The sequence below is a fragment of the Marmota flaviventris genome, chromosome X (assembly GCF_047511675.1).
Source record: "Marmota flaviventris isolate mMarFla1 chromosome X, mMarFla1.hap1, whole genome shotgun sequence".
Taxonomy (NCBI): domain Eukaryota; kingdom Metazoa; phylum Chordata; class Mammalia; order Rodentia; family Sciuridae; genus Marmota; species Marmota flaviventris.
Window position 1 is genome coordinate 64,188,051 of NC_092518.1, and position 144,179 is coordinate 64,332,229.

Here is a 144,179-nt window from a genome sequence, read left to right on the forward strand (position 1 = left end):
AATTTGCAGTCAAGGATTTTTGTTTGATGATGTTTGATCTTCATTCACATGAAGACAAATAAAGATACTTCAATTTCCCTGCAGTCTAGAGTTTCTAGTCATTGTTTATTTGATCCACTAAGATTGAGTTCAGGGCAGGGGATATAGCTCAGTTGGTAGAGTGCTGGCCTCTCATGCACAAGGCCCTGGGTTCAATCCCCAGCACCAAAAAAAAAAAAAGTTCAATCAACTAAATCCACTTTGGGGCTGGGTTTGTGGCTCAGTGGCAGAGCGCTTGCCTAGCATGCATGAGGCCCTGGGTTCAATCCCCTGCACCACATAAAAGTAAATAAAATAAAGGTATTGTGTCCATCCACAACTAAAAATATTAAAAAAAAAAAAAAAAAAAACATTGAGTTCAAACACCGGATTTCCAATCTATAGTATTAATTACCAGGTAAGACTTCATACCACATAAATATCTATAAAAGTTAACTAGATTCCTTTAAAAATGATAGGAAAAGCCAGGCACAATGGTGCATGCCTGTAATCTCAGCAGCTCCTGAGGCTGAGGCAGAAGGATTGGAAGTTCAAAGCCAGCCTCAGCAAAAGCAAGTCACTAAGCAACTCAGTGAGACTCTGTCTCTAAATAAGATACAAAATAGGGCTGGAGATGTGGCTCAGTGGTTGGGTGCCCTGAATTCAATCCCGGGACTGCCCCCCGCCAAAAAAAAAGATAGGAACACAGAAATTTAACTTAACTCTCTCAGATACTAAAAGCAAATATTTTAAACATGATCCAAATCCTTGAAGCAAACCTTTAAACCTAAAATGTTTTCTAGGTTCATGTATAGATGGCATCAAGTGACAAAGTATGGGCGTTAACTGTCCAGTCCTTGGTTCCAAAAACACTTGGCCAAAAATCAGAAAGAAAATTCTGATTATTTTGAAGGTGGAGAAAGAGACTACTCAAGAGGGAACCTCTCTGGAGCTAGGCAGATCCTCCAAATGAAGTTTACTGTGTGGTTCCACAACTTCATGGTAATAGAATAATCACTATGTCATAATTCTAGTCACTATCTGCATCACCTCCTTATAGTTTTAATATATTAGTCTTAGAAGACTTTTTATTTGTGAATACATGTTTTTTCATTTAATATTTGCTTTAAAAAATAAAACTGTTTTAATGTCAAAAAGAAACACAGAGGGCCTGGGGTTGTAGCTCAGTGGTAGCACACTTGACTGACATGTGTGGAGAACTGGGTTCGATCCTCAGCACCACAAATAAATACATTGTGCTGTCCACCTCCAATTAAAAAAAAATATTAAAAAGAAAGAAATACAGGGGGCAGAGAGAGAAGAGGGGAGGGGAGGGGAGGGGAGGGGGGATAGTAGAGGATAGGAAAGGCAGCAGAACACAACAGACACGAGTATGGCAATATGTAAATCAATGGATGTGTAACTGATGTGATTCTGCAATCTGTATATGGGGTAAAAATGGGAGCTCATAACCCATTTGAATCAAATTGTGAAATATGATATATCAAGAACTATGTAATGTTTTGAACAGCCAACAATAAAAAATTTTTTAAAAAAAAAGAAAGAAATACAGAGTACTCTTTATCACACCTTCTCTCACATGTGCTTTCTCTGTGATGCCCTCTGCCATATTATGACAAAGCAATAAGGCCTTCAAAAGAATCTGGTATCTTGATAATGGAATTCCCAGCCTTCAGAATTGTGAGAAATAAATTTCTAGTTTTTATTTTTCTTTCTTTCTTTCTTTATTTTTGGTACAGGGGATTGAACCCAGGGGCACTTCACTACTGAACGACATCCTCAGACCTTTTTTATATTTTATTTTGAGACAGAGTCTTGCCAAGTTGCTTAGGGTCTCATTAAGTTGCTGAAGCTGGCTTTGAACTTATGATCCTCCTGCCTCAGTGTCCTGAACTTCTGGGATTACAGGTGTGCTCCACAGTGCCCAGCAAATTTCTGGCTTAAAAACCAGAAATTAAAAATATACACAAGAGTGGAATCCTAAATAGAATAAGTTAAACTCTAAGTATGTATAATTTGCCAAAATACATTATACTGTAATGTGTAACTAAAAAGAACAAATAAAATTTAAAAAATAAAAAAATAAATATGGAGTAAAACTAGCAAGAAAATATGAATGTCCTCATGTGTTAAAAATACAGGAAATAGCTACCAACCTAATTTCTTAAAATATCTACTCAATAGTGCCAAGCACCACCTGATATTAGTTTAAACCTCTTTTATCAGCAGAGCATTTGTTTCATTCAGGGCAAAAGTCATTATTTTCTTGTTCATTCTAATGGCTGGATTGGTCAAATTTAAAACATAATTTATGATGATATTTACAAATGGAAACTAGCCAAGAAACTCTTTAATAGCTATCTATCTGTCATCTCCTTTCCCATTCCTTAATGTTAATGTTCATCAGAATTTCCAATAATTTGTGCACACATACTGTGTAAAATTAATAGGAGTTAGTTCTTTACTTCTTTATCTTTTCTACAATTTAGGCCTAGAATTAATTTAACCATTGATTCAACCTCGGGTGACATCTATATGCAAACAAATTCATAGTGGACAGCCTGAGGTAGAAAACGAGAGAGGGACTTTACTTGTTCTAAAACTAAAAATTAACTGACATTAGAGTTTCTAAAATATAAACACTTAAAATTGTCTTATCCTTTAACCAGGTATCATTCTATTATTTTTTTTAGTATTTGAGTTTTCTATGTTAAACTATCTCTATTATATAAGGAATCACATTTCCTTTTTGCAGTTGGCAAACTTGATTTTTTTTCCCTTATGTTAGGTCATTACTTTTATTATTATAAACTTAACCTCTAAATTCATATTTAGGTAGATCTTCAATAACAGAAAGATACTATGACTAATTAACTATATAAGACTCACAAAAATTTAAGCATAAAAATGGCCTTACAATTACTTTCATAAAGATACACTTGTCCCTTTTAGTTTATCCAATAAAAATCCTGCATAATCAAAGTGTAGAAGCTACAGAACTTAACTTTTATAATTTTATCAGCATTATTATAGGCAAGGGTAGAATAAAGGTAATATGACATATAATTTTCTTGTCTACAACCTAATTTAACATCTGCTTTAAATACAGCTTTCATCCATTATATAAAAGTAAGATAAATAACTACATAATGAAGGACAGTTTGACAAAGGCTTGGTTGCCAAGGACTTTTTTTTTCAGTGTAGAGAATTTCTAGGGTTGCTTCATTAAATACCTCTCTCCCAACATAATCTATTTTCCATCTCATTAGGTAGGTCAATTAACTACTCTATGAGGTGAAGTACCTTTTTCAATACAGCTTTCATAATTTTGCTTTCCAGGCTCTTGAAATCTCCTGAAAAAATCCTATAGAAGCTTCCATTTTTGCTGTTCTATTCTCCTCACAAATTTACCATTATTCTGCTACTCTGCACTGTAGTTGATCTATAAATGTAATACTTTAACATGAAACAGCTTTAAAGAAACAAAATGCCACATGAGAAAAAGTACAAAATGTTGAGTGGCATTTCTACAAATGAAAAACAAATCTCCAAAAATTCATCTTAATAAATTTTCTGCATATGAACAAATATAACTAATGGGTGGAACCAAGGAATTATAGAACAGAAATAATAAAGTTTCCTTAAAAGCAGAAAATAGCCTTAGAAGTTGGTGACAAAAATGTTAAAATAGATTTTTCAGGTTTGGTGCTTTTTATACTTTTAATTTCAAGCAGATTCAAAATTGAAGCACTCTCACAATTCTATAAATATAATTTCTAGCTTGATATCAAGCAAATGGGATGTCATAATACATGAATTTTCTGGGTAGTGATCAGGTCAGATCAGCATTTCCATTACCTTAAACTTTTAACATTTCTTCATGGTGAATACATTCATATACCTCTCTTCTAAATATTGAGATTATATAATTTCATTATATTCACCTTGATGTACATCATCTTTTTAAATAATAGAAATGTGTGCTTATTTTTTTTCATAAATGACTTCTCTGAGTATTGCAAGAGGTTTAATCAAAAAACAAATATAAAAATAGTAGTAATAATAGATAGCATGCACATGCTACATGTTGTTCTAAGCATTATTCATGCATTAACTCACTTAATCCTTAAAATAGTCTATGAAGTTAGCATTTTATTGTTATTACATATTGAGCATCATTTATGTGATTGGCTTATGCCTGGTATTGTCTGGGATACAGGAAATGCACAGTACTTTCCTTGGCCTTCCATCTGCCTGCTTAGAAATTTCAAACGTGAGTTTCTTTCGAGGAAGGGCATTTAGAAATAAAATGTGGAAGCATTTACTGACCCCTGACTCCTACCCTGCCCACATCCTTACAACATCTAATGCCTTGACCTGATATTATCATCTGGTGGCCAAAACAGAGAATTGACTTAAGGTCATTTTCTTTCAAATTCATCCCCTAATCTAATTCATCCTGTAGCCTATAATCTCTATATTTATTTTTATTACTTGGTTAATTCTAACACAGACAAGATTTTTCTCAAATTCTTTGGTCTTCTAAGTCTTGCACAATTCCCAGTGAAAATTCTACTCTAATATGTTAGTCTCAGGAGGGAAACAACCTTATTTTCATCTATTAATAAAGGGTAGTACTGTTAATAAATTTAAAACAAAGTGTTATGTTTAGAAGTGAAATTGTAGGGATGGGGTTGTAGCTCAGTGGTGGAGCACTTGCCTAGCATGTGTGAGGTACTAAATTCAATCCTCAGCACCACATAAATAAAAAATAAAAAGGTGTTTTGCCCACCTACAACTAAAAAAAAAATTTTTAAAGGATGTTATCAGGGGCTGGGGTTGTGGCTCAGTGGTAGAGAACTTACCTAGCACGTGTGGGGCCCTGGGTTCGATTCTCAGCACCACATATAAATGGATAAAATGGAGATCCATTGACAAATAAAAAAAAGCAAAAAATAATAATAAAAAAGAATGTTATCTTCCCACTTATTAAAAAAAGGTGAAATTGTATATGACTGATAAATGACATCTACTTGCTTGCTTAGAAGTTTCTTAAGAATTCCCAACCAGCGACTTACTACTGTTTCATTATCTTTTATTTATTTATTTATTTTAAATTGTAGTTGGACACAATACCTTTATTTTATTTATTTATTTTTATGTGGTGCTGAGGATAAAACCCAGGGCTTCACATGTGCTAGGTGAGCGCTCTACTGCTGAGCTACAACCCCAGCCTCTTTCATTATCTTTTAACTTAGTTAAGTTTTCCCCTCAAGTACCAGCATTCAATTTGCAAGAAAATTTTAATAGTTTCTGATTTTGATTTTTAGTAGTTTCTAATTTTGATTACCAACACTATAATAATATTATGTTCATACTATATCTCATTGCACATATAGCACTTCAACTGCATTGTGTTGAAGAAACTTTCTGGTAATGTTAATTACCACTTTATAGCTTTATTTATTTGGGAAAATGCATAAAGGTTTCAGATTTATAAGCTACATATTTTTAGCATACACCTGTTTACTGAGTTGGGGTCACCTATATAAAACAAAAATGCTAAACTCATATAATAAAACATAAAATATATTACTCAGCCAATAAGTTTCAGAATCAATCAGGAAATGGAGAGATGAATGATGCTTGAAATTATAGATGAATGGGACTTGAAATGAGCTGTTAAATATGTTATTTATATTAGCAAACCTCAAAGGCCACTTATTATATTCAATTAGGTTTACATATATACACACACACATGCAGTGTCTATATAATAAAATATATATAATTTGTAAAAAAATATATAAATATCTAGATTATGCATTGAAAAATAAATGACAATATATAGAAATATTAATGAAACAAACATACTTAAGGATTGCTTTTAAAAGTTAGAACTTTAGTACAGAAAGACAAAGAATGAGAAGGAATGAATATCATTGGAACACAATAAATTCTGAAGACATGGGAAAATATACAAGATACACTTGAATAAAAATGACTGAATATAAAACTATACAATAGCACACATTCAACCATGACTTGTAAGTTTATGTATGTATATATATATATATATATATATATATATATATGTATATATATATATATATACATATATACATATATATATATATATATATACACACACACACAAACAGACTGAACATAAATATACCTGAACTTTACCAATGGCTATCTCTGGTTGGGTGTGATTACAGGCAACTTATTTTTTTTTAAGAAAATATTTTCCATATTTTTCATTTTATGTTTTAAAATAAGGCACAAGTTATATCATAAAGATAGGAAATGAGAGAGAAAATCTAAGACAAATTTGCATCTGTACCACACACACTTAAATATCAGAAATCAAGTTCCTCCCTCTACTCCCTTCTATCATCTTGGGGGTCACTTAAACACTTAAGAAATAGTTTTAAAGGCAAATATAAAAAAGAATTGATACATTGTCCTAGTGGTACCCCTAGCTAAGATTATATATAGAATTTTTGACAGAAAATATGTATGTAAATATATAGTATATGGATTTAAGAAGGAGCTAGAGAAAATTCTAAGATGTCCAATCAGTGTTGTTTTATTAATAGAAGCTATGGATGTATGAAATGCCTATCTAGTCTTCTGGACCTGATGTGATGAATGGCAGTTATATTCTTCATGAAATGTCTTGTGGTTACCACAAGATATGGACTATAGGAATGAATGGTCATTGGGCTGACCTAGTATAGCATTTCTAATCCCCACCCCCATTTTTTTTTATTAAGAAATATTTAGGTTACACCTTTTAAAAAAACTAAGGCTCCCAAGAAAAGTCAAAACTACAAATGTCGGTCATAATAAATTATGTTTAGCTCTGACAATAGTCTGTGGGAATCATACATTGCATGTGTCATAATTCCTTGATAGACACATGAATCTCTATTTGAATGTTGTGGTCCTTTGCCCTTTCATTAAATCAGTGATACATTTTTGGTAAAGCAATTTTAAAGAATGAATATGTTACCAATTAGTATATTAGATTAATAGATCTGTAAATATATTCCTTAGGTTGGTGTTATATAATCTTTACTATTTAAAATTATTTTAATCTCCAAAACCACTAAATTTCTTGTATTGAATAGCATAACATTTCTGTACGAGAGGAAGAAGATATTATCATTAAAAGATTGACTTTTAAATATCATTTATTCTTTAATTTTAGGAAAGCTATTGAATTTATTTTCTCAAATTATCATTAAAAACCAAATTATGCTGGGATTTTGGTTGAGTGGTAGAGCGTTTGCCTGGCATGTGTGAGGCACTGGATTTGATTCTCAGCACTGCACATCAATAAATGAATAAAATAAAGGTCCATCAACAACTAAAAAAAACAATATACATATTTAAAAATAAATCCCTAAAACACACAGTGACTCTTTCATTCATGCATTAAAAAAAAACCAAAATTGTGCTAAACATCATAAAGCATGACAAAAATAGAATATCTTAAGTTAAAATTGCATATTTCTGTTATTTCAAAAATCTAAATTTCAGAATTTTTTAAAAATATGTTTTAGTTGTAGATGGACTCAACACCTTTATTTTATTTATTTATTTTTATGTGGTACTGAGGGTCGAACCCAGGGCCTCACACGTGCTAGGCAAGTACTCCAGTCCTTAGCATTGTTTTTGATTGTTTACACTTGTAAACAGAAAGAACTACTTATTTTTAGAAAACATGTTGATATAAATATGATGAGTATACTTGAAAGTTTAAACTTAACCTTTTTTTTTTCTTTTAGCATATTTAACTCACTAAGTAGTATAATTACAACATAACTAGTGTTTCTCAAAACTTTTTGTTTTCACATACAGGAGAAAATATTGGTGATAATGTCAAATTCTAATTCTAAATCACAGCAAAACAAATAAAAACAAACAAAATCCACTGCATACACAAACACAGAACCTCTGTTGTATTAAGGTTTTTAAATATCTGGAAAGGTGGCGAGTTTAAGTAGTAGATCATTATAAATTCACTTTCCCTCAAATATTTCCAAAATAAATTTAATTGTGAACTGCAATTTCAATTCATAGCACAGATGAAATATTGTAGAAAGGAAACTGAGATTTAGTTTTCTTTTATCAATCTAATTTTACTAGACTAAAGCACAAGGAATTTTGCCTAGAGCTTAAAACTGGATGGGGAGGGGGGGTTCCTTGGATGTCAGGTTTGCATTAATGAGCACAGAGAGAAATTTAAATTAGAAGCTGAAACTGATTTTACAATAAACACTTTAAAAGAAGTCAGCGCTGAAAAAGGTACTTATTCTTATTCAAAACTCTGTAGCTCAGCAGTGATGAGCTGCATGGAGTCACCTCAGTTTGGAAAGATTTCACCATAGACTTGTTCTGAGAGGGACACAAAAACAGGTGGAAAAATTTACCAAAAAAAGGGATGCTTTGCTAATTCTGCCATTTAGGTTATTATTTAGTGTTGAAAAAAAACAGTACTAGAAACTTTTCAAATAAGTCATCTATTTTTGAGGTTGAAAAGCAGTATAATATAAAATAAAGCTTTAAATTTTTGTTAATGGAGTTATTTTAAAGTATCTTCAGGATACAAGTTACCTTTAATTTGCCTCCCTCCATGAACATTTTAATATTTGATTAAAAATAATGTATATTACCACTTGTGGAAAAACAACATAAGTAAAAGTGTCCAAGAATTAATTTTCCATTCTTTGCCAAACAAAAAAAAATTAAGGTAAAAAATACGTCAAAAATTGTTATCATTTACAGAAATAAACCATGAAAGCTCCTTGGTATTTCTGTTACCCAATCTATATGACACATATATTACTTTAAGAATCACATTTCACTTGTATTCATTATGTTTTCAACCTTCTGCGAGAGAGGAATGTCATAGGAAGGGGTGGTGTGCGCAAGAGCGGGGCGGCAGGGGGAGGTTTGGTGCGTGAAGGCTGGAGGTAAGAAAAGGTTGATTTTTTTTTCCCTTTAAAGTATTTCAAGTTATAAATTGAAGTATAAGGTTCTCGATTTCTTTGAATATTTGTCAGAATATCGATACAATAATTACTAGTATCTTAAATTAGTTTGGCATCAGCAAAACTCCTTGAAAACAATTAATCTGTCCTATTGTTAAGTTGCTTATAAAAGGGCAAATTTGAGAAAGAAAAACTTGCAACTACACCATCAAGAAAGAGTCAAACAACTTGATTCAAAGGATTTTAAGAAACACCCATTCACTTAAGTCTTAATAATAGTAACATTCAGGTAGCAAAAGCAAGAGCATTATATCAGTTAATTTCTTTTTAGCTTTAGAACAGTCAACAATTCACAGAAATGATAACAGGTACCTTCAAGGCGCAGATTTCCAAACAATCTTTCCATCCTAAGCCACAAACACTGATCCCTTAGGTGGTTAACTAAAAGATGCCTTAACTCTGGGCAACTCACATTTTGCAAGAAATCTAAATTGTCTTCCTTCAATAAAACAAGAACCTGGTTCACTTACCAGTTGATGTCTACATCCAAAGTAATTAAAATTTAAAAAAAAGAAAAGAAACAGAAAACAAGGCAAGATTAAAACCGGCACTTTGCAGAAATAGACACGACTTCCCACAAGCAGTTCTCCCACCCTAGAAGCTCCAAATTCTATTAACCAACTCCGCACAGAAAACTACAGTTGACGTAAAGATGACTCTCCAAAAGCAAATCACTCTTCAGGTATTTTCCAACTGGGACCGTGCGTTTCAGATAGGAAAAGATACCGAGCAATACTGACCTATTCAGGATTAAGAAAGATAAAAGACTGGTCTGGAAAAGCAGTCACCAAATACAAAGACAAGCGAAGTGAAGCTAAGCGAAGAAAGGGGGAGCGGGCGGGACCTACGTGGCTCATGCGGCGAACGCGCGGCACCAAGGATGGTGGAAGTAAGGTCCTTCCATGCGGCACCCAATGGCTGGCTGGGAAGTGCGCCTTTTATAGGGTCCCAATGTAAATGAAGGTCCAGATGTAAAAGGAACCTTTGGTCTCTCTTCGCCCTCCCCCACACCGACCCCAAACTCTGAAACTCTTCCCTCCAAAAATATCCCCTCACCTCCTCCAGTCGGCCCCAGCAGCCGTGTAACCCTATCCATCAGCATCCCAGCAACAGGCGAACTCAGCCCCTGGCCTGATGGCCCCGCCCCACTCCGCCCCCCTCCGCCCCCCTCACCCCTTAGCCACCCCTCCTTAGCCGCGTGCTATTCGGCGCGTTCCATCCGGTCACCGCACCGTCTGTGCCCCCTCCCCGCGCAGAAGTCCCTGAGGAGTCTGCTCACGCCCCCTTGGCTGGGCCACCAGTCCGCGTTTCGGAGCACGCCAACAGCCGTTGGGGGCAGAAGAAAGGCACAAAGTTAGGAGCTACAGCAGCAGCTGTTCCGAGCCCAAGGACGGGGAGGGGAGGGGCAAGAAAGAAAAAGTGACAAGAAAAGAAAAACAAGAGTGGCCGAGGGCCTGGGCCCCCTGCCTTCGCCTCTGTGGGGTCACAGGCCCTTGGCCCTGGGCGGGTACTGACAGACTAACCGGGCCACCAGGTCAGGGGAAAGGGGAGGGAAGGGGTGGGGGCAGGTCGTGGCTTCTTAGCTACCCCCCGCACCGGTGCTGACAAAGGTCCCATTCTTTCCCACCATACCCCCACCACGTCAAGTCGCCTCTGTGCTTTAAACACTTGAGTGTCCCCCAAACCTCTGGACAGTACTTCTGTCGTGTGCACGCGACAAGTTACCTTAGGAAGAACTGGGGGTGGTGGACTAAGCCTCTCCTAGACCTGGGGTTAGCAATGGGCAGAGGACGACCTCGACATGGCACGTCTCTGCTTCTGAACGCCAGGCATTGCCGGGCTGAACCTCAGTGGGCCCCTGGAACGCATTGCCCCTCCCCCCTGGAAGGTAATATAACGGACCAAACTTTTTCTGCCTCTCCGTAGCCCTTTTGGCATTCTTCTTTAGTTCTCTTAGCGGGGCCAAGAACTCATGAGTGACCGCGGAACGGCCCTCTTTCTTTTGGCTAAGGTCTGTGGAGATTCCAATTCCTAAATCTAGATGGTTCTGAGACTACTGAGACTCGGCAGGTGGTCCTTAGTCCTTCCCGCCTAACAGCCAGCCGCTGCAGCCTGGCCTTCTGAAAAGAGGAAGAACTCGTCGAAGGACATCAAAAGACATTGACTCAATGTGTGCCTCCCCAAGCCCGGGAATGGAGAGCCACTGTTCCCGAGTCCTTTGACAGGAGGGCCGTTACCTCTTTGTGTACCAGTCTATTCACTCATTTGCGCAATCGTGGGACCGGCCAACCTTTTCTTCCGTTCTCTTGAGATTAGCGCTCCCAATTTGCAAACCTATCTTTTTGGCCGTTTCATTGTGTGGATTTTGTTTCCTAAGGGTCTGCAGCAGCTGCGGCCCCAACGTGAAAGGGTCCAGGAGAGGAAATTGCTGAATCATAGGATTGGACACAAGTGTTCTTTAACAAAAGGATTTGTGAGGGGAAAGGGCAAGGACACTTAAAAAATACTATAACTCACAATGAACGGTGTGGCCAGGCTCCCTCTTCTCTGCCCCCATCCCCACCCTGTCCTCTCCAATAAGTGGATTTGTGAGTCTCCCCAGCCTGACTGTGGCCAGAGTAAACAAACTGTCCTTAAGAGTTGTAGAGATGCTAATGTTTGACAGGAGACAAGTGCCAGGAGCTGAGTTTGGGGAATGGCAATTCTCAGAGGGTAGTCCAATCAGTTCAATTCAATTCGGCTGTGTTTTTTTGAGAGTCTCTTTGCTGCTGGCAAAAAAGAAAGGGATGGTTCTAACAGAGGTGTATGAGTTCCCAACTACCTAAACTGAAGCATTTTCTGTGGTATTGGAGAAATACACTGTGGGGTAAGGAAGGTCTGAAGACATCAGGAAAGTAGGTACAGTTGTGAGTAATGGAGTGGGCACTGCCTATTCCAAGCAGACCAAGTAAGACCAGTGCAAAACAAGACAGTAGACACAGCGAAGAACAAAGCGAGGCCACAGAGTGCTGGGATAAAAGTGTGAATATTGGAAAGGGAGAGATAACAAGAAAGTCAGGGGAACCCAAAGACTTAGACTACTATAGGGACCAACACACACACACACACACACACACACACACACACACACACATACATATATACCAGAGAAGAAACAAGGAGGGTCTGGAAGACACTGAGCAGAACAAATAAAATGAGGAATATTGAGAGATGTAATTTACTTACAGGATTGAATGTATGAACCATTGAACTCTCCAAACACCTCATTAAAGGGGGAAGTGAAGCTCAGTGAGGTGAGATGATTTGCTTTTTGGAGGAAAGATTGAGCTCCTGGTTCCCAGTCTTATGCTCTCCACCATCCATGCATTCATAGTGTAGGTATAAGGGGCCTGCACTTCAGTGTGAAGCGCTACTGTTTGCCCAGGAGATGTTCTAGAATTGAGGAGAGCTGCCACACATGAAAGAAAATATTTTGAGGGAAAGGGACCATATTTTACTGACATTTCTATCCATTTCATAATCTCCTAGTCCAAATTACCCAAGAAACAATAAGATCAAACAAAGGAGTCTACTAGGGGCTCCCTCTGAATTGTTTTTGTCATGGAGGGATGTTTATATATGAGCTTAGACAAAGTTTCTTTGTGGAGACATTTGAAAGTGCACATGAAGACAGATAACTTATTTGCTAGGCAAATGAGAACTCAGGGATTCATCACTAAAGGAATATCATGTAGCTCTGGGCAACCATGAAAACTGAATTTGAAAAGTAGTATGTAGAGATCATATACTGAAAATACCCTTGGCGAAGCTTAGTGCCCAAGTTGAGCATGAGTAACTCAATAGCCAAGAACTCTTAGAAGCCGGCAGTACTCTATCCTAGCAAATAGTGACATCCTACAAATAGATGCACACACCTCCCTTTAATAGGGCTTGGGTTGGGCTCTTGGAAACGTGAGAGAGCCTTATTCAAAACAATTTTATAAACAGGGACATTACCCATAGGAATTTTGTTTTAAATGAGGGTTAAATTCTAAAGTATGCTTCAAAATTACCAAACTACAAAATGAAGATCTAATTCAAATAATTCTTGGGAGTAAATGTGCAACAAAAAGGCAAATAAGCGTTTTTGTTTAGCATTTCCAACAACTTATTTATTTTAAAGATTTTCATTGCAGCAGTGTGGTTGCTACAAAAGCAATAAAACCAATTATAAATATGCATCAGATGCAATCTTAAGGAGACTCCTTTTAACAAATTTAAGAAAAAAATATTTATCAGTGCCAGTAAATGAAATTCATGGGTCCCATTGCATGTAATAGTGGTTACTTTAAAAGTATTTCATATTATTAAACATATGTTTGAATTCAATGGTAAGAAATTTATAATATAAAATTACATATTGAAGTTATCCTTTTTTGAGATTGCCTGAAATTTTTTTGATTGGGAAAAATACAGTATTTTCTTTTTTCTAACTTCATTGAGGTTTAAATGACAAGAAAGATTGTATGTATTTAAGTTGTATAATGTGATGTTTTGATATTTGTATATGTTATGAAAAGAGTCCCACAATCAGGCTAATTAACATATTCATCACCTCATATAGTTGCCTTATTTTGTGTGCATGGTGAGAAGACTTAAAAGCTACTCTCTTAGCAAATTTCAAGTACATGATAAATTATTATAGTTACCACACTGAATGTTAGATCCCTAGAATATATTCATCTTATAACTGAAAGTTTGTACCTGCTGACCATCATCTCTCCATTCCCCCTTGACCTCTGTAAGCCACATTCTACTCTCTGTTTCTATGGTTTTGATGTTTTTAGATTACACATATAAACAAAATCATGAAGTATTTGACTTTCTGGGTTTGGATTTTTTCATTTAGTGTATCCTCCAGGTTCATCCATGTTGTCACAAATGGCAGCATTCACTTCCTTCTTTTTAAAGGCACAATAATATCATGTTGTGTGTATGTGCATATTCATATTATATACACATAAATATATGTCATATATTTATAACATAAAATATATCCATATAATTTTATTTATCCATTCATCTTTCAGCAATTAAGTTGTCTTTATATGTTGGCTATTGTAAATAAGGCTGCAATGATCAAGGCAGATACCTTTACAAAGTGGTGATTTCATTTCCTTTGGATATACCCCTAGAAGTGGAATTGTTGGATCATATGATAGTTTTATGTTTAATTTTTTGAGGAACCTCCTTGCTGTTTTCCATGATGGCTATACCAATTTACATTCTCATTATAATGTGTAAGTCTTTCCATTTCTTTCCACCCTTGCCAACACTTTTTATCTTTTGGCTTTTGAGAATAGCCATCTTAACAAATGTGAGGTGATAGCTCATTGTTTCTTTGATTTGTATTTCCCTGATGATTTTGGTATATCTGTTGGCCATTTGTATATTTTCTTTGGAAAAATATCTATTCAAGACTTCAGCCCCTTTTATAACTGCTATTAGTAGCTTTTATTTTTTATTATGTTGCATGAGTTCCTTGTTTATTTTAGATATTAACCCCTTGTTAGATAGATACTTTGCAAATATTTTTGCACATTCTGCACATTGCCTTTATTATTATTATTAATTTTTTTTGCTGTATGGAAACTTTTTAATTTGATGTGATTCCACTTGTATATTTTTTTTTTTTATTGCTTGCTATGCTTGTGCTGTCATATTCAAAAAAGTCATTGCCAATGCCATGGAGCTCCCTCCATGTTTTCTTCTAGTAAATTTATACTTTCAGGACTTATGTTTATGCATTAAATCCATTTTGAATTGATTTTGTTATGTTCTAATATGAGGATATGATTTTTTTACATATGTCTATCCAGTTTTTCCAGCACTGTTTGTTGAAGAAACTATCCTTTTCCAATTGTGAGTTTTTAGAAACTTTATCTAAAATCAGTTGACTATACATGTGTGGATGTATTTCTGGGTTCTCTGTTCTGCTCTATCAATCTATATGTCTGTTTTCATGACATAAGCATACATTTTGATTTTTACAGCTTTGTAATATAGCTTCTTGCACAACATTGCTTTAGATATTTGAGGTCCTTTTTGATTTAATTTGAATTTTAGGATTATCATTTTCTGTCAAAAATGTCATTGTAATTTTAATAGGGATTGCATTGAAACTGTAGATTGATGCAGGTATTATGGACTTTTAAACAATATTAACTTTTCTAGTCCATGAACAGAGGATATCTTTTCATTGGTGCCATTTTCACTTTTATCCTTGTTTTTTAAATATATTTTGACGTGTGTGTGTGTGTGTGTGTGTATATATATATATATATATATATATATTCTAATTAGTTATACATGATAGCAGAATACATTTTGATTCATTGTACACATATGGAGCACAACTTTTCATTTCTCTAGTTGTACACTATCCTTGTTTTATATATTTGTCAGTGTGTAATCTTTCAATTCCTTTGATAAATTGATTCCTAAGTATTTTATTCTTCTTGATACTACTCTAATAGGATTATTTTCTTAATTTCTATATTTGCTTTATTGTTAGCTTATAGGATATAATTGATTTTTGTTTATTGTCCTACAACTTTATTGATCATAGATTAGTTTTAATAGCATTTGGTGGAATTTTCAAGATTTTCTATATATAAATCATGTCATTTGCAGAGACAATTTAACTTTTCCCCTTTCTAATTTGGTTGATAATTATTTCCTTTTTGGTGAAATTGGACATCCTTACCTTTTTCTAGATTCTCTAAGATAGTTTTGCACTTTTGAGTATGATGTTAACTTTGGGTCTGTTACATATGTTCTTTATTGTGTTTAGTTACATTCCTTCTATAGCTAATTTGTTGAGAGTTTTTATCATGAAAAGGCATTGACATGATCAAATATTTTTTCCACATCCATTGAATGATCATATGATTTTTGTCTTTCATTTTGCTAATATGATGTATCATGTTTATAGATTTGCATATATGGAAACATCTGTACATTCCTGGGATGAATCTCATTTGATCATAGTGAATGATTTTTTAAATATGCTGTTGAATTAGGATTGTTATTATTTTCTTGAGGATTTTTGCATCTTTTAGAATAATATTTTTAGTTGTAGATGGACACAATACCTTTATTATTTTATTATTTTTATGTGGTGCTGAGGATCGAACCCAGGGCCTCATACGTGCTAGGCAAGCACTCTACCAATGAGCCACAACCCCAGCCCCTGCATCTATTTTTATAAGGAATATTGGCTTGTAATTTTCCTTTTCTTCCTAGTGTCCTTGTCTGGTTTTGTTATTAGGGTAATGCTGGCCTCATAAAATAAGTTTGGAACTATTCCCTCCTCTTCAATTTTTTGGACCAGTTTGAGAAGGAGCAGTTTTAATTCTTTTAAAAAAAATTACAGAATTTATCTTTTTTTCTTCATTAGCCTGGTTAGAGGCTTTTAAATTTTGTTGATCTTTTCAAAGAAATAGTGTTTTTTTCATTAATTTTCTGTTTCTCATTTTTAATTTCATTGATTTTGGTTTTAATACTTATTATTTCTTTTTTTCTGATTACTTTGGATTTAATTACTCTTCTTTTTCTAGTTTCCTAGGATGGGAGCTTAGGTGGTTGATTTTAACTCTTTGTTCTTTTCTAATATATGCATTCAGTTTTATAAACTTCCCTATGTAACACTACTTTTGCTATACCACAAAATTTTGATGATTTATATTTTCATTTTCCAAATGTTTTAAAATTTCTCTTGAGATTTATATATTGGCCCATATGCTATTTGTAAATGTCCAGTTTAAGCTCCATGTGTTTTGGGATTGTTCACCATTCTTTGAATGATTTATATTTTAATTCCATTGTGTTCTGATGCTGTAATTGTATGATTTCTATTCTTTAAAAATTTAATGTGTATTTTATTTTCTAGAATGTGCTCTTTCTTGATGTATATTCCACCAGACTTGAGAAGAATGTATTTTGTTGTTGTTGATGAAGCGGTATATAGTTGTCCATTGTATCCAGCTAAATGATAGTGTTGTTGAGTTCAGGAATGTTCTTAATGATTTTCTGCCTGCTTTATCTGTGCATTCTTAATAGAAGGGTATTGAATCCTCCAAATATAATAGTGAATCCATCTGTTTCTCTTTGTAGTTTTATCAGTTGTTGTCTCAAATATTTGATGATGTGTTATTAGGCACATACAGGTTAAGGGATGTTATGTCTTCTTGGCAAATTGACCCCTGTATCATTGTGAAGTGCCCCTCTTTTTTCTTTTGCTTTCTTTTTTCTTTCTTTTTTTTTTTTTTTTTTTGGTACCAGGGATTGAACTAAGTCAACTAAGCACTTGACCACTGAGCCACATCCCCAGCCTTATTTTTTTAATATATATTTTTCTTTAGTTGTAGTTAGACACAATACCTTAATTTTATCCATCCATTTTTATGTGGTGCTAAGGATCGAACCCAGTGCCTTGCATGGGCTAGCCCAGTACTCTACCACAACCTCACCCCTCTCCCCCAGCTCAATTTTTGTATTTATTTGGAGACAGGGCCTCTAAAAAGGCATTCACTGAGGGTCGCTCAGTTGCTTAGTGACTTGCCATTGCTAAGGCTGGCTTTGAACTCGTGATCCTCGTCTCAGCCTCCTGAGCCGCTGGGATAACAGGCATGCACCACTGCACCTGGCTCCTCTTTATTCTTGATAGCTTTCCTTAGTCTGATAATATGGCTACAGTATTCCCCCTTTATCTCTGGTTTGATTTTCATGGTATCAGTTATCCTGTCAACTGTCATCTGGAAATAGCAAATGGAAAATTCCAGAAATCAATATTTTACAAGTTTTAAATTGCAACTGTTCTGAATAATATACTTAAACTTGTGCTAACCTGTTCTGTCCTGCCTGGGATGTAATCATCCCCTTGTTTACCGTATCCATGTTGTATATGCTACCTACCTGTTAGTCACTTAGTAGCTGTCTTAGTTCTAATATTGGTGTGGTAATGCAGTGCTTGTGTTCATGTAACCCTTATTTAATGGCTCCAAAGTGCAAGAGCAGTGATGCTGGCCATTCAGATATGTCAAACATAAGCTGTAAATTTCTTCCTTTAAGTAAAAAAAAAAAAAAAATAGGTCTCAACTAAATAAGGAAGAAAATTGTGTACTGAAGTTGCTAAGATCTATGGTAAGTTATTGTTGTTAATCTCTTACTGAATGTCACTTGTAAATTAAACTTTACCACAGGTATATACATGTAGGAAAAAACAATTCATATATATCAATAAATATATATATATATATATATGGTTTATATCGGTAAATATATATATATATGATTTGGTACAATCTGTGGGTTTTAGTCATTCACTGAGGGTCATAGAGCATATCCCTTGTAGACAAACGGAACAGGAAGGGGCAGGGGAGAGAGGAGTACTGTACTACTTTATTATTTTGATTAGCATTAGCACAGAATATCTTCCTTCATTCATTTACTTTTTGTCAATATGTGTCTTTATATTTAAAGTGGGTTTCTGTTTTTCCCCCAGTTACCTTGAAGTTTATTTAAACTAAGAGAAAAAAGTCATAATGTTTTCATGTAATACACATCTGGTTCTTTAAATAATAATTGTGACAAATAGAAGAAATAAGGAATGCTGCACTTATGATCCATACAAGTGAATTTTGTGTTATACATAATTAAAGAAATAGTTTACTATTCAAAATTCTAGCCAATACACAGAGGCATACTTTAGGTGAGAATAGGAATGCAGTGTAAAAAAGAAAAAAAATCACACTGGAGCTACTCAATGTCTTTAAAATCACTGTGCAAGAAAAGCAACATTGAACATCCATACTGATTTTATATAATTTCTATATAGTACTTTGACTTAAATCCAAGAGCAAAAGTCAAGACTCTTTTTTAAAAATTTTTTTGGTACTGGGGATTGAACCCAAGGGTATTAAACCACTGAGCCACATCCCCAACCATTTTTTTAAAAAATTTGTTAGAAACAGGGTCTCAGTAAATTGATTAGGGCCTCGCCAAATTGCTAACTCTGGTTTTGAACTTGCAATCCTCCTGCCTCAGCCTCCTCCAAAGCCACTGGGATTAAATACAGGTGGGTGCCAGGGCACTTGGGCACCCTGCTCTTCTCTTTTATTTTTGATAAACAATTGCAAGGTAAACTTAGATAACTTTCTTCCCTGGATTTTTTACCTGGGAGTGCCTTTTGCGGGGGTGGTTACGGGTGTTGAACTCAGGGGAACTTGACCACTGAGCCACATCCCCAGCCCTATTTTGTATTTTTATTTAGAGACAGGGTCTCACTGAGTTGCTTAGGTCTCCTCTTCGTTGAGGCTGGCTTTGAACTCCAAATCCTCCTGCCTCAGGCTACATAGTTGCTGGGATTACAGGCATGCGCCACCAGGTCTAGCAGGAGTGGCCTTATAAATATTTTATTTAAAAGAGGGCAGGTTTGGCACTTCTATACTGATGTCATTATTGTTAATATTTCTTGGGATTTCAGGAAGATTCATATTCTTTTTTTTTTAAGATTCATATTCTTTACAGCTGATACAACATGGGCTAGAACTCCTGCTAAGCCAGCTTCAGATTTCTCCAGTTTGTTTTGTGCATCAATTTGTATAACAATCTCATGCATATTGGTCTCCAATACCATTCCTCCAACAGCATTTGTGTAAGAATATTGTGAACATTGTCCAGTTCACAGATATTTCCAAACATTTGTCTAATATTTCCATGAATAGTTGAGTTAGATTTAAAATGCCAAGTTCACCTTCTGAAGAATCTACACAGAAGACAAAATATAATGTCGTATAATGTCTATAAATCAGTGTGTTGTCAGATCCCCCAATTAATTAGATTTAACTCCCTCGGTCACAGTAAATTACACAGATTAAGACGGATTATCAAAATCCTCCTTCTAGGAAATTAGGAATATTTTCATCTGTTTTAAATACCAAATGCAGTCTCCCTGATAATTTGCTATTGTGTTATCTTCAGCATAGGTCTGGTAGAACTTGGAGAGTTGAGGCTCCCCATGGCTGTTTAAGATGAGAATTGCCTTGATCATGGCAGGCCAGGCAGACAAGGTGAGCGCACTGGGGCCAATTAAAGTGGGCTTCTTTTTTTTTTTTTTAAGAGAGAGAGAGAGAGAGTATTTTTCAGTTTTCAGTGGACACAACATCTTTTTATTTTATTTTTACGTGGTGCTGAGGATCGAACCCATGCCAGGCAAGTGTGTTACTGCTTGAGCCACATCCCCAGCCCCAAAAGTGGGCTTCTTATACGCAACATTTAGATAGTTTGGTCTTGTTTTTGATAATATTTTTCTTTTAATTGGTGCTTTAAATCACTGACATTTAAGATTTAAGGATTATTGCTGTTAACTTAATATCTGCTACTTTTTTAGTGTTTTCTATTTGATGCTTAATTTTCAGTGAATTTTTATTTATAGATTTTTTAAAATCAGTGCATTATAGATATATATATAGAGAGGTGAAATTCACTGTGGTATATTTATATATGTACATAGGAAAGCAGGGAAACAAAAAAGATAAGAAGGGTGGTGATCCCTAATTCCCTTGTGGTGCTGGGGATTGAACTCAGAGCCTTATACATGCACGGCAAGCACTCTACCAACTGAGCTATATCCATAGCCCCTCTTTTTTCTTTTTTTATCTTTCACTTTTTCTGCCTCTTGTAGTTTTAACTGAGTACTTGCTGTATTAGTTGTATTTCTTTTTCGTTTTTTAAAATTTTTAGGTGGTTGTTTTGGAGTTTGCTATAAACATTTACACATAATCCAAGTCCATGTTTAAATAACACTATAACATCTCACAGGTAGTGTGAGTACCTTTTAATAAAAATACTAATTCTTCCCTCCCCTCCCTTGTATCATCGCTGTCTTTCATTTTCTTTATTTATAAGCATACACACACATAGACATATAACACATACATAATTAAATACAAAATCTCTGAATTTCCCAGAACTGTGGTTTAGTGTTTAACATTAATTTTTTAAATATATTTTTAGTTGTAGGTGGACACAATACCTTTATTTTATTTATTTGTGTGTGGTGCTGAGGATCAAACCCAGGGCATCACACACATTACACAAGCACTCTACTGCTGAGCCACAATCCCAACCCCTAGTTTCTAACATTAATTTGAGGGAAATTCTCAGTTATTATTGCTTCATAGATTGCTATTATTCCTTTCTTCTTCTAATATTCCTTTCACATGTATATTACACTGTTTGTAGTTGTTACACAGTTCTTGAATATTTTTTTTCTAGTGTTTTTCCTCTTTGCTTTTCAGTTTTGGCAGTTTCTATTGAGATATGCTCAACCTCATGAATTCTTTCCTTAGCCATGTCCAGTCCACTAATGAGCCCATCAAAGGTATTCTTAATTTTTTAGCATTTTTCACCTATATATTTTTAATCTTTCCCATCTGTTCTAACATATTGTCTACTGTCTACTTGATCCAGTAAACTTCTTAGCATATTAACCAGAGTTGTTTTAAATTCCATTCCATACATGAGTCTGGTTCTGATGCTCTGTATATTCAACTGTTTTTTGCCTTTTAGTACCAATAAAAGGAATTTGTTTGTTTATTTATTTAATTAATTTATGCTGTACTGGGGGGCCTCACATAGGCTAGGCAAGCAACTATATCCCTGAGCTACAACCCACCAGGCCCAAAGAACTTGTTTAAATAGGTTGCTAGTCATGCAGTGGTAAGGTGTGGAGGGAAAGTAAGTATTTTATAGTTCTATGAGTAGGTCTCAACCTCTTAGTTCCCTTGGACTGTGAACTTCACACACATTTCTCAGTTTTTACCCTTCTCTTTGGTGTGACAGTATGGCTATAGTAGGCTAGAGTTGGACATTTCTACATTTCTTCCTCATAGAAGGTTAGAGGTGGCTAGAATTGTTTATTTGCTTTCCCTTACATTGATGGCTAAAGTAAGCTGAATTGGGTATTTCCTTTCTCCCAGATCATTTAGGCTCTGATGAAAGCATAGCAGTTTAGGCTCTAGTTAAATAGTTTCTCCTGAGAGATGATTGTTAAGAAAGGCAGAATGCTCTGGTGTATTTAAAAGTGATTAATTTCCCCCTTACTCTGCTGGAAGCACAGAGAGATTTTTCTTCAATATTCGTAGTGAGAATCTCGGATAAAACTCTCAAATATATGGAGATCCCTGATGATTTCCTGGCATTTTTAAACTCTCAAACTTGCACATGCTTGGCCTCAAGTAATCATCAGTTATAGTTCAAGTTTTTTCTACCTCAGCATTGATATCTGTGCACATTTGTGTTTGTGGATTTCTGTTCTGGCAAGCCATGATTATCTACATTTGCCTGTCAGTCTCCAATTTTGAGCAGTGGCTTGCCCTTTGACCCTACCTCCCTGACAGATCTAAGAAGAATTGTTGATTTTTCAGTTTGTACAACTTCTTATTTGTTAGAACAGGATGATGACTACCAGCTTCTTACTTGTTAGACCCAGAGATAATTAATTTAAACAAAACTCATTAATTTAAGCCAAAAATCTTAAAAATAAAATTTATTGTGTACATTTAATATATTTAACATGATGTTATAAGATATGTATAGATAGTAAAGCAGTCATTTGCAGTCACTTTAGTGAAGCATATTAACATATTCATCATCTCACATGTTTGTCCGTTTTTTGTTTGTGTCACAAGAATAGCTAAATCCATTTATTTAACAGGAATCCTAAGTATAGTATGATTGTATTAACTGTAGTCCTTATATTGTATATTAGATTCCTTGTCCAACTTACATATCTGCTGCTTTATGAACTGTAACCTTTCTTTTTCTACTTTCTGCTACCCCAAAAGAAAAATATTGTGTGATCTCACATGTATATGGGATCTAAAATAAAGAGACAGATATGAAGTTTTTAATGATCTTTTTTATTTCCATGGCATCAATTTTAATGCTTGTTTCATTTTTTACTTTGCGTTATCTTTTTTAAGAAAAAATAATTATAAATGAGAGTTTGTCAATTTCCTTTCTTTTCAAAAAACCAAGTCCTAGATTTATCGATTTTTTCCTGTTCTTTTGCTGTTCTCTATTTAATTCGTTTCTGCTCTAATCTTTGTTATTTTGTTCTCTTCTGCTAACTTTGTTTAGTTTTTCTTTTCATAGTTCTTTGAGTTTTAAATTTAGATGATATCTTTCTTCTTTCTTAATGTAAGCATTTATTATGATAAATTTTCTATTTTGTACTGCTTTTGCTGTATCACATAGGTTTTGGTATGTTCTATTTTCATTTATGTCAAGATATTTTCTAATTTCCCTTTTGATTGCTTTTTTGATTCAATAGTTGTTCCATATTGTATTGTTTCCTTTCCACACATTTGCGTATTTTCAAGTTTTCCTTCTGTTGTTGATTTCTAGTTCCATTTCATTGTGTTCAAAATAGATATTTGGATGATTCAATCTTAAATTTGTTGAGATTTTTGTCTTATGACTTAACATGTGATCTGTCCTGGAGAATGTTTTGTGAGCACTGGAGAAGAATTTATATTCTGCTTTTGCTGGATATAAAGTTTTTTTTATATATATATATATATATATATATATATATATATATATATATATATAGTTAATTTGGTCTATCATGTAGCCCAAATCTGCTGTTTCCTTAATGATCTTCTGTGTGAAAATTCCTTCCATTGTTAAAGTGGATACTGATGTCTGCTATTATTGTATTGTTGTTCATTTATATCTCCTCATCTGTCAATGTTTTCTTTATATATTTAAGTGCTCTAGTATTGGGTACTATATATTTCTATGTATTATATCTTCTTGATGATTTTATCTTTGTATAATGATCTTATTTGTCTCTTTTATAGGTTTTAAGTCTCTTTTGTTTAATACAAGTATACACCCCTGCTGTCTTTTGGTTGTGTCTTACATGGAATGCCTTTCTCCAGTGTTTTTCACTTTCAGTCTATAAGTGACTAAATTTTTTTAAGTTGTCGGGGACCTTTATTTTTATTTATTTATTTATATGCAGTGCTGAGGATTGAACCCAGTGCCTCACACATGCTAGGCAAGTGCTCTACCACTGAGCCACCCCAGCCCTATAAGTGACTAAATTTTATTTATTTATTTATTTAGTTTTTTTTCCATATTTTTATTGGTGTATTATAATTGTATATATTTATAGGATTTATTGGTACATATTCATATCTCCACACAATACCCAATTTAACAATGTAAGTGACTAATTTTAAAGTGCATCACTTGTAGACAGCATATAGTTAGATCTTTTTTTTTCCTATTCACCCTTCTCTAACATCTTTTGATTGTAGAATTTAATCAAATTGCAAATGGAAGCAATAATAAAAGTAATAAAAAAACAGAAACCCTTGACCTGAAAAATACATTAAGTGAAATTTAAAAGTGATAGAGGCATTAACAGCAGGATATATCAAACAGAAGACAATTAATGAGCTTAAAGACAGGCATTTGAAAATACACAGTTGAAGGAGAAAAAGAATGACGATGAATGAATTAAGCTTATGGGAGCTTTGGGACACTAGTAAAAGAGCTAATATTTGGATTATTGTGGCTCAAGAGGAACTTGAAAATGCCTAAGGGATAGAAAGTTTATTCAAAGAGATCATAACGGAAACCTTCCTAAACCAGGAGAAAGATAAAAAATATTCAGGTACTGGAAGGCCAAAGGTGACCATTCAAATTTATATCAATCAGATCTACCCAAGACATATTATAATCAAGCTCTCAAAGGTTATAGATAAGGAGAACATTCTCAAGGAAGCAAGAGAAAAGAAATAGATAATTCACAAATGTATTTAAATTTGCCCAACAGCAGACTTAACAGAAACCTTACAGGTCAGGGGAGAGTGCCATAAGATTTTCATAGTACTGAAAGGAAAAAAAGTCTGCCAACCAAGATTACTGTACAAAGTACGACTTTCTTTTAGAAATGGGAGGGAAAAAAATCCCCATGCAAACAAAAGCTGAGAGAATATGTCTCTAACAGACCTGTCCTGCAAAAAAAAAAATGCTAAAGGGAATACATCAAACTGAAAGAGATGATGAATAAGAACAAAACATGGGAAGATATAAAACTTCCTAGTAATAGTAAGTATAGAGACAAATTCAGAATGCTTTAATATTGTAAGCATAGTGTGTAAATCATTCATATCTTTGATATGAAGACTAAAAAATGAAATAATTGAAGTAATAACTACATTAATACTTTAAGAGATTGGCAATAGAGAAAGTTATAAAAGGGAACATCAAAAAGTCAATAAGAATGGGCACTCTCCTTTGGCCTGTAAATTTTCTGCTATGAAATTCTTTATTAGCACATTTTCTGTTTCTTTTTTTCTAGTCTTTATAAAATGTTAAGTTGCTCTTATTCCAAAACAGCTTGTTATATTCAAAAGTTGTTTTTAAGCCTTATAATAATCACAAAAGAAAAATGTTTAATAGACACAAAAAATAATAAACAAGGAATCAAAATACTCTAATAGAACAAATTATTTAATCACAAAGGATGACTGTTAGAAAGTGAGGAAAAAGGAAAAAAAAAACTAAAATAAAACTGGAAAACAAGTTATGAAATGGCTGTAGTTAGACCTTATATATTTTTAATCATCTGGAATATAAATAGATAAAGTCCCCAAATTAAAAGACATAGAGTAACTGAATGGATAAAACAATATCACCTCAAAATATATTGTTCACAAGAAACTTGCTTCACCTCTAAACATATGCATAGGTTGAAAGTTGAAGGGATGTAACAAGATATTACATGCAAATGGCTGGGAATAGTGCTGCATGCCCAGAATCTCAGCTACTTGGGAGGCTGAGTAGGAGGGTTGCAATTTTGAGGCTAGTCTGGAAAACTTTGAGATCCTGTCTCAAAATAAAAAAGGTTAGTGTGCCTGCTTAGCATGCACAATGCCCTGGGTTCAATCCACAGTACCATAAAAAGAAAAAAAAATACATATTACATGCAAATGAAAATATACCCAAAATTAGAGCACCTAAATATATAAAGCAAATATTAATAGAACTAAAAGGAGGAGATAGACTCCAATACAAAAAAAGTTGGAGAAATTAACAACCCAATTTCCACATTGGATAGTTCATCCTGACAGAAAATCAACAAAGAAACTGTAGTGTTAACTTGCACCTAAGACCAAATGGACCTAACAGAAACTTTAAGAAAATTCTACCCAACAATTGCAGAATACACATTCTTCTCATTAGTATGTGGAGCATTCTCCATCAGAGGTCATATGATGGGCCATAAAACAAGTCTCAAGAAATTTTAAAAATGTAAAATTACAGAAAATATCTTTTTCAATTACAGAGCAATAAATCTAGAAATCGATAACAAGATAAATTGAAAACCATACAAATACATGAAAATGAAACAGTTCAGTTTTAAACATCCAATGGATCAATGAAGTAATCAACAAGGAGATTAAAAACAAATTCTTTAGACAAATCAAAATGGACACAACATACTCAAAACTTATGGATTACAGAAAAAGAAATACCAAGAAGAAAATTTATATCAGTCATCAACACCTATATTGAAAAAGCAGAGCTGGGTATGGTGGTTTATTCCTGTAATTCCACCTTCTTGGGAGGTTGAGACAGGAGGATCACCAGTTCAAAGCCAGCCTCAGCAATGGTGAGGTGCTAAGCAACTCAGTGAGACCCTGTCTCTAAATAAAATACAAAATAGGGCTGGGGATGTAGTTCAGTGGTTGAGTGCCCCTGAGTTCAATCCCTGGTACCAAAAAAAAAAAAAAAAAAAGAAAGAAAGAAAGAAAGATCTCAAACAACACCTCACTTCATCTCTAGGAAACAGGAGGGCAAGAAACTAAACCCAAAATCAGTAGAAGGGAAAAAGAATAAATATCAGAGCAGAAATAAATTAGACACAAACAGTAATGCAATATTGCAAAAGATGAATAAAATGAATAACTGGTTATTCAAAAAGATAATTAAAATGGACAAACCCTTAGGTAGATTAAGAAAAAGAGAAGATTCAAATAAATAAAATCAGAGATGACAAGGTAGACATTACAATTGATACCTCAGAAATTAAAAAAAAAATATCAGTGGAGGTTATAATGAACAGCATTAAACCAACAAATTTGATACCCAGAAAAAATGGTCAAATTCCTAGGCACATAACACTTTGCCAAGATTGCATCATAAAGAAAGAAACCCATAACAAGTAATGAGATTAAATCAGTAATAAAAATAACTCCCATGAAAGAAAATTCCAGAACTAGATGGCTTCATTGCTGAGTTCTACCAAATATTTAATGAAGAACTGATACCATTTTTTTCTTGAATTATCCAAAGGAAAAAAAAATGAAGTAGAGGGATTCTTCTATGAGGCCAGCAGTACTGTGATACCAAAACCAGACAAGGACACAAGACAAAAAAGAAAACTACAGGAGTAGTTGTGCCTAGAATGTGTAGGTCCTTGCTTCATTCCCCAGTACTGGGAAGAAAGGAAAGAAAAAGAAAATAAATTTATAAAGAAACTTGCAGGCTAACACCTTCATGAATACAGAGGTAAAATAATAGCAAGTCAAATCCAACAGTACTTTTAAAAGAATATTCATTGTAATCAAGTACAATTTATCTAGGGATACACAAATCAATAAACATGAGAGCCAGCATGGTGGCACATGCCTGTAATCCCATCAGCTTGGGAGGCTGAGGCAGGAGGATGTCAAGTTCAAGGCCAGCCTCAACAATTTAGTGAGGCCCTAGGTAACTTAGTGTGACCCTGTCCCAAAATAAAAAATGAAAAAGGCTGAGGATGTGGCTCAGTGGTTAAGCACCCCTGGGTTCAATCCCTGGGACCAACCAACCAACCAAAAAATAAACATGAGACATTATATCAAAAGAATGAAGATAAAACTACATGTGATTTTATCATTAGACGAAGAAAATACATTTAATAAAATTTAATATTGTTTCATAATAAAAATACTGAAAAAATATTGTAGAGAAGGAATGTATTTCAACACAATAAAAACCAGATATAAACCAATAGCTAACATTATCCTGAATGGAAAAGTTGAGTTTTTTTCTCTATAAGATCTGGCACAAGACAAGGATGACTGCTTTCACCAATTTTTTTTTTCAATATAGTGCTGGAAGTCCTCGCCAGAGTAATGAAGAAAGAGAGAAATAAAGGGTATCCATATTTGTAAAAAAAGGAAGTCAAATTGTTATGTTTGCAGATGACATGATATGATATATAGAAAACATTGAAGTCTCCAACAAAAAAACTTTAGAGATAATAAACAAATTCAGCAAAGTTGCAGGACAGAACATCAATTCCCAAAATCAATAGCCCTGCTATATGCAATAGTGTATTATTTGAAAGAGAAATCAAGAAAGCAATTCTATTTATAATAGCTCTGAAGAAAATAATATACCTAGGAATGAAGTTAACCAAAGAGGTAAAAGAGCTGTATAATGAAAATTATAAAACATAGATGAAAGAAATCAAAAAGGACACACACACATGCACACACAGAGAAAAAGAAATCTTATTCATTGATTGGAAGAATCAATTTTAATTGGTGTGTTTTAATTGTACAAATTAATAGTTTCCAATGTAACATTTTTATATACATACAGCATACACTGATCAAAACCAACCTCCCTTTTCCCACCCTCTCACCCCTTTCCTAATCTCTAGTAATCACTAGTCTACTTTCAGGTTAACTCATTTTAGCTTTCACATATGAGAAAGAACATGCAACACTTGTTTTTCTGTGCCCAGATTATTTCTTTATTGTCCACCAGTTCATCCATGTTGCTGCAAATGATAGAATTTCATTTGGAAGAATCAATATTCTTAAAATGTACATAGTACTTGAAACAATCTACAGAGTTAATAAAAATACCAATGACTTTTTTTCATAGTACTAGGAAAAAATATCCTAAAATTTTATAATCACTAAAACCCCTGAATAGCCAAAGCCATTTTGAATAACAAGAACCAAGCAGGAGGCACTATATTATCTCATGTCAAATACCACAGTGAATTTTACCATCATGTATAGCCACAAAACACTAATTTAGAAAAACAAGTAAATAGCGGAAAGATAAGTAGAGTAGAGGGAAGGGAACAGGGGAAGGGATGAGGGGAAGGGAAAGGAGAAGGGGACTGAATTAGACCAAATTATATTGCATACTTTTATAATATGTCAAATTGAATTCTAATATCATGTATAACTAAAATAAATGAATAAAAAGAAGATAAAAGGAAAAAAAACATTTAAAAACATGCTACAATAGTGGTAGTAACCAAAACACCATGATATCAGCATATAAACGGATACATCAATTGAACAGCATGGAGGGCTTGGGAATAAACCCACACATCTATAGCTGACTGTTTTTTTTTTCACAAACGTGCTAGGCTCTGCACTAGAGAGAGTCTCTTAAGTAAATGGTGCTGGGAAAATTGCATATCCATATACAGAAGAATTAAACTGAACCCCTGTCTCTTATCAGTTACAAAAATCAACTGAAATGGTTAAGGACCTAAATGTAATAACCCACACTGTAACTGAAAGCTTGGTCCCTGCCCCCAATGCCAATCAATACCAATTTAATAATGAGGACATGGTTTAGAGAAAAAGGAAAAAGAATGTTTATTGTTTTGCTAGCAAAGGAAAAACACAGGGACCTCCTGTCCCAAACACTGTGATTTTCCTCATCCGGAGGGACAGATGGGTTTTAAAAGAAGTCTCCAAGGGTTGCATTTCAGGTGTGCTCTGGTAGGGGGTCCCAAGGCGCCCTGACTGTGTGTTAGGATTCACTTGTTAATTTGGGAGATATTCATTTCCCATGTCCTCAGCAGGCATCTCCTTCCCGAATAATAGATAATTCTGTCTTCCTAATCTTGTTTGGGAAGGGGAGAGGGGAGAAGAGAGAAAAAAAAACAAAAAACAAAACAAAAAAAATTTTTTTAAAGAGAGAGAGAGAATTTTTTTTTTTTTGCATATCCTCTGGTTTTTAATCTTTATATTTACATTTTTTTACATTTATCTTAAAACTTAAATCAGTATTTTCTACCGAAATCATGTCTATCAACATATATTCATCCCCCCATCGAGAGAGAATTTTTAAAATACTTATTTGTTTTTTAGTTTTTGGCGACACAACATCTTTGTTTGTATGTGGTGCTGAGGATCGAACCCGGGCTGCATGCATGCCAGGCGAACGCGCTACCGCGTGAGCCACATCCCCCGCCCCAATTTTTTTTTTTTAAATAAGCTTTAGAGGAATGAAGGCCATATTCAGAAGGTGACCACTGTTACAAAACAATGAAAATAGTAGGAAAAAAATAAGAGACATCGGAATGGGCACAGATTTTTTGGACAAGACTCAAAAAACAGGAGAAAAATGGAAAAATAGGTACATGGATTTGTTGCCAACTAAAAACCTTCTGTGCAGCAAAGAAAACAATCAACAAAGCAAAGACACAACCCATAGAATGAGCAAAAATATTTGCAAACAATATATCTATTATGGTTTGCATAAGAGTTGTCCCTTAAAAGCTCACATGTGAAACAATTCAAGAAGATTTAGAGATGCAAGATTGTATTATGAGAGTTTTAACCCAATTGGTGAATTAATTCCTGATCTGGATTAGTTTAGTGGTAACTGTAGGCAGGTAGGGTGTGAGTGGAGGAGGTGGGTAATTGGGGGCATGTCTTTGGGGTATATATTTTGTTAATTGAGATTAGTTTCTCTCTGCTTCCCACTGCTTTCCTCTGCTACACATTTCTGCCATAATGTTCTTCCTCATCTAAGGCCCTGTGGAATGGAGTTGGTTATCTATGGATTGAAATCTCTGAAACTGTGAATTCCCAAATAAGCATTTCTCCTCTAATTGTTCTTCTCAGGTCTTTTGGTTACAGCAGAGAAAAAGCTGATTAAAACATCTGTTGAGGGGTAAATAAGACTATATAAAAAACTCCAAAATCTCAACAGCAAAAAGTGAATAACCTGATTAAAAATTGGGCAATAGACCTGAATATACATTTCCTAAATAAGCCATAAAATAACCAACAAGTATATGAAAAAAGTGTTCAAAATCATTAATTATCAAGGAAACACAAATCAAAACCCCAATGAGATATCACTTCACTACACTAAGAATAGCTATTATGAAAAAGAGTTATGATAGTGTTGGCACAGACATGGAGGAAAGGGAACCTTTGCATATTGTTTGAGGGAATATAAATTAGTATAGCCTGGATGGAAAACAAAATGAAAGTTCCTCAAAGAACTAAAAGTAGAACTACCATATGACTCAGCAATCTCATAACAGAGTATATATTCAAAGGAAATAATTCCATATATGAGAGACATCTGAAATCCCATGTTTATTGCAGCATTATTGATAATAACCAAGACATAGAAGCAATCTAAGTGTTCATTAGCTGATGGATATATAAAGAAAGTGGAATGCTATTCAACCATAACAAAGAATTAAATCATGTCATATGCAGTAGCATGGGTGGAACTGGGGATCATTATATTATGTGAAATAAGCCAGGCCTAGAAAGACAAGTACCATGTGATCTCACTCATATGTGGGATATCAAAAAAGTTGATGTCATATGAGTTGATAGTAAAATAGTGGTTATTAGAGTCAGGGAAGTTTACAGGGGAGGAAGGATGGGGAAAAGTTGATGAAGTGAGCATTAGGTTACAGTCAGATAAGAGTAAGAAGTTTTGATGACCTATTGTACATTAGGGTAAATACAGATAACAATAATGTAGTGTACATTTAACAAAGGTAGAAAAAAGATTTAGAATGTTTTCAATATAAAAATGACAAATTTTTGAAGAGATCTATTTAACCCAACTTAAACTTTACACAATGTATATATGTGTTGTAAGATCATATGATGCCCCATTAATATATTTATGATATTTATATTTTTATGTATCTGTTAAAAATGAAGTGAAATTTAAAAAACACTAACAAAACTCAAATTTCAATTTCAAGGTTACAATAGTAATACTCCAGGTTTTAACCTTCTCATAACATTAATTTATTCTACTTTGAGGTTGTGTTAATATCAAACTAATTTGTATGTATTTTATTCTCAATTTTACATATTTTTATCTCCTTTTCTTGACAGTAAAGACTATGCCTTTTTCATTTATATATATCCCATAATATAACCAGCATAGAGCAATATACATAGTTTTTATGATCAGTCAATATTTGTTTTATTATTTATATTTTATTATTTAATTAATTTTATTAATTTCTCTTCCAGTATTGAAAAAAAAAAAACTTTCCTGTAATATCATCTGAAAAAGAACTAGCAAGTAATGCTTTAAAAAGTATTTAAGGGAAATGAATGGAAGGGGGGATGGGAATAGGAAAGAGAGTAGAATGAATTGGACATAACTTTCCTGTGTTCACGTAAGAATACATGACCAATGTAACTCCAAATCATATTCAACCACAAGAACGGGAGAATGGAGGAACTTTGATTGGGCAAAGGGGAAGGAGGGAAGGAAAGAGGGCATGGGGGCAGGAAAAATGGTGGAATGAGATGAACATCATTACCCTAGGTACATGTATGACGGCACATGTGGTGTGATTCTACATCATGAATCAGAGAAATGAAAAGTTGTGCTCCATTTGTGTACAATGAATCAAAATGCATTCTGCTATCATGTATAACTAAAACAAATAAAAAAGAAGAATAAAATGATTAGTAAGCAAAAAAAAAAAAGAAAGAAAAGAAATGAAAACAAAAAAAATATTTAATGCCAGGCCCAGTGACCTGTAATCCCAGCTGCTTGGGAGGATCACAAATTCAAAGCCAGCCTCAGAAACTTAGTGAGGCCCTAAGCAAATTATCAAGACCCTGTCTCAAATATAAAAACATAAAAATTTCTGGGGATGTGTCTCAGTGGTTAAGCTTCCCTGGGTTCAATTCCTGGTTACAAAACAAACAAAACTAAACTGTTTCTGCTCCCCATCATATCTGCTTACTTTGGCGCTGGGAATATAGCTCACTTGATAGAGTGCTTGCTTCGCATGCACAAGGCCCTGGGTAATCCCCAGCACCAAAACAAACAAATAAAATATATCTGCTTGTTTTGATTTGATTTTCTTCCTTGGATTCCCTATTGTTACAGAGAATGCCTCGGTATTTCATATTTGTTTTACTTAGCCCCAACCCCACTTCCTCCCACTTTGGTACCTCCATCTCCTATATTTGCTTTTGAAGAACTTTAATATAACACTAAGTAGCTCTTGATGAAAATGTGCACAATTCCTGCTTGGCATTCACGACCCTTCCAATGTTTCTTCTTTGTACTTTCCTACCTTAACTTTCATTATTTCTCAAGATTATCACCTTCATATCATTAAGCTTTTGGATAGCAGGTAAACCACTTTGAAGGCAAGGGCATTATTGGAAAGCAGAGTTGTGTGGGTGACAGAGAGACCTGGGTTCAAATTCAGTCTCTGCTATTTATTGCCTTTGGCAATATTAATAGTCTCACTTTTGTTTATCTAGAAAATAATGATCATATCACATGTTTTCTATGAAAATTTAATAAAATGGCACGCGATAAGAGCTTAACAATAGCTGCTTCTTTTTTATCTATAAAATGTTTTATTTACTATCTCTACTTTTAACATACTTTGAGCACTTCTAAACATCTAGGAAGACTAGCTATTTCAAATAAGAACTTAAATTTGTCCACTATGTACATAGTAGTGTTGAATAAACCACACACATGTAACAATGGTTATTTCTGAAAGTGTCTTCTAAGTAAGATCATTCAGGCCTAGAATCCTTCATTTCTTCCACTTCTGTCTCCTATATTACATATGATATAGGCACATATGTCACTCAGATGTGATGTTACAATTTCACTTCCAAAAGTCCTTTTCAGAAGACTGCCTTTCTGTGAATTTTTACACAAAGTGTACAAAACGTTAGTTTACAAATTCTACCTTTGTCATACATTGGCAACCTCTTTAATATCTAGAGACTAGATGTTATAAAATTAGGACTAATTTGTCCATATATACACAATACATACAGTATAGCAAAGTTAAATGAAATGCACGTTACAGGGAAATGGGTAAGCTGAAATTTTCTTGTACACCCTAACAAAACACCTTTTGCATCTTCTTTTCTCCCAACTCCTTCAACCCAATGACCAAGTATGGATAGTATTCTGTTCAGAGGTAGTTTAACAATTCCAAACACAGTATTTCTCATCAGTTTTTAAAAGCTATTTATAAAAAGATAAAAAGTTTTATTCTATTACCTGTACTTTTAAATATATAAAGTACTTCTAAAAATATAGAAGGACTAAATAGATATTCCACATAAGAAACTGTCCACTATGTACACAGCACTGGAAAATAAAATTGCACACATAGCAATGGTTATAATCTGAGGTATCTTCTAATATGACCATTTTGTCCTTGAACCTTTTTTCTCACTTCCTTCTTCTACTTTCAGTCCAGTGGACAAGTGCATGTATATGTAATGCTTACAGATGGTTGAACAAATTCATATCCAAAAGTTATTTGCAGAGGACAAGCTTTCCTATGAATTTCAACACAATGTACAAATGTTCTAATTTTACTAACTACTTGGTCATACAATACCAATCTCTTTAACATCTAGAGACTAGGTGTTACAAAATTGGGACTCATTTTTCCATTATATACATTATATACACAGCAAAACAAAATGCACAAAACAGAAAACTGATGTCTGAAAATGTTCAAGTATGAACATACTAACATATTACCTTTTGCAATTGCTTCCCTCCTACCTCCTCCACATCACTGAACAAGTACAGATGGTCCTATAATACTCACAGAGGTAGTTTAGCAGTTCCATTCCCTGAGGACAATATTTCCTATGAATTTTAGCAAAAAGATATTTACAAATTGACATTTTACTACCTCTACATTTAATATACATCAGGCATTTCTATACATCTAGAAAGACTAGATGTTTCAAGTAAGGGCTCAATTTGTCTACTGTGTATATGACAGTCTTGAATGAACTGCACACACATAACAATAGTTATATTTTGAAAATGTCTTCAAAATATGAGCATTCTGGCCCTTCACCAACCTAATGGGCTATAATGCTCAAATTTTCAGAAGACAATCCTTTCTAGGAATTTTTAATACAAAACATAAAAAATTTGTTCATTACTTCTACTTTTGTCACACTCTGGCAACTTCTTTAACATCTAGAAAGACTAGATGTAGATTAGAATTCATTTGTCCTTTGTATACACTAAGTACACAGCAAATTTAAACAAAACCCATAGATGTAAGAAACAGTGTTTACTCTTGCCTCATTGTAAGCACACTGGCATGGTGCTCTGGAGAACCAGCATATAATGTGTCCTACTCAACAGGGGGTTTTGTTAGTGTACCCTCAGAACATTTCCTAAGATTTTTAACAAAAAAGAAATATACAAAAAGTGTTATAGTTTCCCACTTGTACTTTTGACATATAATAGGCACTTTAAAACATCTAGAAAGTCTAGACATTTCCAAAAAAGTACTTAGCATTGTCGAATATCTATACAGAAATGAGGAATAAAATGCACACACAAAACAATGGTTATTGGGCTGGGGATGTGGCTCAAGTGGTAGCGCGCTCGCCTGGCATGCGTGCGGCCCGGGTTCGATCCTCAGCACCACATACAAACAATGATGTTGTGTCCGCCGAAAACCAAAAAATAAATATTAAAATGCTCTCTCTCTCTTAAAAAAAATGGTTATAATACAAAAATTGTCTTTTACATATAACCAGTCTGGAACAGGACCTCCTTCTTCCTCTTACAGTCAAAGTCTTCTCCATGTCCCACTGAACAAACAAGTGTCGCTCCTAGAGGTGTCCTAACAACTCCATTTCAAAGTCTTTTCCAGAAGAAATTTCTGATTCTTTAAAATAAATGGGCGTTTACAAGACATTATTTTCTAATCCTATCATACATCAGCAACCTCTTAACAATTAGAATGTCTAGATGTAGCAAATGTTTTAAAAGCTTGGGGGAAAGTTGAGAGCAGCTTTTCATTATTATATATACAGGCATTCTATATGTACTCAGCATCCTCAGCAGCAGCTTTGGCTGGGACAGACAGGACTGGGCCAGGAGAACTGGCAGACCATGGGGTCCAGTGTCTGACAGGTCACCACTGCCATCAGATCATCCAGGCAGATGGAAAGGCTCACTGGTCCTTCACAGCCTGGGCCAGCCAGCAGTTGGTCACAGCAGGAGCTCAGGGTATTTGCAGGGCAGAAGCAAGGCCTGTCCCTGGGTCCCCCAGTTCACCAACCGATTTGGGGCCAGAGGGGCCCCAGAGGACCTGGAGAGAAAGCTGCAATCTATTTCTCACCAGGCTTTTTGCTGGAACTCCATTAGCTGTTTCTTTTGGAAATTATGGTTAACAATCATTTTGGCAAATTAGTATTTTATTTATGAGGTGCATCACTCAGTGACTGTGTTGACCAGAACAAAAAGTTATTTGAATAGCTTTTGAGTTTTGCTGTTATACATCTTATAACTTAGGAATCCAGGATAAAGGTACAATACTATTACAAGGAAACATTCTGAATACTAAAATTATTTTATTTCTTTTCAGACTATCTGCAGTAAGAATCCATTTTGAATTTGATTACTTGAATTATCCATGTGAGCAGTATTTTACAACAGCCCTGCAGAATCTGATCTTTAAAAGTGGTTTCAATCAATACCTGAATATATAGAGTTTGTCTAGAAAAGAAGGAAGAAGGAAGAAGAACTGTTCTTACCTCTGTCATGTTTCTGAAAACCACGTGCTAGATGTGTATAAGCCCTCAATATAAATGTCCCAGGAAGGTACAATACTCAAGTGGTGAAATGAGATCCACTCACATTATGAAGAGTAATCTGTTTTATTTAAAATCTACTGATTTAAATCTTAGTTCTATTTAAAAAATATTCAGAGCAACATGTAGGCTGATGTTTGACCAAATAACTGGGCACTACAGCCAAGTTGACAAAAAAATAACTATCACAGTCCTCCCATTGTCAATTTGACATTGATATATGCCTCCTTAAAACATAATCTCCAAATAAAGACATTACAAAATCATACTTCCACCTAACCTGATACACCTATCTTGCATGCAACTTAAAATATTGTAATCCTTCTTGGGTGATGTTTACGCTTCTTTTTTTATGTTTAGTTATTTTTAGTTGTACATGGACACAATATCTTTTATGTATTTATTTTTATGTGGTGCTGAGGATTGAATCCAGTGCTTCACATTTGGGAGGCAAGTGCTCTACCACTGAGCTCTGGTCCCAGCCCTGTTTACTTTTCTTAATATGGTTAAAACTTCAAAAATATGATGGGTAGTTAATAATACTTAAATACTATAATGTAAAGTTAATAGATCTTTTGTTATTTGGTGAAGAAATAAGAAAAATAATTAAACAATGATATTTTATATGCATACAGAAACATAGTCATAATAAAATAGGGAAGAAATAATCATAATAATTTCAGTCCTCCTTTCAAAATTGGTCACATGATCATAGCTTTCTTCCACTATGCATTCCATATTCCTTTTGCTCTTAGCAAGCACCTCATCAGGTCATGATAACTAGCCTGGTTTGAAGATCCAAACTTTCATAATTTAAATATCTAGGCTATTAATTTTGTTGTCTGAATTGGATTTTTGTAGTTCTCCAATGACTTTAATCACAGATCATGGTAGCACTGAAGCCCTGAGGGAGCTTCTAGATTCCAGACATACTCTTCCTTACCTCTATTGTGGTGTAGTAGTCCAACATTCCCTCAGTAGTCAGGATTAATCAACTGAATCTATTGATTCAGAGGCATGAGTATCCCAAAATATCTAGGATGGCAGTCTTAACTTTAACTTCAATGGGATCATTACTGTGTCTCTTGTTGTAGCTTTCTTTCCTTTGGAACTAAGATATCTAAATAAGCAGAGAAGAAAATCAGAGAGTCAGGAAGCAAAATTTTTGCTAGTGGGTCACTAGGGGAATTTGTGTGTGGTACCACTCCCATTTCCATTCCTTGGTTCCTGGACCCATGAATCTCGGGTAGGGGAGAAAAAACATTATCTACTGATTGCTGGTTTAGAGCATATGCAGCTTCCTGGAGAACCTTCCCTTAGCATTCTAAGGTATTGGTACCTAGCTGATACTGTAACTGAGTTTACAACAGGCAATTCCACTGTTCTATCAAGCCAGCTAATTCAGGATAGTGGGGAACATGTACGAATATTAAACTCCATGAATACAAGCACATTGCTATACTTAATTTATTGTGAAATGACTTTCTTAATCAAGAGTAATGCTGTGTGAAATACAGTAATGGTGGATATGGCATTCTGTACATACATGGATGGTAGTTTTGACAGAAAAATTGAAAAATTATGTGCATAGAATACAAATACACACACACACACACACACACAAAAGAAGCGTCTATTCCAGTGGGAACCAAATGCTTCTCCTTCCATTATGGAATTGGCCCAATGTAATTAACCTTGCACTACACTGTTTACTCTTTGTAGTGGAGACATATAGAGACTCAACATTGGTCTCTAAACCTGGCAAATTGTGCATTTGGCAGTGGCTGCCGCAGTCTGGCTGGGCACAAATCAAATCACGAGCCACCACACAGCTTGTAGATTCAAACAGCAACTCTTTATTCCCGAACTCACACCAGCCGTCTACAATCACGTTCTGGGGAAATCCACGTTCTCTGCCCAAATCCACGTTCTCTGCCCAAATCCACGTTCTCTGCCCAAATCCACCTCCACTGGGCTTCTATCTCCAAAATATACTGTCTGAATCCTGTGAGAACTCAAGGGGAACTCAGGCAGCAGGATACGCCCTATTCCCAGCAGGAATAATCTTAAACCTTAAACCTGGAACCTAAACTGGGAACGCCCTAAACACGATTATCTTAAAACCGGGAACACCCTAATCTGCCTTGGTCCTTGAGCAAGGTCACCTACATTCAATGTCGCTGCAACATGTCAGCAACATGGGGTACGCTGGCAAGGAAATTGTCATACCTACTTGGCTAATGGCTCCCAGCAAGTGGCTACAGTGTAGTTAGCTTTGATGAGTAAAAGTCTGTGTTTCTGAGTATATACATAAACTATCCATGACCCCATAGCCTCATTATTTATGAATCTGGTGGTTAATAATGGGGATAGCAAGGGAAGGAGACTGACTGATGTCCATAGAATTGGCCATCCTATTGAGCTGATTATTAAAATCCTCTGATGAGGTCACATTTATGTGGGAAGCGAGGTCTTCAAATTTTCACCCAGGGGCCATTCTGAGAGATTTATTACATACCTCTTCCCCAGACCTCTTTATCATTAATTTTCCAATCATTTTCCTTCCAACTGTGTGATCATTCAAGCAAACCATTGGCTGTAGCCCATATATTGGAATATAATATCATGTTTGGTTATTTCTCCTTCTAAGATAAATTAACAAGTAGGCACTTCATATTTTTTCTTCAGATATGTCCCAGGAATGGGCTATAGTGCTGCAGTCTTCCACTATGGATGGCACTTTCATATTATGTAGAACCATTTGGAAAGTAGGTAGGCCTGAATTTTCTCTTCTTAAGTCAACTGGTTGTAGGGATATCTCCATAAAGTGATAGGTGTGGGCTGAAGGAGAAAAAGTAACGTAAATGGATTGGGGACCATGGGCATTTGGGTTACTTTCTCATATAACTTACTTGTACATTTAGGGCTTGGTTGAGCCTGATCCCTTGGATACCATTTCCATGTGATGATGTGCAACATTAGGGCTTCTTGGGTCAGATAACATTCAGTTCATGGTGGACAGCTCTAGTCATATGGTAATCTTGTGGCCCATGGTTAAGAATCAGTTCCTACTAAAACCAAGTAGAAAGTCAAAAACTATTTCTCTGAAAAAGCATAGTAATCTGTAGAAGATGGCAGGGCAAATTTTGCTTCAAGATTCTAAGTCCTTGAGCTATGATAGCAGAGCAGTTTCCATGGCAGCATGGGCCTGTTGTAGAGTCTTTTCTTGTTCTGGGCTGCGCTCAAAATTAGCAGGTTTTGAGAACACTTGGTTAATAGGCTGGAGTAGCAAGCCCAAATGAGGAAATGTTGCCTTCACAATCCAAAGAGGCCCACTAAGCCTCATTATTTTGTCATAGGAAGGTCCAGATGCAAAATTTTATCTCTCACCTTAGAAGGGATAGCTCAATATATCCACATCACTGGATTCCTAGAAAATTTTAGTGAGGTTGAAGGTCTCTGAATTTTAGTTGGATTCATTTTCACCTCTATAACATGAAAATATATTAACAGTAAGTCTGGAGTAGTTGCTACTTCTTGCTTACAGAGTCCAATAAGCATAATGTCATAGTAGTGATCCAGTGTGATATCTTGTGAAAGATAGAAGCAACAAGGGCCCTGCAGACTAAATCATAACAGTAATGGAGGGTTGATACATCACTGAATTTGGAAAGTAAAGGTATATTGCTGGACTTGTTAGCTGAAAATAAACTGCTTCCAGATGGTCTTTTTGAAAAGATCCAGAGATAAAAGCATTTGCCATATAAATAGCTACATACTGGATTCCAGGGGATGAGTTAATTTGCTCAAGCAATGAAACTACAGCTGGTACAGCAGCTGCAATTGGAGTCATCACTAAGTTAAGCTTACAATTTTCCACTGTACTTCAATGTCCATCTGTTTTTTGCACAGGCTGAATAGGTGAAATGAATGGGGTTGTGGTAGAGGCCACCATCCATGCATCCTTTTTTGTTATTAATATTTATATTTTATTTGTTGTTGGACAGAATACCTTTATTAATTAATTTATTTTTTATATGGTGCTGAGGATCTAGCCCAGGGCCTTGCACATGCTAGGCAAATGCTCTACCACTGAGCCACAACCCCAGTCCCATGCATCCTTCATATGAAAATTGTACTAATCTCTAAATCTCTCCAGAAATGTAGTATTGCTTATCATTTACTATTTTAAAAATATTTTTTGTTGTAGTTGGATACAATATCTTTATTTTTTTTTTATTTTATGTGGTGCTGAGGATCGAACCCAGAGCCTCGCACATGCTAGGTGAGCACTCTACTGCTGAGTCACAACCTCAGCCCCTACTATTTACTATTTTTCTAGGCAAAAGAAGTTCTAGTGGCTTCCATTTGTGTTATTTCCATTATAGTAGTTCTCACACTACAGGTCAGAGAACTAATGGGAGCAAATTCTACCAGTATGTCTATTCCAATTATGCATCCCAGAATGGGAAAAAAATAACCACAGGATGAGTTCTGGGATCCACTGAACCCACTGTATGATGGACTTGAGCTAAAATTCTATTGTACATCTGATGTCAGTAAGCCCCCACTCTGATTGTTGAACCACAGTGAAATTTTGATTCTCCTAGAATTAATCTTAACACAAAGCTAATGAACCAATCCTCCAAAAGTCTGATTTCCTTTTCCTCAATGCACAGTAACTATGAAATGGTGTAATCAGGAGAAAGCAGTAGTACAATTCCCAAGTCTCTTCCTTGAACTGGATGGAGCAGAATGGACCCTTTTGCAATGTCCTGAACTGTCTGGGGGCAGATTGAGAGATTGAGGAGGCTGTATCATCTAAATTAGGGATCAGTTGAAGAAAAGTGGAATAGCTCATATATTAAGCCAAAAAAAAAAAAAAAAAAAAGGCTGTGAACTTGGGGTAAGGAATTACAGGTGAAGGTGTACAAAAGTATGTCAAAAGTATCCATAAGAACCTGGATTGAGTTATTTTGTGTTATGGTTTAGATGTGGTATCCCTCATAAGCTCACATTTGAGACAATGCAAGAAGGTTTGGAGGAGGAGAAATGATGTGATAGAAAAAAACCCTATCAACTGAGAATTTTGTATCTGACAAAATTCTCCTTAAAAGGGAGGGAAAGGACACAAGGTTGGTTCAATATATGGACATCAATAAACATAATTCATCACATCGGTAGACTTAAAGAAAAGAACCATATGATCATTTCAATTGATGCTAAGAAAGTATTTGACAAAATGCAGCACCCCTTCAGGTTCAAAACACTAGAAAAATTATGAATAGTAGGAACATACCTCAATATTGTAAAATCTATCTATGCTAAACCCAAGGTCAATGTCATTCTAAATCGAGGAAAAAAAAAAAAAAAGCATTCCCTCTAAGAACTGGAACAAGATAAAGGCACCAAAAACATGCAATGGAGAAAAGATAGCCTCTTCAACAAATGGTGCTGGGGAAAACTGGAAATCCTTATGCACCAAAATGAAACTAAACCCCTATCTCTCGCTTGGCAAAAAACTCAATTCAAAGTTGATCAAAGACTTAGGCACTAGAACAGAGACCCTGTGCCTAATAAAAGAAAAAATAGGCCCAAATATCTACCATGTCAGCCTAGGACCTGACTTCTTTAACAAGACTCCTAAAGATCAAGAAGTACAATCAAGAATCAATAAATGGGGCTGGGACTGTAGCTCAGTGGCAGAGCTCTTGCCTAGTATGTGTGAGGCACTGGGCTCGATCCTTAGCACCACATAAAAATAAATAAATAAAATAAAGGCATTAAAAAGAAAAAAATCAATAAATGGGATGGATTAAAACTAAAAAGCTTCTTCTCAGTAAAAGAAACAAACATGTGAAGAGAGAGCCTACAGAATGAGAGAAAATCTTCACCACAGGCACCTCAGATAGAGCACTAATCTCCAGGATATATAAAGAACTCAAAAAACTTAACACCAACAAACAAACAAACAAACAAACAAATAACCCAATCAATAAATGGGCTAAGGAATTGAACAAACACTTCCCAGAAGAAATACAATCAATCAACAAATATAAGAAAAAATGTTAAACATCTTTAGCAATTAGAGAAATGCCTATTAAAACTACTGTAAGATTTCATCTTACTCTAGTCAGAATGGCAATCATCAAGAATACAAGCAACAGGGCTGGGGATGTGGCTCAAGCGGTAGCGCGCTTGCCTGGCATGCGTGCGGCCCAGGTTCGATCCTCAGCACCACATACAAACAAAGATGCTGTGTCCGCCGAAAACTAAAAAATAAATATTAAAAAATTTTCTGTCTTTCTCTCTTTAAAAAAAAAAAAAGAATACAAGCAACAATAAATGTTGGCAAAGATGTGGCGAATAAGGTACATTCATACATCACTGGTGGGACTGCAAATTGGTACAATCACTCTGGAAAGCAGTATGGAGATTCCTCAGAAAACTTGTAATAGAACCACCATTCCTCAGTTTATACCCAAAGAACTTAAAAGCAGCATATTACAGTGACACAGCCACATCAATGTTTATAGCAGCTCAATTTACAGTAGCCAAACTATGGAACCAACCTAGGTGCCCCTTACAGATAAATGAATAAAAAAAAATGTGGTATTCATTGTAATATTACTCAGCCATAAAAAAAGAATGAATTTATGGCATTTGCCAGTAAATGATGGAGCTGGAGAATATCATGCTAAGCTAAATAAGGCAATCCCAAAGAACCAAAGACCAAATGTATTCTCTGATATGCAGATGGTAATTCACAATAAGGGAGTACTAGGGAAGAATAGAGGTACTGTGGACTAGGCAAAGGGGAGTGAAGGAAGGGGAGGGTGTCTGGGGGTAGGAATGATAGTAGAATGAATGGACATTATTGCCTTCTGTGCATATATGACTACATGACTGGTGTGTTTCTACATCATGTACTTCTAGAAGAATGAGAAATTATACTCCATTTATGTATGATGTGTTCTTAGCATCTTTGTCAAAAGTCAGTTGGCTGCAGATATGTGGGTTTACTTCTAGTTTCTCTGTTCTACTTGTCAATATGTCTTTTTATGTCAATATCACACTGTTTTGATTATTACAGCTTTGTAGTATGTTTTGAATTCAAGTACTATAATTCCTCCATTTGATTCTTTTTGCCCAAGGTGGCTTTGGCTATTTTGGGGTTTGTGTGCTTCCACACAAATTTCAGGATGTTTTTCCAGTTTTGTGAAGAATATTATTGTTACTTTGATAGAGATTGCATTGAGTCTGTAGATCACTTTGGGCTGTATAGATATTTTAACAACATTTATTCTTTCAACTTATGAAGATGAGATGTCTTTGTAATTTTTAGTGTCCTCTTCAATGGTTTCATCAATAATTTGTTTCATTGTAGAGATCTTTCACCTCTTTAAAAAATTTATTCCTCAGTATTTTATTTTTCATAAGTGAGTATAAATGAAATTGCTTTTTTGATTTCTATTTCAGAAAATTTGCTATTCCCATATAGCAATGTTACTAACGTTTCTGGTTTTGATATATTTATTTTGTATTCTGTAACTTTGCTGTATCCATTTATTAGTTCTAAGAGTTGTGGGTGAAGTCTCTGGGGTTTTCTATATGTAACATGATGTCATCTACAAATAGTGACAACTTGACTTCCTCTTTTCCAATTTGTATGCCTAGCCTGGTTGCTCTGGCTAGGCTTTCCTGTACAATATTGAAAAATGGTGAAAGTGTGTGTCTTTCTTGTCCAGACTTAGAAAGCTTTCAACTTTTCTCCATTCAGCATAACATTAGCTGCTGATTTATTGATTATGGCCTTTGTTATTTTGAGATACTTTCTTTCTATTCCTGATTCATTTAGCATTTTAATCATGAAGAGATACTGAATTTTATTAAATGCTTCTTTAGCATCATTGAGAAAATCAGACAGTTTTTATCTTTCATTCTTTTGATGCATTGATCACATTTACTGATTTGTGTATGTTGAACCATCTTTGTTTCCCTATGATGAATCTTACTTCATCATGGCAAATAATATTTTTAATGTGCTGTTGGATTCCATTTGGTAGTATTTTGTTGAGGATTTTATCCAAGTTGTTAGACAGTAGTTATCTTTTTTTGTTGTGTCCTTGTCTGGTTTGGTTATCAGGGCAGTGCTACTTTGTGGAATATGTTTGGATGAATTCTCTTCAATTTTGGGGAATAGTTTAAGAATATTTGATATCAGTTCTTTAAAATTTTTTTGTAGAATTTAGCACGTAAGGCAATCTGGTGTGGGGATTTCCTTTTTTAAAAAATACATTTATTTTATTTTTTAATTTTTTTAATGTGGTGCTGAGGATTGACCCCATGGCCTCCCATGTACTAGGTGAGTGTTCTACCGCTGAGCCACAACCCCAGCCCTGGTGTGGGGATTTTCTTCAGTGGGACAGTTTTTATTAGTGATTTAATCTTTTACTTGTTTTTTGGTACAATCAGATTTTTTTTTCTTCATGATCCAATCTTTGTTTTTAAAATAGGTTTAATGTGCTTTAATTTCTTTTTTTTTATAAAAACCTTATGTTTTAGCTACAGCTGGATGGAGCCTGGGTCATCTGTACAGACTTTGGTGTGGGTTTTTACAAGATGATCAGTGAATTCCTGATAGGAAGACTTGGTGAACAGTTTCTTTCCAGAGATCAGGGGTCAAATAGCTGTATGTCTTGGTGATGGCATCAAAGGTGGCCTTGGCAAAACTGCTCAGGGTGGCAGTGCAGCCCTTGGCAGAAGTGTAGCAGTCATCAATACCAGCCAGCAGCAACAGCTCCTTGGGCACAGGGGCTGACACAATGTCAGTACCTCTGGGGGCAAGGATGAATGGCCTCAGCACAGAACCACAATATTTTGTCTCCTTGCAAGGGACAGTGTGGGGCTTGCCAATATTGTTCCCCCAGTATATTCCCCACACAGGAACAATGGAGAACTTGACCAGGATGGTGGCCCCTCTGACAGCAGTAGCTACCTCCTTGGAACACTTAACCCTCAGGCCAACATGACTATTGTAGTCCTTGATAACCACAAATGCCTTGAATTTGATCTACTGGCCAGTAGAGTCTGCTTCTGTACAGGCATGATCTTCAAAAACCTCCTCCTTGAGTGATGCCCCTAGGGAGAAAGTCAATGATCTCAGACTCATTGATGGGCAAAGAGAACAGATAGATATCCTCCAGGAGCTTGATTTTCATGTCCTCGACCAGGTGTCCCAGCTTCATGACCAGGATGCACTTCTTGTCTTTGGCCTTGCCTCCAGGAGCCCTGCTGCCATGGCCAGGCTCCAACTCCAACCACTACCACAACTACCGCCTCAGCAACCACTGTTGAAGCCTCTGTTTAAGTAGCCAAGAAATGGCCCATTCTGGGATCTCCAGGACCTCTGGGACATCCTGCTGCACCAGCATCCTCTGCCAATTGGTATTTTCCCAGAGAAACAGCTTATGATTCAATCTTGGTAAAGTGTTTGCATACAGAATTTTTCCATTTCTTCTAGGTTATCAAATGTATTTCCATATTGTTATTCATAATAATCTTTAATGATCCTTTGTATTTCTGTGATGCCAGTTGTAATATCTCAATTTTCATCTTTGATTTTTTTGAGTCTTTTTTCCCCCTAAGTTGGTCTAGCTAAGTGTTTCTCAATTTTAACTATTTTTTTGAAGAACCAGTTCTTTTTTTTTTTTAAACAGTATTCTTTTTTTCCCAAAAGTTTCTTTAGTTGTAGTTGGACACAATACCTTTATTTTATTTATTTATTTTTATTTGGTGCTGAGGATGGAACCCAGTGCCTTACACATGCTAGGCAAGTGCTCTTCCGCTGAGCCACAACCACAACCCAAGAACCAGTTTTTTTATTTTGTTGATCTTTTGTGCTTTTTTTTCTGTTTCTTTATTTCTGCTTTGATTTTTATAATTTCTTTCCTTCTATTAATTTAGGGTTTTATTTGTTCTTGTCTTTCTAATTCTTAGAGTTGCAGTAATATGAGATTTTCCTGCTTTCCTGCTTCAGTATCTAAGGCTGTCTCAAACTTCTCATATGAAGAGATTCTTTCTTCTTCTCTGTGTGTTTTCCAGAAGCCTGTCTCTGAGCTAATTATATCTTTTGTTTGATATATTCTGCTATAATGTCTCTATCACTTTTAAAATTTCACTCAATGTATTTTTCAGTTCAAGGATTTCATTTTTTTAAAAAAAAATCCTTCCATCTCTCCATTAAGTATTTCTGTTTGAGTATTATATCTTTTCTCTTTATTTTTTGAAGATCATTGTGTTCCTTAAAGTAGCTCTTTAAAATTCTTTATTGGAGTGTTTATCCATGCTTGTTACTACCAGATCAGTTTCTGATATTTTGTCCATTAGGTGAGGTCCCGTTTTCCTGAAACCTCCTGGTGTTCAGTGTGTGGTGTCTTCTAGGTAGTGAAGAATTAGGTGTTTATTCCAGTCTTCATAATCTGGCTTTGTTTGTGCCTGTTTTCTGTCTTTCCAGAAATTCTAAGCATGCTCTGTATTCTCTAAGTTTATACATAATTCCATTATTTCAGCCATAGGTGGAGTCTTAATTTCAGATTTTCTGTAAATCTGGTGTTTGTGTTGCCACCCTTTCAGAATTTGAGGGCAATCTAATCCCAGGTTTCCCCAAATCTGCTGTTGGTGAGTTGTACAGCATGGAATAGAGGAATACCTAAAAAGTGTAGCCCATCCTCTCAAAACTTTCCCTGGGTCTGGGGTAGGTGCAGACACTTCATGCACAGTCACTATTCTGTGGTCATACATTGCTAGATTCCTCTTGGAAAAATCACCATGAGGGAATGTGTACCAGTTTCCTATGTCATGCCTGTGGCCACCAGCACAGACAAGCTATGTCACATTCTGTGCCCAAAGCCCATCAAAATTAGCATAGGACTCAGGTAGGATCAAGACTCACACTGCTATTGGCTCTTAACTGTTCAAGTAGGCTCATGGCCTAAGACGCCTGCAATCAGTCACAGGTGTACTGGCTGGAATAGAGGTCTGATAGACTGGTGCTGTGTATCTTCCCCTGGTATTGGAGCTCTTTCAGAGGTTCCATCAGCTGGCAAGTCTTGGTATGGGGACTATTAGCTTCTACTTAATTAGGATTTGCTAGTCCAGCAGTATGTTCTAGGGCAAAGTCCTGAGCTTACTACCCTGTCCTGTCCCCAACAAATGGAGTCTTGCTCCACACTATACTACCTGAGGTTGGAGTAGTGTAGATGAAGGGATTTTCTTGGCCACTAAGGCTGACACTAGCCTGGGTCACACCAGAGTCTCATAGCCACAGGGACCTTGGCAGTCTGAGCACATGGTGGTTCTCCAGGCCCACTCCACGCCCGACAATGGTGCACACCAAAACTTGACCCTGTCCCACGGTTACACAGTCTTTGATGTCTGGTCAGTCCTATGGACTCAGTGAAAACTCTGGTCTGAGTATAGAGGCCTTGTGTTTCTGCCTGGTGCTAAGCCTTAGTACAATAAGCCCAGGTAGACCTTTAAGGCAAGTCCTATGGAAGCCTCTGTGCCCTGTTCCTCAGAGGGAGAGTCTTGATTCCCCCTTTTGCACCTGAGTTTGGAGAAGTGATGGTGGAGGCAGTGAGCTGCTTGGTTGGTTAATACAATTCCAACAGCCCAGTTCATGGGTGTTTGTCTAGGGGTGGGTAATTGGGGTTTGCCTGGCATTGGATTTCACCTGTGGCAGGCCTGGTCTGGGTCTCAAGTCTAAGGCCTGAATTTAATCCCCTACCCCTTCCCCCATCAGGAGGTCTCTCTCTCTGGGCTGTGCTACTTGGAACTGGGGAAGGGGTGATGCTAGCAACTCTTTTCTTTCTGCCTTCTTCAGTGTATCTGTCTTCTTATATTACTAAAAAAGCAGGTACTGTGGTCTCTTACTTGGATTCCTTGGTTTTTGTGAAAATAGTTTGCATCCTGAATAACTGTTCAAATTATTGTCTCTCTGGGGAAAGAACCACCAGAGGATGTTACTCTTCTGACACCTTGCTCTACCTCACAATTGTCTTTATTAATTCTTTTCTTATTGGCTTTAGAATTGTTATTTTTACTATAATTTTAATTAATAAATAAAATTGTATATGTTATATACAATTATATATGTACACGGTATAAAACATGTTTTTAGATACACACACACACACACACATACACACACATTGTGGAATGGTTAAGCCAAATTAACATATGCATCACCTCACATACTTACCACCTTTTTGTGATGGAACCATGAAAAGTTTAAGCTCTATTTTCTTTCTTTCTTTCTTTCTTCTTTCATACAAGACAACAGTGGAATGCATTACAATCCTTATTACACATATAGAGCACAATTTTTTGTATCTCTGTATATAAAGTATGTTCACACCTATTTTTAAAAAAAAGGTTAGAAAAAAAGAACTGTGGCTTTTCTTTAGGCGGTTAATGGAACATGACTCTAAATGTCATGTTCAATGTTTGGTGTGCCTTTCTATGTTGATCTGGTGCAGGCCCAGATGTATGATAGAATCAGCTCTGCTGATTCACAGCCTAACTCTTGCTGTCTCTGAGCCAGCTTCTTGATGTTGGTTTCTGGTGTCTGGCCTACCGGGTCAAGGTCTAATGGATGTGGAAGACCTCACCTTCCCTAGAGGGCTTGGCAGAGCCAGAATTCATCCAGTGTGGAGAATGTGGTCAAGAAACTATGGACAAACTGCTTAAACTTTCTAGGTCTCAGTTTCCTCATCCATCAAATGGGCACAACAAAGTGTATCTACCAAAGCAGTATCTAACTAGCCTAAGAGGCTAAGATTTGTGCTGGTCTTCCAATTCAGTCTGTCACTAAGCTGCTTTTCTGTTAACCTGACATTTGACAATTGGTTTAATGAAAGCTTGTGGGAAAGAAAGGAAAAATTAGGAAATGAATAAATTTTTTAAAACCTAAAAAAATGTTTAAGCCCTACTGATAAACCATAAAACTATTAGCTCTAATTCTATTGTTGTTATTGTTAATTTGATCTACAGAGAGTTAGTCATTTAAGGCATTTTTTCTATGGGAGATCACTGGTAAAATGTACACAATTTTCCTATGTTCATGTATGAATACATGACCAGTGAAACTCCACATCATGTACTACCACAAAAATAGAATCCTAATTAGAATAAGTTATACTCCATGTATGTAATAATATGTCAAAATACACTCTACTGTCACATATATCTAAAAAGAACAACAAAAAAAAAATCTGTGAACAAAGAAAGAATTGTTCTACCTGCAAGTGCTGGAAGAGAATGGCATGCCCAGGGAATGCATGGAGGCTCTGTGCCCCTTCCCCCATATCTTATCCCATACATATCTTCCATTTGGCTCTTCCTGAATTATATCTTTTTATAATAAACCAGTAATCATAAATTTTAAAAAAACTGTTTTTTTTCTGTACAGTTGCAAAAAAAAGGTACACATGTTTTAATGAGGACAAAATGAGGTGTATATGTGTAAGAAAGAAATGAGGAATGAAATGTAGCCTAAGCATACTGGAAGAATTTTCTATTTCTTTCTTCCCTTCATCCCTTCTCTCTCTCTCTCTCTCTCTCTCTCGTTTTCCTTTGTCCATTATTTTTTAGTTGTTGCATTAGAAAACAGTAAACTCAGCCTGAATGGAGTAGAACAAATCTGTTTTGATAAGAGTTTGCAGGAAGGAGCTAGGAAAATCTGGGTTCTGGGGAAAGGCCAACTCAGAGCACTTCTGTTAAATTATCTGAATAAAAACTGCACAATGTGGGTTTTCAGGAGCCTGACATAACTTCTATTACAAGTGCAGTAGAGCTCTACTCATTTCACAACTTTGCTCATGGTAGAAAGGACTGTCTTTATTTTATTAGTTAGTTGATTTATTAATTATTTTAATTAATAAATAAAAATTGTACATGCTTATGGTATTTATTTATTAATTTAGGCGAGAATTGAACCCAGGGATGATTTGCCACTGAGCTACATCCCCAGCCTTTTTAATGTTTTATTTGAGAGAGGGTTTCTATAAGTTGCTGAGGTTAACCTTGAACTTGTGATCCTTCCTCAGCCTCTGGAATTACTGGGGTTACAGATGTGTGCCACTGTGCCTGGATGCAGTATGATGTTTTGAAGTTACAGCTCACCTCTGTTACCTTCAAATGGCTAGTATTTTTAATTCTGGAAACTGCTCTGAAGTTAGTTATAAATGATAGATGCATAAAAATGAACTTATTAATTTACTTTTTGTATTTCTTACAGTTACGGCTAGTTTACATTTTTGGTATAATGTGCTATCTCAACTGCCATACAAATAGTTTTGTCCCAAAGAGAAAATGTACCATTCCTCATTTTATGCACAAAATAGACTAACTTAGAGTTTTCTAACCAGTATTCTTCAGGTATGATCCTGAAAACTATCAAACACAAAGTGTTCACTATGCAAAAAGTGTTTGGAATATGGTGGGCATGCAAAAATAATTGTTACTAAAATGAATATATGTTTATGGGTTTTTTTTTTGTGTGTGTGTGGTGCTGGGGATCAAACCTAGGGCTATGCATGTGAGGCAAGCGCTCTACCAACTGAGGTATATCTCCAGCCCCTGAGTATATGTTTGTAATAAAGAAGAAGAGTGAATTGAAGGGGAAAGGGAACAGTCACATTAGGTGAGCTTTCAAAATGCAGGCAAGGATGGGATCAGGGACAAAGAAAGAGCCAACACAAATTTTTGATCCTATTTTCTTCACTATGACAAGTACTTTTCATGTTACAACAGTGCTCCTAATTTATAGTGTTACTGCCCTGCTGCCATGGCCTATTTTCCTACTCCTAGGGCAAAGAGTAATCTAACATCCTAATGACTAATAAGTTACCAGTAAAGCTATTTTTAGCCCTAGGAAGCTTGGAAAGAGGTTAGTGAAACTTGGACCTAGCAGAGCTGATATAGTAGATGGCAGATACTTAAGTGTGCCTTCCTTAAAGACACAGAAATATAAGTAGCTTAACTAAGGCCTTAGTAACAAATAGGGAAGAAGCAAAGGGAAAGACACACAGAAAACTACTGTTAGAGGGAGAGAATATTACATCATCTGGCAAAATGAGAAAAGTTAAAAAGAACAAAGGAAGCTCAAGTTGGATACTAAAATTGTTCTAGTCATCAAACATATGGATTAAATTACTTTATCAAATAAAGAGGAAGAAATCTTTCTGGTAAAAATATCATTTTGTTTAAAAGTATGCAGTGCTTCAACAGTTAAACTGTGGAGCCAACCTAGATGCCCTTCAAGTGGATGAATGGATAAAAAAAATGTGGCATATATACACCATGGAATTTTACTCAGCAATAAAAGGGAATAAAATCATGGCATTTGCAGGTAAATGGATGGCACTGGAGAAGATAATGCTAAGTGAAGTTAGCCAATCCCAAAAAAACAAATGCCGAATGTTTTCTCTGATATAAGGAGGCTGAATCATAGTGGGGTAGGGAGGGGGAGCATGGGAGGAATAGATGAACTCTAGATAGGGCAGAGGGGTGGGAGGGAAAGGGAGGGGGCAGGGGATTAGCAAGGATGGTGGAATGTGATAGACATCATTTTCCAAAGTACGTATATGAAGACACGAATTGAGTGTCAAAATACTTTATATACAAAGATATGAAAAATTGTGGTATATGTGTGTAATAAAAATTGTAATGCTTTCCTCTGTCATTTATTTTTTTAAACATCAATAAAAAAGAGTATGAAGTGCTTAACATGATTATTTCAAAGATAATAAGATTAAATATAGGAAATCTATTTAAAAGGGAAAGGATTATTTTAAGTGAGCAAAATATTGTTGCTAGGAAATGCACCAAACACTAGCAAAGGTAAACATTTTGACCTGACAATTTCATGTTTAAGACTTGTTCTAACGAAATCCTCTGTTTTATGCAAAAAGGAATATGTGTAACAGTGCTCATTATAGCATTATTTGCAATACCAAACAATAGGAAATACTCTAAGTGTCCAATTATAGGGAATCAATTACATAAATTATGGCACATCTATGAGAAGTGAAATAGAAGTATATTATTGACACAGCATGAGAGTCAAATTATTTAGTATAAAAAAATTAAGTTACAATGTCCCAGTATAACCAGGTACAGTGGTGCATGCCTGTAATCACAGAGATTTTGGGAGACCATGGCAGGAGGATAACAAGTTCAAGGCCAACCTTAGCAACTTAGTGAGACCCTTTCTGAAAATAAAAAACAAAATAAAAAGTGCTGATGATGTAACTCAGTGGTAGAATGCGCCTGGTTTCAAACCTCATTACCTAAAAAAAAGTTCCACATGTATAGTATGGGCTCATTTTGAAAAGATTATATATTTTATGTAGGCATATGAATAGAAAAGCACTTGGAAATATAGATAATAAAATGTCAATGTTAGTAATGATTATCTCTGGATAACAGGCTTAGGGATAATTTTCATTTAATCTGTCTTTAACTTCTGTGTTTCACAAGAACAAAAATATGTTATATGTATGGCAGTTTAGTTAGAATTTCTTTCCTCTTTTGTAGAAGAAGCCAGTAGAGTTTTTAATGTTTAAATATTGTCAATTAGTGTATAAAGATGCCCATGCACCCACATCACACTGTGGGTACACAGAATATCTGTTAGATGAAATTTATAGATTAATTCCCTACTTTGTTCTATTGAAATATTTGTCTATTAATTGCCAATATCACACTATCTTGATTACTGTAGCTTTTAGGTAAGTGTAGAACTTGGATAGTTTCACTTATAATACTTTTTTTCCTTCAATATTATGATTGCTTTTCTGAGTCTTTTGCCCTCTCATATGTACTTTAGAAACAATTTGTTGCTACCTAAAAAATACCATTTTGGAAAAAAAATACCATTTTGGGATTTTGACTGGAAATACAATGAGAAGAATTTATATCTTGCCTATATTCAGTTTTCTTATGCATATATATGTAACATATGTCCATTTATTTAGTTCTTGATTTCTTTCATCAGTTTTAGAGTTTCTGCATATAAATTGTGTACATATTTTGTTATATTTATATGTATTTTTTAACTGCTAATATTAATAGTGTCGTGGTTTTAATTTTAAATTCCAAATGTTTTTTGCTGAATTATAGGAAAGCAATTGACTTTGTACGTTAACTTTTTATCTTACAACCTGTCTCTACATACTTGTTAATTCCAGAACTTTTTTTATGTTTTGGGATTAGATAATCCCAGACCTTGGATTAGACAGACAATGATAGACATGATTAGATAGACAATTATGCCATTATAATTTAAGAGAGTTCTTTGATTTGAATACCAACAGCTTTAATCTGTGAACTGTATTCTTAACTAAAATTGAAACTAGTTTCATCCTTGTTTGTTGTATTATGTCCATCCAGGAAATGTAGCCACAAACAGTACCTCAAAAATTATCGGTTTAAGAGGGTCATGGCAGCCTGTCGCACCTGACAGTGGGAGGCAGTGCCTCCCCTTCCCTTCCGTGGGCAGGAGAGTTAGATAGCCACCAAAGAAAACATCATGAAAGATACAGATATCAAGAGACTACTGTATACCCATCTTTTATGCATATTTTCAATTATCCTAAGCATCTTCATTCCATCAGTATTCTTGGAGAACTTTTCAATATTGGAAACGCACTTGATGTGGTAGTGCATCTATTCTGTTTTTGTAACTGCTGTCAATGTAGTATTATATTTGGTAGTGAAACCAAATGTATTTCTAAAAGAAATTCATTATCACCTAAGGTAATCAGAATTTTGAAATGTTGTATCTATTTTCTTATGTCTTGCTTTTCCTTTCATGTGATTTTTGTTCTATATGGAGCATCACTAATAGAGTTTGTGTTGGAAACATTTTTATTTTCAGTTCTTTTGTCTACTTTTACTACCATACCTTATTTATGTTTGTTAGGATCAAACCTCAAAGCATGACTAAGAGTTTTCAGTAGAAATGGAATTACATCTATTTGGGAGAATAGTCTCCAGATCACTACAATTTCTAGTTTTGTAGGAGCATGGCTTAGAGCATTTCCTATTCCACTGGATTGGGAAAGACCATGGCAGGTATGACCCATCTCTTGTATGCTTGGAGAGACCGTTGGCTACGTGGCTGGCCTTGTTATTTCACTACTCTGGATATGCTGGAATAGAAAGCAACTTACGTACAATAACAATTAATTAGAGCAAAGGAGAAGATATTTCCTTGTGCAGATTCCACAAAGTCTGTGCAGAAATGGGTGAGGTCAAAAGCAGTTTCATTTACAGCCCTGTTTTTTTTTTTTTTTTTAAATGTAGTTTCAACATGATGTGATTGTAGCTTTTTAAACTATGAAACCCCTGAGATTGTACCTTCTAGTTGAAGTAAAGTATTTATAATTAAAAAAATTATGGGTTTATCTTCCTTTCTAGAATAATTGTATTAACTAGGACTTCCAGTGCAATGTTAAATAAGGGTGTAGTGAGGATAGATCTCACCTTCTTCCAAATCTTAGGGTATAGTATGTTGTCAGATTTGTTGTTGTTTTCTAATCAAGATGAGGAAGTTCCCCTCTATTTTTAGTTTGCTGAAAGTTTTATTTTTAATATGTATTATATATTAATGTTAGATTTTTTCCAGATACTTTCATTAATAATATTATGTGATTCTGATTTTTCTTCTTTAGACTGTTGATGTGATGGATTTCATTAATTGATGTTTTTATGAGATAGGGTCTCACAATGTGTTCCAGGCTGGTCTTGAACTCTTGGGTTCAAGTGATCCTCCTGCTTCAGGCTCCAAATAGCTACTATAGGTACATGCCTCTGTGCCTGGTTCCTAATTGATTTTTGAATGTTGAACCAGCCTTGTATACACATAATAAATCTCATTTTGTTCTTGTGCATCATTTTTTAATACACTGTAGGATTGATTGATCAATATTTTATTGAAGAATTGCATCAGACATTCATGAGAGATATTAACCTGTATTTTTCCTTTCTTACAATGCCTTTGGTTTAGGCCTTGTGATGGTTTTATGGAGTGAGTCAAGGATATTCTCTCTTCTATTTTCTAAAAGAGACTGTAAAATATTGATATCATTTTTTTTTTCCTTCAGTGTTTGATAGAATTCCCTAGTGAACCAGTCTGGGCTAGGTTCTTTCTGTTTGGAAGATTATTATTTATTGATTCAATTTCATTAATAGATGCAGTTATATTTAGGTTATCTATTCTTGAGTTGTAGTAAGATTGTATCTTTCAAGGTCTTGGTCTATTTCATCTAGATTTTTAAGGTTTGAGGCATGAAATGTTTACAATAGTCCATTATTATCCCTTTAATGTCTGTGCGAACCAATAGAAGTGGCTCCTCTTTCATTTTTGATGTTAGTAATTTGTGGTTTCTCTCTTTTTATCTGGTTAGAGGATTATCAACTTTATTTCTTTTAAGAACCAGCTTTTGGGGATGTTGTTTTTCCCTATTGATTTCCTGTTTTTCAGATTCAGTTACTTCTGCTCCAATTTTTATCTCTTTTCTTTGGCTTACTTTGAATTTAAATTGCCCCTCTATATTTGTGTCCTAAAGTTGAAGTTTAGATTATTGATTTTAGATTGTTGTTATTTTCTAATATATACTTTCAATGCTGTAAATTTCTCTACAAGCACTGGTCTCATTGCATATTGAAAATTTGGTAATTTGTATTTTCATCTATTTAACAACATTTAAAAGTTTCTGTTGAGATTTTGTCTTTGATCCATGTGTTATTTAGAAGTGTGTTGTTTAATTTCCAAGTGCGTAGGAGTTTTCAAAGTAATCTTTCTATTATTGGTTTCTAGTTTAATTTGTTTGTGGTCTGAGAGCATACTTTGTATGATTTTTATTTTGAAAATTTGGTTAAGTGTGTTTTTGTTGCCTGGAATGTGGTTTTTCTTAGTGAATTTTCATTTAGCTTGAGCAGAATGTGCATTCTGCTATTGTTGAATGAAGTATTCTATAGATGTCAATTAGATCCAGTTGATTGATGGTGCTGTTTGGTTCAAGTATGCCATTGCTGGTTTTGTAATTGCTGGATCTGTCAATTATACAGAGATGTTGGGAGTACTCAACTATAATAGTGGATTCATCTATTTCTCATTGCAGTTCTATTTTTGCCACATGCACTTTGATGCTAAGCTGTGAGGCACATACTCACTAAGGATTTTTATGTCTTTGAGAAGAATAGACCCTTTTATTTTTATGTAGTGACCCCCTTTATCACTCAAAATTTCCCTTGCTCTGAAGCCTCCTTTTTAGAAATTCATATATGTATCTAGGTTTATTTTTATTAGTGTTATCAGAGTATATCTTCCTCCATCCACTTAATTTTAATCTATTTCAGTCTTTACATTTAAAGTGGGTTTCTTGTAGATAACATATAGTTGGTCTTTTTTTTAATCCATTCTCACAGTCTCTGTCTTTTCATTCATATATTTGGACTGTTCACATTTAAGGCAATTATTGATATAATTGGATTAATAGCTAACTATATTTATAATTCTTATCTATTCATTGCACTTGTTCTTTGTTTCCTTTTTGTGGTCTTGTACTCTTTTTGAATTCTTTGTTATTTTAAAAGAGGATTAATAAAACGTTCACAGGAAACTCTAGAGGGGACTCAAACAAAGTATGGGAATTTGAGCTGTGTGACCCTTTTCAATTTCCAGAATGCAAGATTTTTAATTAGTGAAACATCCACATTGTAGGCATAGTCAAGATAATTATAATAGGTCTCTATATTGAAAGTACCATAACCGTATTTGTAATAGCTTGATTAACAAGACCTTGAGATTTTATTTAATTCTGTGTTTCAGAGTTGTGGCCTCAAAATTTTAGTCCTAGAAACCTTTTTTTTTTTTTTCAACTTATTTTGTTCAGGGCTGGATTGGGGCTGAGAGGAGAGGGTATAGAGGGCAGGTCTCAGAAAAACTGGCTCATGTTGTCCAAAATCACCAGAGAATTTGTACTAGAAATCCAGTTGAATAATTTATAATAAAAAAATGGAACAACCAAGAGGATTACTTCTTTTGGCTGTCAATATTGTTTTGAAAGGAAGCAAACCAAATGGATATCCTAAGGTTGATTGATAAATAAATAATGCTGTTGATCAGGGAAAGAACTCTAAAAATTAACCAGAATTTTTTGTCATCCATCTGGGCATTCCCATATGTGTCCTTAGATAAAAACTGTCCCAATAACATCTCAAGCTGCTTCTTTAAAACTATCTCAAGGTACTCCCTGAGTCCTGAGGTTTTTTAATGATATGAACACTCATATAAGGATTCCTAATTATTTCAGCCTCGAGAAAGGCTCCTCATTTTTTTCTGTTAATACACTATCTTCTAATTCCCTTGAATCAAGAAGTTTTAAGTTTATTTCAATATTCTGACAATATTAGAGTACAGATTTCACCTTCTAGAACAGAAAAAAAGATTAATTCAAAGTACCAGTTATGTTCAGTACCAAATATTGCACAACAGAATCAGAATCAAGCCCCACAAGAATGCAGGATTTGCTTTGGAAAAGTCTTATAATTAGATTTAAATGCATTAGGTTTAGTAGTTAGATATAAGTGAAAATTTTGAGATACGTGAAGAATAGTCATGATGCTAATTTAGGAATAAAAATTCCTTCTGTGCATAAAAAAGAGCCAGATCTTATGCTGAGCTATTATAACCTTTATCCAATAAAAATGAAAACTACATAGACGACTTAAAGGGGATAAATTTTATTGGCTTTCTTTGTCAGTTGTTTGAAGTTGTTTTTAAAAAGGGGATCAAAATTAGACATTAATTTGAATTATTATTTGCCAAAGTTGTAGAAAGATGAATTTGGTTTGTTATGGGGTGTAAAACATTATTTTTCAATCTTTAGTTCTCATATCTATCTGGGTATTCAAGAAAAAATTAATCTTTCAAGTTAAGAAGGTGAAAGTAAAAACAATAACACTAAACCAAGGTAATTGTGGTTATTCAGGAACAAATATGGTAATTTTTGTTTACCTATAGTGCAATAAAACTGGGCAATAACAAGCCCTTAGCTTACATTTCTCTTTGAATAATCGAGAATACAACATTCTGTGTCCAAAGGACATTTTTCCATCAGGATAACTTATTTTCTAAGCTAGAATTATTGACATGCAAAACATTTCCTAGTTCAAGTGACTAGCTTTCAAGAGAAAGGTCCTTATGGATACAAAATTAAATGTCACTTGAGCAAATATTCCATGTAAATCTGTTTTATAAATTTCAGGTTATGCTTTTGTAATTTAAAATAGATATGTATTATTGTGATTTAATAGGGTTATCATGGAAGGGATTTTATGACGTGATTATATATAGTGCAGAGAAAAGTGAAGTAATGAACAGATGAATGAGGAGTTAGAAAATGTCTTTTGATTCATCTAGAGTAAAAGAGATCTGGAATGGATCAAAGAAAATGTTTTGGATTTGGCCTCTCAGAAACACTTCGCTATTTTTGTATCAGGCAAAGCCAGTCTAACCCAGGTTGTACACGTAAAGTAGAATAGAATAAGTGAGCTTCTGTTCTTACTTCCAGTGCTATGGTACCTACTAAAAAGGGCCCACAAATTTACATTGCTCTGAGATCTAATCTCACTTTTCAAGACTCTGAATTTTTCACCATTGGAGTTAGTCACTAAAGGTAAATCCCGAGAGAAAGATTTAATTATCTTAAAAGGCTAATTAAAAGCACAAATGCAGGGCTGAGGCTGTGGCTGTGGTAGAGAGCTTGCCTAGCATGTGTGAGACACTGGGTTTGATCCTCAGCACCACATATAAATAAATGAATAAAATAAAGGTCCATACATATAAAAATATTTTTTAAAAAAGCACAAATGCAAAATCATGTTACTAGAATGAAAAACTGGGAGATTCTATAAGCCAGAAAACCAAAGTTTGTTATCATTTGAACACATAAAATCACTTGTGTTTATTCTGGAGGCTAAAATATAGAATGTTCTTTAAGATCAGAAATGATTTTTTAAGATACAGAAGACATAATGGTTGAACAAAGTAAAAATTTAAGTGTATCATGAAAGGGAGTTTAGATAGCTGATGAGGTTTGAAAGGACTGTTGGCAACCAAAGGAATGTGTGTGAAGACTGTGGCATGTTAATGCCACAGGGTATTATATTGCCATTAGGAATTACAAACACGAAGGTCCTTCTAATGTTGATATGCTAAAATACTATATAATATTCTTTAGATGTTCTTCCAACTAAAACCATAGGCTTTAGGCCATAATTCATGTGTTCACCTAACTTAAGAATTTAAGTATGCAGTTTAATTAAACCTGGTTTTTAAAATAAACAAATAAATCATTAAAAATAAACCCTTGCTGCTGCTTCCCCCACCCTTCTCCCCATCTCCTCTCCTCTCCTTTCTCTCTCCATATGTTTATATGTGTGTTAAGAACACTTAACCCAAGATCTGCTGTCTTAAAACAGTTTTTAAGTCATTATCAGATCTCTAAAACCTATTCATGCTGTATTTTCAAACTTTTGTTTTTTGGTACTGGGGATTTAACAGCGGTACTTAACCACTGAGTCACATCCTTAGCCCTTTTTATTTTATTTTATTTTTTTTAGAGACAGCTTAGTCTCACTAAATTTTATTTACAGACAACTTAGTCTAAGTTGCTTAGGGCCTCACTAAATTACTGAGGCTGGTCTTGAACTTGTGATCCTCCTGCCTCAGCCTCCTGAGTTGTTGGAATTATAGTCATGTGCCACCACACCTGACCTGCATTCTGAAACTTTATACTTGAAAACAATCCAGCAGAATAGTATAGCAAATTAAGAACATGTATTGTGGCATCAGACTGCCTGGGTTTGAACCTTGGTTCTGATGCTTCCTAACTATCTGATATTGGGCAAGTTACTAAACCTCTCTGTGGTCATGTAGGGAGAGAATGTTACAGGAACCTCAACAGACAACTAATCAGTTTCTAATTAATCAAAATAGGGTTAATAATGGTACTTCATAATGCAGTTATAAGCATTAAATGAATTGCAGTTATAAGCATTAAATGAACAGGTAAAGCATATAAAACAGTGTATAGCACAAAGTTAGAGCTCATTAAATATTAGATACTGTCATTTAAAGATATAATTTCCAACCTCAAGGAGTTGATGATTCCAGAAGGATCGCTCTAATTTTGGAGAAAATACTGAGATATGAAAAAAATTGGGAAAATAAGTACTAACCAACAAATGCATGAGAAACAAAAGAAGAACAAATTCATTTTGGGTTTGCAGATGACTAAAGTTTCTTTCTTTTTTTCTCTTCTTCTTCTCCTTCTCCTTCTCCTTCTTCCTGGGAATTGAACCTGGGGATCGGGGGAGGGGGGGGAGCTTAACAACTGGGTCACATCTCCAGGCCTTCTTACTTTTATTTTGAGACAGGGTCTCACTATGTTGCTTGCTTAGGGCCTCACTAATTTGCTGAGGCTGGCTTTGAACTGTGATTCTCCTACCTCACCTCTCGAGCCACTGGGATTTCAGGCTTGTGCCACCATGCCCAGCTGATTGAAGGTTTTATGGTACGTTTCTATATGGGAAGAGTAGAACTGTGAGTGAAAATGAGAACACAGACAAAAGCTTGGAAGTAGGAATAATTAAATTACATGAAATAGACTTTAACTGTGGCTAGATGGACATCATTATCCTAAGTACATGTATGAAGATACGAATGGTGTGACTCTACTGTGTATACAATCAGAGATGTGAAAAATTATGTCTATGTGTGTAATATGAATTGTAAAGCATTTTGCTGTCATATATAACAAATTAAAATAAAATAAAGAATTTAACTGTGGCCTTAATTTGTTCTAATTCTTTTAAAATTGAGAATCCATGTAGTAAATAAAAATCAATATATTTAAGTAAGAAAACCATCTCTGGATACTTTAAAATGACACCTCACTATATATTTTTAAAGTAAAACTTTAATATAACATCTCATTTGAGGTTTATAATTGCCCTATATGGAAAGCCAAACAAATATTTCCCTTTTTACAAATGAGAAAGTTCATGTCATATCCTAAAGTTACACAAGTAGAAACCAGGTTAGCATCTAGGTTTTCTGGCTTCCAATGTAGTGTTATTCTCACACACTGTGCTGCTTGCCAAATAACAGAAGGCTTAGTAAATGAGAAATAAGAACTGAATTTTATGACAATTATGCTTGATCTTTGTTTCAAGTAAGGGAAAAGCAGTATAAAGCAAAAGTATAAGTACTTCCAAGTCTCACGTATATTAAACAAAAATCCATGGGTACCAATTATTACTATGCCTTGGAGGCCCCTTCTATTTATGTTTTGTGATTTTTTTCAAGGGACTGCCACATTAGAAGATATATATATATATATATATATATAGATATATATATATATATATATATATATATATAATGTACATGTGACAGATTTAGATAGAATGTCTTCTTTCACAGTTTTCCTTTTTTCTTCACTATCATAATTTATTTCTTCTGAGGTAATGTACCTTTTGAACCCACAAAGTCAAGGAACATACTGCACTTCAGCAAAAGCTTGCCCATGAATATTGTAGCTATAACCAAGTTGTTGTCATGGTTGTAAGAACAAAGCTTCCAGTTTAATATAAAAATCACTGTAAATAAATGTTTGATATTCCTGCCAACATGCTAATAAAAAGTAAAAAGTATGAAATAATAATAAAGTTTATAATTAACTTTCACCCATAAATACATATCATAGAACAAATTCACCTACATATATTTATATGTTTATACATAATATATGCACGTCTTGAAAGAATTTGTAACATGGACATTCAAAATTTTCTTCAGAGATTCCTTGTAGTTAATTTTGATCCTAGTAATAATCATGTAGAAAAGTAGATCCCCTTTCTGTTTCTTCAGATAAATTTTTAATTACTTTCTGTTCATATACAGGAGTGCTAGTTGTCTGGCTTCTTAAGGAAGGATTATATGTCATGTATGGAGAGAATGTTAAAGGAACCTCAACAGGCAACTAAAAGACCATCATTCTCTTTTTGGACCTGGGGCAGGGGGAGAAGAATATTGGAGACATGCTGATCTTTGATCAGATATATTTTCCTCAGTTTCCAAAATGTACATTGCACAGAGCTTTTAGGGTCATTTGGCTGAACACTAGCACGTTCTAGAACGTGTACATTCTCTTCTGGAAAAAGTGGCTCTACTTTGCTTCTCTACTCAGTACTACAAAGGAGGAGGCTAACAGTACGTTTTGTGCAACTCTTGGGTCATCTCCAGTTCTCATCTGATGGCATGCAAGCAAAGGGATATGTTAGGATGATTGAGAATTATTTGGTGATTTTATATCTTAAAAGTGTAGCCCTTATCCTTTGTAAAGCTTTTATTTGTGGAGGAAAACCTTGATCTCAGATCCATGTTTTACACTCCAAAAAACACAAATATTCTCTACCTTTTGGTGAATAGTCAAACAACTGTTTATAATTTAGCCTTTAGCTGTGGGTTGAATTCTTAACACTTAAAATATCTGATAATGTGATGCATAAATGAGGTAGATTAGGAGGCACACATAGTTAAATATTTGCAAATTGTTAATGGAAATTTTTATTTTTATTGTAAATGATTTTAGAAAATGTTTGGGAAACTCTTCATTGGTTTACACTGGATATGGGTTTAAATTCTTCTTTACATATTTCTTCTCCTTTTTCTGGGAAGGAGGCCTTCTTCTTGGGTACATAAGTCATGCTGGACAAAGAATGTTTTCTAAATGTAGACAGCCTTCTCCTAAAGTTCCCCCCTGAAAAGAAATATAGAAGAGGGTCAAAGCAACAATTTGATGCAGCTAGAGACAAGGTTACGACCACTGACTTCTGCATTCGAAGGACAGAATCACAGGGTTTAGTTTCATTGTGTAAAAAATGAAGGTGGATTGTGCGTTGAATATGATATGGCATGAAGCTGATTAAAAAGGCAGCTGTCACAACTATGATCATTCCTATAGCCTTTTTACGACTTGACAAATTTTTCTTCATAGAATTTTTTAGTAAGGTCAAAATGATCATCGTGTAGCAGACAATTATAATAACAAAAGGGATGATGAAGCCAATGAATAATGACACATAATGCAAGATCAAAACATGATTTTTGGCCTGATTGTCCTGAGGAGGCTCAAAACACTTTGTATTGTTTTTTTCATCTTTGTAAGATTTGGCCATTAAAAATGGAGAACTAGTCAAAATAACAAAAATCCAAATGCCAACACACACAAACCTGGCTTTTTTCTGTGTAACCAAATTAATGTTTTGGACTGGGAAAACAATTGCAACACATCGGAAAAAGCTCATGGCTGTCATAAAGAAGATGCTACAGTAGAGGTTAACATATAGGGCATAGGTGCTGAGGCGGCACAAAAAGTCTCCGAAGAGCCAAATGCCTTTGTGAACATAATAGACCACACGGAGAGGCAATGTGCACACACACAGGAGATCTGCTACAGCTAAGTTAATCATATATACTTGGAAGGCTGATTTCTCATGATATGTTTTTATGAGGACGTAGAGCACAAAGCCATTGCCAAAGAAACCCACAACAGAGATCATAGAGTATAAGGTGGAATACACTTGATTGCGGAAGTCATCAATAGTGTCATGGCACGTGTTATTACTGGAAGAAGATACTGTCAGATTTCCAGCTCCATCCATGTTTCTCTAGGAATGTTTGCTTGGTGCCTACAACATATTAAAAAAAAAAAAAACTTGTCAATTTTTACTAAACTTTAAATTATAGGAAGTATTACTGTTTTATTTCATAGTAGCAACATGTATACATTTTGACTGCAATAGGAAGCAAGTGTTATGAGGCAATGGAGAGAAATTTGGCTGTTTCCTGGCCCCAGGAGGAAGGTTTAGGTCTTACAAGCATTTAGAAGAAAGTTTTTCTTCTTCTTTTGGTACCAGTGATTGAACCCAGGGGTGCTTAACCACTGAGCCACATCTCCAGCCTTTTTTTTTTTTTTTGAGGCAGGGCCTCACTAAATTGCTTATGGCCTTGCTAAATTGCCAGGCTGGCTTTGAGCTTGCAATCCTCCTGCCTCAGCCTCCTGAGCCACTGCTATTACAGGCATAAACCACCATGCCTGACTGAAGAAACTTTTTCTTAATTTCCTATCCATGTTTGCCTGATTGACTTCCTCTTAACCCTGAGATCTAGGTAAAATATTTCTTCCCTATTTTAAGTCAACCACTCTAGTACTATTCCATAAAGTTTCCTTTCAAGTAATTTATTAAATTTTGTAATTAAAGAAAAAATTGAGATATTAATTTCACATATATGAATATCTATCAATTATCTATTTATTACAAGGACTCTTTGAATTATGTTAAAGAATAAAATACCACAATGAATCTTACCATTGTATACATCCATAAGAAGTTAATTTAAAAAATAACTATGGGTAAATGACAGAAAGATCAGGAGAGGAAAGGGAGCAGGGAGGGGTGGGGAAGGGGAGGTTCTTGGGATTGAATTAAAGCAAATTATATTCCATGTTTTTATAATTATATCAAAATGAATTATATTGTCATGTATAACTTAAAAGAACCAATAAAAAAGAAAAGAATTGCTCAAACAAAAAAGAATAAGCTTGAATGAAAATACTTGATTCCCTCAAGAAGAGAGCTTCCTAGGTAACATCTGGTGAGTGCTGCTAATAACTTGGGAAATAATCTAATTTGTTAGTAGTGAAATTCACTTCTGTGGGAGAGATTCTTAATCTAGGACATGGATGACTTTATTTAGAACCATAAAATACCATGGCTGGAGAAAACATAGAGACCACCTCATTATTTTGATAATGTGAAAAAAGTTCCAGAGAGGTGAAATACATTTATAAACTTTGTACCATAATTTAAGATTCTGAGTAAATATGTGATACAACTAGTGGGAATATATTGTTGGGTGAGGAAGTTGCTGTAGCTCTCCATCCTTTTTTTCTTCCTAGACTTAAAGTCTTAATGTTTCACTATATACAGTCAATTCTCTTACAGCAAGAAATTGTTACTTGGTCTAAGTTCATCAGGATAGTTAACAAGCTCTAACAATCTTGCAAAGATATAGTAATTTCTTTAGTGTTGCTGCAAATTCTCTTATTTTTTTATGAAAGTGAAATTGACACATCACTATGTAATATGGCAGATAATATTTGATCGAGGTCTGATTTATTGACCTTTCACACAGATCTTGCTCCCTGGTAAAACAGGGTTTGGTGATTGTAAGGTAGGAGGACTGCTTGAGCACACAAAAGCTGCCAGAGATCAACAGAGCCAATCATTTTTCCACATCAAGGATACAGAAATAGATAGCTATGTAAGTGGTTTCAGGTGGAATAAACTTCCCAGGCTTAATATGGCTAACAACATATTTGCTGTTGAGGATGTGTTACCAATGCATCTAGCCATTCTATCTAGTTGTTCTATTATTATTTGTCACCAAGAACTATTGGTAGAAGATTAACAAATTGAAGAGGATTAGTTCTGACGCATAGATAAAAATGAGACTACCATTCCCAATATCTGCATTATTTCTCAGTTTGATATCCAATTACCTACCTCTTCTAACATTGGTTCTCCAAACTCAGGAACAGTTGTGAAAGGAAGGGAAACTGCCCAGAGTTAATCCAGTCTTTGATTAATCCTATTAAATATTTCCTCAAACTGGGCAATATTATGCTATGTGGCACTAGATGGTGCTGTTGAGATTTTTGATATAGCCTTCCCCCCTTCGTTTTATTGTGTAAAATTGAGAAATAAGTACTGCATATATTTGATATACAGGTGCAATGTGATGTACAACATGATGACCTGATATCATATACATTGTGAAATGATTACCACAAAGTTAATTAACACATCCATCACCTCATATACTTAACATGTATGTGTGTGTGTATGTCTGTGTGTGTGTGTGTGTGTGTGTGTGTGTGTCGTGAGAAAATATAAGATCTACTCTCTTTAAAAATTTCTTGTATTTAGGGCTGGGGTTGTGGCTCAGTGGCAGAGTGCTTGCCTTGCTTGTGTGAGACTCTGGGTTCGATCCTCAGCACCATATAAAAATAAGTAAATAAAATAAAGATATTGTGTCCATCTACAACTAAAAATATTTTTTAATAATTTCATGTATTTAATACAGTCTTAGTAACCATACTCAGCATGCTATACATTAGATCTCCAGAACTTGATTTATCTTATAACTGAGAGTTTGTATCCCTTGATTAAGATCTCTGAAGCCCTTAGAAATCAGCCTTCTATCCTCTGCAATAGACTTTGAAAGAGGCACACTTGAAAGACATTAGATAATTGTCAACATCCCTTCCTACCACCATCAATCTTCAAACTGTCTTGCTACAAAATCTTTCCTAAATAATTTTCTATACATTGGAGCTTCCAATTATGCCATTTTCTTCCTTTGAAATCTTTAATGATAGTTACCTTGATTTAATCAGTATGTTCTGTATATATTTGTTGACATATCATATTGGACCCCATTATTATATGAATCATTACATGTTAATTTTAAAAAGTCAGTGATTCCCAAGTGCCTTTGGAATAAAATCCAGACTTCTTAGTCTGATATTTAAGGCTCCTTATCGCTTGGCTGCAAATTCATATTTTTCAGTTTCTCTCTTCTCCAAATTATAACTCTTATACTTCAAATGAATAATTATTTTACTATATTAGGGGTGTGTGCTACAAGTTTTCCCATTTGGCTGTCTTTTTTCATGGTATTTTTTCTTTTGGAAATGTCCTTTTCTCCATCTATGCATGCGCAAAATCTATCCATCATTCACTTCAAATTAAACTTTCTTGATTATGCACTCCCTCAGCCTCCATCCATAGAAATTTCTATTCTTGTTGAACTTATAGGGATCTTTAAATATACTTGTATATCAAAGATTTGTGTAGATATGTTATCTTCCTTCCCAGACTATCTGGCTGATAAGTAGACATCTTATACAGGGCTTAGTGCATATGTGTCTTGTCCATAAGTATCATTAAGTGCTGAATGAATATGTCAAGGATAGAACAAGTTTATCATTTTAATGTATTATTTATCATTTGAAGTCTCTTAGAATTATCTTCTCATTCCAATGTAATTAAACACCTTTCCAGACTCAGAGCCTAAAGTTGTGTGTAAGTAAAATTGCTTCATAAAGCATTAAGGAAGATAATTAATTATAAGACTAGCTGTGAGGGTTAAAAACACCCATATCCTTGACATTGACTAATTATGTGCTTATTTGTTGCATATTACAAACAAATTTGAAAATCTCAGACATTTTAATGAAAGATGCCCCAAAATGCTGATAAATAACAATTAAAATACACAATTGGGATTATCTCTAGTTACACCAATAAGCTCATCATCCTTTATACACCAAAATAAGCTTTTCTATAAATTTCAGTATTATATTCAATTGTTAATTTATAAACATATCAACTCAATAATTTATATTAAGCCATAAAAAGATGATAAAACTTTCAAACAAGTGGTGAATTCTGGAGGAGTTGACATCATGTAGTCTAAGTCAATCGTTTCACAGATGATGGCTTTGCTTCTCCAAAGTAGCATTTAATCAACTTTTATAAAATTTATATGATCTCCCAATGATTTGACCCTACTAGATGGATACAGTGAATTCATTTGGAAATCTAAAATGTGTAAGAATCCATCCTTGCCTTAAAACACTTCATAGTTGGGAAAGGGAGGAGTAATAGCTTAGAAGTGTAGAGAGGTCACCCTATGGTAGAATAAGAGTCATCTTAGCACAAAGCAAATAAGTCATTTGTTGATAAATGAAGGCAAGCAAGAGACATAAATGGAATTGATATATTGTATAGATAATGAAGGAAGTTATTTTATAAGATAATTGCAAGTTTAAAAAGCAAGGTTCGTTTTGAAAATGGAAACCATACCTCTTTCTGGAACTGCAGTAGTCTTCACAAATATTCCTTCTTATGATGGTCAGTTCTTCTTTGGAATGTCAAAGTATGCCCAAGCTGAAATAATAAGATTGAAAAGAAAGTTAATGACCATAGAAGTAGTCTAGAAGGTCATGGGAACTTAGCAGCGTTAAGTACAGATCCATAATGTGTGGTGGAACATCAAAGCTTTACTGACAGATTTAGGGCTTGTCATTGGATTCCATGACCTTCTTTTCCCTCCATTCATTTTTACACTCCCAGTGGAGGAACTTAGAATACAGTCTGTGGTCACAGATGTTTGCTGCCATGAGCATATGACTTCTCTACATAAAGTTGAACACAGTATTAGATAATATTCCATTTTTTTCCTATGAAACCATGATGTTTCCCTTATTTTTCTCTTACAGACATTTCATTATAAGGTTCAAATGGGAAATGATTTGCAAATTCTTTTCAAAGGATCTAGTTTTTTAGGCATAGAAATTAGAAAATTGGAAATATCAAGTTTGTCTGTCTGGGACGGCTTTGAAGGAAGGATGGCTTAAAGGTCCTTGGATTCTTCTCCCTATAATATCATGATAGTATTTATTGTTTTATCTATAATTTGGCATATATACATTCAGAGATAAGCTGTTTTGCAACCATGTATAGTTAACTTCTTTTTTTTTTCCTTTGGAACTTGGAATTTAACTCAGTGCTTTGTACTTGCTAGGAAAGTGCTCAACCACTGACTTACACAACAACCTTTTTTTGTTTTATTTTGATACAGGATCTCACTAAGTTGCTGAGGCTGCCCTGAAACTTGTGATCCCCCTGAGAATCTGAGATTGCGGTTATGGATCACCACATATGGCATATACACAATTTTTAATGAGTATATATCTGTTCAATTAAATTCTATCTGACAATATAACAAAGTGTAACAGATTTCCAAGTCATGAACAGAGAATGGTTTTATTGAAAATGAAGCAGCCTGAACGGCTTTCTTTCAAAAATTTTTCTTTTTGTTCTATGAAAACTTTCATTCCTGCCTGTAAGGTCTTTAGAGGCTAGCCATTTTCCCTTTATGTGTGGTCCCAATGCCACCAAAATAAACATCTTCCTCCAGTTTATTTTTAGCAAGTAGAAACAGGTTTGGACTTTCCAAAGGAAGTCAACTGGGGAAAAATGAACCCACTTGAATCAAAGTGAGGAATATGATATGTCAAGAAATTTGTAATGTTTTGAACAACCAACAATAAAAAATTAAAAAAAAAAGAAACATAAAATAAATAAATAAATAAATAAAACATAGTCTAGTTTTAAAAAACAGAAACCTGGATCCACAGCTACAGTATTGCATTTGAATCCACCTTCTACTCAATCATTTTTTCAGAACTTCTCCAATATCTTTTCCCTTTTCAAATTGTCTGCTCTTTAGGTAAGAAGTTCACATAGGCAACCTATGATAGTCTGGGGAAAGAGTGGGTTGCAGGTGGAGAATTATTCAGAGTTGGCTTTTATATTTGGTTAATCAGGCAGTGAACTTTATAGTTTATTTAGTTTTTCCAAGTCTCTATATATTAATGAAGATATACTTACCAAATATTGAATATATAAAAATCCTTTCTGATCGTAAAATTATATGATTCCACTCATCTAATCAGTGAAGAATATTATCTTCACCTCTGTTGTAGTTTTTTGTTGGTTTGTTTGTTTAGACAAGCTTGTACTTCTCCTACAAATTTTCCACCAATCCTATTGTCTTTATCCATGCAAGAATAGGAAAGAAAGTTTATGAATTTCTATGGGAACTATACTACCAGCCAAATGCTCTAACTATCCTTTTTCATTGTAATTGTGTAATTATAGTTTAGCCCAATCTCTATATGCACAAATGAATAAATACCACATTTTCTGGGCAACAGTGTAGTGTTTCTTCAAGTTTGGGATTATGAGGGATCTTTTGTGGTTCCTTTAGGAATTTTTAGCTATGTACATAGTAAGTACTCAATACTTTCACCCCTACCGAGGACTGTTGTTTCTGACAGGAGCTACTGCCACTATTGGATACTATCATTCATATCTGGGTGGTTGGGTGGGTGGAAGTGATGAAGGAAAAGTATGGATATATAGTTTTGATTTCAATGGTTTAATCCAGGAATTACTAAAATCATTTATTTGACTCATGTTAAGTCCAATTTATTTCAGGTCAATAAATATTTATGGAATCCATATTTTTGTACAGAAGAGGATACTCTCTCTCCCTCAGCCCTTCTAAACCATTGTTTAAATAAGAGAGGCTGGAGATATAAGGATATAAGGTCCGATCTCATCATATCCATCATAACTCTTGCTGCTGCAACAGAATTACATATGAACAAGAATTTGTTACAAATTACTGTGCTAAATATGGTTCAGAAAGAAGGGGTGATTCACAAGTGTGCCCAAATAGTCCTCAGGTTGATATCTTCTACTAAATGAAATGGTAATAGTGCCTCTTCTTTGTTTGTAGTCAAACAAAAAGCCATTCTTGATCTTCTCAATCCAATTTTATGTTTCTTTCCTTTGAAGTCTTATAGTATTTTGTTTGTGCCTTTCTTTCTTTATTTTTTTTTGAGGGGGGGTACCAGGGATTGAACTCAGGGGCACTCAACCACTAACCCACATCCCCAGCCCTATTTTTTTGTATTTTATTTATAGACAGGGTCTCATTGAGTTGCTAAGTGCCTCACTTTTGCTGAGGCTGGCTTTGAACTCATGATCCTCCTGCCTCAGCCTCCAGAGCTGCTGGGATTGCAGGTATGTGCCATTGTGCCTGACTTGTTTGTGTCTTTCTTGATACTTTTCATTTATTTGCTTTGTTGTAGTCATCTCTGTGGTCATTCAGTTGAGGTTATGCATTATTCTCATCCTGGTCTCACTAGAACAAAGGACAATAAACAGTTCTTATCCCTTTTGTGTTTACTGCTGTACATAGTATAGTGCCTTTAAATATTGGGTTGATTCAAATTAATCTACTTTCTGTATCATTTCCTTGATGTCTTATCAAAATTAAAGAGAATTCTTGCATGGATAAAGACAATAGGATTGGTGGAAAATTTGTAAGACTGATAGGCAGAAAACATGAATCATGCCTTAGTTTCTGGTGGATGATTAATAAAGTGATCTTGGGCAAATCATTTCCTCTCTGTTATCTCTTCACTTATCTGTAATACAATAGGGTTAGATTATATGATCTGTTGTGTCCATTTTAGTTTACCACTTGCAAATCTATAAAGATTAAGGTATTCATTTTTCTTGAGGGAAATAGGATAAGTGTTCTATAGCTTCAAAAAGAGGAACACAAGATTGTTTAGGACTGCTCGTTGTTCCCTGAGTTTCTCTCAGAAAAACATCTGTGGGAAAGACTCAATTCCTCTTTAACTATATCAACTATATTCAAGATACCATTTTTTTTAATCTTCATTTTATTCTTATGTAGTGCTGAGGATCAAACCCAGGGCCTCACACGTGCTAGGCAAGCGCTCTACCGCTGAGCTACAGTCCTAGCCCCTCAAGACACCATTTTGGTCAGGCCCTCTAAAGGCAGGACAATAGTTCTAGATTTGCCATTGGTTTGTAAACTAAGTGCTAGTTTTATGATTTAAAGTTGCTCCACCTGCCAGGGCTCACAAGTCCTTCTCCCTGGCCTTATCCCTTTTGCAAATTATATTTCTGGTTCTGACAGTAGGACCACATACTTCAGGTTTTCTAAAATAGAAAATCCTGAAGCCATCTTTGTCAGTTCATTTTTATCATCTCTTCTATGAGGTGCCCATCCTGTCTGATCATATGGCTTCAGGATTCTAGGATTAATAATCTATTCATTCAGGTTTTCACAAAAATGCCCCAAATCTATTCTTCAGGGTTTCTAACAGGACTTGATTTCTGAGAAAATATATCTTATCCTTAACATGGACAGTTTTTGTTTTTGGACCCTGAATAACCTAGACAAACTAGTCCTTTTTTAACACAAGTAAAAAAGATTTGAAATTTGTTTTACACCTTGAAACTGGTAATATTAAAGTACCCAAATTTAGTTTAAGACAGCTGTTCCTCTTGTGTATTATTGGAAAATTTATCACAGTTTTCTGGGAACCAAACTCCAGAATTAAGATCATCTATTGAGATCATTTTAGAATTCAAATACTTGAAAGGAAACAAACTACAACCCTGTCTCTGCTGATGAGAGTCTTTAGTGATATATCTTCAAGTTAGGTTGTTATGCCTTGTCAGGCATATTTGAATACCTTCCAATATATTACTTAAAACAAAAATGTCTTTTAGATCAGATAAATAACATCAAAATAAATATTTACTTGCTTAAATGTGAATCCTAGAATTTATTTATCTTGCTTAATTGAAACTTTATGACTGTTGATTTATAGCTCTTCTTTCCCACCCTCCCAGCATTTGGCAACTACATTCTACTCTTTGATTTTATGAATTTGACTAGTTTAGATACTTCATGTAAATGGAATAATGCATTGTTTGTCTTTCTGTGACTAGCTTATTTTGCTTAGCATGATGTCCTTAGTACTCATTCATGTTTTTGCACCTTACAGAATTTCCTTTTTTTCCTCCACATTTTTATAGGTATATTACAGTTTTACATACCAATAGAATTTGCTATTACATATATGTACATGCACACGATTTAACAATATAATTTGGTCAGAATTTGAATTTCCTTCTTTTTAAAGGCTGAATTATATTTCATTTTGTGGACAAACCACCTTTTCTTGATCCATTCATCTGTCAGTGGGCAAATAGGTTTTTAGCTTTATTCTATACCATCTCTTATGTATAACAAGTTCCCTGGTTGGTAAACAAAGACTTCTTATTTTAGTTATACAAACTACTTCTCCTTTAAGAAAGGAGAAAAACTCAGTTTAATTTTCTGCTGAGGCAAGGATAATATGGATATAAAGGCAAAAACAAAACAGCTTTTGAGCCAGGATGGGTCTGAGTTTGAGTTATAGTAGAATCTATACTTAGGTGGTTGACCTTAGGCAAGTTACTTAACATGTCTGATACTCAGTTTTCTCATCTATAAGATGAAGTTAATGAAGCAGGCCAAATTACCGAAGAAACTGAGAATGCAGGCAAGTTTTTGCAGTGTTGAAAGGAACTCTTGAAGAATGGTACATGGTGCCATTAAAGAAGGACCCAAGGGGTAAACAGAATATCATCCATTTGCTCCATATTGAGTACCCTTGAATATGAAGGAGAAAACTGTACCTTATTTCCTTTAATACTGTAGAAAACAGTAATGCAGATACATTCCTCTCAGGTATAGGCAGCCCGGTATCTGTTCTCAGTGAATAGATTGAATTGGAAGAAGATTCGACTATGTAAAGTAAATGGCACATGAAAAGTTGTGAATTAAATTAAATTGGATTGAATTGAATGATTTTGATTACATGATTAAAGGTTTGTGGTCAAATCATAAACAGAATAAAAGTAAATATCTGTTGGGCCTTATCTAAAATACCCTCAAATAATTAGTTTAATTAATTCAGCTAAACTGAGCCTCTAAATTTAACTTTATGTCTAGAAGAATATTTATAAAAATAGTTGAAAAATCAGTTCATATTAAATACTAAGAAGTAATAAGAAGAAATTAAACTGAATTTCTAAAGAGAAGAGATCATCAGGTTGATTTAAGCCTTTAAATTCTATCCTTTGTAACAAAATAGGAAAATATATTATAACTATACAATTTATTACTGTTTGCCTAGTATTACATATTTATTACTGTTTGCCTAGTATTACATGCATTAATTAAAAAAATGTTTCCTAAGTTTCTGTTATGTCTATTTATTTATTTGGCTTAGCTCTTCTTAACTGAAGCTATTTAGGACAGAGAGCATGACTCATCCATCTTCATGTTGTCAGCAAGCTTAAGTCAGGGCTTGGGACATGGTAAGCCCTCAATAGGTATTTCTAACTGGCATTGAATTAGTGACAGGACTCATGCTTGAGGATGACACCTGATTCATGTTTGTCTGGCAGTGACATTGTCACAGGGTTGGACTTGTCCTACCACTGTGTTATTAATATACTTGAGAAAATCCAGAGATAGAAAATTATATGGATGTTACCAACTAATGGGTGGGGGTTAGAATTCTGAATATCTTTTAAGAATTAAATGAAATAGGGAATGTAACTAACGTGAACACCAAGTTATTTATATAGTTTGTTAAATACCAGTCAAGAAATGTGATGTTTTGTTGCAAGGTGAGAGAGAGAGACAGACAGAGGAGAGAGGGAGAATGAATATGAATAATGGGTGTAAGTTTGAAAAGCAAGCTTCAACTTATTCATGAGTCAGGAACAGAGAGGTAGTCATGATTAACACCATATAGATCATGCTTTATCCCTTCTTAGAAGCTTCTGGCTCCCTACATAAAAAGGTATAAATCTCATCCCATTAGACTTTTCTGAATTATTTCTCATGACCCTTCTTGTTGCTTTGAATCTATTAGCATAATATCAAATTTGCTTCCCTAAGGTGTATTCTGGTAGAAAAATTATACCAGTGCTACCTGGACACTCCTATTTAGAACAAGAAATAGCAGGACAAAGAATAAAGTATCAGTGTCTGGTGTTCAGAATTTCATGAGGATTTCAGATCCAGCATGATTACAGAGTGAGTCATATGAAAAGGGATGAAAGCTATGTTCCCACGCAACTGTAAGTTCAACCAAATCACTGTGCACAAGTTAATGAAAGGAAGGAGGTGTTAGGATACTGAAAATAATTCTTAAACAGAGTTACTTAGTAAGAAGAAGTTACCAGTAATGGCTATAATAATCAGTGTTTGGAATTGGACAACTTAATTTTTTAAACAATATTTGAGCTGGAAGAGTATTTAGAGAACATCTAATCCAACCCTACTCCCTTCATGACCCAGAAGGATAAAATGATTGCTGAAAGTAACACACCAAATTAGTGACAGATCCTGGATGCCTGACTCAGTCCAGTGCTATTTTCACTATACCACATGGTCAGTTAGGTTTCAGATTCCATAAAGCATTTCATGAAACACTGACACATAACACAAATTCATACACTGGTGCAAATTGTGGTGGTTGAGCAGTTGTGCAGAAGACTGCACACCAAGGATTGATCCATTTTTCTTCTCTTTTTTTGTTATAATATGGAAATACTGTTTATAGTATATTAGAAATTGCAACTTTCTTTTCAGTTTTTTTTCTGTCCTTATGACTTATACTGAATTATTCTTCTTAAAATGCAATTCAATTCATATCACTTTCCTCTCAAAAGTCTCCAGTGACCAATTGATTAAACTCAAAGAGCTACTCAAGACTATACTAATATTCCATTCTAACTATATAGAGTCACTTTCCTGTTGTTTACTATGTGTCCATTACATAAATATGACCTTATGACCAGCTCTGTTTCTCATTTGTTTTTTTTTTTTTTTCCTTTGCTCAGGTCATATTGCCAACTGTGAAATACCCTCTTTCCTCATCACAATCAGATGTAATTCTAATCATCTTTCAGACAATCTCTTACCTCATCTCCTCCATAAAAAGGTTCCTGTTCTTTTAGTTACTGTAATATAATAATTGTATTAAAAGGATTGTTATTAGCCACTCAATATGTGCCAGTTTTGTGTTAGACATTTGGAAAATAAGTCACAGGCCCTACCCTTAAAGTGTTTACATTATACTAGAGGGAGACACAGTTATGTTAACAAATTAATGCACTGTATCATTATAGCAGCTGCGCTATAAGTACATAAAGACACAGAGAATAGAAATAGTAAATAGTTTATGGATGTTATAAAAAGCTTCATAAAGGATAGGAGAGGGCAGATGGATAGGAACATTCTTTATTTTTTTCTGGAGAATTCTAGTTTCTTTTTAATACCAAATTTCAATTTTTACAAATGATCTTAGGACAATCCAGGTAACTAAGAGGGAGCAGTTCTTGTATATGAAGAACAATTACATGCTCCACTTTTTGTAAATAACTCTATTGGCTATATTAACAAACATTGTTACAAACAGAAGCCATAGATCACGGCATCTGTATTTACAAAAAAGGCATAAACAAATGTACATTTATCCTTTATCATCACAACTTAAATAGATGTTTGAACATTAAGGCAGTAATTATTCTAAAACAATGAAAATCTAAATTAAGGCTTTATGTTCATTTGGAATATTCTTTTTTCTTTTTGGTACTGAGTATTGAACCCAGGAATGCTAAACCACTGAGCCACATCTCCAGGCTTTTTATTTCTAATTTTGAGACAGGGTCTCCCAAAGTTGCTTAGGGCCTTGCTAAGTTGCTGAGGCTGGCTTTGAACTTGTGATTCTTCTGCATCTGCCTCCCAAGTCTCTGGGATTACAGGCAAGCATTACTGCACCTGACTGTAGAGGAGCATTCTAGTGGGGCTGGGGGTGGGGGAGAAAATAGAATGTGCAAGTTGTGAAGGTGTGAAATAGCCTGGCATATTTAGGGAGCATCTAATAATTTAATATGGGTGAAATGTAAGATGAAGGTTGTATGCATGTGTGTGTGTGTGTGTGTGTGTGTGTGTGTGTGTGTGATTGAATTATGAGGTTTAAAGTGACAAATTAGGTTGGGAAGAAATGCAGAAACTAGGCCATTAAAGGTGTTACATGCCATTCTAAAGATTTTGAATTTATGCTGAACATATGGTGCATACCTATAACCCCAAGTCCTGAGCAGTCTAAGGTAGGAGTATTGCACATTCAAGGCTAGCCTAGAAACTTGGCAAGGCCTTGACTCACAATAAAGACTAGAAAGAGCTAGTGATGTGGCTCATTGGTAAAGTGCATCTAGGTTCAATCTCTAGTACCACATAAATAAAAAAAAAATAAAAAGAATCTGAGTTCATCTGTTAGGGAGTGGGGAATTCCTGGAGGATGCAGAGTGAGAAAAGAATACAGACACAAGGAAAAAAAGAACTGCAGCTCCCAAAATAGAGATTGTCCATTCCTGAGAAACAATTTTCTTGATGAAGTAGGAGACAATGTTGTCTGTTGTGAAAGGAGGACTGAAAGAGTCAAATTCTAAAACATTCAGTAAATTAGGAAAATAAGATAACTGGGAGATCAACAGACAATGACATCAGTAAGGATGATTAGAGGGTGACAGATGAATAGCTTTTAGCATTATGGTAGATGAGTCCTGGTTTAGATGTGGCACAAGGGTGTCAGGAGATAGCAAATACACTCTCTTGCTTTCATAGTACATGGAGTGGGGGTAGAAAAATGAGCAACTTATTTTTAATGGCAAGGATCAAGTTTTACTTAAGGCAAGGAGTAGTGGGACAATTCTTTGTGGTGTTTTAGGATTTGGAGAACTTATTTAAAATGGACAAGGAATTCCAGAGGGCATAATGAGGAAAGATTTGGTAGAAAGATCAAATGTGGAAGGAACAGATAGGAAAGAGGAAAAATGCTATTTGGGGGATGTTCAGACCTTCGAGAATGGTTGCTCAGAAAGGTTGCATGGTTCAGTCACAGATTTCAGCTTTCTGTTTCTACTTACTTTTGTCTCTTTTTTCTTCTTTTTACTTTTTTCTTCTAGTAATTTGTATATCTGCCTAACCTTTACTACTAAATTATAGATGCAGATCTAACAATATGTATAGTTTCTGCATAACCTAGCAAGGATTATTACATTGGTGCCCAAAAAATGTGTTGAATCAGACTAACTCATTTAAAGTTTGCTTTATTGAGGTACATTAGGTTTAAAATTCATTAGTTATGTTACTTTATTATTTTTCTTTAGTGTAACTCTTGAAAAAGTAACAAAGATTTTTTAACCAGAACATTCTACCAAAGGAAAAAATTAATAAACACAACTTTGTAGGAGTGCTAAATTTAAGCTGTTTGTTCCTAATCCAACAAACATTTTACATGAGAGCTACAGATGAAATAGAATTTACTGTGGCTCATTTTAAAGTGAGATCAGTAGGTTCAACTAGATTGCAAGTTCCTTGAAAGCAGGATTATATCTTCACATGTTCTCCTTCAACTATTTTACTTCCCCATTTTCCCTCTAGAGTGGTTAGCAAAGTACTTTGCATATACAGCAGGAATACAATGTATGGCTGGTGAGATTCTACTTCATTTTTTAAAAAGAAAATTATATTATTGGCTCATGTCAGTAGAATGTATTCTTTGAGATCCTGTTCCAGTGAATTTTTACATGTGAAAAAACTGAAACCTGGGGATGAAAGTAGGGTGGTGATGACTTGTTCAAGAATACATAACTAGAGGAAATTCTGGGAACTGAGGTGGAGAAAAATCACATTTCATTCATGGATGATTATGTCAAAATGAGCACCAATGTTATGTATAACTATAATGCACTAATAGAAACAAAAAGGAATACATAACTAGTGAGAAAGTATGATGATCAGACTAGTTCTGCTACCTCACTGCTACCCCTATCTTCACTCTTCCTTTTAATCTCCCTTCATCAATGATGTAATTTTAGATAGTCAATTGAGGTCATTAGTACATCACAATCTGTGAAATGCCAATATTTGTCCTCAGTTCTTTGTTTCTGTCTTTCTTGGAGTATTTAGCAACTTGCATGTGGGTAACTCTATTCTTTTTTTTTTTTTTGAGAGAGAGAAAGAGAATTTTTTAAATTTTCAGTGGAAACAATATCTTTATTTTATTTTTATGTGGTGCTGAGGATTGAACCCAGCTCCCTGCGCATGCCAGGCGAGCGCGCTACAGCTTGAGCCACATCCCCAGCCCTCTATTCTTTATCTTAGCCACAAATATTCACCTGAACACGAGTCTCTCATTTTTGCCTGCCAATTTGCTCTATTTGAATTGCTTGACTTTTTTCTTAATTTCAACATCCTTCTGTACCAAATTTACTTCTCAAACTGATTTTTCTGGTTTTTTTTTGTGTGTGTGTAATTAATAGTTTCAAAACACTCAATCATAGGCCTATCTTTGACTCCACCGCACCCTTATCTTATCCTTCATTAAATTCTGTTCATTCTCATTTTGTAATACCTTCTGAACCTCTTCCTTTTACCAAAAATGTTCAGGATCCTATCTTATGATGCTACTTGAAGATGCTTGAACTGTGTGTATCCCTTTCACCCTTGCATAGCCAAATAAGTGAACCTGAAAAATTTCAAGATTCAGGTTGAAGTTGTCATTTCCTATGAATGTTAACATGCTAACTTATTACAGGGCTATAATTGCTCTTTTAGGCTTTACATGTCTGTCATTTAGGCAGATAGTGAACCCATTAATGGCAGTGAATGTGCATTATCCTTTTTTGTCCTCTTTTCCTAATTGGGCAACTTCACAAAAGCATCTGTATGGTTTTAAGTGATTTTGTGTAATAGAGTACTTATTTCTCCAGGGTTGATGTCTAGGGTGTAGATGGAGGAGCATGCTTTGGTGTACAAACATGAGTGCTATCTCATACAGGAATCTAAATAATTGTGTAAAGTGGAAGTGAAATGTGGACACTTCTAGAAGGGTAGAGTCTATTAAAAAGAAACCTGAAATTTCAAAAAGAGTGCAGAGGACCAGGACCCATGGATGGACACTTTTCAAATTATAGAAAAAGAAAGGAAAGGTGATAGGACAGACTTAATGCATACATTTAGGCAGGAAGGGAAGGCAAAAAGCTTAAAACAAAGAAGGAATAAGTAATCCAGTGGGACTGGAGGAGAGTTCAAAACTGGCCTAGGTCAGAGACTGATGAGAATCCAGACACAGGATGTGTTTGACCATGGAGCCTAGGTGGGACTAATGTTGTGGGGTTTCTTTGAAATGAACTAACAGAAGAGGTTGAAAGATTAAATCAGTATCTGACTATGATTTTCTGATTCTACTAATTTGAAAAATTCCCCAAGACTTCCTTTACCTTTCTAAAAAATACTAGCATGTACTGGATGGTCTATGTGTGTTGGAGGACTGCCAACAGGGGTGGGGTGACAAGGGTAGCATTAAAGCAGAAGAGGAAGTGGAAGAGGCTGGGACTCAGGGTTCAGCCCCCTAAGGCAGATACTTCCTCCACTTCTGCTGAGCAGTGGCACGACTTAGGAAACTTAGATTTCATGAGGGTGCAGCTCAGTGGAGCTCCAGTCTTATTTACTCAAGTCCCCGATTCCCTTTCTTCTTCTCCATATAGCCGATTACTGTCAAATGAAAAAAAAAAAAAGTTGCATTGTTCATCCTACAAGTCTGAGATCAGGGAAGTTAGGAGTATGTTGTATTAACCTTTTGATACACTAGTTGCTTGCTAATGTTTGTTGGGTGGTTGTATAAAGGAACAGAAGAGTCAACAAATCTGAGTGTTTTGTATACTGTAAAGCTCTATACAAATGTAAACTTTTACTATTTTTTTCCAAAATCATACTAAGCTCAATTCAGATCTTACTACCTGACACCACTTTGTCTATCTCATCCCACATGCCCCTCTCCCTTTGAACTTGTGTTATGTTTATTATCTGTATCAATAATATGATAGTCAGTATTCTACTACCTCATATTATTTTTAACATGTAGGGATCTTGTTTCTGTGGGTAGATTGTGAACTCTCCTTGGGCATAAAAAAAATTCAGTCATTTTTTTCTTAAGCATTGTAACCTCAAAGTCTAACCTATCACAGTGTTTTGCACATAGAAAAATACGCAATAAATATTTATTAAGTGATTGGTTACTGGTTAGTGCAAAGCTACCCATCCTCCATGGTGATTTTATCTATACACAATCAGTCTTGTACTAATCCCAGTGCCTTTTCTCTATGGTAATAAAAGATATTGGGACAGGAGGCAGAAAGATTCTGCTGTCATCATTTGTAGTTCTATCATTACAACAAATAGCTTTCTTACTTGTGGTTTCCAGAGAAATGCTTAGCAGCATTCTCACTAGTATTAAAAACTACAGGGGCACTGATGCCACATTACTGACAGCTGTCAGATGTTTTTTCTGCAGTAGCTTATTTTCCTTAAGGGGAGAATATCATTCTCATCAAATCAAGCAACTCTGTTGTCAGATGGTTGGGATCTAAACACTCAACACTTTCAAATCCCAAAGGACCCTGGTCGTGGCCTTCAGAGCTAATGGTACAGTGTGTCCTCTTAGTATTGTGTCATAAACAGTAATAAGATTAAATTGATGTATAAGACTGGGACTGAAGGGTAAAGCTCGTCATAAAAAGACAGTAGAGATTTTAATGAGTGTAGGTGCAGGGTAGAAAGATAGGTGAGATAGAAATATGTTTCAGAAAACCTGCATACTTTTGAACATTTTGTAAGGACTAACCAGAGGGTCTGCCTTCTTTCAAGGATACCTGTACACTTAAGTCTCTAATTAATTATCAGAAACTTGGAATCTCTGAAGTTCTGAAGCCATTGTTTACAGCTGAATATGAGGCCTGTGCCTAACTTCTTGGCATTTAGATGCTGGGAACTTGGAAGCAAGATAATTGTTTTCTAGGAAATAGCTTTGTATTGAGGGCCCTTTGTCTTAAATAAGAACTCAAGGGCTGGGGATGTGGCTCAAGCGGTAGCCCGCTCGCCTGGCGTGCGTGCGGCCCGGGTTCGATCCTCAGCACCACATACAAACAAAGATGTTGTATCTGCCGAAAACTGAAAAATAAATATTAAAAAAATTCTTTCTCTCTCGCTGTATCCCTCTCTCACTCTCTCTTTAAAAAAAAAAAAAAAGAACTCAAACTCAGATTAAGCATAAAAGTTATCCAATCTGGAATGAAAAGCTTTTAATGTCTGGAGACTTCTTAGGAACTTTGGAATAAATATGTCAGAGATATTTCATGTTGTTATTGTTAGTTCAATTCCTCTTAGCCTGTTGAATTCATGATGACACAAAGACAAACCTATGTAAAAATAAGGTTATTAATCCAGTAGATGAGAATAATAGTTCTATACTTTAGATATCTCATGTGATTTGAAACTGGATTTTTCTTTCCTTTTTAGGAAAAGGGGATTGAGTAAAAAGAAGAGAAAATCAGAATGTGCCAGGGGATTCTTAAGCACAGATCTCAAATTTTTTTCCTTTTCCATAAGTTACATTTGAGAAGGGGCTCAAATGTGTGCGATTTATTGATTTCATAAGCACTAAAATAAAATAAAGTTTCCTTGTTTATTTCCAGGAAAACCAGCTGTGTATTTAAATATCCATCAACCCATGTTTACTCTTCTGTTTTGTCCTTTCCCCCTTATTTCTATGAGGGCTTTCCTTAACTTCTTTAAAAATCTGGAAAGCAGTATGGAGATTCCTTGGAAAACTTGGAATAGAACCGTCATTTGACCCAGCTATCCCACTCCTCAGTTTATACCCAAAGGACTTAAAAACAGCATACTACAGGGACACAGCCATATCAATGTTTATAGCAACACAATTCACAATAGCTAAATTATGGAACCAACCTAGATCCCTTCAGTAGATAAATGGATAGGGAAACTTTGGTATATATACAATGGAACATTACTCTGCATTAAAAGATAATAAAATCATGACATTTGAGGTAAATAGATGAAGTCGAGAATATAATGCTAAGTGAAGTAAGCCAATTGCAAAAACCCAAAGGCTGAATGTTTTCTTTGATATGAGGGTGCCGACTCATAATTGCAAGGTGGGGGCGAGCATGGGAGGAATAGAGGAACATTAGATAGGGCAAAGGGGAGGGAGGGGAAAGGAGGGGACAAGGGGGTAGGAATGATGGTGGAATGAGTTAGACATCATTACCCTAAGTACATGTATGTATGACATGAATGGTGTGAAAATACTTTGTGTAAATCAGTGACTTGAAAAAATGTGCTCTATATGTGTAATATGAAATGAATTGCATTCTGCTATCATGTATAACAAATTAGAATAAATAAATAATTTGATTTTAAAAATCTTAATGATTTTAAGATTTTTCCTTATCTTTTCTCCCATATATACTTACATCCCTCCCCAATCCAGAAGAAGAACTGGTGGAGCTCAAGGAAGGGAGAAATCATGATGGGCTGGAGTGAGATGGGATAGAATGAATAAGCAGGATAGAAGAGTTTTGTGGAATGCGATTTACATTTAAACAATGGCCTTTTCTACTAATCTAAGAAGAATCTTTAATGAAGGGCTAAAATATTTGTCATTTAAGGGTGTTTTAGCACCAAGATTGTAACATGCATTAATGGACTTAAGATGTCTGTATTTATCTAATTGGACTAAATGACTTCCTTTATTGCTTTTTTTTTGTAGAAATGAGCATATGCTACTACTTGTTATTAGTCTATCAGACTTCTTGGCAGTTGTATTTCCTCACTGCAAAACAACAAATTGGCATTCTGACTTATGAATCCATTTCTTTTGTGGTGTTGATTAGTACAAATATTTCTCAGGAATTTGCTCATGCCTGAGAAAGCTTTCCTCACTGGCCTTGAAATCATATTACACAGATGTCCATGTTAGACAGAAATGCAAACAATACTGAAGTAAGGTATAAAAGTGGTTTTAAGTCTTTGAATTTTATGGAGAGACACATACAGTATATATACTTATATATTCTTGGAACATGATTTGTATTACAACCAAATCTCTGGCTGTACAAATGGCTTAAAGACAGAATAGTCAAATATTACATTGCATTCATAACGTGTTGTACAACATGATTTTTATCCTTCGCTTTTAATCTTAAGAATCAATGGGCTTCATGGAAGTAATAGCTAATGAAAAAAAGATAATGTGTTTACAGAAATACTTCTTAAATACTAGAATATTTTCTTCACATTGAAATGTGCAGAATTTTGCAGGGCTAATGGCAACCAGAAGGCTGGATCCTATTAATAGGACCAGGAGTAGGAGGAGACTGCTAAGACAAAGAGTGAAGCCCCTGAGCAAGAAGTGTCATATAAGGTGTAGAAAGTAACTGGTCCTACTCCGTTGACATGCAATTGGTTATGTTGTGTGTTTTTATCGTCCTGGAATGGGTGGAATTTTAAAAAAACCCATTGAATGGTGTGAATTTTCAGTTGCTTTCATATTTATCACTTTAATAGATTTGGAAAATACCCATTTGATGCATGAGGAAATTAAAAAATAGAGATGTTTGTTCAGCACAATTCACAATAGCTAGACTGTGGAACCAACCCAGATGCCCTTCAATAGATGAATGGATAAAAAAAATGTAGCATTTATACACAATGGAGTATTATGCAGCACTAAAAAATAACAAAATCATGGCATTTGCAGGGAAATGGATGGCACTAGAGCAGATTATGCTAAGTGAAGCTAGCCAATCCCTAAAAAACAAATGCCAAATGTCTTCTTTGATATAATGAGAGCAACTAAGAACAGAGCAGGGAGGAAGAGCAGGAGGAAAAGATTAACATTAAACAGAGACATGAGATGGGAGGGAAAGGTAGAGAAAAGGGAAATTGCATGGAAATGGAAGGAGACCCTCATTGTTATACAAAATTACATATAAGAGGTTGTGAGGGGAATGGGAAAAAAAAAAAAAAACAAGGAGAGAAATGAATTACAGTAGATGGGGTAGAGAGAGAAGATGGGAGGGAAGGGGAGGGGGGATAGTAGAGGATAGGAAAGGTAGCAGAATACAACAGTTACTAACATGGCATTATGTAAAAATGTGGATGTGTAACCGATGTGATTCTGCAATCTGTATTTGGGGTAAAAATGGGAGTTCATAACCCACTTGAATGTAATGTATGAAATATGATATGTCAAGAGCTTTGTAATGTTTTGAACAACCAATAAAAAAATAGAGATGTTAAGTAACTTGTTAGAAAGCACACAGCTGATTAAATATCAAAGTGAGGATGAAATCCCAGTTCTCCAGGCCCAGAATCCTTCCCACTGAGACCTGTGCAACAAGATAGTTTAGAATAACCACTGTTAAGCTATGAGATACCTTGAAGCAAAAATTCCCAATATTGCTTATGTTAGAATAACTCAACATTTATTTGGGGACTATGGTGTGTATGAGGCACCATGATAGTTATTGTTGGGTGGGAGAAATTTAAAAAAAATAAATAAATAACCTGGTACCTTCCCTCAAGACTCTTGGCATTTTTGGAGGAAAATAAGAATTATATTTCTGTAGTTCTTATTTCTATAGGTCCACTTTCTCTTTTCTGAAGAGGTAGACACTGTCCATTTATGTCCATGGTCATCTCTTTGATATGTTTTCTCTAAACAAATTTTGATTTATTTTATAGTCTTGGCTACCACATTCTCCAGATTTAACTTTGCCTCCATCTTTTATCCATCTCTCATATTTAGGGCCTTTATTTTTCTCATCACCCATCAGACATTTCTCCTTGAATTCTTTTCATTGCCTCAAACTCAATAGATCAAACCTAGAACTCATCATGTCCTGCATTCCTGCTTCTATCCCCAAGTTACCCATTTCTGTGAATAGCAGTGATACCACTGCCCAGATTCCACAGGCTTAAAACTTCAGACATATCTGAATGCAATATCTGATGTATTCCTCTCCTATGATGATTGCATGTACTCACTCATCAACTTTCATTTATTTTTCCTTTTAAATGCCTCTTGAGTCCCTCTCATTCCATTGCCACTGTCACCAATATAACCTAGAGCCTCATTAACTTCTAAGTTTATTTTCTAGTTTTCACCAAATATAGTGAAACTGATGAAATTCTGTTGTATTCATTTACTCACAATGTTTTTCTAATAAGTCTTTACATATTCAAAGTTTACTGATAATTTCCCATTAGAAAGTGCTGGAGATTCAGTATCTAATAATTCACCCATAAATTTCTATTCAAATTTATTTTCTGTTATTCTCTAACCCAAATCTCTTTACTCAGTCCAGATCAGGTTCTTTGGTCTATGCTCTATCCTGGTCCTGGGTATTCAAATAAAAGTTGCTCCATCACTGAGCTACTTCCCTAGCCCTTATTATATTCTTGTAGATCTGTGAGACAGTGTCTTACTAAGTTCTCTGGGCTGGCCTTAAATTTGTGATCCTCCTGTTTCAGCCTTCCATGTTTCTGGGATTACAGGTCCTTCTACCATGTCTTTCTCTGTTAAACTCATCTTGGCACAGTTTATTTCTGACATCATTTCTGTGATCAGCATTGAATTCGAACAACCTATTTTGGCCACATACAATGTACACAGAAGATTTTCACACCATGGTTCCAAATCCTAGATATTCTTTTAGGACTATCTTATTTTTGTTTCCTCTCTGAAGCCTTCTCTATGCAAACTATCTTCTTCTCTGAACTCCTTTGCCATTAAAATGACATTGGTTTACTCTTTTCTATATTTATCTTCTATAGGTCCTACCAACACTTTAAGTTCCCCAAGGGCAGGAACCATGTCTTATAATTTACTTTATGCCACTAATTGTATTGAGCTTGATCAACACTTGTTTAACTGGACTACATCAAACTTGAGAAAAATTATGTTCAATAAGAACTTGAGAAATATCAAAATGGGTCAAAATAGAAGTTCACACAGAGTTATGCTAATTGCTAGATTGGATAGTTACTCTTCTTGGTATCAAACCTACAAGGTTGACTATGTACCTTAAGAATCTGTGCTTTCCCTTTAGAATCCCTCATTGGTTAATAACACTGCAACTGCAAATTTACAATTTTCTGAACCATGGAAGAATCTTGCTTTTATCCCAGATAAATAGTTCATAAATGCCTTGAAATTTTAATTAAAGACAAGAGGAAGAAGGTAGTGAAAAGTAAAAATTGATGATTCTGGATTGGGAAGACATTGATATGTGAGTTTCAGCCTTGGCTCAATCTGCAAACTTTCCTTAATCTACCATTCTGTATGGGCTCACTGGTTCCCAGGCTGACTTACTTTATTTGCAGGAAGTGTTTGGCTGTCCTAGTCTATATTTAGGGAAGCTGAGGAGCACTTTTTTTTTTTGTTAAAGAGATGGAATTAAATATAACATTTGTGGTTATTTACTGTATAGACATAGGTAGTTTTTAGTTTTAATTGGGTTATTAATAATAAAACAATGACAGAAAAAATATTTTTGAATGATTAAAACTTGTTGCAACAGGGCTGGGGTTGTGGCTCAGTGGTAGAGCGCTCACCTCACACGTGTGAGACCCTGGGTTTGATCTTCAGCACCACATAAAAATAAATAAACAAAATAAAGATATTGGGTCCATGTATAACTAAAAAAATATTTTTAAAAAACTTGTTGCAATAGATATGGTAAGCTTAAAATTGTCTGGAAACAAATTTAACTAATATGTTTAAAATACAATGCCATTCATTATATTCTATACTACATTCTAAAAGATATAATTATATTGAAAATAATATACAAAGAAATCTATGTTTAGTTACATTTTCCTTTTAAATAATCAGTTGCTAAATGTATGTGTGTGGCCTCTCTCTAGATTTCAAAACAATTTCAGAAAACTGGATGTCAGAACCCCACTAAATTCAAAGAAGTAGATCCCACAAGTTCATTTATTTGTTCACCCTTGAAAATAACTTCTTTGCTGCTAAGGAAAAAAATGCTCCTTTCCACAAATTTTATAAAATGCATAAATTTTTGGTTCTGTATTAACCTGGTGTATCTCAGATACTTTTAAGTTACAAAATATGTCATATAATTTTCTTATATTTGTTTTCAGTTGAGAAAACTTTCTTTTTGAAATTTCTAGTCAGCCCTTGCCTGTTTCTAGTTGTGTGGTATGTTTCAAGAAAATTTCTTAACCTCCTTCAGTTTCTTTCCTCATTTTTCAAACTGATAGAGCAAGAGCAGCATGAACCCTATTTTAATTATAGGATGTTGAGAGGTCCAAGTGAAATAACGAGTGTGAAAATACCTTATGAAAATGCCAGGTTACTCTTCGCTGTTTGGTTTACCTTCAGCAATCAGTATGTATTATCTTTCTACAGTGAAGGAAACTGCCTCAACATTAGAGACACTTCCCTGAGCCCTTTAAATAGGATTTAAAGATAAGTTTTACATATGTGGCTTGATCACAAAGGTGCTAGAGGCTTAGGGAGTGCCTGCTTCATATTTTATCACATTGAACCCCTAGCAGAAGCTGTGAGCCATACTCATTGACAGACTAATTACATTATCAAATATCTGACCAAGAAATTAAGTAGAAAGAATTCATATTAGCAGTTTAATCTAAAGCAGGCAGGGCAAACTGGTTATCCCAAAACTCTAGGGAATTTGCTAAAATCTGTCATCAGCTGAATTTTACTACATACTCTTTTGGAACTAGTGTTGAAATATCAAATCTTACCTGCTGTCTTCAAGGTTCACAGTTTAGGATCCTTTTGCATTGGCTCTCAGAAACAGGCTCCAGGTCTTCAGTAAATGTATCTACGAGTCCCTTGGAGAGCTAACCTTCATTGGTGAGCTGCCGAGCAAATCAGGATACCTTGGAGATTTTTATATGTGCTTGCTCTCTAGGCAAGCTTCTTTGCAAAGATGGATCGCTGCTATTTTCAAGAGAGGAGAGGGCGGGGCAGGGCACATCTGCTAGCCAATATATACAGAGTCTTCTTCCTCTTTCAGATTAATCCTCAAACTGTTTAAAGTATGCCAGAGTTTGGCTTCTCTGATGCAAATTGGGGAGGAGAATGAACAGAGGAGGAAAAATAGAAACTGGAGAATTGCTGTTTGTATATATAAATGAGCTTTTATCCTTAGCTCCAGCAATAAAATGCTCAGGAAATCATGCAGCTGCCCTGAGATGGGAAGCTGCAGGGAGAAGTAAGTGTGTTCTGCTTAGTTCAATTCTCTCTCATTTTTATGTCTGGAGGGTGATTAGACTACTTGTAGGCGGGGTAAGATAATCCTATCAGTATATGCTAATATAACTGGCATTACGTGAAACTTGATCTTAAGCAAGATAAATTTTATCTCCTCGGTTGCGTGCACTCTTGCTCTCACTCCACTCCCTTCTTTATGACACTTGGCACTTGGAGCTCTATCCACATTCAGAAAAACCATTCCCTTTCTGTCTTATGTTTTGGAAAAATTGAGTACCTTAGTTTGAGCTGTTTCCTAAAATCTTCACAATAATAAATTGCCTCCATTGGATTAAAAGTAGTTTCTCCCATCCCACTGAGATGGTTGGAATTACTGGGCTTGCTATCAGTGGTTCTGTGTTAGGAATTTAGGGACCAGATAAGTGCTCTTGGTCTTTGGTTGAGCTCTGAGATATTGGAGCTGTGGGATGCTAATTCTGGCTTTTGGAGAGTGGAGATGTATCAACCTAGTATCTTGATTGGAGTTCAGGGTGGAACCTTGATGTTGCAAACTGAATGGGTAATATTATGATTTAAGTTTGTTACATGAATTATGTTGAGTTACATTAAGAAGGTTCTAAACTTGGAATGGAACCACCATTTGACCCAGCTATCCCACTCCTCAGTTTATACCCAAAGGACTTAACAACAGCATACTACAGGGACACAGCCATATCAATGTTTATAGCAGCACAATTCCCAGATGCCCTTCGATAGATGAATGGATAGGGAAATTTTGGTATATATACACAATGGAACACTACTCCGTATTAAAAGAGAATAAAATCATGACATTTGAGGTAAATGGTTGAAGTCGAAGAATATAATGCTAAGTGAAGCAAGCCAATTGCAAAAACCCAAAGGTTGAATGTTTTCTTTGATATGAGGGTGCTGACTCATAATGGCAATTGGGGGGCATGGGAGGAATAGAGGAACATTAGATAGGGCAAAGGGGAGGGAGGGGGAGAGGGGGTAGGAATGATGGTGGAATGAGTTAGACATCATTACCCTAAGTACATGTATGTAAGACATGAATGGTGTGAAAATATTTTGTGTACATTTGAAAAATTGTGCTCTATATGTGTAATATGAAATGGATTGCATTCTGCCATCATGTATAACAAATTAGAAAAAAAAATAATTTTTAAAAAGAGTTAAAAAAAAAAGAAATCCAAACCACAGCCATGTATGACCAAAAAAATCACAAAATATTATCAGATTAAAAAAGAAGAAGGTTCTATATGGGGGTGAGCTTAAATATGTTCATTTTAGCATTTTAAGCTATATTTATTTATTTAGTTAGTTTTAAATCGTTTTTAATTTTAACTACATGACAGCAGAATACATTACAATTCTTATTACACATATAGAGCACAATTTTTCATATCTCTATTTGTATATAAAGTATGTTCACACCAATTCATGTCTTCATACATGTACTTTGGATAATGATGTCCATCACATTCCACCATCTTTGCTAACCCCCTGCCCCTTCCTTTCCCTTTCCACCCCTCTGCCCTATCTAGAGTTTGTCTATTCCTCCCATGCTCCTCCTCCCTACCCCACTATGAATCAGACACATTATATCAGAGAAAACATTCAGCATTTGTTTTTTTTTTTTTTTTGGATTGTCTGACTTCACTTAGCTTTATATTCTCTAACTCCCATCCATTTACCAGCAAATGCCATGGTTTTATTTGCTTTTATTGCTGAGTAATATTCCATTGTGTATATATGCCACATTTTTTAATCCATTCATTTACTGAAGGGCATCTAGGTTGGTTCCACAGTTTAGCTATTGTGAATCGTGCTGCTATAAACATTGATGTGGCTGTGTCCCTGTAGTATGCTGTTTTTAAGTCCTTTGGGTATAGACTGAGGAGAGGAATAGCTGGGTCACATGGTGGTTCCATTCCCAGTTTTCCAAGGAATCTCCACCAAAGGCACTATACAGACAATGCAATTCTGATCAAAATCCCAATGGCATTCCTCATAGAAATAGAAAAAGCAATCATGAAATTCATCTGGAAAAATAAGAGACCCAGAATAGCTAAAGCAATCCTTAGCAGGAAGAGTAAAGCAGGTGGCATCACTGTACCAGAACTTAAACTATACTACAGAGCAATAGTAACAAAAACAGCATGGTATTGGCACCAAAATAGATTGGTAGACCAATGGTTCAGAATAGAGGACACAAAGACTAACCCACAAAACTACAATTATCTTATTATTAGACAAAGGCTCCAAAACATGCATTGGACAAAAAGATAGCCTCTTCAACAACAAATGGTGCTGGGAAAACTGGAAATTCATATGCAACAAAATGAAATTAAACCCCTATCTCTCACCATGCACAAAACTCAACTCAAAGTGAATCAAGGACCTAGGAATTAAACCAGAGACTCTGCATCTATTAGAAGAAAAAGTAGGCCCTAATCTTCATCATGTGGGATTAGGCCCCAAATTCATTAATAAGATTCCTATAGTGCAAGAATTAAAACCAAGAATCAATAAATGGGATGGACTCAAACTAAAAAGTTTCTTCTCGTTTTAGCATTTTATAAACATGGCTTCATGGACTTGTAAAATATAAGTCCGGCCTTCTGGACTACTACCTGCTTTGGGAAAACATCATTTACTCAAGTTTTACCTCTTTAGGTACCAACCTTACTTTATAGCCAGCCTAGAGCCTGGGCTCCAAGTCCCCTGAAATCTATATGTCCTTTCATAGAATCCTTGATTATTGTAGTAGTGATGAAGGTTGGGGAAAAAGACCGTCCACCCACATTAAAGGTGGAGATAACATTTGGATTCAAGACTAAACTTTACCTGTCATGGGAGTTTTATTAACTAAGCTGGCATTCTAACTTATATTTCTTCAACTGGGTTTGGATCCCCAGAGATCTATAGGAAAGTTTATAAAAAAGAGGCAGAGGGTAATTATTACTTCCCCTCCAATTGAAATGTTACAGTTGTTTTGAATTATGGTGGAAGGGCAATTCATAGTTGATGCACTGAAGGAAAGAGAAAGCGGGTAGATCCTTGAGATTCAAGATGGCACCACTATATATGTGGCAGAGAGGGGGGTGCTCACTGTCATTTGAATGTGCTCCTCTACTTTTATCCTTCCTTAACTGGTTGGTTCTTTGTCCTTGAATTATTTTAAAGGCTATATTCTACCCATTTAAAATGAGTCTTTGCCTTGTACAGCTGCATCAATTATACCACATTTGCTATAATAGGTCATAGATTTATTATCTCCCTTTATTTTTATCTCTCCCCATTTTCATCATAAACCTATACTCATATTTTCTATCATTTCAGGAAGTGCACAGACAGATACTTCTCTGCTGCCATCTCATATTGTCTTTTCATTTTCCTAGAATCTTTCAGTTCTTAATTACTTATTGGTGTGGAGAAGACCAAACAGGAAATTTTGAGGAAGAAGGGGGATAATAGTTAGCTGGATGGGGAATCTGCCTTAATAAAGTAGGACTTGGGTAGAAACTTAAGGAATTTTTAGCCATATAGTATTTACATAGTAACTATGAGCCAAAGGATCCATAGTTTACTTTGACTCAAAGCTGAGAGGGGTCTTGAAAGATCATCTTGTTTAGACTTTATAGTAAATTTAATTCTTGAGGGCATGACATGTCTGATTTCTCATTGTGTCCTCAGCTGTTAACTTATTGCTTTGTTTAGTTTGTTGAATAAATATTTCTAGTCCAACTGTCTCATATTACAGATGAGAAATTAGTCCAGAGAGAAAGAGGCCATTTCAAGATGTATTGATTTTACCACAAAATCAAGAGTCAGCTTTTTTCTCCAGCACTGAAATTGTTCCTCAAGTCAATACTAATTGTACTTTAGGATGATGGATAAAGAGTGTTACTATACTCATAGGGTAGTTATACACATACACATACAAATATACTCACTCACAGAGACTGGGACAGCCATAATTCATCTTTTGGTACCAGCTTATAGAAAACTGAGGACAATAAAATAATTAGTCTGGCTGTAGAAATTTGACCCTCACCAATTTTTTTCTTCCTGTCCCAGGGCCTACCCCATGTGTATAAAGCAATTCTGGATTATCATTTCTAGTTAGGCAGGAACACTCTGAGACTTGGAGTGGGTGAGTTTGATGAATCCTGTAGAACACAATAGCACAGACCACCTAGAATAGATGATACAGATCATCTAAGTCAATGTTCCATACATGTTTTGTGCTATACCATATGGTAGTATCACTAGCCATGTGTGGTTATTGAAACTTACAGGTAAATAATAAAATAAAAATTTCTGCCTTTTATAATAGGTACTCAGTAGCATAGCCACATGTGGATATGACTATTGCATTGAACATAATAGCTTTAGAATGGATGTTAAAACTAATACCTGGGGCTGGGGTTGTAACTCAGTAACAGAGCACTTGCCTAGTACACATGAAACACTGAGTTCAATCCTCAGCACCACATAAAAATAAATAAACAAATAAAATAAAGCTATTGTGTCTATCTTCTTCATTAAAAAACACTAATTTGGGGTAGAGGGTGTCACTAGTATAAGGTCATTATAATTAAGTACCAAAGTTTAGAAAATAACTCAGGTTTCTGGACTTCCAATCAAGAGTAAACAGATTTATTTCCACCCCATATGTATTTATTTCTATGTCAGTGTGTATCTGTTAGCATCGTTGAGGCACACTTAGTGTGTGTGACTCTATGTGTGGGCTTTGAAGTTTTTGGGGGCCTGGGGGAGAAGGGCATCTGGTTAGCGTGAATGAGGGACCTCCTTTGAATGGATTTGTATAGCTCTTACCTTTTTTCCCTAACAGGACCAAAAATAAATATACATAAAAGTACATAGAAAAAGTTATAAAAATAACAGAAGGTGCATTGATTATGATAAACTCCAGCCTTACTTCCCCCTATTTAGTGTTTGCCCCTGAGTTCAACTGGAGATGGGTGTGGGTAGGGAAGTGGGCTGGTCATTTTGGCAGCTGAGGTGAGAAGGAGTCTGTTGGGTGTGTGTGGTCAGGAAACCTGCTAATAGCATCCAAACGTAGGAATTTGCTCTCATCTCTGCTTTTGTTCCAAAAGAGAATCAGTAATAAAGCACAAACTGTCAGTGAATGTTTTGAGAAATTTTTGCACAATAAATTTCTAGTGAAGTGTTAGCTTGGAATGCTTTCAAATATAGTTTATGACCTAAAGACTGACTTCTCATAGGAAAGCTTATCCACTGTAGATGGGGACAATTAAATGTGAAAAGCACACCTTGGATTATACAATAAAGGGTTTGGAGTAATGATGACTTTAACCTCCTGGGCAGGTGGGCATGTGAAGGATACAGAAGGGATGCTGACATTATAAGGGAACTTTACAACTCCCATTCACCAAATAGATTTAGGAGTCTAGAGCCTGGATCCAGTGTCAGCTTGCCTTGTGACTCCAGATGAGTTCTAGAGTCATTCAGATTCTACCCCATAGAGTGGAGGGAACCATAGAGAGTGTCCATATGTTCTTATTGTACACATGAGCAAATTTATGATACAAATCAGCTGTAGTGTTAATTTTATTTGCTGCATAAATCAATCTAGTCCAACCCCCTCATATTACACTTGAAGAAACAATCTGGAGAAGATTTTCAAGATGACTTCCTGAACACTTCTGAGTCTTAGTGTTCTTATTAGAAAAATGATAATATAATATCAGTTCTGCCTTCTGCCTGCCTGATTCACAGAATTTAAAAAAACAAATAAAATAAGAGCCAAGAAAAAGCCTTATAAAGTATATCTTGAACTTACAACTATTTCATTGTCTATTTTTTATTCTCCTACCTAGTGCCTTCTTTCACCAAAAATACTATAATAATTCTTTTTTTAATATGATTTTTAAAATACTTTTATTTATTTATTTTTATATGGTGCTGAGGATGAAACCCAGTGCTTCACAAGTGCTAGGCAAGTGCTCTACCACTGAGCTACAACTCCAGCCCAACATGACTTCTTATAAATAAAATTTATTTTGAGAGAGAAATCTGGATAACTAAGATAATTTGGGATCTTATACTCTCATGGCAGGGGATTATTGCCATTGAGGATCTAGTTGCAAAGATGTACTTTTAAAAAGGCTTTTTATTAGTACAGTATTAGTTATACAAAAAGTGATTTCATTGCAGCATATTTGTACATGTATACAACATACTTTGATTATACTTTTCCCATTACCCTCTCTTACCCTTCACTCTCTCCTCTACTTATCCCCTTCTTCTTCTGTTATAATCTCCAACAAAGGCCTACTTTTATATCAGAAAAAGAGTTTGCCACAATGGCAAGTGTGTGTGTGTGTGTGTGTTTTGTTTTGTTTTGTTTTTCTGTGTGGGTGTGCCTGTGTGGGAGTGGTTTTAAAATGAGGCTTAGGGGCTGTTGAAGCATTACTTGTATAAGTACACTGGAACTCTCTGAGAGTGAAATGAATACATTCATTTTATTTGAAATTGAAGTCCTAAGACCTATCATAGCTCCTTCATTTTTGGTATGGCTTTGGACAGAGCACGTCACTTAAATTTTCTGAGCTTCAGGCTTTCCATTTGTAATTAATAAGACTAAGGGAATAATGGTATCCACCCTGTTGCTTCACTGGGAATCAGCATGGAGCTAATGCATGTGAAAGTGCTGTGGATTGTAAATAACTGTAAAAACAACCTCATTGTCATTTCCTAGTAGCAGGGGAAGTCCCCCAAACCCCCGGATGTGCTCAGAAATTATCTTTGGCCTACTTCCTTATCTTAGCAGAGACCAGCTAACTCTCTAGTCAAGAAGGGATATTGATTTAAATATTTGATTTTTGTGGCCTAGGCCTTAACTAGCTTCACCTTTCTTGGTGGAAACATTCTAACTTTCAAAAACTACAAACAAAACAATCATTGCACAAAAATTTTGAAGCAAATATAACATGTTTTCAAAGACCCTTTTTCTTTACCCTTTTTAGCATCTGCTCCCCTGGAGGGGGTAGCAAGAGAAACTGTATTCTGAGATGATGTATCAACTAATGGATTGTTAACAGCTAAAGATCTGGAGGTAGATTTAGGCTAAATCTTTGTTTCACCATTTACTAGTTGAGATCTTGGACAAGATATTCAGCCTCTTGGCTCCTTAGATTCCTGGTCCTTAAAATGGGGCCAATAACTTCCCTATCTTAGGGGGTCATTATCCGCTTTAAATGTAATGGTTGCTGATACAAATTATATTCACAATAGATGTAGCTTTCTTTTTAGTCACATTATGGCTCTTAAAGTTATAAGCCTGGAATTAGACACCATTCCAAAGAACCACTTCTGGTTTAAAGCATTAAGAACTTTCCCACTTCTTAGCTCTGCTGAATTGGTGATTTATACAAGTGAGCCCTCAGGCAATATTGGGTACAAATTTGAACTCAAAACAGGAATTTGATTTTTTTAGATGATATTTTCATAGCCTTTCCACTCTATACTTTTTGGTGACTTTTCATTTTTTGCTTACAGATGATCAGAAATGCTTTTCTTGGTTGATTATTTCCTAATAAATATGTGAATTCCTGTCTAGAGGCCTCTTACCACTGAGCAGTTGGTAGTACCTGTATTGGCTGATTGAAACTTTCAACTGGATTAAAACAAAAATAAATGAAGTTTTTTTTCCTCTGGATTTTATAGATCACAAAGGATTGTAAGTGACTAATGAGTCTAGGTTGGATCCCTGAAAGTAAAATAGGTATGGTTATGGAATAAGGGGCTCAGCTTGTTTAGTTTCATCATTTCTTATTTGGGACATTCCTCTGTGGATCAATCCTAAATTTATTTCATTAGTTTGCAGATTGATTTTGTTTGGTTCCACAAAGTTATACCTAACAATTTATTTCCCACCCACACAGGAAAAAACATGGGCCAAAGTGTGTGTGTGTGTGTGTGTGTGTGTGTGTTTTCAGGGCAAATAAGTGGTTACTTGTTGGTTGAACGTTTTTCTCATAGAAATAAAAGAACTAGGAAAAGGGAAAATAAAGAACATTTAAGAAGACGAGGAGTGAAGGTGTAACCTGGTGTGCGTGTACCTAAACTGATTACTTTTGGTACATCTCTTAACATAAAGCCTGAACTATTATTTTTCTATTTCTCACTGTTAATCAACAGAGATTTGTGAAAGCACTTTGAAGATGGGAATGCATTTTAAAATTCAGAGATTATTATTTGTTGCCAGTTTGGTGTTGGTTAGGAAATGTTCTTAAGTAATGGTGAACTTGCTCTTTTGCACCAAGATCTTATGGACATCCTCTCTCCTCTCAAGTGGTACTAATGCCCACTTTTATCTCTAAGTGAAACACATTCTTGCATCTGATAACAACTCAAACTCCAGTCCAAAATAATTTAAACAAACTAACCGGCTGCAGTGATGAATAATAGTCAAAATGGTAGCTGTAAAAGTCTGTCCTTTTGTTTCTGATATAAAAAGGCCTTCTCCTTTTACTCATTTTGGGTTCTTAACTGTCTGTCCTTCTCTTCCTTCCTGTTTTAAGCAGGAAATGCTGATAACATTCTATGTAAATAGTAAATCCACTTTGCATAACTATTGCCTCCTTCAGAACTTTGAAGAGTGCCTTAATCCTGTTCCATTTAGGTCCTTAGGAGAGACAGTAGGATGGTATTAAATAGAAAAGAAAAGGGGCTAGAAATATCTCTTCCACTCTGAATATGTCTTCCTGGAGTAATGGTTGTTGGCCAAATGTATCTAAAGTTGTTAATCCAACAGGGTTAGCCCTAAGGAAAAATTAGGGAATAAATGAAATGAGCCTTTCTTGACTTCTCTTATTTAGAGGGCTAACTTTTCCTCCCTTTTATTTCTTCTGCTGTCCAGACATCTAGTGCTTCTATTCTTTTCTTTTTTGTCTCTTTCATCAAGAAATATTTACTAGAACATTGCTTTTAATACTTGCTTTATACACATAGAAGTGAAAAAGATTTCCCCAATAATTTTAATTGATTTTTACTTTTTATTAGAAAACTTATTTTGGTATACCAATGAATGCAGTCATTAACTTCAATGTATGCAATTTATTTTCCTTAGAAAAATTTATACTGTATTTTATCTCTGTGATATTATTTAAATGTTCCTTGCAGTTAATGTTTCTAGAACATATACTGTGCCCATTCCTTTAAAATGTAATCTTATCTTTTATGTTCTTCTATAACTATTGATCGCTTTGTGACTTTAAATTCCTAAAAGCAAATAAAAAAGAATTAAAGGCAATCATGAAGAGTTTTTTTTTTAATTTACAAGAAAATTTCAGTAATATAAAGCTAAAAGTATAGCTGCCTATTCAGTCATATTAACTGTACATGTAACTGAGAGACTATTTCTGTTTTATAGTAGTTATCTTAGATTTTATTTTCTATATAATAAGTTAGAATTTTTGGAATTTGCAGGGAAATGGATGGCATTAGAGCAGATTATGCTAAGTGAAGCTAGCCAATCCCTAAAAAACCAATGCCAAATGTCTTCTTTGATATAAGGAGAGCAACTAAGAACAGAGCAGGGAAGAAGAGCATGAGGAAAAGATTAACATTAAACAGAGATGAGTGGTGGGAGGGAAAGGGAGAGAGAAGGGAAATTGCATGGAAATGGAAGGAGACCCTCATTGTTACACAAAATTACATATAAGAGGTTGTGAGGGGAAAGGGGAAAAAAAAAACAAGGGAGAGAATTGAATTACAGCAGATGGGGTAGAGAGAGAGAAGATGGGAGGGGAGGGGAGGGGGGATAGTAGGGGATAGGAAAGGTAGCAGAATACAACAGTCACTAATATGGCATTATGTAACCGATGTGATTCTGCAATTTGTATTTGGGGTAAAAATGGGAGTTCATAACCCACTTGAATCAAATGTATAAAAGATGATATGTCAAGAGCTTTGACATTTTAAACATTTCACTATAAGCAATAAAGTGATACTAAAAAGTCTCATGTTTTCCTCTTTTTTTTTTTGAATTATTGTGCCACTTCTGCCTAGAAGATGCTGCTAAAATAGCAGGGAATTATAATTTTTCAAAATCTAGACCACAGTCTTGCTTTATTTTGTTCTGTGCATGATATGCTTCATAATTACCATGTTTAATATTCAAAAGGTAGACATTTGTCTCACAACAAACTCAAGTCTTATTGTCATAACTAGTGATTTTATTCTTATGCTAAGATTTCAACTAGTCAAAGTAGATCTGAGAAGCCATTAATGCTTTAGTATAAATAAATTTAAATTGTTCATTTTTCTAACATGACTTAATTTCAGTTATATGAAATTATAAAATATCACTCAGAAAAATAAAATAAAATTAATAAAAGCATCAATGATCCTACAATGCTGAATGAACACACTCTTAACATTTATGCATAGTCTTTTATTCTTTTTCTTTACATATATACATGCACATAATGAGCAAAATGGAATTACCTTATACATATTGTTTTCTAACCTGATATTTTATTTAACAATATATTGTGAATTTCTTCCTTTAATATTAAATATATTCTCTCTCTGTCTTGAATTCTTTTCATTAAAATTTACGATTTCAAATTGTAGATTCATACATCACTGTAAGGAATAATGCAGAGTGTACCCTTTACAAAATTTCTCCCAATGATAACATTTTACAAAACTATAGCATGATATGACAGTCAAGTTATTGACATTGATACAGTCAGATATGAAAGATTTTATTGCATTTCAGACTTCCTTTTAGGCCCATTGATTATTTATATTGTGTTGTTTAATTTGTAAATATTAAGAGATTTTCCAGTTGTCTTTCTATTATTGATTTCTCATTTGAAACCATTATGATCCAAGAACAGTATTGTCACAATATCTTAGGTTTGGTAAGTCTTGTTTCATGATTTGAGATGTGGGTTTTCTTAGTGAATATTCCATGTACTGTTGAAAAGCCTGTGTTTTCTACCATTGTTAGATGGTGTGTTCTTTAATACCAGTTCGATCCTGTTGGTTGATTATATTTTTCAGATCTTGATATTTTCTAATTTTCTGCCTTGTAGTGCAAATAGTCAGAGGATATGTTAAAGTTAACTATAATAGTAGATTTGCCTATTTTTTGTTCACCTCTATTAGCTTTCGCTTTATGTATCCTGTGGTTCTCTGGTGTGTTTGTGTTTGTCTGTGTGTGTGTGTGTGTTTATGTGTGTATAGGCTCATTTTTTCCTGGAGGACTTATATTTTTATCACTATGAAGTGTTCTTTGTCTCTAGTAATTTCCTTTGCTCTTCAGTGTATTTTATCTGATATCAATATAGACATTTTTTTAATTTTTCGTTTTTTTATTTGTTCTAATTAGTTATGCAAACAGTAGAATGCACTTTGACACATCATACATAAATGGAGAATAATTTCTCATTCTTCTGGTTGTACATGATGTAGAATCATACCAGTCATATAGTTATATATGCACATAGGGTAATAATGTCAGATTCATTCTACTATCCTTCCTATCCCCACACCCCTCCCCTCTCTTCACTCCCCTCTACTTAATCCAAAGTAACTGTATTCTTCTCCAGCACCACTCCCATTGTGAATTATCATCCGCATATCAGAGAAGACATTCAACATTTAGTTCTTTAGGATTGGCTTATTTCACTTAGCATGATATTCTCCACCTCCATCCATTTACCAGCAAATGCCATAATTTCATTCTTCTTTAAAGCTGATTAACCTTCGTTGTGTATATATACATACCACAGTTTCTTTATCCATTCATCTGTTGAAGGGCACCTAGGTTGGTTCCATAGATTAGCTATTGTGAGTTGAGTTGCTATCAATATTGATGTGGCTATTTTCCTGTAGTATGCTGATTTTTAAGTCCTTTGGGTATGAACTGGGGAGTGGGATAGCTGGGTCAAATGGTGGTTCTATTCCAAGTTTTCTGAGGGATCTCCATACTACTTTCCATAATTGTTGTAACAATGTACAGTCCCACCAGTGATGTATGAGTGTACCTTTTCCCCCACATCCTTGCCAACATTTATTATTGCTTGTATTCTTGATAATTATCATTCTGAGAGGAATGAAATGAAATCTTAGAGTAGTTTTGATTTGCATTTCTCTAATTGCTAGAGATGTTAAACTTTTTTTATATATTTGTTGATTGATTGTATTTCCTCTTCTGTGAAGTGTCTGTTCAGTTCCCTAACCCATTTATTCTTTTTTGGTATTATTATTATTATTTTAGTTCTTATAATCTGGAGATTAATGCTCTGAGGTGCCTGTGATAAAGATTTTCTCCTGGGCTGGGGAAGTGGCTCAAGCGGTAACACTCTCAGCTGGCATGCGTGCGGCCCGGGTTAGATCCTCAGCACCACATACAAACAAAGATGTTGTGTCTGCCGAAAACTAAAAAAAAAATATTAAAAAATTCTCTCTCTCTCTTTAAAAAAAAAGTAAAAAAATGAAATAAAAATATTAAAGAAAAAAGATTTTCTCCCATTCTGTAGGCTCTCTCTTTACATTATTGTTTCCTTTGCTGAGAAGAAGCTTTATAGTTTGAATCCATCTCATTTATTAATTCATGATTTTATTTCTTGCACTTTAAGAGTCTTGTTAAGGAAGACTGGTCCTAAGCCAACATGGTGAAGATTTGGGGCTACTTTTTGTTCTATTAGGTGTAGGGTCTCTGTTCTAGTGCCTAAGTCTTTGATTCACTTTGAGTTTAGTTTCGTGCATGGTGAGAGATAGGGGTTTAATTTCATTTTGTTACATATTGATTTCCACTGTTTCCAGCACCATTTGTTGAATAGGCTATGTTTTCTCCAGTGGATGTTTTTGGTGCCTTTGTCTAGTATGAGATAACTATATTTATGTAGGTTTGTCTCTCTGTCTTCTATTCTGTACCATTGGTCTACATGTCTGTTTTTGTGCCAATATCATGCCATTTTTGTTACTATGGCTCTGTAGTGTAGTTTCAGATCTGATATTGTGATGCTTCTTGCTTTACTCTTGTTGCTAAGGATGGTTTTTGGTATTCTAGGTCTCTTATTTTTCCAAATAAATTTTATAATTGCTTTTTCTACTTCTATGAAGAATGTCATTGGGATTTTAATAGGAATTGCATTAAATCTGTAAAATAGTTTTGGTACTCTGGCCATTTTGACAATGTTAATTCTACCTATCCAAGAACAAGGAAGATCTTTCTATCTTCTAAGGTCTTCTTCAATTTCTTTCTTTAGTGTTCTGTAGTTTTCATTTTAGAGGTCTTTCACCTCCTTTGTTAGATTGATTCCCAAGTATTTTATTTTTTTTTTTTGGGGGGGAGGCTATTGTGAATGGGGTAGTTTTCCTAATTTCTCTTTCAGTAGATTAATCATTGATGTATAGGAAAGCATTTGATTTATGGGTGTTGTTTTATATCCTGCAACTTTGCTGAATTCATTTATTAGTTTTAGAAGTTTTCTGGTGGAATTTTTGGATCTTCTAAATATAGGATCATGTCATTGATAGTTTGAGTTCTTTTCCTATTGTTATCCTTTTAATTTCTTTCTTCTCTCTAATTGCTCTGGCTAGAGTTTCAAGGATGATGTTGAATAGAAGTGGTGAAAGAGGGAAACCTTAATTTGTTCCAGGTTTTAGAGGGAATGCTTTAAATTTTTCTCCATTTAGAATGATGTTGGCCTTGGGTGTAGCATATATAACTTTTACCATGTTGAGATATGTTCCTACTATCCCTAGTTTCCAAAAAACCATAGTGTCAGCATGACATATTTCTTTTCATCCTTGTATTTTAAACCTCCCTACATATTTTAAATTAACATTTTAATTTGTGAAAGTTATTTTGTGTAAGATGAGAAGTAATGATCAAGTTGTATTGTATTTTTTAAATAGTCATTGTCTCAGAACTATGGATTGGATACTCCATCTCTTTTGAAACATCAATTTTATAATAATCTAAATATTATTTTGTCTCTCTTTTTTGAAATAATTTCTTATGTGGAAATTCATTCAACACAAAATTAACCATTTGAAAGTGAGCAATTATGTAACATTTAGTATATTCACACTGTTGGATAACTAGCATCCTTATTTGGTTCTCAAACATTTCCATTCTTCCAAAGTAAAACTTCTTACTCATTATACAGTTTCTCCATCTTCCCTCAACCCTCTGTTTTTGGCAAAAACCAGTCTTATTTCTGCCTTTATGGATTTAGCTATTCTCCATATTTCATATAATTGGAAACATACAGTATGTGACCTTTTCTGTCTAACTTCTTTCACTTAGCATAATGTTTTCAAAGTTCATCCATAACATAACTTTTGTTTGAACTCCCTTCTCTTTTATGGCTAAATTAATTTCAATTGTACGTATATGCCACAGTTTGATTAACTGTTCATCTATTTATGGTCCTTTGGGCTACTGAGTTATAAAGTCAGAGAAGTTAAATAGTTTTTGATTTATAAATCAGAGGTGTCCTATTGAATTCTAGAACCTGTTTCTTTGGCATTGGAAAGGAGAAATTGGAGAGAAGGGACTATGAAAAGTATGTATAAAAACAGAAATTTTTAGGTCAGAGAGCAGAATCGCAACATGTTGAAATAGGAAGTTAGTGAGTAAACTTTCTATAGGTGAGGCAGCCAAGGCTCTGAAAGAAACCTATTGGTTTTCTAAGTACTAATGAGCTGTTTGATAGGGCATTGGATTTGTTTTCCCTTTCCCTCAGGTTGAGAGGAATTTCATGGTAACATTACTACTCCCCAAAGGGGTATTAGATTGTAGAGAAAGAATTATTATCTACCCCTTTCTCAAGGTTGTTGCTGACAGAGAGTTAAGTATGGGCCCCTCTGGAAAAAGAAAGTTAAAAGTGTTTTTACCTTTTGGTTATTATGACTAGAAGTACTATAAAATGTGTGCATTATCCGTTTTCATTACCTGTGTAATATCTCTTTTCAATTATTTTGGTTACATATGTAGGGATAGAATTGCTGGGTCATGTGGTAATTCTATGATTTACTGTTTTCCACAGCAGCAGAACTACTTTGCATTCCCAATAACAGCATACAAGGGTTCCAGATTATCTATATCCCCTCAAATATTTGTTATTTTATTTTTTTAAATATAGCCCTCTCAGTGGGTATAAAGCAGTAACTCATTGTGGTTTTGATTTGCATTTCCCTATTGACTAATGTGTTGAGCATCTTTTCATGTATTTGTTGGCTATTTTTTTATATTCTTTGAAGAAATGTCTATTCAAGTTCCTTTTCCATTTTAGAAATTGTGCTATTAGTTCTTTTCCTGTTATAAGAGTTCTTTAGAATTTTAGATATTAAACTCCTTGCAAGTGTTTTCTTCCATTGTATCAGTGGTTGTTTCACTTTCTTGAGAATGTCCTTTGATGTGGTGTCCAAAATTTAAATTTCTGTGGTGTCCCAAAATTATTTTTTCTTTTGTTTCTCATGCTTCTGATGTCACATCTAAAAATCCATTCCTGAAGCCAAGTTAATGAAAAATAACCCATATGCTTTCTTCTAAGACCTCTATGATTTTAGCTATTTATGTCTTAAATCTCATCAGAATTAATAATTGTATCTGGTGTGTCACAGGTTCTACCTTTGTTCTTTTGGATATGGATATCCTTTTATTTCAGCGCAATTTGTTAAGGAAACTCGTCTTACATATTGAATGGTCTTGGCATCTTTTTGAAAATCAGTTGGCTGTAGATATTTCTGGGTTCTCAGTTCTATTTCATTGGGCTATATGACAGTACCATACTCTTTTGATTACCATGGTTTTTTAGTAAGTTTTGAAATCTAGAGGTGATAGTCTTCTAACTTTGTTCTTGTTTTTAAAGTTAAAAAACAATTTTTTTTTAGCTATTTAGGTCTCCTTTCAATTTTATATGAATTTTAGGACTGGCCTTTCCAATTCTCCAAAAAGGGTCATTAGAATTTTGATAAGGATTATATAGAATTTGTATATTTCTTTGGGTAGTGTTCATGAGCAGGGAATATCATGTCATTTATTTAGGTCTTTATTTAGATCAAACCAAATCCTTTTTATTGGTGTATTATAATTATAATAGTATTATCCATTGCTATATACTCATACAATCAAACAGTAGAACAATATAATTTGGTTAATTTCATTCCGTAGTTTTAATTTCTTTCAGCAATGTTTTGCAGTTTTCTGTGTTTAAATCTTTAAGAGTTTAAGTTAAGGTAATCCTTAGTTGAATTCATTTCTAGTTTTTAAAAACATTTATTAGATGTATTATAAATAGAATTGATTTCTTAATTTCTCCTGCAGATCATTCATTGTTGGTGTGAAGAAACACAATGGATTTCTGTGTATTGATCTTGTACACTGCAACTTTGGCAAACTTGCTTATTAACTCATAACTTTTAATTGATTTTTTGGTATCCCTGACTTGTTCCTTATCCCAGAGGGGAAACCTTTCAGTCTTTGACCACTGTGTATGATGTTTTCTATGGATTTTAAATAAATATTCATTATGATGTGGAGGAAATACCCTTCTATTTCTAGTTTTCTGATTTTTTTCATCATGAAAAGGTGTTGGAATTTTTCAAATATTTTTCTGCATCAATTGAGATGATCATGTGGTTTTGTTGCTTCATTCTATTAATATGGTGTATTACACCAATGGATTTTCATATGTTTAACCATTTTTTAATTTCTATTGATTTTTTTATATATGACAGCAGAATGCATTATAATTCATATTACACATATAGAGCACAATTTTTCATATCTCTAGTTGTATGCAAAGTTTATTCACACCAATTCATGTCTTCATACATGTACTTTGGATAATGATGTCCATCACATGCCACCATCCTTGGTAATCCCCTGCCCCCTCCTTTCCCTCCCACCCCTCTGCCCCATCTAGAATTCATCTATTCCTCCATGCTCCCTCTCCCTACCCCACTATGAGTCAGCCTCCTTATATCAGAGAAAACATTTGGCATTTGTTTTTTGGGATTGGCTAACTTCACTTAGCACTATCTTCTCCAATGTCATCCATTTACCTGCAAATCCCATGATTTTATTCTCTTTTATTGCTGAGTAATAGTCCATTGTGTATATATGCCACATTTTTTATCCATTCATCTACTGAAGGGTATCTAGGTTGGTTCTACTGTTTAGCTATTGTGTATTGTGATGTGATTGTGTCCCTGTAGTATGCTGTTTTTAAGTCCTTTGGGTATAGACCGAGGAGAGGAATATTTAACCATTTTTACATTTCTGGGATAAATTCAATTTAGTTATGTTATATAATCCTTTTAATATGCTTCTGGATAGACATGCTAGTATTATAATAATTTAATATAGGTATATATTGTTTAATGATTACTTCAATCAAATTACTTAACATGCTGTATGTTAGATTCCATACTAGTTTATTTTATAACTGAAAGTTTGTACTCTTTGACTAGCGTTTCTTCATATCCATTAACCAATAGTTATCAGTGTCTGATGACTATTGCTCCATTCTCCTCTTCTATGATTTCTGCTTTTTAAAATTTTATATATGTGAGATCATGTAGTATTTGTCTTTCTATGTCTGGCTTATTTTACATATCATTATTTTTTCAAGTTCATCAATGTTATTACATATAATAGGATTTCCTTATTTTTATGGTTGAATAATATTCCACTATATGCACACATACACAAACATATACATACACCACATTTTTTTAATTTATTCATCTATCTGCCAGTGGATACTTAGGCTGTTTCCACATTTTGGATGTTGTGACTAATGCTGCAATGAACCAACATTTGATTCCCTTGATCTTTCCTTTCTGTTGGTTTTCTATTCTGTATTTAATTTTTTGGTGGGAACCAAGAATTGAACTCAGGGGCACTCAACCACTGAGCCCCATTCCCAGTCCTTTTTGTATTTTATTTCGAAACAGGGTCTCACTGAATTGCTTAGCACCTCGCTGTTGCTGAGGCTGGCTTTGAACTCATGATCCTCTTGCCTCAGCCTCCAGAGCCGCTGGTTATATGCTTGGGCCACTGCGCTCAACTAATTATCTTTTAAAAATCTTTTTTATTTTCTTCTTTCTGCTAGCTTCAGATTAATTTTTTCTTCATATTCTATTTTGTCAAGGTACAAAGTTAGGGCATTGATTTGGTACCTTTCTTCTTGGTTCAAGTTCCCCCTGAATACTATTTTTACTGCATCCCATGGTTTTAGGTATGTTTTGTTTTTACTTTCACCCATTTGTATGTATTTTTTATTTCTCACTTAACCCATTAGTTGTTTCACTTCTACATACTTGCAAATTCTATTGATTGATTGATTGATTGATTGAGGTGCTGGAATTGAACCTAAGGGCTTGAATAGGCTTGGCGATTGCTCTACCACTCAGCTACATCCTCAGCACCCCATATTTGTGAAACTTCCAATTTTACTTATATTATTATTGTCACAGAAAATATTTTGTATTATTTCAATTTTTTTAATATTGAGATTTGTTTTGCATACTAACACATAGTTTGTCCTGGAAAATATCCTATGAGCACTTGAGAAGAATGTGTATTCTGTTGTTATTGGATTATTCAAAAGATATGTCTTAGGTCTTTGACCTTTATAATGTTTCCAATGCCTCTATTTCCTTATTGATCTTCTGTATAGATGGTTTATCCATTGTAGAAACTGGTGCTTTGATGTCCTCAAATATTGTAATTTTCATTTCTCCCTTCAAATCAGTAAGTTTACTTCATGTATTTTGGAACATATTTTTTTGTTTATAATTGCTATATCTCTTGATGAATTGACCCTTTACCAATATATGACTTGTTTAGTCTCTTTAAGAATTTTATTTTGACTAGTAATAGTAATCCCTCCTTCCTGGTTCACTTTTGGTTGCTATATGAATGAAATATCTTTGTCCAGCCTTCAATTTGAATTTGTTTGTTGTTTTGGATCTAAAGTGAGTATCACTTTTAGAGAGCATAGTTGCATTATTTCTTTTTATCTATTCTTCCAATCTATGCCTTTTGATTGGAGAGTTTAATCTATGTCTACTTTTAGTAATTACTGATAAGGAAGGATTTCTGTTTTTTGTTATTTGCTTTTGTTATCTCTTATGATTTTTGTTCCTCATTTTCTCCATTGCTGCTTTTTTTTTGTACTTATTTGATTTTTTGTGATGTGCTTCTTTGATTTTCTTCTCCTTTTATTATGCATATATTTTCTAAGTGGTTACTATGGAGATTGTATTTCATATCTTTAATTTATAACAACCCAGTTAGAATTGATATCAACTTAGCTTCCATTGAATACAAAAACTCTGCTCTTATAATATCTATTATTTCCTTCATGTTGTAATGAATTGCATCTTTGCACATTGTGTGCTCAATAAAATAGATTTGTAATCATTGTTTTATGTATTTGTATTATTAATTTGTAACAAATAAAAGGTCATATTACCAATAAAAATACAGTGGTGCTGGCTTTTCTATTTACATATGTAGTACCTTTATCAGAGATAATTATTGCTTTGACTGATTTCAAGTTAATGTCCAGTGTCCTTCATTTCAACCTAAAGGTTTCTCATTAACAAAGTCTCTCAACTTCTCTTTATCTGGGAATGTCTTCATTTCATCTTTGTTAATTTCTATTGAGAAATAATATTTGGGCATTTAAGGGGATTATTATGATAATTCAAGACATGTGAAGAATGTTTTATAATCAAATGAGGGTAATAAGCATTTCCATTTTAAAACATTATTTTATGAGTAGGGAATTTTGTACTCTTTTTTCTAGTCATTTCGAAATATATAATAGATTGTTTTAACCAATAGTTGTCCTACTGTGGTATAAAAAAAATAGAAGGGTTGGGGATATAGCTCACTTGGTAGAGTACTTGCCTTGCATGCACAAGGCCCTAGGTTTGATCCCCAGCACCATCACCACCACCAACAATAACAAAACAAAACAAAACAGAACTAGCTGGGTGTAGAGGTACACGCTTGTAATCCCAGCCTCCCAGGAGGCTCAGGCAGGCGCATTGCGAGTTCAAAGCCAGCCTCAGCAAAAGCCAGGTGCTAAGCAACTCAGTGAGACCCTGTCTCTAAATAAAATACAAAAATAAAAAAAATAGGACTGAGGATGTGGCTTAGTGATTGAGTGCCCCTGAGTTCAATCCCCAATACCCCACCCCCCAATAAAAAACAGAACAAAGTCCTCCTCTCTCTCTTCATGCCCCTTATTGAACTTCTATCTCCACTCCCTTCCCTTCCCAGTATATAGTGACCACAATTCCATTACATTCTTCTACAAGATAGACTTAGGAGTTTCCATGAATGAATGAGAATATGTGGTATTTGTCTTTCTGTATCTACCTTATTTCACTTAAAATAAGGACCTCTAATTCCATCTATGTTGTAGCAAATGAGATGATTTAATTCTTTTTTATGGATGAATAACATTTCCTTGTGTATCTATACCAAATTCTTTATCATTTTTCTGCTAATGGGTTTCCAGGTTGATTCCTTTTCCTATTCCTATGCAATAAATATGGGAATGATAGTGTCATTTTGGCATAATTATTTCAACCCCTTTGGATATATAGACAACAGTGGAATTTGCTGAATTATGCAGTAGTTTTATTTATCTTATGATTAATGATGTTGAGCCTTTTTCATGTACCTATTTAGTTATTTGAATGTCTTCTTTTAAAAATGTCAACTTACATATGCTGCCCATTTTATTTTTTATATTTTTGCTGATGAGTTTTGGAGTTCCTTATATTTTCTGCATATGAACCCCATCAGATATATACATTGCAAGTATTTTCTCCAATTCTTCATTTTCTTCTTCACTCTTTTAATGGTTTCATTTGCTGTGCAGATGCTTTTTAGTTTGGTATAATCCAATTTGTCTATTTTTTGTTTATGTTTTGTTTTGTTTTCTTGCTTTTGGAGTTTTGTTTAAGAAATCCTTGCCAATTTTGATACCCTGAAGTATTTCTTCTTTGTTTGTTTGGGGTTTTTTTAGTTGTTGATAGATCTTTATTTTATTTATGTGGTGCTGAGAATCGAACCTAGTGCCTCACACATGCCAGGCAAGTGTACTACTGCTGAGCCCCAGCCCCACTCCCTCTTCTTTGTTTTCTTTTTTTGGTAGTAATTTCATAGTTTCAGTTCTTCTGCATGTGTATATCCAATTTTCTCAACTCCATTTATTGAAAAGACTATCCGTTCTCAAGTGCTTATTCTTAGAACTCTTGTGAAAAATCAGTTGGCTGTGGATGCATGGATTTCTTTTACACCTTTTCAAAATGTTAGGTAGTTCTTTCAATTCTGAATATAGGACTCCCTTAAGCATCTTTTGTAAGGATTGTATGTGCCCAAGAGGTTGAGCTGATAAATTCCCTCAGTTTTTGCTTGTCTTGGGATGTCTTTATTTTTACCTCATTCCGAAGGAAATGTAGTTTGGTCACTGATTTCTTTTCCCCGCTTGCTAGCTATGGTATTCATGATTAGCAGTTATTTTTCTTTCAGATTTGAAGTATGTTATTGCATTCCTTCCTAGCCTGTAAATTTCTGCTGAGAAATCTCCTGTTAGTCTAATGGTGTTACTATTAGGTTTAAGTTGGCTCTTTTCTTTTTCTCTTGCAGATTTTAGAACCCCTCTTTTGTCTTGTGCTTTTAACAGTTTGAGCATATGCCATGGTGAAGATCTTTTCTGATTATGACTACTGGGGGTCCTATAACCCTCCATACATGGATATCCATATTTTTCTCAAGATTAGGGAAGTTTTTAGCTATTATTTCATTGAATAGGACTTTAACTTTTCCTTCTTCTTCCGATATTCAAAAAATGCAGGTTATTCGTTTGTTTAATGGTCTCTAAAAAGTCTTGAACGCTCTTTTTATGTTTTTTTTATTTTTTCCCTGACTGGGATAATTCAAAAAACCTGTCTTCAAGTTAGGATATTTGTTTTTTCATTTGATCTAGTCTATTGTCAAGGCTTTCAAATGTATTTTTATGTGACGTATTGACCTTTTCATTTCCAAGAATGGTTGGTTTCTTTCTTTCTTTCAGCTAAAAAGAACAGAAGTTTTATGGGTACTCTGACAGCATGCACAGTTGGATGGAAATGCCTATACACAGAAACTCATCCATGATTAACTTTAAAAGCTTTTTTAAGTGAGGAAGTTTTCTTCATCATAATGCTTTCTTTTGTTTCTTCTTTTCATTTTCTTCTTTTTTTTATTATTTCAGTAACATATTTATCAGTTTCTTCCATATTTTGAATCTAGAGGAGCTGATCTCACATCAGGACAGCCAGTTCAATGTTTTTGCCACCTGACTGTTTTTGCCACCTCACTTCCAGGAGTGCCTTGATTACCAGCTTGATGGCAAGATAATATTTCTTAATGGCTTGTTGGTATAGTTCTTCTTCAGGAATTCACCCACCAATTTGAAGCCCTAGTCTATGACACTGGCCTTCTAGGCATGGTATGTACCCAAGAGATTGAGCTGATCAAAAAATAAGTGTAGGAGTGTCATCAAAATTGAAACCCCAAAAGAGGGCCAAATGGCCTCTACTCACTGGTTCACATACAACATTGGTTCAGACTGGTGATGTAGCAGGTAATATACTCCAGGATGACTGGTCCTCCATGGTCAGCTAGTGGTTCTGGCTCTCCACCCCTGCCCTGTTGATGACTATCCTTGTGTTGGCAGTGAGGCCTGCAAAATCCATGCAAACATTGTCATCCAAAGAACAGATCTTCTACACTCTTCTTTCATTTTGTAGTTTGGTCACTGATTTCTTTTCCCCACCAGGAACAACAATGTCCCTTCCTTGAACATCAACCATATTCAAGCCCTTTTTGACAGCCTCCTGTATATATTCCACTTGGAAGAGTTGGCCATTGGTCAAGAAGATGGGGCGTTGTTGCAGTCACAGCTTATGTGGGTAGAGCTCCAGCCATTGCTCAAAAGAGCATATTCAGGATTGCCTGCCCCAGTCTCCCTGGAGCCTCCAAGATTTATGATTGGCTCTTTTTTAAGATCTGAATTTCTCATTCATATCATGCATCCTTTTTTTCTAGTTTCATTCAGTTATTTATCTGCATTCTCTTGGATCTCATTGAGATGCTTTGGAATCATTTAACAAATTCTTTTTAAAAAATATTTATTTAGTTGTAGATGAACATACAGTATCTTTATTTATTTTTATGTGGTGCTGAGGATTGAACCCAGTGCCTCACACATTCGAGGCAAGTACTTTACCACTGAGCTACAGTCCCAGCCCCTTAACAAATTGTTTTAAAAACAATTTTTTTTAGTGTAGTTGGACATAATACCTCTATTTTATTTATTTATTTTTATGTGGTGCTAGGGATTGAACCCAGTGCCTTGCACATACTAGGCAAGCGCTCTACCACTGAGCCCCAGCCCCAGCCTCTAACAAATTCTTTATCAGGCAAGTTTTCTCTATTGTTGTTTTGAGGACATGTTGCTAAAGAGTTATTGTGTTCTTTTCTGGTATAATATTACCTTGCATTTTTATACTTCTTGTGATCCTACATGGAGGTTTGCATATGTGTCAAATCAGTTATCATTATCATTTTATGGTGTAGCCTTCATATTAAGCAGCTCTCTCCTGAAAATGTGTCTTGAGGTGTCTGGAATGTTAGCTTTGTTTGCAACTAGGCACCAAAGTTTAGTCTCCTTGTAGATTTTTTTTTTTTTTTGCTGCAATTAGTGACTTTGGATACAAAGCATATCATGGCAGAGATAAATCTACTTTCTCTGAAGGGCACGCAGGGGTGAAGACACAGTAGCAATTCATGGAGGTGTGGTGCAAACAGCAGTGGATGTGGGGTTCTCAGTCTGTGGTCACTCCTACTATGGGGGTGGTAGCTCCAGCTACATGACAGACATTTCGTCAGGCAATGGCGAGATGAGCTCTGCGGCCAGGAGGGGAGGGTCATCTGCTGTGTCAGTCCCAGCAGTGGTGAGGGTCCTGAAGCACCTGTCCTCAGGCCAGGTGGTATTTCAGGCCAAGGTTCTGCATGGGGTGGGGGTGTGCAGTTGAGAGTGTTGGGGAGGCAATGGTGAGAACCACAGTACCCTCTCTGTGGGGCCCATAACCTGCCTGAAAGCTGAATGTGACCAGAAAAGATATAGGAGCAGGTCATTGGTAGTGTGTTAGGGATTATGGCTTTCCTCCTGGTCCCTTTCTCAGCTCCACATTCCTGGGGGCAGGTTGTATATGTTTTACTTTGATTCAAAATGTATACTTTATGAGTTTATCTATAACAATCCTATCCATACCTCAAAATTTTAAATTTATTATCACCTAGAGTTGGGTTAACAGTTTCTAAGCAACCTTGACTTTCATATGATATTAGAGTAATTTACTCTGAAATACTATCAGAGTCAAAATGGATCACAAGTGGGTTGGATTTTGCAGCAGAGAGAAAAATCAGGAAAATTATTTTCAAGAAACAAAGGGAATCGGATTCTAACTAATAAGTTGAGAGCCAGTATTGAGAAAAGGAATACAAAGTTTGCCAAACCCCCTTATTTAACTTAATTTTGTAGACTGATCCCACTGGAAGCTTCCTTTGTTGTGAATATTCTTCATTGTTGGATGCAACCTAAAGATTGATTACTCACACATTATATTCCATTTTAGTGAGGCACTTTTCTTCTAATAGATTCATAATATTTTTAGGAATCATTAGATACTACTTTGTTTCTCTTTGCTCTATCATTTTGATTATTCTTATTGTACAGATTGACAAATTTAATTTGTGTGGTCAGTGGTAGCTCTTGGTCTAAAATTTCACTTTGATAAGTAAGAGAAATAGACAAGGTGAACAAGCAGGGTTAAGTTAATACAATGATTTTAGCTTCTAAAAAGGAACTAGAACCAACAGGGTAAAAGTGACAGGAGCCAGATTTAATTCATAATAGAAACTTTTTCTAACACATGAATGTTTAACAATAAATTTGGCTGTATGTAGGCTTTTTGAGCTTCGAATTACATACTTGAGAGCTGCATCTGCCAGGAAAGTAATAGAAAGTTTTCTCTTATTGCTTGAATATCTAAAATTCTATAAATGATAATATTATATAATATATAATTAAATATTCTAAAGGAGAAGAGGTACAATGGAGCACTTACTAGATATGCAATTAAAAGGATATAGTATTAGAACAACTAAATATTTCAGAAAGTAAATATAATATGTCTGAACAAATAAGAATGTCTTTTCCTAATAAGTACAAAGCATGGCTTTAATAACTGTAATTTTAGACTCAAAAGTGTAATCAGTGTTCCAGTTTTCCCACATATTATTTATCAAATGAGCTAGCTTACAGACCCATAAAAGGAATATAAGTATCCCTTTTATTTTTCCTGGGAAAATGAGGTATAAAGTTTTAGCACATCATTTATCAGTGTTGCTGACTAATGAGGTAAGTGTAAAGGAATGTATTTATTTTACGGAGTCGGAAATCAATTTTTATTTTTTTAAATCAGTGTTCCATTAGATTTATTTCTATGAGTTCTATCCCTTTCTCTCTCTCTCTTTCTCTCTCTCTCTCTCTCTCTCTCTCTCTCTCTCTCTCTCTCTCTCTCTCTCCTGTCTTCTCATTGTTTAGTCTCTACCCTTTTTACTATTTTTGATGAATACCTCATTGTTTTTCTGGACAGAAATTGATTTCAGTCTTGGGTGGTATGAATTCTAGGATAGTATCTTCTCGTTAGGCCGATGTTTCCTTACCTATTTCAGTCTGTGATCTTGTTCTGGTGGTGGTGATGTGTTTTCTGCTTCACATTCAATCATTCACCAGTCTGGGAGGAGCTCCTCTCCTCAATATTCTTAGTCCCTCCTCTCCCATTTTGGATGCCTATTTCTCTGTTCATTTACATTTTATCTCTGCATATATACCCTTCTTTCCAAAAGGTATCAAAAGGCAGTAGGAAAATCTTAACATCATGACATGGAAAAGAAATGTTTGCATTATCCTTTTACAGCTTTTATCAAACTTAGTTTTGATTGCTAGTATTCTTTCTTCTTTATTAGACTGTGAACTTGATGGAAGGAACTGTAGTTACTTCTTTGTATCTTAAATGCTTCACTCAGCCTTAGGCACAACATTTTCAGTGTGTAACTTAGATGACTAAAATTATAAAATGTTCAATGTCATGTTCGGTATATAAAACAAAAGACACTAAAGCCATTTATTTTATTAAAATCTGTTTGCCCAATATAATATGTCTGAACAAATAAGAATGTCTTTTCCTAATAAGTACAAAGCATGGCTTAGTTGTTTCACACACTTATTTAGTTGCAGAGACATTTGTTTGTTTTGGGTCAGACTTAAAGAGTTTGTCCAAAATTTTGATAAGACACACTGAGTTGTTTTCTGTGAGAACTAGTCACAAAGGTAAAGAGTTACATATCATTTATGATTATAAAACACATGTGCTTATATAAGTGTGAGAAAATTTAAACTTCTGGACAACTCTTCAATCTGAAAACAAGAACACTTGTTGAGCACTGTCTGGAAATAAATTAGGAGTCTAAGTAGGCTTTAATGAAAACTGATGATACAAAGGGCCCCAAGGAATAAAATAGATGCAATAAGTCATCTAAAATTATTATACACCTTTTTATTTTTTACAATTTAAAAATAGCATTGTGTTTTACTATCACATAGCAAACATGTGCTTGTGTAGAAAAAATACACCACTGAGTGAAAAGAAGAGCATAAAAATCATTTGCAGAATGATTGTACCCAAATAATTCTGATTAATGACTTGGTGCATGGATTTCTGATCTTCCTTTACTGAACAATAAAGTATAAAATAGTGGTATAACCACTTTAATTAATAGCATTCAGTATGATGTAAGGAGAAAGTAATTTATTTTTCTTCACATTCATTAAACTCTCTTGTGGAATATTTCTTGCTCCTGATTGAAATTTCAGATGCGTACCACAGATTCAATCTTAGATGGCCAGTCTAGTCTAGTAATCATATAACTTTAAACTCTCAATTTAAAACTTCCAACTTCCTCCAGCAATAACCTGCTTCAGGCTTGATACTAGGGGAGGCATGATCAGTGCTCTAATTCAGATCTGTAATGACCCCCTAAAGCCCATGTGTCAAAGGTTTGGTCCCTAAGCTGTGGTGTTATTAGGAGGTGGTAGAACTTTGAAGAGGTGGGGTACGGTGGGAGGAGAGTGGGTTATTTGAGTAATGCCCTCAAAGAGGATTGTGGGAAACCATGTGTACCTTTCTCTCTTGTTTCCTGGCTGCCACTGCCCTGAGTTGAGCAGCTTTGCTTTATCACATGCTCTCCACCATGACATGCTGCCTCACCTCATTTTATAATCAAACTAACTGAAGCAAAGAAAGGTTGAGTAACTTGCCCAAGTTTACAAAATAAGTTAGTGATGTATCTAGGATATAAGGTCAAGAAGTCTGCCTCCAGAACTCACAACAAATGTGTTAGGCTTGCAAACCTACATAGAATTATATGTGGTTTCTGTGAGGCCAAACAATATGGCTTTATGTTGTTTGTAAATTATTGGTATTAAATGCAGGCAAATTATTTGGACACCATGGCTACTTAAAAAGCCTGTACTCATTTTTGTGTATAAGCTTTCCTTTGGAAGTGTCTCAAAAGTTCAAGAAGCATTTCTAGTAGCAGTTAAATAGATATGGCCACCAGTATTTGAAATGTTTTTGAAATGTATTAATTGTGTAAAAGTGGTTCCTGGACATGCTAAGAAATAATTCCAATGAAATACAAGGGTTTTAGATGAGAAGCCAAAGTTTATCTGTATCTCAGTCCTGCTGTTAAAAGGTTCATAGAAAAAAAGAGTAAAATTACAGTCACTGGAGGATAGGAAGGACAGAGGGTGAGAAAGGGTAGAAAGACGTTGTAAACAAGGATCAAATCACAATTAGATAGGAAGAACAAATTCTAAGGTCCCACATCACATTAAGGCAACCACATTTTATAATAATTTATTATATATTTAATAAAGAACTTAAAGAAAAGAGTTCATATATTTTAATATAAAGAATTGATAAATGTTTAAGGAGATGGAAATGTTAATTAACCTAATTTGATCATTACACATTATATGCATATATCAAAATATCACACTATATCTCACAAATATGTAATTTTTTTGTGTATCAAGTTAAAATAAATTTAAATAAAACAGAAAATACAGCTACATGAAAAAAAGTTTCTCATGAACCCTTTCAGAAATAGTCTACACATATACAAGCATGCATAAGTATGTATGTACATGTGTGTGTGTTTAAGAAATGTGATCACACTTTACAGTCTGTACCCTTTTCTAATACTTATACCTTGAACATCTGTCCATATCTAATGTAAAGAACTAAACTCATAATCTTTTAAAGTTTTGTCTTTTTTTTTTTTTTTTTTTGGTACCAGGGATTGAACGTAAGGGCATTTAACCACTGAGCCACATCCCCAGCCAGTTTTATATTTTATTTTGAGACAGGATCTCACTAAGTTGCTTAGGGCTTTGCTAAGTTGCTGAGGCTGGTCTTGAATTTGTGATCCTCCTGCCTCACCCTCCCTAGTCACTGGGATTATAGGTGTGTGCCACCAAGCCAAGCTCCTCTTAGGGTTTGTTTGGATTTTTTTTTTTTAATATTTTTTAGTTGTTGATGTACCTTTATTATTTATTTATTTATATGTGGTGCTGAGGTTCGAACTCAGTGCCTCACACATGCAATCTACCACTACCAATCTACCACTGAGCCACAACCCTAGCCCCTCATCTTAGGGGTTTTAATAACATTTCTTGATTAAAAATCAGTTATATTAGATTCTGCCCATTTCATTGTTGCATCTTACACTTGGGAGTGTCTTCTTCTGCCTACAAGAGTTTTCCTACAATTTTGTAAAATTGAGAAGATAAAGTTTGCTTCTGTAGTCTATGGCTTTCATTTTCTGGAGTCTCCACACATCTGTGACACCAGTTCTCTGACTTTTTCTTTCAGATGTTCATTCTTCTCTCTGTACAACTTTGCTTTAAAGAAAGCCTCTACTAGCAGAACTTTAGCTCCTGGTGTGTCTTTTTTTTTTTTTTTTAGAAAGAGAGAGAGAGAATTTCAATTTTTTTTTTTTTTTTAGTTTTCGGAGGACACAACATTTTTGTTTGTATTTTGTGCTGAGAATCGAACCCAGGCCGCACGCATGCCAGGTGAGCGTGCTACAGCTTGAGCCACATCCCCAGCCCCCCTGGTGTGTCTTGATAGCTTCATGTTATTTCTCCCCAAACATGTAATTGTATGCATAACATCATATTTGTTATGAGGGATGTTGCCTCCTACAATGAAGTTCCCAAATACAAAAGTTTCCATTAAAGAAGAAAATCAAATATAATGTTCTGAGGTTTTCAGTACAGATACATATACTTCAAAAATAATGAGATAATATGCTCTCCACATTTCTAATGTTAACATGTTCTTCTTTTGTGAAATGATGGTAAATAATTGATGGTCATTGATTTTTATTACTATTACTTGGTAAAATAGAAATCTGCCTACCTATTATTAGGGAAGGGAGGGTAAAGGAGAAAGAGAAATAAAGTTTGTATGGGCTCTTTCCACTATTACTATAGTCACATTGCACATCGGTCTGTATATACAATATAGATGGTTGAACCTATTCACAGGTATCACTGTGTTTAAGTAGATAAAAATCACATTATTGTCATAATAATAATCTTTCTTTGGCTAAAGCTATATATTGTGTTACATTCTTGTGATGACAAAAAAAAAAAAAAAAAACAATGAAGTAAAACCAAATGGATTTTAGAACTAACAAAAGCTAATTTGTTAGTTTTTTTTTTTTCAGGGTTCTACAAATACTATATGTGCTTTTCAAGTTTTAGTACCTAATACTTTTTTTGTAAATTAGACTTTTGTTCATCTAGGAACTGCATGGTTTATTCCCTTCATGATAGAAAATCAGTCTTTCTTTGTAAGAGAGAGGCTATTCTTGTGCACTAAATAAGATTTTAGGAGAAGACACAAGAGTGTGAAGGAAAAAGGGCCACTCCCCAAGCTGGCCAAACTACAGAATTTAGAGCTGAGAATGACTGCATAATTTTTTTATAAAATAAAGTTCAAGAAAAAATATGATTTCCCCAAAGTAAATCAGGTTGTCAGGAGTAAGGACAAGACAACTATTTTATTTCAGGCCAGCCTTCCTCTACAGAACATTCTCTTTGACAAATTGATTATTTTAGTTTTTTTTTTTTTTTTTCATTTGTTGTTTTTAGATATACATTGCAGTAGGGTGTATTTTGACACATTAAACATACATTTCATGGGCCCAGAAGTAAAACATTTCTAGTCTTAGAATCATCAGAGTAGAACAAAAATTAACCAAAGGACCTGATCAACATAAAAAGATACAATATCCTTCTAGGAAAATTGACATGGTATTTCCTACTCTATTTTGTAAAACAAATTAAAATGAAATGAATATAACAAAGAACTCTGGCTTACCTAGAAAGAAAGATATTTCTACAGAGTATTCATTTCCTTTCTTTGTTCATATAAATTCAGTATAAATTCACATTATGTGAAGTGATTAGAGGCAAATAGAATTTGGGGTTCTAGTATAAAATAATTAACATTATTTTTGATATTTTATTGGCATATTATTCTAAAATTCACAAAATTCCTTCATATTCATGTTCATAATCTCATTTGCTGCTCACATCATCTCTAAGGCTAGACTACTTAGTGTTATACTTTGTCTTTTCTCTGAGGCCAACACACTTTACTAAATATGGTTAATGTCTCTCATATATCAACACACACACACACACACACACTAAATGGATTTTCTACAACTTTCTTCCCCTTTTTCCTATGTCATGCTGACTGTGTCTTGCAGTGGTTCTGTTTTAGAGACAAACGAGACAAGGCACCGAAGATAGCAGGAAACAGTTTTATTTGGCTGCAGCCAGGTTCAGAGGGCACAGCTTTTGCTGTAATCAATCAATCCCCTGAACCCTGAGTTCAGGGAATTTCAGAGTTTTATACCCAGCATGTAAGGGGAGGGGCTCAGAAGTTCACAGTCTGCAGAAGTTCATATAAAAGCAGCTTTTTCTTTCACTGTTCTGGGCAAGTTAACTCTTCAAGGACAACACCTGAGAAGGGGAGAGCTTCTTCTCCCCTTTCTTTCCTCCCCCTGCCAGCTGTTACCATGGGCCCATTTGTAACTTATCTTAAAAATGTAGACATCTCTGTGAAGCCCAGCTCAAGGCCAGAGACCTTGTTTGCACATTTCTTCAAAGTACTATACTGGATACGTTTATGAAAAACTAGTAAGGGGGTGTCCAGCACCTGGAGTGCTGGTATCTTCTTGGCCAATGGCCAAGTAAACAGGGCAACATGAAAATAGGAAGTTTATCTATAATGGACTTTTTTGCTGACAGTCCTAAAATCAGCCATGGTGAAGCAGGCTTTTCTGTGGAGAAAGGGAGTGCCACTTCAGTTCCTCACTTAAAATTCTTGAGAGATTTTAGCTGGAAAGAGGAGATTCAACTTCCCTTTTCTGCTACTACTTGCATTTAAAAAAAAAAATAAAATATTTTTATTAAATATAACAATGAATGAAATCTATCTTTATTTGTTATGGCTTATTTGATGTTTTAAATTTCTTTAATTTTTACTTAGTGAATTGTAGTTATACAGGGTAGGTAGCATTTTGATATGTTCATAAATGCATTTAATGTAGCTTTATCCGTTTCAGTCCTTAATACTATCCCCTTTACTCCCTTCCTCTCTCTTGCACCTCAAAAAATAGTTTACCAAACTTTGCCAGGTGCAGTGGTGCATGCCTGTAATCCCAGCAATTTGGGAGGCTGAGGCAGGACAATCACAAGTTCAATGTCAGACTCAGCTACTTAGCAAAGGCCATCATGAACTCAGTGAGACCCTGTCTCAAAACAATAAAGAAAAAATAAGAGCTGAGAATGTTGCTCAGTAGTAAAGTGCCCCGGGGTTAAAACCCCAGAACCAAAAAAAAAAATTTTTTTTGGCCAAACTTCTTTTCAGCTATGACCCATTAATTGATTAGTTCTATCCTTGTTATTACATGCTTTTTATTTTTGAGAAAAAGGATACAAATGTCTCTTTATCAAGTTCGCAAGTATAACTTGCTCTCATTATTGATAAGGGGTGTAGAAATAAGAACATTCTATCTTAGGCCTTGTCTCTGCCCCCTTTTGAATTTGATTTTCAGAGAGGTATATTCTGAATTCTTGCAATTGTTTGGGAATATGTCCCACTGAAAGAAATGGTGAACAAATGTGCTGTTGTGGCTTTAATCTAAGGTTAACCTTTCACTTGAGTTTTTATTTTCTTTTTTTACCATTCTAGATGTCTCTTCTTTCTCATTCTCTTTAATATGATTTTTTTCTTGCCTACTTCATAGTAGTTCAAAAGGAAGATCTTATCACTTCTTGCTGCATATCATTGGTAGCACAGACTTCCCAAATGTCTAACAATGTTGAGCATATTTTCATGTGGTTATTTATCACCCATATATTGTCTTTGGTCAAGTGTCTGTTCAAATCTTCAGCTGAATTTTAAAAATTGATTTGTTTTTTTATTACTGAGTTTTGAGAATTTCTTATATATTCAGTTTACCAGTCGTGTGTCACATATGTGCTTTGCAATTATTTTCTTTCATCTGTTTCCATTTTTAAACAGTGTTTCAGAGAGCTCAGTTTTTAAAATTTGATGAAGTCCAATTCATCATTATTTTATGTGTCACAGTTTGGCTGTTGTATCTATGAAATCTTTGCCTCACCCAAGATCTCAAGTTTCTCCTATGTTTCCTTCTATGTGATTGTTATTTTTGTGTTTTAAATTTAGGATAAGTTCTATTTTTTGTTAGCTCAAGTAGCATGTTAAATATGTATTGGGGTGCAGGTTTTTATTTATTTATTTTTGGTATCAGGGATTGAACTCAGGGGCACTTGACCACTGAGTCATATCCCAAACCCTTTTTAGTTTTTGAGACAGAGTCTCACTGAGTTGCTTAGTGCCTCTCCATTGCTGAGGCTGGCTTTGAACTCGTGATCCTTCTGCCTCAGCCTCCTGAGCCGCTGGGATTATAGGCGTGCACCGCTGCATCCACCTTCAGGTTTTTATTTTTAACATATGAATGCAAAATAGTTCAAATATCAACTTTTGAAAGATCCTTATCTATCGAATTATCTTTATTTTTTCTCAAAAATCAATTGTGGGCATACATTTCTGGGCTCTCCATTTTCTTCCAGTGATCTGTAGGTTTATCCTTTCTCTAATACCATATTGTTATGAGTAAAGCAGCTTTATTGTCACATCTAGTACTGTGAGTCCTCCAACTGCAGTTTCCTGTTTTAAAACTGTATTTGGTATTTTAATTTCTTTTTTCTTTAATACCTTTATTAAAGTGTCATTGATATAAGAACTATATATATTTAATGTGTAAAATTTTGTTGAGCTTGAATATATGTAAAAATCTATGATATCATTACCACAATCAAAGTAATAACATTTGTAGACAAATTCACCACCTCCCAAGATTTTCTTGCATTTCTTCTTTAGTTTTTTTTTTTTTTTAATGGTTAGGAACACTTAATATGACATCCGCCCTCTGTATAAAATTTGAAGTGCACAATTCTGTGCAGATCATTAGAATATAGTCATTAACTATAATTGAAACTTTACAGCAATTGGACAACAAATTCTCATTTTTCCCTGCCCTCAGCCCCAGCAACCACTATTCTGATTCTATGGGCTAACTATTGTGCATGTCATATAAGTTGAATCATGCAGAATTTATCTTTCAGTGTCTGGCTTATTTCAAATGGCATAATGTCCTGTGGATTCATCCATGTTGTTACAAATGGCAGGATTTCTTTCTTTTAAAAGGTTGAATAATATTCCATTGTGTGTGGGGGGCTGTATATATTACATTTTCGTTACCCCCTCATCTGTTAATGAACACTATAGTTGTTTTCATATCTTGCTATTGTGAAAAAAAATTTATATTAGTCTGATGAATTTGGCAAAAAAAAAATACTTGCTGAGATTTTCATTGGAATTGCATTGTATCTATAGATAAGTTTGAGGAGAATGGGCTGCAGAACAATAATGATTCTTTCAATTCTTGAACATAATATTCTGTCCATTTATTTGGGTTTTGATTTCTTTGTGGGTTTTCTTTTTTGCACATAAATTGTGTACATACTTGTGAGATTTATACTTAAATATTTCATTATTTTTGGAGGTGGTGTACATAGTGTTATTTTCAATTTACAATTTTTGTTGCTACTGTACAGAAATACAATTGATATTTTTAAAAAATTTATTTTTATGACCGTATATTCTAAAATCTTGTTAAACAGTCTAATTAGTTGAAGTAGTTACTTTGTGGTTTCCTTAATATTTTCTACACAGACAGTTATGTCACTTGGATATAGAGATAGTTTCATTTCTCCCATTCCAAAATCTATGTAATTTAGTTATGTATTTTGTTTTTGCCTTATTGCATTGGCTAAAGTCTCCAGTATGATGGTAAATAGGAGAAGGGACAGAAGACATCCTTATATTGTTTCCAGTTTTAGAAAAAAAAGTATTCAGTCTTTCACCAAAATACATAATGCTTGCTTTTGGAGTCCTTTATCAAGATAGGAAGGTTTCTTTGCAGTGATTTCCTCAGAGTTTTAAAATTATTATTTTAAAGAGATGTTGAGTTTTGTCCCCTGTTTTTTTCTGAATCTACTAATAATATATAAATTGTATCATGTTTTTTCTTTAGTCTATTGATATGGTGAATTACATTGATTGATTTTCAAATGTTGAATTAGTCTTGCATTTCTGAGATAAGGCCCACTAAGTTTAACATATTATTTTTTTAATATACTGCTAGATTCAACTTGCTAAAATTTGGTAGTGGATTTTTATATCCTTGCTCATGAAAGATACTAGTCTATGATTTTATTTCTTACAATATCTTTGTTTAATTTTCAAGGTAAAATGTTAGACTCATGAAATGAGTTGGAAAGTATTCTTCTCTTTCTAATTTTCCTGGAAGTGTTGTATAGATGGGATTATTTTTTTCTTTAAATGTTTGATGGAATTCACTAATGAAGCCATTTAGGCTTGGAGTTTTCTTTGAGGGGAGGTTTCTTCTGTGAATTCAATTTCTTTTTTTCTATTTATTTATTTTAATTTTATTGGTTCATTTTAGTCATACATGACAGTGGAACCCATTTTGACATAATTATTCAAGCATGACATATATCTTTTTCTAATTCAGTCCCATGTACCTCTATTTCTCCTTCCCTCCCTCGACTACCTGCTTCCTTCCATCTATTGAACTTTCTGTCATTTACTCATAGTTATTTTTAAAATTCATTTCTTGTGAATGTACACAATGGTGAGATTCACTGTGGTATATTCAAATATATATATAGGAAGTTGAAGTTCAGTGGGGAATTCAGTTTCTTTAAGAGATATATGGCCACTAACATTATCTATTTCTCCTGAGTTAGTATTGTAGTTTGAGTACTGGAAGAAAATTTTCACAGAAATTGTCAAATTTATGAGTATGTTACTATGAGAAACAAATAGAATTGGTATACTTCCTGTCTTGGAACCATAGAGAAAATCTGCAACCCCAAGGATGGTAACAATGGAGGAAAGGAGCATAGTCCACCATGCCAAGCCACTCTTAAAACGTAAGCAAGGGATGCAGGCAATCAGTGGAAAGAATGGAACTAATGCTCCCCTTGCCTCTTCCAGAAACAATACCACAACCAGGTTGGTGCTGGCAAAGGGAATCTGAATTATATGGGAATTTTAAACTAAAATTCTAACTCTATAAAAAGATTATATTCCTGATTTTATAACTATTGTGTTTACAACATGTGTTTCTAGTTGTTTCTTCCAGTTATGAAAATGATTTATACTGTGTCTCTTTTGTGCTTTTTAAGTTATCCTTGGAAGATGGTTGTCTGGAGTTAAAGAGCAGATGGCTGGAGAAGCAACAACCGAATTGCATTAAATTCTGTAATCTTTAGCACTACACTACAGCAATTAAAATTACCTAGCCACAAACCAGATGTGGTAGCATATGCGTGTAATACCAGGTACTTGGGGGGGGGGGTGGTTTGAGGCAGGAAAATTGCCAAGCTTGACATCAGCCTTAGCAAATTGAGATCTTGTTTCAAAAATTAAAAGTATAAAAGGCTGGTGATGTGGCTCAGTACTGGAATGCCCCTGGGTTCAATCCCCAGTACTGGGGGAAAAAAACACAGATTAAAAAAAAAAAAAAAACAAAACTATCTACATTAGAAGCATGTCAGTAACATGTCAGAATATGCTCAGAAGAAGGTAAAAGGAATGAGTATATCTTTGGCCAAGTTTTTAAAAATACTTTTTAAAGCTATAGGCCCAGATTCCTTGATGGGTGAATGATAATTTAGATAAGGATATCTTGGGAAAAAAATTAGACAGGATGAACAAGTTTGAGTGCAACTTAGCAGCTTATATGGTAAAACAGGTTGCTTCTTGCAGCACTAAATAATCAACTTCTGCTGATAAAATATTATGTATTCAAATTGCAGAGATCCCCAGGCAGCTTGAAGTGGTAGAAAAGCTTACACTGTATTTTGTACCAGGGGTATATGACAAATTTCACTTGTGAAGTGTTTTATAAATACCCCATTTATTGTTTTTGAGGATTGAGAATTGTGGAAACCAGGTAAGGTTACTTAACTACTGTGTTAATCTCTGTGTTGCTTTTGGATGCCATGCCAAATGAATGTACTTTGAATGTATTATTGGGGGGGGGGACTGGGCAGGTTGTTGAGAATCTTATTCCAAGTGCCTGAGTGTTTGCATATATCCTAGTATCTCTACCAAGTTTAGAAATCCTTCCACTAACTGAAAAATGGAGCTTTCCTCATTCCTTACAGAGACATTGCAGATATTTTAGGGATAATAAATCATTAAATCTGTTAAATGTTTGCTATTATTCTTCAATAACTCAAAGGAAGAAACAGTTTTAGGGCAAGCTGTCTTTCCTGTAAATTATGGTGAGAGGAAGCTGGAATGCTGCCATTGGCCCTTTAGCCTTAATCATGATTATATAATATATAAATCTAGGAAGTCTTACAAAATATCTTGCAGGTTTTTTTGGGGGGCTTTTTGTGCTGCTTTATTCTTGCTGCTTCTGTTTCTGATCTCTTTATCTTCATTGCTGATTAACTATGAACATTCTTCTAAAATTCAATATAAAGCTTTCTCTTCTTCCTCCAGGACCCATTTGTTCTCATGATCTCAGTTATCCTTTTATGTAGTTAGCAAATCATTGTTTCACTCCTTACTACTAAACTATTACTATATTTTCAGGCTTTTTCATTTTCACTTGGAGATAACATTCAAGGGTTTACCCTAGGCTTGGTGTTCAATTAGACCATTCAATATGGATACCAATTTAGCCAACTCAACTATTTAACAACATTAAGTTAAGGATATACCTGAGACTTAGGTGAAAGGAGTAATAAAAATTTCCTAGAGAATAACGTCTTGAAAATATACTGCCTTAACTCTCTCTCCATCCAACTGCTATTGTCATTATTCTATGCTTAGCCTCTGGCATAAGTCTGTGATCTCAGTGACCATGGGATAAAATTTCAGGTTAAGATAGACAAACAAATGAAATGGTCAGAAGTATATTCACCTCAATCATAGAAAAGCTCTTAAACTCCCCTGACTATTAAGTGTAGACTACTACACAAGGTTCCTTATTTATTATCTTGGAGCTCACAGTACAAGGTGGGAGACAACCATCTAAGTAGACAATTACAAAAGTGTGGCAAGTATTATGATATTGTGTTACGATTGTGCAGAGATGAAACTCCTAACCTTATTTGAAGTGATCAGGGCCATTTTCTTGCAGGACTTGATGCCTGAAGAAGTGAGAGAGTTAGGCAGGCAGAGAATAGGAAATGTTCTAGGCCAAGTGGGTAACATCTGCATATATATGGAGATATATATGGATTTTACATGCATGAATTATGACATATGTGGATCTATTTGGAAAACTGGAAAGAGCACAGGAGTCTTGTGAAAGGAGGAGAAGTGAAAAACAATTGGGAAGTTGACAGAGTTCTTTCTACTCTTGTCAAACCAAGCATGGTTATCTGTTTTTCAATCCTTCAGTCAATTATCACTGTCAAATTTAAAGTTGTGGGAAGGACTACTCAATGTCGACAATGAATCAGCTTTGAGAAGCAGAAAAAAGAGAAAAGGCAGGAAAAACAAAAAGTGATATTAATACTCAAAAAATAAAGTCATCTGGAGCCTTGTAGTATAAGACTGATCAACCCACACATATCAGAAGTTGCAGAGATTACACATCCTTAGTTTAATAAACTGGGTACATGTAAGACAGAGTTTATAGAAAGTTTCCAGCCAAATTGATTAAAATAAAGTTTTGTTCAACAGTTCCAGATAGCTGTGGTTTTCTTGTATGTGTCTTATACTACAAAAATTTGCATTACTTAATATTTCACAGCATACATGTATTTTTATTTAAAATTGTAATGTATGCTGTATCTTTTAGCACTTACTAGGCAGGCATACCCTCGCCTAGTTGTAAAAATATCTCCCTAGTTTAGACTTGGACAGACTTGACTGTGTACTGTGGATTATGGTCTTTTAGAAAACTCAGTAGCTAACAAGAGTAGTTTTACTATTTGAAGGATATATTTTAATGACTTTGAATTAACTAAATTCTGAGCACAGGTCTATAAAATGATTTTCAGAAACCACAATGGCAGTAATTTCCACTAACATTTTATTGCCCTTTGGATTTATAATGATGGTCTTGCTAATTAATTTGAAAGGAGAAATTTATCATTATTAGAATGTTGGAATGGTGCTTATTTTCCCTTTCTATTACTTTTAGCTAAAGGATTTTGCCGCAGTCTGGCTGGGCACAAAATCACGAGCCACCACACAGCTTGTAGATTCAAACAGCAACTCTTTATTCCCGAACTCACACCAGCCGTCTACAATCGCGTTCTGGGGAAATCCACGTTCTCAGCCCAAATCCACCTCCACTGGGCTTCTACCTCCCAAAAAATATACTGTCTGAATCCCGTGAGAACTCAAGGGGAACTCAGGCAGCAGGATACGCCCTATTCCCAGCAGGAATAATCTTAAACCTTAAACCTGGAACCTAAACTGGGAACGCCCTAAACCCGATTATCTTAAACCGGGAACACCCTAATCCGCCCTGGTCCTTGAGCAAGGTCACCTACATTCAATGTCACTGCAAAATGTCAGCAACATGGGGTACGCTGGCAAGGAAATTGTCATACCTACTTGGCTAATGGCTCCCAGCAGGATTTATTGAGGAAATGGAGTTCAAACAAGATTTTTTAGGGACAGTGTTAAGAAAGCCCATGTTGTCAAGCCCTTTAAAAGGATTGTTTTGATGAAAATATATGGTTTGTTAATTGTAATTTTTATTAGGTCAGACACTCAGGATCTCTTCTTTTTTGTGGAGGGGTACCAGGAATTGAACTCAGGGACACTCAACCACTGAGCCACATCTCCAGCCCTATTTTGTATTTTATTTAGAGACAGGGTCTCATTGAGTTGCTTAGCACCTTACTGTTGCTGAGGCTAGCTTTTTTGAACTTGTGATCCTCCTGTCTCAGCCTCCTGAGGCGCTGGGATTACAAGCGAGCCCCACTGAGCAGGGCCATTTCTCTCTCTCTCTCTCTCTCTCTCTTAAATATTTATTTTTTTAGTTTTAGGTGGACATAATATATTTATTTTATTTTTATGTGGTACTGAGGATCGAACCCAGTGCCTCACGCATGCCAGGCAGGCACGCTACCACTTAAGCCACATCCCCAGCCCCCCTCTCTCTCTTTTTAACCTTTACTTATTTATTTTTACGTGGTGGTGCTAAAGATCAAACTTAGTACCTCACGTGTGCTAGGCAAGTGCTCTACCACTGAGCTACAACTCCAGCCCATCAGGATCTCTTCTTGCTGGTAGTGTTAGTAGGATTTATTTATGTATTTAAAATTAATACCATGACAATTTTTTCAATATATGTTTATATTTCAGGCTGCCACTTTTACTGCAATTAATTCATATTAGTGAAGTATCATGAAATTATAATTGGGAGGATGTAAGAAATATAATTATCTTCATATCCATTTAACACTGTATCCCCCAAACATACATTATTCATAAATTTCCAATTGCACAAATCTCAGTCCATTACACAGAGGAGTCGTTTTTCTTGAATTCTTGTCCAACTAAGAAACTATCGGACAAAAGCTCTAGTTAGTACAGTGTGGAGAGGATTGGCTGATAAAGTATTCCCTGTGATGAGACAAAAGTATCATTTGGGCAGAAAATGATTTTAATGTTTGCTTAGTGATAAAATGTTTTCTTTTGATTATGATGCATGTCTGCTTCTTTCCTCGTATTCAGATATGGTGTGATTGCTAATAACCATAGAACTAAAATTTCAAAACTATTTTTTATAGTCCTATGAAATGAAACAAAGATTTAGGTCATTGTGGAATATGGGGTGTTTTATTTCCCTTAATAATGGAAGTGCTATTTACAAGGGCCAATTGTCAGAATGATTTGTCTAGAATGCAGGATGCAAATTATGGGGAACTGAAAGATGAAATTGAATGGAGATTAATTAAATTTTTGAATGAGAGGCTAACAAGTTTACTTTGAAAGTGGATTCATCTTAGGTTTTGAAGTAAAGGAGTTGTGAAGGATTATAGTGCCTTGAAATATTATCTGACTGTGGTTTTCAGGGAAAGAGGAAAATGTTAGGTTGTTATTACCTTAGCAGGCCTTATGTGAGATGATATGGACCTGTTCTACAGTGGTGTCAATGTGAATGAAATGAAAGAAAATATTTTCATAGAATTTCATAAACCCTATAGTTAATAAGGAGTATAAAATTTTTTGGTTTAACTTTCAACCAAGTAAATATATCTTTACTAGCAACCCTGGTACCCCTTATATCAGTGAATTTCATTTGTGCCTAAGATTTATTGTTTTCTAGGCCAAGATCTGTTTTTTAAACATTGGGCTAGGATCTGCTCCTTTGACACTGAGTCTTTAGAAAGAACAAATTGTTGGTTAGATCTGATGATTGGCTAGATGGTAAGGTAAAAGAAAGGAAATAATACATGGATCTTTTAAAAGCTATGGATCTGAAAGATTGAGGGAATTATGATGATATGGACCAAAATAGGATGTTAGGGTTGGGAAACAATTTGGAAAGGAGAAGGCAACATGAAGAGGTCGTTTGCACATGTCTAGCTCAAATTGAACTCAGTTTGATAACATAAGAATTAGACTAAAAAAAAAAAAAAGAATTAGACTATAAGCTGGGCACTGTGAAACATGCCTGTAATCCCAGTGACTGGGGAGGCTGAGGCAAGAGGATTACAAGTTGGAGGCCAGCCTTAGCAATTTAGCAAGTCACTGTTTTAAAATGAAGAAACAAAGGGGGGGGGATAGGGACATAACCCAGTGGTAAAGCACCCCTGGACCCAACACCTAGTACCAAAACAAAATAACAATGAACAGTATTGGACTCTAAAACTTGCTTGTTTTGGCAGTCAAAATTGTTGTAGATTTTTTTTCAGGACTTCAACATTTACTGTCTGTTCAGTGTTGATGAAAATTTCTTAATATCTGAAAGGTTAGATTTCTATAAACTGGCAATAATATCTACACTTTTTTAACTAAAATGGTAGTGATAGGATAAAATGAGATAATGTATGTGAAAATATTTCATATATTTAAAAAAGTGAATATTAAATATGGAATATTATTACTGCTATAATTTGAGAGGAATTGTTCAGAAGACACTTTGAAATAAAGAACTGCAACTCAAGTGAGAATGCATGAGTGAAAATGGATATTTAAATGATTCACATTCAGGAGATAATTGAAATCATTTTAATAGGCTAAATGGGAAAGAAAACAATCCAGAAAGAGCAGAGTCAAAAAGTAAATGTCTACAGGTATTAAATTCAAATAAAAACTTTAATTAGCTAAGAAATAAAAAAGATTTCCAGAGAGAGGTAGAAAAGAAAACCAAGTTCATGTAATGTTGTATCAATGAAAAGCAGAAAACTTTCAAAGAGTGACAGGTTAGCATCATATGCCAAGAGTTCTTAAAATCAGAAAATTGAGAAGAGTGTGGTCGAAGTGATGTCAGAGTATAATGGTGGGCATCAGCCTCAGTGGAGTTGGAGGTGGGCAGCAGATGCTGTACAGAAAGACATATTGCTGGACATTCACGAAAGAAAGAAAATGGGAATACTACTTCTTGGAAGACTTTGAAGAAAAGTATGATTTGCTTGATGTTACCTTTTCAATTATTATCTTTTATTTGGTATATGAGGGGACATAGATTTGGCATATGAGGCGACTATTTCTGTTTTTGTCACTGTACTTTGTAGTTCTGTCTACAATAGAAAATAAGATATTAATTGCTTGTATTTGAACAATAAAAATAATATGTATTCAGGAAAGTAAATGATATAGCTAATGTCTTATAATAGACATCTGAAAATGTTGGAGCCAATTTCTCTTCATTTTATTCAGCTCTCAACACACAGTCTTCTAATATACATGCTCTAATTTCTTAACTGAAGAATACCTTTTCAATTATTATTATTATTATTATTTTGGTCCTAGGAATTGAACCTAGGGATGCTTAACCACTGAGCCACATCCCCAGCCCATTTTTTGGTATTTTATTTAGAGACAGGGTCTTGCTGAGTTGCTTAGGGCCTCACTGAGTTGGTGAGACTGGCTTTGAACTCACGACCCTACTGCCTCAGCCTCCTGAGTCGCTGGGATTACAGGCATGTGCTACTGTGCCTGGCTCAATTTTATAATAGTTAAAATGCTCTTTGTCAGAAGTAATCTATCTGATGTGGAATAAGTTGGGATTTAATCTTTTGTTTTTTTTCAAGTACATAAAATATCACTCAAGGATTGATACTCAAAAGTCAAATATATGTTAGGCCTCACCTTAGCAGGTAGGGTACAGGGAGTGTTGGAAACAAGAAAAATGTTGGATAGGAATGCTACTTCTGAGATAAAAATCAGACTTTAGTAATTTATACAGTTTATTCTAAGATGTCAAAGGTGTCCAATAAGAAAATTGGAGTGATAACTTAGTCCCTATAGGAACTGATAGGTTATTTCTAAGTGAGAGTAAAGAATGAATAAGAGATCAGTCATTTATTTTAATCAATTTATTATCTTGTCAATAGAAATGAGAATATAAGACTGAAAACTGGTTTTTGTTTTTCAATCTTACTTTGCCTCTTGAAAAATAAGGCACGGTTTGAGTCTATTTATGAAAAAAAATTACTTTTTTTAGATTACAACATCCTTATGATAGTCTTAACTCTAGTCATAGAAATCATTAAGAGAGTTAAACAAGCTGATTTTAATCACATATAATTCTAGATTTATGTATTTTTATTAATAGAAATGTATTTACTCACTTGGTATAAATTATCATGCTCCAACCTTATTTCCACTACCAGATTTTCTTCCATGTTGTTCTCTTCATTTAAAATAATGTTTATCTCCAGTCTTTCCACATGTTAAATTTTATTCTGTGTTAAAAACCTCAGCATAAGCCCTGCCCCTTCTATAACTTACTTCCTGAAGACTCCAGGCTACATGGATCTCTCTTTCTCTGACCTATTATTACAGAAGCCATTCTGTGAAGTATATAGCTACTACATATCTAGGCTCCAGAGGGCCATGGCGATTGAGGTTTGAATCCTAACTACACCACTAACTAGCTCTATGACTGGGCAATTTATTTTATTGCTCAGTATTAACTTCATCATCTGAAAAATAAGGTAATAACAGGATCTATCTATAGTTATTATTGAGGTAAAATTGACCAGTGTGTGAAAATTACTTAGAATAGTTTCTAACAGAGTAATTCCTCAATACATGCTAGCTATTACAGTATTGTATATTTATTTCAACTGTAATGGTGAGACTTTTTTGCTCCAGACAGAATGCAGATTCTGCAAAGACAAGGACATTCAAATTCAGCTCCAGCCCCAACTTACCTCTCAAACTCAGCAAAATAAAAGCCCTAAAAGCAACAGGATGCACTTTTCTCAGAAGGCAGGTTATTTGCATCTCATGAACAATATCTTCATTTTCATCCTCAACCCAATAAGCTTGTTGAAGAATGCTTTCCAATCATGCTTCCTTCATTTGTATCATCATTTCCAATGATTTTCTATAGCTTCTTATGGACTGGTATCATTAGATCAGCAGGCTCATTTCTTGGGGTTGTCAGATTTAGCAAAACCAAAACGAAACAAAAAACCAAAAATCAAAAGTGAAAAGTGTTAAATTGAAATTTCATATAAACAAATAATTTTCATATAATTTTTATCTTAAAATTATCTGTTTATTTGAAATTCTGCTGGGCACCTTCTATTTTATCTAGGAATCCCGTGACTGACTGCTGCTCAATCTGTTGCTGCATTCAGTAGTTTTGATGGCTAAAGAATGGAGTCTTACCCAGTCTTACCTCTCCTCGGTCTCTACCCAAAGGACTTAAAAACAACATACTACAGGGACACAGCCACATCAATGTTTATAGCAGCACAATTCACAATATTGCTAAACTGTGAAGCCAACCTAGATGTCCTTCAGTGGATGAATGGATAAAAAAAAATGTGGCATATATACACCATAGAATTTTACTCAGAAATAAAAGAATAAAATCATGGCATTTACAGGTAAATGTATGGAGTTAGAGAATATAATGGTAAGTGAAGTTAGCCAATGCCCCCCCCCAAAATAAATGCCGGATGTTTTCTTTGATATAAGGAAGCTGATTCATAGTGGGGTAGGGAGTGGGAGCATGGTAGAAATAGATAAACTCTAGGTAGGGCAGAGGGGTTAGAGGGGAAGGGAGGGGGCAGGGATTTATTAATGATGGTGGAATATGGGGATCATTATTATCCAAAGAACAGGTATGAAGACACGATTGGTGTGAATATACTATGTATACAACCAAAGATATGAAAAATTGTGCTCTATATGTGTAATAAGAATTGTAATACATTCCTCTGTCATATATAAATAAAATAAATTTAAAAAAAATAAATTTACTTTGAAAAAAAGAATGGAGTCTTATGATGAAATGTAAAAAGTAGATACGATACCTAGGGATTTTATCCTCTAACCTGAAGGTAAACAATCCAAGGTGATAAGTTATGATTCAGCTCTAGGTAAGATTGATAAAGGCTGTCTCAACTTTCTTATCCACCTAAGCTTCTCTTTCTCAGATAATAACCCTGCATACTTAATTAACTTTATTTTTAACACTTATTTTCTGTTTAATATAAAAGTATATGCTTTTCTAGAGGAATTTGGAAATACAGATGGTATAAAAATATAAAGAATATCTAGGAGCAGTGGTGCATGCCTGTAATCTCAGCAGCTTGGGAGGCTGAGACAGGAGGATCACAAGTTCAAAGCCAACCTCAGCAATTTAGTGAGGTCCTAATTAACTTAGCAAGATCCTGTCCTTAAATAAAATATAAAAAGGCCTAGGGATGTGGCTCAGTGGTTAAATGCCCTGGGTTCAATCCCTGGTGGCATATATATATATATATATATATATATATATTTCCTAATATACATACATATATATTTCTTTATAGATGTATTTATTTATAAAGAAGAAAGTAAAAGCCACCTATTAACTTTAAATCATAATATTATTTAATGTTGGGAATAGGTGATATATTCACATGGTTAAAAAATAAATACATATATGTACACATATACAAATTAATGTATATGGTGAAAACTCTCTCATACCTTTGTCCTCCATATGCTCATCTCCCACAATCCCTCAGCTGTACCACATTTATTAATTCTTGTGTACCTTTGTTTCTTAAAACAAATACAAATATTAATATAGACTTTTATTTTTCTTTTTAGTGTTCAATGTACTCTGCTCTTTATCCATCTGTTTTTTGACTTAAATTTTTATGACTATGTCAACTTCAGTACATAAAATTCTTCCCCATCTTTATTGATGACTATGGCATGTTCCATTACATGGATTTACTTTATTTAATCAATTATTTATAGTTGGATATTTTGGTTGGGTCAAATCATTTGTTATTTTTCATGCTTTCTGACCCTCCCACCACCAAGTCATCCCATGTCAACCTTACACTCTATAAGGAAACAAAAAGTTTGTGACCCTCACTTTCTAAAATATACTTCAGCAAGTCTCCTGTAGTATCTCCTATGTATAGATCCCACAGTCAGTTTACTAAAGAAAACAGTGCTCACTGGTTGATGGGAAGATAGGTAAATGATATGGCAAAAGGATGGCCCTTAGCAGAAAAAAAATAATCAATGATGTTTTATTTTATAAAGTACAATTATTATGATCTCCATTTTCCAGGTGAGGAAATAGAAACTTAGTGTTGTGTTCTTACCTGCCTGAAGCACTCCTAGGTGCTTTGGAGACCCTGAGCATCCCCCCCCCCAACACACACACCCATTGTTTCTTTTCTCTCTGTTCCTAATTATGTCCTCCAAGTACCTTTTAGTATATTATTAGAAATTTATTCCTGGTTCTGCTGTGAACCCCTTTTGGTCATCTTAAGCCCCTGTCAAATGACTTCTGAAAGGGGAAACATCCTATGATCTAATGCTTTAAGTAGGGGTTGACAATTCAGTGGGAACAAGTGTTGGTGCATGTGGGACACTCACTAGGACACATGATAGATATATACATGTGTGCAAATATGTGTGTATCTGTACAACTATTAGGTAATCAACTGATAACATCACAAGAGAAGCAGTCAGAGGAGCTAAATTGCAAGGGGCTGGGGAGAAGTGTGCAAAGACACATTTTTCTCCTCCTCATAGATATATTGGGCGCTGAGACTTCAGATACTTACTGTGTCTCTGCATGGCATTGACAGGGAAACTACTGTGATTAGACCCTTTTGGGGGATGTCCTTCCAGCTTCTGGGCTTTGAGCATTTTCTGAGCTGTGTTCAGCCTGAGTGCTCTGATGTTCTTGTTTACACCATCATCTCCTGAGTGTAACCTCACTTTAAATGGACAGATGAAGGTCCTAATAATAGAAAGGAGAAGTTCTATCCTTTAAGATGTTACCAGATTTCTGTTCCTCTCTACCTTTGGAGCCCTCATTCCTTTACTCTTCAGGCTTCTAGTGATACTGTAATCTCTACCTCCACCCCTTTAAGGAGGTTTTAGGCAAGTACTTAACCCTTTGATGTGATCATTTAGTGACCTTCCATGTGACTGAACATCACTCCTTTGGTCCCTTCTCTGATGAATGGATGTAGGGAAGGGGTTCTTCATTCTGAGCTTCTATATCCTGGTAAAGCCTCGGTCAATGGGAAAAAAAGATGTATTTAGCAGGCAGACGGACCCATTTCTCTTCAAAACAAAAATTAAAGTGGCTCCTTTTCTCTCATTTAAGGTTAGCTGTGTTGTCAATCCTGATAAGAAAAGAATAGTTACTTTCCTGCACGTATCTTGTCAAAGCCTATCTGCTTGCACAAGAGAAACCTGGCTTGGAGTTTAAAGTAAGTTCACTTGGGCTGAGGTCAGCTATGGGTCTCTTAGATTCTGGGAAGGAAGAGGAAGAAGGGTATTGAAAACAACAATCACCCTTTGGTCATTATGAGGAGTCTCTTCCTCCTTGGCTGAGACTTTTGCTTTGACAAATTAAAAAACAAACCACCACATCTTTAATGTATTCTAAAGGAGGTTTCAATCAATCGTTGAGATGTGGGTCCTTGCTCTGTTTCTCTCTTTGTGTAAATCTGTAACTAAAAACTATTCCTTTGTGATAAACCAGACACCCCTCCCCCACTCTCTACTAACTGTGCTAATTACCTTAAGAGTTGTCAGGATGTTTATATAAGTCTTAGACTGATTAAAAGAAAGCTTCCTGGACCTAGCCAAGGAATCTAGGTGCTCCTGTCAACATGGTTATTTAAAATAAAGTTCATTAAATCTCCTCATTTAAACATAGACTCCAGGAGTGCTATAATATGGTTCAAATGAAATTAATTCATGTTTTCTTTAGCTTATCTTGTGGAAACCAGAAAACACAGCTGGACTTAAATGTTACCTGATGAACAGTCCTTCCAAACCATACAAAGGTAGGTAAAGACCCTGACTTCTTCATGGAGGCAACTGAAATCTACAAAGACATAAAAGCTATTTAGATCTCCTGAATTCTGCTGGAAACAACCAGGAATCAGTCATTTTATATCAATGAGGCATTAAGTTAATCAAATACAGAAGGACCAACATAGGGGAAGAGAGAAGGGAGACTTATGGGAACTTAATTGAACAAAGGAATGTGATATACAGACTAAGGTACTGGAACATCTATCTCATTGCATTCTTAGATCTGGAAACTCAGACTCTCTAGGCAGCATTCAAGCTTTTGGCTTGGATTTGGAGAACAGATTATTAAACACAAAATGATGTATTAGTAACATTGGGGCTTTTCTTGGTGGAGCTGCTGTCATGACAATAAATAGAAGTTCCCTGAATGAAGTATATAGCAATTTATTTGTTCCTAAAGTAATAAATATTTGGGTTCAATATGCATTCATTTATTCATTCACATACCATCTAGAGTAATTGGGACAACAAGGAAGAAAGCAGCCATAAAGAATCAGTCATCTGCAACCCAGAACTGATGAACTCTACCTTCAAAAAAGCTTAATAAAGGGGTGGGGGTGTAGTTCAATGGTACAGCTTTTAGCATGTGTGAAACTCTGGGTTCACTGCTCAGCATCACACACAGAGAAAAATACCTAATCAATGAAATCAGTGAGATAGTAGACTAGGAATCTCCTGGCCTTTATTCCTCCTCTCCAAAGAAACACTCAATAAACTAGAATCTGAGCCAAATAACTACAGGAAAACTGGAAATCAATCAGAGATTGGTAGTAGCCAAGAAAAGCCCAGGGCACAACAACAACAACAACAAAAACAAAACAAAACAAAACAAAAACAGTAGTGGAAGCAGTAAAAAATTTGCAGCATTTTTATTCGCCCTCCACCCCCTACTGGGCTCCCACAGTGTGGTAGAGGGTTTTGGAGAAGCAGAAGCCTGATCTTTAGTCCCTTTCAAAAGTTGGGAAAAGCAGAACAGATCACATTTTCAGCCTTCTAACCTGCCTGTGGATTGTGTAAGGAATTTGCCTCTGTAACAGCTAAGTCAGAATTTAGAAAGTATCTTGAGACAAATTAAAATGAAAATACAGTTCACCAAAACTAATGGGATTCAGTGACAACAGAGATAACAGGAAAACCTATAGCTGTAAAATTTTAAATTAAAAGAGAAAAATGATCTCCAATTGTTCTTATGTTTTATTATAACCTTATGCTTTATGGCACTAGAACAAGAACAACAAATTAAATCCAAAGCTAGGGCTGAGGTTGTGGCTCAGTGGTAAAGCTTGCCTTGCATGCATGTGTGAGGCCCTGGGTTCAATCCTCAGCACCACATAAAAATAAATAAATAAAATAAAGGTATTGTGTCCATCTACAACTAAAAAATATTAAAAAAAAGACAAAGCTAGTAGAAGGAAGGAAATGTTAAAGATTAGAGCAGAGATAAACAAAATGGGGTCTAGAAAAACAATATAGAGTATCTGTTAAATAATCAACAAAATTGACAAAACTTTAGCTAGATTAATGAAGAAAAAACTGCAAACTGAAACAGCTAAAATCACAAATGAAAGAGGAGACATTATTACTGATTTTCCAGAAATAAAAAGGATTATATGAGAGTAATATAAATAATTATATGTCAACAAATTGGATAACCTAGATAAAATACGTAAAATCCCCCAAATACAACTTATCTGGACTGCATCATGAAGAAATAGAAAATGTAAATAGATCTACAAGATTGAATCAATAATCAAAACCTTCCGAACAAAGAAAATCCCAGAGCTATAGGCATTCATAAGTGAAACCTGAAAGCATTTACAAAAAGATTTAACACCAATCATCCTCAAACTCTTTCAAAAAATAGAAGAGGTGAGAAAACTTCCAAACTTGTTCTGATGCCAGAATTACCCAGATATTAACATCAGACAAAAGACTATAAGAAAAGAAAATTATAAATAAATGTCCCCTATGAATATTAATGTAGAAATTCTCAATGAAATATTGCAAAACCTAATGCAACAGTGTGTTAAAAGGATTATATGTCATGACAATAGGGATTTATTAGGCACACGTCTGTAATCCCAGCAGCAGAGGAAGATGAGGCAGGATTGTGAGTTCAAAGCCAGCCTTAGCAACTAAGTGAGACTCTGTTTCTAAATAAAATATAAAACAGGCTGGTGATGTGGCTCAGTGGTTAAGTGCCCCTAAATTCAATCTCTGGTACAAAAAAAAAAAAAAAAAGAAAGAAAGAAAAAGAAATGGAACTGGGTGCAATGGCACATGATCATTTCCCCAGCTCTGGAGGCTGATGCAGGAGGTCATGAGTTCAGAGCCAGCATCAGCAACTTAGCAAGACCCTGCCTCAAAATAAAAAAGGAAAAATGGCTGGGGATGTGGTTCAGTGGTTAAGTGCCTCTGGGTTCAATTCCTGGTACCAAAAAAAGGAAAATTAGTATTTTTTTACACAATGGAATACTATTGAGCTATAAAAAAGAATGATATCCTGTTATTTGCAGCAAAATCATTGTTAAGTGAAACAAGCCAGATGTAGAAAGACAATTAACACTCATTTATGGAAACTCTTAAGTCAACCTTGTGAAGAATTAATGGAAGCGAAAAGTCGTCACTAGAGTCAGGGAAGGGTAGAAGGGAAGGAGGAAAGAAGGAAATTGAGTAAGCAGTATCAAAAAAACACAGAGTAGAAGAATTATTCCAGCCATTTCTTCAGTATAGTAGGTTAAACAATTGGGCAAAACAACCTATGACATATTTTTAAATGACTGCAAAAGAAAGAGTATGAAAATTCCAGTACATAAAAGATGATTAATGGTTGAAGAGATTTAAATACTTATTGCCTTAATTTGATTAATACACACTGTATTACATGTACTAGATTACCGTAAGATACCCTATAAAGTTGTACAAATTTTAAAAAATTAAAAATAATTTTAAAGGTTGTCAAAAGGCAAAGGAAAGAGTCAAAATATCTTTATTCACAAATAACATGATAATGTATAGAATCCTAAGGAATCATTATAACTATTAGAAATAATAAATTAACTCAGCAAGTAGACAAATACAAGATCAGTATACAAAGATCAATTGTAATTCCACATATTATCAATGAACTTTCCAAAATGAAACGAAAACAATTTCATATATAAAACAGCATCAAAAAAATAAAATACTTGGAACAAATTTAACAAAATAAGTATGAAACACACTCCAAACATTATAAAACATCAGTGAAGGAAATTAAAGAGGCCTAAGTAAACAAAGATATCCTCTATTTATGGATCAGAAGATACTGTAAAGTTCGGGCAAACGTCGGAGGAAAAGACCACCAAGAGACTGTCTCATGCAACAGCAAAAGGTTTATTGGGGGTCCAGCATGCTGGGGCTCCAAGCTCACCTTGAAGGGGTAAAGAGCCAAGAGCCCCAAGAACAGCTTGAGCAGAGCTTATATACATTCTTTGGAAAGGGCAGGGACTTCACATACAGCATAGCAAATCATCACACGCTGCAGGAAAATCAAACAACAACTCTTAACCATGATTAGTACATTCACTGGCGGGAACAAGTCGGGTAGGGGTGATTGGTCAGCACAAAGAAGGGTATACATTCAAACTGATTGGCTTAAGTCCTGAGGTGTGTACGTGCCGGACTGCACGGTTTCTGGGTGGGGAGGGGGTTGTTTTTACAGAGCAACCAGATGGTCAGGGGAGATTTCAACATACATTTCAGTGGCTTTTCCGGGAGTTGTTTTAAACTTCCACATGAATTTCAGGTTCCAAATACAACTTACCAGAACTTAAAAACTTTACAGAACTTGAAACAAATCTTATCTTTTACATTTCAATTTCTTTAACCTTTCAATACAATATTATTAATATGGTTTCCTTCCCAATCTGACTTACAGATTCAATGCCATCCCTGTCAAACACCCCAGTTAGTCATTTTACAGAAGATGATATTCTGATTTTGAAATTCAAATGGAAGTGCAAGGGACCCAGAACAACTAAAACTATTTTGGAAAGGAGTAACAAAATTAGAGAATTCACTATTTCCAATTACAAAATGTTTTACAATGCCACAGCAATTATGACTATGTTGTATTGGCATAAGGAGAGACATTAAGACCAATGAATAAAATTGAGTCCAGAAATAAACCCATACATTTATGGCCAATTGATTTTTCTCAAGATTGCAAAGACTATTCACTGGGGAAACAAGAGTCTTTTCAACAAATGGTGTTGGGACAAGTGAATATCCATGCACAAAAGAAATGAATTTTACCATTAACTCACACCATATGTAAAATTAACTCAAAATGAAAGAGAACTAGGTTGTTTCTTAAATAGGACAACAAAAATATATAAGCAACAAAATGAAAATAGATATATTAGATTTAATATTTAAAAAAAATTGTGCAGCAAAGTACACCATTAAAACATTAAAATGCATTCTAGAATAGTAGAAAATGTTTGCAATCATCTGTCTGATAAAGTGCTTATAAGTACACAATTCCCCAAAGAACATATACAAATGAGGGCTGGGGTTGTGGCTTACTAGTAGAGTACTTGCCTAGCACGTGTGAGACACTGGGTTCAATTCTCAGCACCATATGAAAAATTAAAGATATCATGTCCATCTACAACTAAAAATATCTTTTAAAAAAGAATATACACAAATGAACAATATGTGCATGATATTCAACATCATTACCTATGAGGGAAATGGAATTCAAAAGCACAATGTAATACCACTTCACACATACGAGGATGGCTATAATAGAAAAGGTAGACAGTAACAAGTGGCAGTGAAAATATAGAGAAATTATAACCCTCATACATTGCTTGTGGAAATGTAAAATGGTGGAATCACTTTGGAAAATAGTTTGGCAATTCCTCAAAGAGTTAAATTGAAGATCAGACATAAAATACCATGTATTATATGAATCTATTTATATAAAATGACTAGAAGAGGCAAATCTATAAAAACAAAAAATAGATTAGTGTTTTCCAGAAACTTAAGGAAATGGTTGCTAATGAGTTCAGAGCTTCTCTTTGGGGTTATGAAATTTTTCTGAAATTGATAGTAGGGATAGTTACCCAATGCTGTACATATAATAAAAGTCACAGATTGTATGTTTCAAAGACTGAATTTTATGTGAATTATATCTCAATTTAACTGTTACTCAAAAATTGAGTTGTCCAAAGATAAAATTAGCAAACAATATCAACAATAATTAAAAATTCACACGATATACTGTAAGGGTAAAAGAAATTGAAGTTAAAGCGTAAAAGTTAAAGGGTAAAAGACCGGGTGTTGTAAAGTTTCTAAGCTGCAAGGTCTGAGTTAAAATGTAAAGGATTAGGTATTGTTAGGTTTCTATGCTACCTGCAAAATCTGAAATTTCTGTAGCTGTTAAGACAATGCTTAGAACCGCCCAGTAAACATGTCCCCTGATTGTTTGGTTGTTTAATAACTGAAGGGCTCTGTGTGGTCGCACGTAGGCATTGCAGGGCCTGGACCAATCAGTTTGAATGTAACCCCCTCCTTAGAAATGACCTATCACTCCAGCCTGACCTGTTCCCGCCAATGAATGAACTAATCATGTTTAGGAGTTGTTGTACAATTTTCCCGCGTCTCATGATGATTTGTTCTGATGTATACAAAGCCCTCCGCCCTCCCCAAAAAGTGTACTTAAGCAGTGCTCAGCCCCTGCTCGGGGCTCTGGGCTGCTTTCCCTTCTTGAGTGGGCACGGAGCCCCAGCATGCTGGTTCAATAAATCCCC

The 144,179-nt window shown here is 34.9% G+C and overlaps 1 protein-coding gene and 4 pseudogenes across 2 annotated transcripts; 1 reads left to right on the plus strand and 4 right to left on the minus strand.

Moving 5' to 3' along the window:
* Positions 1-19,555: 19,555 nt before the first annotated feature.
* On the minus strand, positions 19,556-20,193 carry LOC114092059 (AP-3 complex subunit sigma-1-like; annotated as a pseudogene).
* A 25,446-nt stretch (positions 20,194-45,639) lies between these two features.
* On the minus strand, positions 45,640-49,362 carry LOC114091080 (small ribosomal subunit protein uS5 pseudogene; annotated as a pseudogene).
* Positions 49,363-54,671: 5,309 nt separating this feature from the next.
* LOC114089675 (phosphatidylinositol-glycan biosynthesis class F protein pseudogene) lies at positions 54,672-55,302 on the plus strand (annotated as a pseudogene).
* Positions 55,303-63,751: 8,449 nt separating this feature from the next.
* On the minus strand, positions 63,752-89,925 carry Cysltr1 (cysteinyl leukotriene receptor 1). Of its 2 annotated transcripts, XM_034637281.2 has the most exons (4): positions 89,466-89,925; positions 74,420-74,528; positions 69,149-69,232; positions 63,752-64,906 (listed from the first exon to the last, which is right to left on the minus strand). In XM_034637281.2, exon 4 carries the CDS (start codon positions 64,877-64,879, stop codon positions 63,827-63,829), a length of 1,053 nt encoding a protein of 350 aa, XP_034493172.2. In that variant the 5' UTR covers positions 64,880-64,906; positions 69,149-69,232; positions 74,420-74,528; positions 89,466-89,925; the 3' UTR covers positions 63,752-63,826. The 2 variants fall into 2 exon arrangements, with proteins under 2 accessions (XP_034493172.2, XP_027787878.2); XM_027932077.3 differs by lacking the exon at positions 74,420-74,528.
* A 22,277-nt stretch (positions 89,926-112,202) lies between these two features.
* Positions 112,203-112,743, minus strand: LOC114091088 (proteasome subunit alpha type-7 pseudogene; annotated as a pseudogene).
* Positions 112,744-144,179: the final 31,436 nt, after the last annotated feature.

Coding starts and splice junctions, on each gene's coding strand:
- Cysltr1 (XM_027932077.3), bottom strand. CDS start 64,879: ATGGATGGAGCTGGAAATCTGACAGTATCTTCTTCCAGTAATAACACG.